We start from the raw sequence: 144,179 nt of genomic DNA, 5'->3' as shown, positions 1-144,179 counted from the left end.
CACATCTTGTTCTGACCTCTTGCTTTCAGACCAAGTCATGCGGTCTGCCTGCATCGCAATTGGGCAGCCACGTTAAGGTTACTTTAAGTTTATTGTAAAGCTCTTTCTCCTCCTTTAATGCTGCTCTTTGAAAAACCTCTCTTCACAAACCATGACAGGGATACAAAAAGAGAAGCTTAGGGGCACGGAGAGATGAAAGGGTAGAAGAAAGGGCTGGATCATGTGCTGCAAATGGCTTTCAAATCTGGTAGTCCATGGAAAGAGGATTGCATTGGCGTATCTTAGTTGTCTTAGTTTTCTTGCACATATTGTGCTGAACAGAGACTGAATGAATAAATTAGGGCAATTGGAATGAGTTGGGGAAATGATTACAACCTACAACCCTTTGGAGTAACTCAATTAGGTTTAAGAGTGAGTGAAAGGGAAGCTCTGATGGGAGATGAGAGGTTACCAGGGGAAGCAGGTGATGATTGGCAGGGTGAGGATACAGAGAGCTTGACAGTCTGTTTGGGTCTTGCTGCCAAAAATCACACCCTGTGGTGCATCCGAAACACACTGACTTAACCATCTGTGCCCTGTGTTCTCTTGTTATGTCCTCTCCCCTCCCTTCCTGCCACCCTAAGAGGTCAGGGATTGGTGCTAAAAGAATTGAGTGATGACTAACGATCATCCAGGAAGTTCTCAAAACCATCTGCATAGAGAAAAACCCATTAATAAACAAATTAAGAGTTTTTAAGCACCATAGCTGATTTACACCAGTATACATGTTCTTGGGCTGACTATTTCTGCACTGTAAAAAAACCATGCTATATTTGTATAGACATGTATAGGCAAAATGTTTCAGGCATTACGCGTTGACAGTTTCGTGTGGTTATTTTACTGTATATTTTATGAACTGACATTATATATTTATATATGCCAACCTCACAGAATTTCAGAATTACAATTAAATCCGTAACAATGACTTTTACCACCATCTTTTCCTCCAAAAGGACTATCGGACAATCCTGCGGACTTGGAGAAACGTCGGCAAGTGTTTGGAATGAACTTCATCCCTCCTAAGAAGCCCAAGACCTTCCTTCAGCTCGTGTGGGAGGCTCTACAGGATGTCACCCTCATAATCCTGGAAATAGCGGCCATTATTTCCCTCGGGCTGTCCTTTTACCAGCCGCCAGGAGGAGAAATTGAAGGTGATTTGGTTTCTCAGTGAAAAAAAAAAAAAGTACATATGTTCACAAATGCAAACATAACCCGACCACAAAAAGGATTTCTGGCCTTTCATCAGAAGCTCAATGGAAACGTGATTTGCTTCATATCGTAGCCCAAATAAAATGTCAATAATTTAACAGTCTGGTGACCTTTATTCTGCTAATATTAACACTACTTTATATCAAGACATGTTTCAGATTTGCATCCCTAAAATGATCTTGTGTGTATTGTATTGCTAGTTTGAAACCTTTTGAATGCATTTTTAAAGTAACCCTGAGTGTAAGTAACAGTATAGTTGCATGGACAGCTAAGAAAGCAAAGGATAGAAGGAATGGAGTGAGAAATAGAAGGATAGATAGAAGAATATAAAGTATTACAAGTAGACACTGAAACTCACTGTCCTCCCACACAGTATTACCTTTCCATCTCTTTCTTTCTCTCCAGCGTGTGGTAATGTGAGTTCAGGTGCGGAGGACGAGGGAGAGGCAGAGGCGGGCTGGATCGAGGGTGCAGCTATCCTGCTCTCGGTGATGTGTGTGGTGCTGGTGACAGCGTTTAATGACTGGAGCAAAGAGAAGCAGTTCCGTGGCCTGCAGAGCCGTATCGAGCAGGAGCAACGCTTCGCTGTGGTGCGGAACGGCACGGTCATTCAGATCCCCGTGGCTGAGATGGTGGTGGGGGATATTGCCCAGATCAAATATGGTCAGTAGAGTTCTGAATTGGCTTCAAAACCCATCTTTTATGAAAGCATTTTACATTATAAATGAACGCATCATAAATTTTGGTGGTGTAAGCCCACACACATATATATATAATGCATTCAAATAGTGTAAAATATGTAAATAATATGATTTATAAGCAATTTATATTATTAGGAATATACTAAATAATTAAAATAATACCAAAATTGTATATTTTTTTAAATAGTTTTTCTATAGACAACACATTGGTACTAAGGCAAGCCAGAACACATAAATTATAATTAAAATAATTTTTGTATAATATTATTATTAATTTAAATTTTGGTCATTAAAGGAAGTAGTACTCAAAGGCTGGTAAGACTGATCTGTTGCTGTCACTCTGGGGTCTCCTAGGCGACCTCCTGCCTGCGGATGGTGTTCTCATCCAAGGGAACGACCTTAAGATCGATGAAAGCTCCCTCACTGGAGAGTCTGATCACGTACGCAAATCCATCGACAAGGATCCCATGCTGCTGTCAGGTAGGGAGTAAAGGTTATATAAGTGAACATATGTTTGTATGTTTGCGTAGGATTGTGTGGACTGGGTCGACCATATGGCCATAGGTTGTGATGAATGTTTCTGTTTGTTTTTACGTATAATTTTGATTATTCAGAGCCATACACAGAACCATATGCATACTGAAAGATATTCACCGTTTGTCTAAGAATTCAGATGATTCGGGATGCAAACAGATCCCTGGGACACACTTGTAGTAAAGGTTTCAAATCCGAAAGGTTGCAGGCTTGAACATGCAAAGGGGGTCTGTTTGCTTGAGCAGGACGCTTATTCCCAGGGGCACTATTCGCTTTATTTATATGGCGACGTCAAATGTGTAGTATACTGTAAGTCTTCTCAGAATTACCAGTATCAATTAATTTAGGCTGACATTATCGCAATCCATCTGAATTGAACTAATTCAGCATTCAATTGAACCAAAATATTCTGTCAATACTTTAACCCTCAGTGCTTGGGCTAAATCTCATTGACTGATTTAATAAGAGACCCTGAGGTCTGATAAACAGGTTAATCAGCTCCCTCCCTCATTCACCTCATCTCAGTTTCCTGGAGAAATACTCGGATTTGTTTTTAGGCCGTCCAGAGACCTGTTCTGTCACTTCTTTCTAATGATCACAGTTAATTTAATATAATTAAAATATAAATCATTGAATCACAATTATATATATATATATATATATATATATATATATATATATATATATATATATATACATACATACATATACACATATATATACAGGTGCATCTGAATAAATTAGAATATCGTGGAAAAGTTCATTTATTTTAGTAATTCCACTCAAATTGTGAAATTCATGTATTAAATTAATTGCACACAGATTGAAGTAGTTTAAGTCTTTGGTTCTTTTAATTGTGATGATTTTGGGTCCCATTTAACAAAAACTAACATTTAACATTCACCAATTCACGATCTCAACAAATTAGAATACTTAATAAAACCAATAAAAAAATTTTTTTAGTGAATTGTCTTTCTGGAAAGTATGTTCATTTACTGTACATGTTCTCAGTACTTGGTAGGAGCTCCTTTTGCTTTGATTACTGCCTCAATTCGTCGTGGTGGAGGTGATCAGTTTGTGGCACTGCTGAGTTGATACGGAAGTCCAGGTTTCTTTGACAGTCGCCTTCAGCTCATCTGCATTTTTAGGTCTAGTTTCTCATTTTCCTCTTGACAATACCCTATAGATTCTCTCTGGGGTTCGGGTCTGGTGAGTTTGCTGGCAAGTCAAGCACACCAACACCAACTTTTGGTGCTTTTGGCAGTGTGGGCAGGTGCCAAATCCTGCTGGAAAATTAAATTCCATCTTCAAAAAGCTGGTCAGCAGAACGAAGCATGAAGTGCTCCAAAATTTCTTGGTATAGGGGTGCGGTGACTTTGGTTTTCAAAAAATACAATGGACCAACACCAGCATTGCACCACAAATCATCACAGACTGTGGAAACTTAACACTGGACTTCATGCATCTTGGGCTTTCAGCTTCTCCACCCTTTCTCCAGACTCTAGGACCTTGGTTTCCAAATGAAATACAAAACTTGCTCTCATCTAAAAAGAGGACTTTGGACCACTGGGCAACAGTCCAGTTCTTCTTCTCCTTAGCCCAAGTAAAACACACCTTATGTTGTTTGTGGTTCAGGAGTGGCTCAACAAGAGGAATACGACAACTGTAGCCAAATTCCTTGACACGTCTGTGTGTGGTGGATCTTGATGTCTTGACCCCAGCTTCAGTTCATTTCTTGTTAAATTCACTCAAATTCTTGAATCGATTTTGCTTGACAGTTCTCAAAAGGCTGTGGTTCTCTCGGTTGGTTGTGCATGTTTTTCTTCCACTCAACCTGTTATCATGCTTGGATACAGCACTCTGTGAACAGCCAGCTTCTTTGGCAATGAAGGTTTGTGTTTTACCTTCATTGTGAAGGGTGTCGATGATTGTCTTCTGGACAACTGTCAGATCAGCAGTCTTCCCCATGATTGTGAAGCCTAGTGAACCAAACTGAGAGACCATTTTTAAGGCTCAGGAAACCTTTGCAGGTGTTTTGAGTTAATTAGCTGATTGGCATGTCACCATATTCTAATTTGTTGAGATAGAGAATTGGTGGGTTTTTGTTAAATGTGAGCAAAAATCATCACAATTAAAGGAACCAAAGACTTAAACTACTTCAGTCTGTGTGCACTGAATTGTTTTAATTCACGAGTTTCACAATTCGAGCTGAATTACTGAAATAAATGAACTTTTCCACAATATTTACATTTATTGAGATGCACCTGTATATACACACACATACATGTATAATTCATTCAGACAGTGAAAAATATGTAAATAATATTATTTACATACATTTATTATTAGGACTATATTAAATAATTAAATATCAAATTTTTTTTAATCATTGGTATCAAGCCAAGCCACAACACATAAATTATAATTTAAATGATTTCTGACCATTATCGCCCACTCCCCTTGTTTATGTACAGTTCTCCTGCAAACAGTGTAATATTGCATATAATTTTCATGCATCAGGGAGCCGCCATCAATATGCGGAGTGTTTAAATATCTTTTGAATGAGGGTACGCTGTTCATTTTCAATTTCTCAGATTCGCTCTTTGTAAAGGAAAATCAGCTATTTATCACTGAGCTCAGGATCTGTTGAGCAGCAAATCCTCCAGCATGATCTGTCAGCCCTCTCTCCTCTCAACCCGTGATCAGTGAAATCTGACTGGGTTTTTTTTTTTTTTTTAAATGAAATTGGGCTACTTTTAAACTGTTGCCATTGCTTTTTGATTTTTCCTCCTGGGTTAAAGGGTTAAAATGTTGCATAAATTACAGTTGACTGAAATGCTTGTATTGAAACATTTTGGATTCTACCTATGATAAAACTGTGCTAGATATTAAGTTTTGTAAAGGAGGGCCAATGGTAGAAATCTCTTTAGATGTGTTTATGATCAATATGCACAACAGTGACTGTAAAAATGGTATGGAAATTACATATTTTGAGTTTTGATATTTGGGATATGGTCACTGTACTAATTTGGGCACTACTTTAACCACCAACCATCACATTTTGTTAGGTTATAGGCCAAATGGATGTTCATGGATGTTGGACCATAATTACGAATAAGGAGTAAGATGATTTGACCTTTTGTACAAAGGTCTCTTGATAACCTACATCATAGCTGTTCTTTGTTTTAACCGTTTTCAATACACTTTCATGTTAATTTTTGGGTTTGAATACTAAAAACTGTTTATTATTTATGATCTCATGTGATATATGATGGTAGATTAAAGTATAGTTGTACTGGATCAGTTCCAGCCTGTGCAGTCAGTTCTTGAGGTCATTGTGGAGGTAGATGGTCTGAGGGAGAACTTGTTTTGAAGGCAGAAGGTTCTTATTTTAAAACTGCTTTGATTTATCAGGGTGAATTTTGGATAATCCAGTGAAACTCTTGGGCAGACTCCTGTTTGCATAAGATCTCCATGTTGTTTCAATACGGATCTCTTGCTACTGTACATGTTTCTGAACTTTAAGATGACTAGTAGCTTCCATGAAAATGTTTTTTTTTTTTTTTTGTCGTTCATCAGCTTATTAATCAAGGGGTGCATATTACTTTCTCAGTCATTATAGGAGAGGCATCTCATCTCAACATGTATGTTTGAAGGCTTCTGTTGCGAAGGAGGAAATGCGTGCTGTACAACATAATTGTCTTAATCAGTAATTTTTTCTTAAGTTTAAAAATATCTTCTTTCATTGGCAATAGACATAAACCTCACTAAATTCACTACCTCACTAAATGAGGTAGGAAAAAATAACTTAATTCAAAATCCAGTATTTTAAAACAAATATTATTGTAACAAAATTGCTTTTCAAGTACATTTATGTGCATTTTATGTATGTACTTTTGTTGTTGTTGCTAAAAAAAAATACAAAAACTGCTAAAGAAAGCAAGAATTAATGTGCAATGAATCAGGGAACAAAGAAACAATCTGGTTCAGTTTAATTGTATTACACGCTATAAGGAAAGGCCATGGGAGAGACTTCAGCTTTAATTCTGATCCTTTGTTTAGACAACTGCAGGGGCTAGTGTGAGCACAACAAATAACAACAATACATGAGGCTATCAATTGGACAATGATGAAAAAACAGTATATTCTTATGTTTTCACTTACACTCATGTTAAGATTACAAAAGTTTTTTAATAAGAATTTTTATGAACGTTTTAATTATGAATGCTGAAATGATATTTTCCTAATTCATTCATAATTAAAGCGTAAGTTATATCTGAATATATGTCAGAGTTCGGAGCGGGTTCGCGAATCATTTGAATCAGATCGGGAGTTCGGAGCGGGATTGCGAATCATTTGAGTCAGTTTGGGAGTTCGGAGCGGGATCGCGAATCATTTGAGTCAGTTTGGGGATCGCGAATCATTTGAATCAGTTCGGGAGTTCGTAGCGGGATCGCGAATCATTTGAGTCAGTTATGGGGATCGCGAATCATTTGAGTCAGTTTGGGAGTTCGGAGCGGGTTCGCGAATCATTTGAGTCAATTTGAGGATCGCAAATCATTTGAATCAGTTCGGGAGTTCGGAGCGGGTTCGCAAATCATTTGAGTCAGTTTGGGGATCGCATATCATTTGAATCAGTTCGGGAGTTCGGAGCGGCTTCGCGGATCACTTGAATCAATTCGAGAGTTCGTAGCGGGTTTGCGAATCATTTGAATCAGTTCGGGAGTTCAAAGCGGGTTCGCGAATCATTTGAGTGAGTTTGGGGATCGCAAACATTTGAATCAGTTCGGAAGTTCAGAGAGGGATCACGAATCACGAAAGATTCGCGCTCGTAAATTTTCAAATTGGCCATAACCTTTAATTCGTTGCTGCCAACTGGGGTGGCAGCAGGGGTGGCAGATCCGCCCCTGCTCACAATACATGTTTAAATTAATAACTTACTGAAGTCCTTTAGTCAGTAGCATTTTGAGTCACAAAATGGCACGAATTAGCGATTTGTATTTGGATTAGCATAAAAAGTGAGACACTGCTGAGTAATACGAAAGACATAAAAGTATGTAATAACAGATTTTTGAAGAGCTGTAAAGACATTGTTGAAAATATTTACTGTAAAAAATCTCTCTGTTTCACGAAACTCAGGCACTCATGTAATGGAGGGCTCTGGGAAAATGTTGGTGACCGCTGTTGGTGTCAACTCTCAAACGGGCATCATCTTCACCCTCCTGGGGGCTGGAGAGGTGGAGGAAGAGAAGAAAGACTGCAAGAAAGGTTGGCATCTGACTGTTCTTTAAACTATTTAAAAAAATGGTTAAAACTGAGCATTAATAAACACTCACATCAAAAAAGAAAAATCCATTTTGCTTGAATACCCGTATAGAATTATCCAGATAAAAAATTGGCTGGGTCAATTCTATTTAGTGCATTAAAATGCTCAGAAATGTTGCACAGTCATTTGAGTTGATTTTTCATTGCTTTTGTTCAGCATTTAGGTTTTATTTTATGTCTTTACATACCACCTCCATTTTTGTCCTGTCCTCTGTTTCCAACAATTCTATCAGAGGTCAATAGTAATTCATCCACGCTGTTCTCCAGTGTTGAAGCCAAAGAACACAACATCATAAATGGTAGGTGACATTCACAATAGAGAGATGACTCATAAACAGACATCCTGGTTTTAACTCTCCATATCTGTCAAATATTATTCCTCCATGTTTCATGTTTTCTTTCTCATGCACTTTGTTCTCTCATGTCAGCTACATTGACCTCAAGCAGCAGAAATGAGATTTGTTTTGTTTAAATGTCTGTATTAACTTTACAGGGAAACAAGACGGCACCCTGGAGAACAATCAAAATAAAGGTGACTTTCAGGACTGATTTAGAATTGATTTATCACTTTTAAGAGGCATGTTCAGATAGATTTGTGGTGAGATAAAAGCTAATTTGCACAGTAAATGCATACTGCCTACTATTTTGTCTAAACATTTATGTGAAATAATGTAACAATGTGCATTTCATATTGTAGTCTGCTACAGTCACATTGAACTCATAACTTTGTGTGTAGTGAGTACCATACTGCTATCATGGCATACAAATAATAATAATTGTTATTAACAGAGAAATAAAAAATATTATAGATATTATATAAAATATATCTATATAAAAGATATTGTATTTAATTACATTTTGTAAAATGTCTCTTGTCAGTCAGATCAAATAATGATCTACATACTGCAAACCGCAAAAAATGTGTAGTTTGTTATTGTAAACTTTTAAACAATTGCCTATCGTTCTACTTGCTTGATTACTTTGTCTCCATCCACTATAGCTAAGAAACAGGATGAGGCTGTTGCCATGGAGATGCAGCCTCTGAAGAGTGCAGAAGGTGGGGAAGTGGAGGAAAAAGAAAAGAAAAAAGCTAGTGTGACCAAGAAGGAGAAATCAGTTCTTCAGGGCAAACTCACCAAGCTGGCAGTGCAAATCGGGAAAGCAGGTGGGGAAGTCTAATGTTAGGTAAAGTTCTTCTGATTGTATTGGCTTTTTAAAGTCAAGTTTTTTTAAAGTTTGGGGTCAGTTATATATATATCAACCCCCATAAACCTTTGAACGTTAGTATATATTTTGTTTAGTTATAAAAAAAAATAAATGTGTGGATGATATTTCAAATTGTGGGCCTCTTTTATTGAGGAGAGCTGTGTTCTAAGTTTTTTCAGCAATCAAAGATGTATGATATATTCCAGGTCTGGTGATGTCCGCCATTACTGTGATTATCCTGATGCTGTACTTCGTGATCGAAACGTTTGTCATACAGGGACGGGTCTGGTTGACAGAATGCACACCTATTTATGTGCAGTACTTTGTCAAATTCTTCATCATCGGAGTGACAGTTCTGGTGGTGGCTGTGCCAGAGGGTTTGCCACTGGCTGTCACTATATCATTGGCCTACTCCGTAAAGGTGAGATAGAAATTAATAATTAGTAGTTTCAAAAAAGTTATGTTGAAGAATCCATCTGTTTTTGTGAAGTGTCCATCATGGAAGTGTTATTTACAAACACACATTCATACTGGCAAGTGCCACTAACATTTTAATATTTCCCATCAATGCCTTTCCACAGAAAATGATGAAGGACAATAACCTGGTGCGTCATTTGGATGCATGTGAGACTATGGGCAATGCCACTGCTATTTGCTCAGATAAAACGGGGACCCTCACCACTAACCGGATGACAGTAGTGCAGATTTATGTAGCGGACCAGCACTTCCGCGACCTCCCAAGACCAGACCAGATTAGCCCAAAGACATTGGAGCTCATCACCAGTGCTATTGCTGTGAATTGCGCCTACACCTCCAAAATAATGGTGAGAGGCTTTTAGTAATGCAGGAAACCACGAGAGGCCATGCATTACAGTCACTACAGTTATGACCGTCATTACATCATTTAATTTACTGTGTCTTCCATTCTCTTCACCTCTTCCTCCCAGGCTGCAGATAAGGAAGGTGGGCTGCCCAAACAAGTGGGTAATAAGACAGAATGTGCTCTGCTGGGCCTCGTGCTGGGCCTGAAGCAGGACTACCAAGCTGTGAGGGAGCAGATCCCAGAAGAGAAGCTCTATAAAGTCTACACCTTTAATTCTGTCAGAAAATCCATGAGCACCGTCATTCAGATGCCTGACGGAAGCTTCCGCTTATACAGCAAAGGAGCCTCTGAGATCCTGCTCAGAAAGTAAATCTTGTCTTTGTATATGTGGTGATTATTTTTTTAAATCGCAATAGTAATGTGTGATGTTAAGATGACGTATAACATTATCTGTTGAACTGAAAAAAAATTATATGAAAAAACAGTTACACTTTATTTATGATTTATATACACTAACATTCAAAATTTTGTTTGGGATAACTAACATTTCTTTTTGAAAATAAATGCCGTTTTATTTGGTTTATCGAAAAATCCTGAAAAGATAGCAGTTTTCAGCTTCAATAATAATAGTAATGACTGCTGAAAATTCAGCTTTGCTATTATAGGAATAAACTAAAATATATTAAAATAGAAAACAGTTATTTAGATTATAAAAATAATTCATAGTAATTTGTTTGATCAAATAAATGCAGCTTTGGTGAACAAGAATATTTCAAAAGCAAACACTTAAATGATAGTTTATTTTATTTATACTACATATTATAAGATTTGTTACTATTTGATAATCAACATTTTGCAAAGGTTTAAGCGTATTATTTTACTGGCCAAAATGTTAAAACTAAGGACTACTACTTTCTTCGAGGCCTTGATAAATATTTCATTCATATATATTTTAACCATACACTGCTGGAAGAACGAAGAATGGAGAGTAAGAGTGTTCTGAGGTTTTCTGAAAATTATTTGTCTAAAAAGTGTTAACAGGAATCGCACCTGTTTCTAACTGGCTTCTGGGTAAATATTGAAAAGTGCAGTCTTTGTCCAGAAATTATTATTTTTTTAACTGTTCTGCCTTCATCTCAGGTGCTCTTTCATCTTGGGGCGTGATGATGAGACTCGTGCTTTTAAGCCACGGGACAAAGAAGAAATTGTGAAGAAAGTAATTGAACCGATGGCATGCGATGGCCTTCGTACGATATGCATCGCTTACCGGGAGCTCCCAGCTGACCCCATGCCAGATTGGGACAATGAGATAGACATTGTCTCCAACCTTACTTGCATCACCATGGTCGGCATTGAAGACCCTGTTCGACCTGAGGTATACTGACCAGTTTACTGTCTTGGATATATGTGTTCTCTTAGTTTTTAATTTATCTCTCCTATTTACCGCACATACTCTTTAACCTCTAAATGTCATTAATCATAAGAAGACTTACAATGCTCTATATGTGGCACAATTACTGTATTGATATCTGTTCTTATTTGCTGATTATAATTCCAATCAGGTTCCAGAAGCAATCAGGAAGTGTCAACGAGCAGGCATCACTGTGCGTATGGTGACAGGTGACAACATAAACACTGCACGTGCCATTGCTGCCAAATGTGGCATCATCCATCCAGGCGACGACTTCCTGTGTATTGACGGGAAGGACTTCAACAGGCGAATCAGAAATGAGAAAGGAGAGGTATACTTCCATGTTTTGTAGTTATGTTCGGAGCATATGCAGGAACTATTTCTATATAAATCTTCATTTCTTTATTGCCAAATCTTCATTGCCAAGTTTCAATAAAACAACATGTGCAAAAACAGTGCATTTTAAAATGTTTAAATGCTACAAAATTTCTAGATGAGTGATGATATATGTAGTTACATATACAATATTGCTGTTCAAAAGTTTTTTCTTTTTTTCAAAGATTTCATTCAGCAAGGATACATTAAATTGATCAAAAGTGACATTAAAGACAATGTTTTTAAATATAAAGATATCATGTATAAAGTCAATGTTGTTTTTATTGGTACTTTCTATTCATCATCCTGATTTTTCTTTTCAGTACTGAAAAAAATATCACAATTTCCACAAATATAATAAGCAATTTTTTTTTAATCTATTAAAATAGAATAAATAATATTTAAATAATAATAATATTTCACAATATTGATTTTACTGTATTTTTGATCATGTGAATTAATCCTGGGTGAGCAGGGTTTTTTTTTTAAATTATAATGGTGGTGTAGAGAGTTTATTTTTCTTTTCAACTTTTTTTGCAGATTGAGCAAGAGCGCATTGACAAAGTTTGGCCCAAGCTCAGAGTTCTTGCTCGTTCTTCCCCTACAGACAAACACACACTAGTCAAGGGTGAGTCTCTCTCTCAGCTTTTCATAGTTCATATCTTTTTCCTATGGGGATGATCACCTTTTCATTATGTCCTTCAGCAGAAATAACAAGCTGATGTCGAAGATAATTTTTTTTTCAGCATTTTGGAATATTTTACATTACAAATCTTTTGGTTTCAAATCGATTATTAGGATTTTTTTATTTTATTTTTTTATTTTCTGTATGTCTTGTGTTCAGGTATCATAGACAGCACCACTCTAGAACAAAGGCAGGTGGTTGCAGTCACCGGTGATGGCACAAATGACGGACCTGCTCTGAAGAAAGCTGATGTGGGATTTGCAATGGTGAGAAGAGCCATAAACTAAACATGTAAACGATTGCCATCTATTTTTAAGGTTCTGTTACACATAGTGCAATGATAAACTCAAATGAATCGGAATATGAGACATTCAGTGCACATGAATGTTGCTTTTACACTAGAGCTTTTGGTTAGGCTCAGGTTCGACTGACAGTAAAGTTTGTTTCTTTGATAAGTATGAAAGCGATCTTCCAAACCATCCTTCTGCTTTTCATATGAACTTTTCAAATGAACTTGAAGTTGAATCTAATAAAAAAGCAGTGTATAACAGCTAGAATACACAAGTGTGAAAGCAAAATTTTAATTGTCACTTTGTAAATTCAATATTAAGTTGAAACACACCAAATATAAAGATATGTGAATGTTCAAAAATAGTAATCAATTTCTCTGTCTGATTAGGGCATTGCTGGTACAGATGTGGCCAAGGAGGCCTCTGACATAATCCTGACAGACGATAACTTCTCCAGTATAGTAAAGGCTGTGATGTGGGGACGGAATGTGTATGACAGCATCTCCAAATTCTTACAGTTTCAGCTCACAGTGAATGTGGTGGCTGTCATAGTAGCCTTCACTGGGGCCTGCATCACGCAGGTGCATGCATATACTTATATATGACTGCTTACTTCCATTCAAAAGATTGGGGTCAGTAAGATGTTCCAAAAAATGTATTTGCTTCCGATAAATACTGTTCTTTTGAACTTTCGAATCATTAAAGAATCCTGAAAAAATATATAAAGCAGCACAATCGTTTTCAAGATTGATGATGATTAAAATTGTTTCTTGAACACCAAATCAGTATATCAAAATTATTTGTGAAGGATTTATTATCATTTATTATGTGAACCCTAAAGAGCCTTTTCTATTGAGGGCTCCAAACTCTGAAACCTGTTGCAAAATTTGTTTAAGGCAATACTTGAAATAAAGTATCGAAGGCAAAGCGGTGGTTTAAAATAAACCAGAATTGCACGCATATTTAAATGTAAGAATTTTTGTATATGTAAGTGTAATGTAATGTAAAGATTTGTTTTCCTTATGTGTATAATTCAGGGAGGTATTTGAATGTCTGTAAGGGACATATTGTGTGGTAGTTTTATTCTATGAGTAGTAGTTTTATTCTTTGTTTCTATTTTACTTTTTTTAGAAAAGCCTTTCTAGGGACCTGAGATGCAAATTAGCTTATGCTTTATGCTATACTCTCTATGTGCAATACATATTTTCCAGTTTTGACTGGGATAATGCTTCTTTTGTACTGTTCCTATACAAATAAACTTATAAATAAATAAAAAATAAAAAAAAGACTGGAGTAATGATGCTAAAAATTCAGCTTTGCCATCAAAGGAATTAATTACATTTTAAAATTTATTGAAATAACAGCTATTTTAACAAACATATATTTTATACAATATTACTCTTTTTACTCTATTTATAATCACATAGATTCAGCCTTGGTCATCTCAAAAGTTTTCATTCAAAGACATTTTACCAACTGAAACATTTGAATGGTAGTGTATATATGCACAAGTATAACCTGACATTTAATCTGTGGTTTAGTTATTTATTTATTTATTTATTTTGGTCTGTTTTGGTGTATGTAGGATTCACCCCTTAAGGCCGTGCAGATGCTGTGGGTCAATCTGATCATGGACACGTTTGCTTCTCTTGCTCTTGCCACCGAGCCGCCCAATGAAGCGTTGCTTCTGAGGAAACCCTACGGCCGAAACAATCCCCTTATATCCAGAACCATGATGAAGAACATCCTTGGACATGCAGTGTACCAGCTCATCATCATCTTCACCCTGCTCTTCGTAGGTATGGTACATTGCACACTGGTTCTGTCAAAGGGTTTGATAGGTACCAAACCCTCAACTCTTTCTTCTGATGACTGCAAGGTTGCACAATTAACGTGTGTCAAATCTTTTATCAGTCAATATTACAGTTGGGGTTTTTTCTTTTTTTTTTTCTCTCAGGTGAGAAGATATTTGACATAGATAGTGGACGTAATGCTCCACTTCACTCTCCTCCCTCCGAGCATTACACCATCATCTTTAACACCTTTGTCCTCATGCAACTCTTCAATGAAATCAATGCCCGTAAGATCCATGGAGAGAGGAACGTGTTCGATGGAATCTTCTCAAACCCCATCTTCTGTTCAATTGTGCTGGGGACCTTCGCAATACAGGTCAACGAATATCTCTAGATATTTAAGTCTAGGTTCTTTGATTTCCATTTCTACATGTTTAATGGTCTTTATAAACAAATGCTATCTATACATATGCAACCGTTAAAATGTTTGGGCCTTTTAATGATTATGAAAGAAGTTTCTTATGCTCACCAAGGCTGCATTTATTTGATTAAAAATACAGTAAAAACAGTAATATTTTGAAGTATTATTACGGTCTAAAATAAGTGTTGTAATGTACTTTAAAATGCAATTTTTCCCATGATGGTAAAACTACATTTTCAGCATCATTACTGCAGTTCTCCAGCTGAATTTAAATGAGTGTGTTATGCTATAATTCATCTGAAATCATTCGAAAGATCATGGGTTTAATTATTTCTTATCATTTCTATTTCTATTATTATTATTATTATTATTATTATTAACTAAAATATAAAAAGATTTTTTTTGTAATATGTACATGCCATTTTCATGTCCTCACATGAATTAGAAAATAAACTGTATGGAATATCTGAACTTTAAAAAATGCATTTGTTACATGGCAAGGAACTGAAAAACTTGAAAAGAAATGGAAACCACATCTCAAATATATACTTTCCGTCATATATATTCTTACATTTTGATGCAATTGTGCTTCACACGTGGATGGAAGTAAACTGTGTTTATGCTTTGTAGATTGTGATTGTGCAGTTTGGTGGGAAACCCTTCAGCTGTTACCCCTTAAATGCGGAGCAGTGGCTTTGGTGCCTGTTTGTGGGAATGGGAGAGCTGGTCTGGGGACAGGTAAGTGCTCCAATCGACTGCTAACCTATTCTAGAAGCTCTCAAAAACAGAAAATGAGTTTCCAAAATAGCAACTTTAATTGGACTTTATTGTATTGTTTTCTCTCTAGGTGATAGCATCAGTGCCAACACATCAGCTGAAGTGTCTGAAAGAAGCGGGCCATGGGCCGGCTCCAGACGAGATGATGGATGAGGATCTAGCTGAGGATGAGGATGAGATTGACTATGCCGAGAGAGAGCTGAGACGAGGACAGATCCTGTGGTTCAGAGGACTCAACCGAATTCAGACTCAGGTGACAGTCAGTCTCTGTCTAGTCCTGTTTGTTTTAACGTTGCTTTTGCGTTGTTTCTGATAGGGACAGCTGTTCCTGTGTAGACACATACTGCCTTAAAATATACCATATGCCTTTTGTGCCACATGCTCTAGTTAACTTTACTTTCCCCATAACTCAACATATTTTTCTTTCTTCACCAGTCTTTCTAAATTGATGAAATATTAATATTTAACAAGCTTTCTGTGTTGTAAATCTTAACTTATCTTTCTCCATCACTTCATCCTTTATTCTCTCTGCTGCTAATATGAGTCCTTTTTGCTCTACTTCTGGCATCTCCATGTGTCGTCAACTATTATTGGCCTTTTTGAATTTTTCTTCAAGTATAGGCACTTTCACACTAACTTTCTGAATCAACAAATTGCATTTTCACTATATCTCAAACTGTTTTGTATTAAAATTGTGGTCGAAATGCCATTTTAATTTTAAAAGAATAATTGTAATAAAATTTCATAGCGGTTTGTGTTCTAAATAGACACTTTTTACATTATTTGACAATTACAGCTTGATTGGAAAAGATAAAAAAATAAGGTAAAAAATAAATCTATTTTCTTCACACCACATCACGTCTCTTATTTCTGATAATTAAAAGCATGCTTTTCACTATTGTATCCTTCTTTGTTGGTTGCAGTATTAATTTTGACTATAGTTTTAGTCATAGTCTTTTGACTTAAATGCCATTTAGTTTGTCATATTTTAGTCATCTAAATTGTTTGTTTAATTGACTAAATATCATAAATACCATAAACATTTCATAAAGAAACAAGAACATGGACCCTCCCTACCTCACAGGAGAGTTGTTCGGACTGGATCTCTCCCTAAAACATTTTTGTCTAGTTGTTATTAGTTGACGAAAATGTCAGTATATGTATTGAATTGAATTATTTTCACTTTGTTTTGAATTGAATAGTTTTAAAAATTTAATAATTGTTGATGTATTTTAATATTTTAAGTTTGAAAGTTGGGCTCTTTCAAGGGTTAAACAATACAATTTATACATTTAAAAAACATTCCAATACAGTTTTAATGTGAGTTTCACATAGCGAAAATAACATTTTAATCTATTAGATTTAATAACTTATAAAGTGCTCAAAGTTGATGAATCACCCTTAAATACTGGATGGTTGGCGTACACTTTGGCAAATTATGAAATGCTGCTTTTCCTGCAAGCCGCTCGAGTGATTAAAGCCCCATCCCGTTCATTTCATGAAGCTCATTCGCCTGTCTGTGTGATGTCCTTCTCTCTCTCCTGCAGATGGAGGTAGTGAGTACCTTCAAGAGAAGTGGTTCGTTTCAGGGTGCAGTGAGACGCCGCTCTTCAGTGCTCAGCCAACTCCATGACGTAACCAATAATTCTACTCCCTCTCACGTAGTTCTCTCCACTGCCAATGCAACTGGTGCCCCCGGGAGTGAGTCCTTACATTCTGTTAACGGCACCTCGTAGAGCCCGTGCACTCAGATGGCTAGCATATACACCAACGCGCACACACGTGCATTGTTGCCTGCCTTCAAACGCGACTAGTCTGCTGAATGTTGAGTGTGTGTGCAAAGGAGAGAGAGCAGATTATTATAAGAGCATCTGCTTTATCTCTCTACATTTTTAGTTTGTTCTGCTTATGTTTATGGCCTTTTTCTTTCTTTCTTGCTACCTCATAACTTATTTCTTGCTCTTGCTGTTTAATTCTGGCTTGGTGCTGCCAATATGAAAGCTGGTGTTCTTTTTCTTGTTGCCTTTTTTTTTTGCTTCTCCCGTCGCTTGATTTGCCAATAATTCACCCTCAAATCAATGTTGCCATAAAGGGCTACCAGAATTTCACACAAAAGAGCCAAACATCAATTGAACTGAATTGAGAAACTGAAGTGGAGACGTTTCCTCTGTTTGACAACATTGGAACAATGAAAGCATAAGGTTGACTGTTGTAAACCTGCGAGTATAAGCCCATGATGGTTTCTGCTGCCATTTTCATATTAGGGATATTAGCATTGATAATGCTAACATTTTTCTATCCCATTCAGGACAAAAAGCATACTTACAAAATGTGCTGTGTTTTTTGCTCTGTCTATGTGCACCTTGTTCAGATTCTCGTTTCTCTTTTCACAGGTTTCATGTTATTAACTGCCACGCTTGTCATCTAATGAAAATGTCCTGCTAATTGTTGCTGCTTGAGTTTCTACACATAAGAAAAACTTTCTTGCTCTCTGCTGCTATGATTTGTCACAAAACAGCTGTAGTTTTGGGGACCGGCTTCTTGAAAGTCCTCTTCTCACAGACAGTTATTTGTTTTATGAGGATTTAATGCACCAGATATAACATCAACATTGCCCTCCAGGTACCAGCGATCTTTTCTGTGGTCTAAAGAAACCAGCAGTGTCTTAATGTTTCCAAATCCCTTCAAAAAAAAAAAAACATTAGTCCAGCTGGAATGGCCCCCAGTTTCATTATCATTTCCCTTTTAGTGTTACTCTTCCGTTACTTTTATTTATGAACTTTTAAAAATGAATTATACTTTGTACTCCTTTTTCTTCCTTTTTTTAACATAGGTTTTTAGTGTCTTATCTTGTCCTGTCAGTCTTGTCCAGTAAATTCTTTTTTTTTCATCTTTGCCCTTGTTTCATCGTCTTGTAGCATTTTGTGCTGTGCTAAAGCCAACAGATAAGGGAAAAATCCAGCTACATTGACTATATTTTTTGGATTGCTATAGTTTCGCAAAATAATGTAGACATGCCTTGGTGATGCTGCACAAGAGGGCTGCTTCTCAAAAGCTTTTGTTGGGCCATCATGCCACAACAAAAGAACATGACTTTGTGTGCTGTAGGTTTAGACCTCCATCCTTCAAACGTCTGTCTTTCACCTCCCTTCATGAGGAGTTCTGATGTGATGTGTTTGGAACAACTATTCAAACACAATCTCTTTTCTGTTTTTCCATCCAGTGCCAGAATTACAAAAGACTAGCTGATTCCTCACTGCAGTTAATACACAATGTGTTTTTTTTTCCCCTCTTTGATATCACAACCATTACAAATTCTGGGCCTTATACTCGAAAGTTTACAATGTCAGTGCTGCGTAGCAAAGAAAACAGCTTGAAATTAAGCAGGAACCTCAAAACGAATGGCTCTCTGGAAAAACAAAGCCACAGAAGTGCTGTTGTGTCCATGTTGTGAAGTCCCCTCCCTCTGTCAGTCACATTGCTTTGTGGTCAGTCCCGAACGTGGTTTGGCTATGCATGTAGAATGCAGAGAGCGGGAAAAAAACTTAGATCCAATGAATGTTACGGTTGAACATGCATGGTCACACAAATGATTTTTCAAGAAGATGCATTTTCACCATGGCTGCTGTATAACCACACACGACAAGAACGAGGATGTCAGAACAAGTAACGGACCACTTTGATGAATGATTTTTTCTATTGAATGTGTACTTGCATGCCATGCATGAACAGGAAAAGGAAACTTGAATTATTGTGCATGGGTGCATGGGAGACAAGTCCCATTTAATCTGTTCATACTTTTGAGGGCATAGAGTGTTTGGGTTTTCTTTTTCTTTCCAAAAAACAAGGCAATCAAGCTTCTAAATGTCCTCGTATTAGATAAGCTAATATAATCAAAGATACTTTGCTTTGTTTAATTTATTTTATTTTTTCATTGATTTACTGAAAGTGAATCTGAAAAGGCTTTCAAATATACCCTATAAATGTAACAAATAGAAAACTGATGATGTCAGATCAATAAATAATGCTTACAGTAATCAAGACTGTTGCATCTGTATTACAGAATTTGTCGACACTAACAGTATGTGAATACGCATGTCTTTACTTCCTGTATGTTTTTGTGTTTGTGCGTTCTGTGCACAGCTGTGTAGTGTACTTCACTTTTTATGTGTTTTCTAAGTGTGTACTGTGTACACTGTGTGTATGTGTTTGTGTTTGTACCATATTTTTATGGGTGCGTGTTTACTGTTGTTTGTTTGCATGTTTTTTTTTTTTTTTAGAGTGTTCCATTAATTTGAATCACCTGGTATTGAACTGGCAACAGTGAAAAACTTTACAGACATGTCTTTTATAATTTATTTTTATTTTTTATATCTGTTAATTTTTTATGGTCACTAATTTGACATGTATTTCTGTTTATAAAACCTCAGAGGTAAAAAACAAAAACACAAAACTTTTGGATCATTATCAACAACAACAACAAAAAAAAGCTTAAACTTATGTCTAATGTGTCATTCGTTAGAACCATGTATTAAATGGAAGGCAGACAGGGGGCTAAGGCTGCTTTGACAGATCATTTTCATGATATTTATGATATCCTTTCATCTTATTGGAAAATTGGTGTTTGCCGTCTTGTGTATTATCTTGAGATTTTCTTTTCTTCTTGTAATTACAACTTGGATTTAAATGATTATTTTTGGGCGTCATTCTATAGAGGCCTATAGAATGGCTGTGGAGTTTTCTTTCTTTTCAAAGGCCTACTGCACTGAAGGCCTTAATGGATGTGAAACTTTCAGCTCTCACAGGTCAGCTAGCTGAAAGCGCTCGAGTAGTGCAAATCGGGGGACTAAACTTCTCTCCACCTCTCTGTCCCTTTGATCCCTCCATCTTCTTCCCTTTGACATCTCCTACCCTGCACCCTTGACGTATAGATCCGGGTGGTGAAAGCTTTCCGTAGCTCCCTCTACGACGGCATCGAGCGGCCCGAGTCACGGAACTCCATTCACGACTTCCAGGCGGACCCGGAGTTCATCATCACAGACTCGGTCCACAGCATCCCCCTGATCGACGAGACGGATGTGGACGATGAATCGGAACACTCCAACCATAACCACGTGCGTGTGGCTCTTCGTCACCCCGGGCCTCACTCTCAGCCCCAGGAGCCCCAGAGGCCTCCGCGATCCCGCTACCCGCCCCGCCCGCTGAGGCAGCAGAGTCTGCCGGTCACCCTCAACTGCAACAACAACGCTGTCGAGAGCCGCGTCTACCTGGGCTCGAGTGTTTCTCCCTGCCCCGCGAGCCCTCTGCACAGCTTGGAGACGTGCCTCTGAAGGTCAGAGGTCAGCCAGTTGAGACTGCCAGCTAGACGGAGACACGCTTGTTTCTGTACCTTAATCTTTGTTCCTATCACTATCACAGATTCACTGCTTCAACATGTTCAGTGGTTCTTTACAGTATCTTGTGTGACCCAAAGACAAACCTGCTCCGCATGAAAGTGACCAATTATGTTCTCATACAGTATGTTGCACTTGAAAAAGTACCCAAAGTGATGAGATGGATCTACGTGTATGTAGGCGTGGACTCTGTCTAAAGATTAAAAAAAAAAAAAGTTTCTTTGGGGATTACTCCTTTTCAAGCCTTTTAGTTAATAACATTATTGTTCAAGTTATGATAGTGGTTATATTTCTGCTCAAACTACAGCAATCAATACTCCAGTAATTATACTCCAGTTATGATATTTCATCGTTTAGCTTTATATAACTGTGTATGTTTGTATGTATGGCACAAGTCTGTATGTATGTGTATTTGTTTGTTTGTTTGCTGTTGTTAAATTCCGTGTCTATGTTCTCATTGGTTCCACACGTGCCCCTCTCTCTGTTTTCTGTGTTAGAGTGTGATGTGTACGTTCAATTAAAATAAAATGAAATGAAAGAACAGACTATATATCAGCAGCATAAATAAAACAAAACCTAACCATTGGAGGAAAATACTTACAATACTTGCTGGAAATGACGGACGAAAGAGGCAACGGTCCAAGAGCATTGTCTCGACTTTGAGCTTCTCACCTGAAAACACGACATATTCCACTGTTCAAAAAGAAAGGAAATACATTTTCAGGGTTTAGGAAATATCAGTTCCTTTTTTAGGATGTCTTATGTCAGTAAAACAGATCAGCAAGACGTAAAACTGTCAGAAAATAAATGCTTTAGAAAGCGCTTGTTGGGAAATATAAATTACTTTCCCAGCAGTCAGAACGGGTGTCTGTGTGCTTAAAATGGGTCTATTATAAAATGTTCAGATACAAAGGCAAAGATTTTTGTTTCAGATCATGTGGAACTCTTTAATCTTTAAAAATCATTAGAACGTCTGCATGATTTACCATAAGTTTGTTTATGCCTCACACTGACTGCATTATTCCAGCTCTTTCTCGAGTCATACAGTAGTACAGTGCACATAATCTGCCAGATTCTTGTCAAGCTTGAAGGTAAACGAACTTTTTTATTACTTCTCGGTTTAAAAACAAGAATATTGTAAAAAGGTTAAAACTGGGCCGGTGGCACTTAAGAGGTTAAACGTTTACTAACAGTTTTAGTTTTTGTCTTCGTTTTACTTCTGTATCGACATGAAACTTTTATAACAATGACTTTTATTTTGACATCAAACTCCGGAAGTCCTCGCTGAGTGGAAAGAGTTGAATCTGTCTCTGTGCATATGTTCAAAAGAAACCGGTTTATTTATTGTTCGTGAATTAGATTGGTTGTCTTTGTGAACATGAATGTACCGCTTATATTTCGAGTCAATTGACAATTTTTACAATAAATTAATATACCTTTGTCTTTGTAAAGTAATCGCGCAGTCAATTTACATCTGCGCATTTTTCTCACTAAATAACGTGCAGAGGTCTACATGTCAAGTATTTAGTGAAAAATGCACAGATATAAAATACTAAAATATGAAACAGTAGGCTGCAATAATATGAGAGCTTTATTCAACCAGTCCCACAGGTTCAGACTCTTCTGAATGTTATGGAGAACTTTGTGGTTTACATTCCCAAGGAAGCATGTGTCAAAAAAAAAACAAAAAAAAAACATGCCTCTGCATTCCCTCCACAGCCAGGAAGATCAGTGTCCCTCCGACTCAACATGGATCAGAAAAACCGGTCTCTCTGGTTGAGCTGCGGATAAAAGAAATGGTTGTGGGCAAGGACTGCAGAGAACCGGTCCCACTGAGCCAGAGGCAACTGGTCTCCAAAATAACTCCGTTTTCACTGCCTGTTGTGAGTTCCAGCATCACTGCCTTTAAGGCCTTAAGAACGTAAGCCTGAAATACAATTTTCTGGGGTGGACAATGAAGCTGCCTCTCCGCACAACATCAGGAATTATGATGTTCGGTGAAATGCCACGATTCTATATTAACGGCCAGATCTTCCTCTCAGTGAGGCGAGTGAGATTACAACACTCTCCCTCAGCACCTCCAGGTGTGTGTCCCGTTTCTCCAAATCATCAGAACCAAATGAACACATTTAGATGTCAAACACAAGCACTCCTGAAAACTTCACCCAGACCACAACAGAGCAAGGTTGGACATTTCCCTCTTTAATCTTGCTTTCCAGTCTGTCCTGAAAAAAGGTATAAATGCCAAGGGTGTAAATGTGTTTTTTTTCCCGTTATCGTGGTGATTCTGATTAATTTGAATTAATATTGTAATATTATAGACGTAAAGGTAGTGTAGTTCACCCAGAACTGAAAATGTTATCATTACTCACACTCAAGTTGCTCCAAGCCTGTATAAGTTTCTTTCTTTTTATTTTTAAGAATGTAACCAAACAGTTGCTGGTAGCCATTGACTTCCATAGTATATTTTGTTTTATTAGATTTTTTTTTATTTGGTGACTGTCGGTCACGTTTTTCTGTCTGAAATCCCTTACAGTACCTATAAATCTGAATAAAAACAAATCGTTCATGACTTTAAAAGTGATTAAGTAATGCTTTAAATCTTTCAAAACCTTTGTGAACTTTGAATGTTTATGAATTAATTTTGCCTTTGAATTCACATGTAGAGGAGACAACATCAGAGTCCAGGTCATGGAGTAGCACACCTAAATCTTCTGAGGGTCTGGTCAGGAGACGTCTAGATCCCTGCCCAGTGTCCTCCAGCACTCCCAGATCAACATCAAATCTTCTAGCATCTCAGAACAGCCCCAAGAAGCAGCAGGAGGACAAAGAGAGACATCTGAGGATGACGATGAGCGTTCAGAGAGTGCATTGCTCCCCAGGGCTGAGAGCTGTCTTGCGTGTGATTTTGAACAGTTGGCCCAGGAGGAGAGAATCAACCACTTACGAGCTCGGCTGAGACCAAAGGAAGCTGCACTCAGCATCTTCAACTGGAAGCCCACGGATCAGATTTAGAGGATCCGACTGTGCCAAAGATGTCTGTTCAGGAGTTATAAAAGTTCCTTGTGCTTCATATTATTTGAGCAGCAGAAGAATGTCATAAAGCATAAAGGAACAGTTCACTCAGAACTGAAAATTCTGTCATCATTTACTCACCCTGAAGTTGTTCAAAATCTGAATGACTTCCTTCCTTCCGCTGAACACAAAAGAAGAAATTTTTTAAGAATGTGGGTAATTCTTCAAAATATCTTCTTTTGTTTTCAGCTGCAGAAGAAATGTATGCAGGTTTGAGACAACTTGAGGGTGCTTAAATGATGACAATTTTCATTTTTGGGTGAACGATCCATTGAATACGTTTGTTAATTCAGTTGTTCATTATTTGACAGCACAGATATTGTCATTTAATTAAAATATAAATGCAAAATAATAATTTCCACACCATAAGAGACACGTTTACGAATATTATGTGTTTGTGCAATAAATACGGTGAATAATTTTTGAATAGCAATGTTTGGTTTAGCTGCTAAAATTAAAATGGTTAAGTCATTCTTGGTTCAAATAAAAGGTTTTATGCCATGCTGAGCATTAGTCATTTCATTATGTAAACCAACTGCTGCACATCGTACCTCCAGTTAATAATGTACCCACACATCTGACTGTTAACATGATGTTTTGTCTTTATTTTATCTGTAAGTGTGTTCTATTTGATTGGCTCTGAATGCATTCCTACATCTATCTTTGTTTCATTTATCATTCCAGCTGAAGCCTACACACTCCAAAATCACTTCACCGGCTTCTTGCTGAGATATACTCGTGATAACTTCTTCCTCCATTGTCGTCACTCTTTAGATGGATTTCAATGTCATGCTGCAGAAAATCTCGAAACCAACATTATAAGATAATGATGACAGTTCAAAGCTGTATATGCTTGTACACAATAAATTAATGATATCTGTCAGATAAATTCATTCCTTTTAGCATACTGAGCTATAAAGGCTCAAATTTTAAATAAAACATTAGGATATCAGTTTTGGTTTGGTGTTGTTTATTTTTCAGATTTCTTTTGTAGTTTCATGCGTCTCCTATAAAAGACAAGCTTTGCGATTAGGAGTTGTCTGTGAAGAGGAAGGCTAGGATGTGTGTGTGTGTGTGTGTGTGTGTGTGTGCAGTTGGTCCGTCCCCTCCTGGTCCTCCTATAAGAGCACACCCGAGTAAGAACGTCAGTAGCTCTTTAGAGAGACCAAACTATAAAAAAAAATAATAATAAGACATGCCATCAGACGGAATGGCAACCTGTCATGCCAGACGGCTTCAGATGCTTAGAGGATTCCTGCTGAAGGTAAGACTCCACATGCACTTTGTATAGAAAAATGGTTTTGTAGTGGGAAGCACCAGGATCAGGCTTTCATATAAAGTATCACTACACCTGTTGCACATTATCTTGGTGTAGAATTATGGGAAAAGGGCCACTTCATGCTGTTTTTTTACTTTATTTTTGGGCATTTAGACTCAATGCTCCATAAAAGTCAGTCAACAAAACTTTCCTTTTTTGCTAAATGACTAGTTTCCATGGATGAGTCAAATTACCTTTTTGTGCCTAACAATTACTGCCCCCAATGCAGGTTTGCATGTCAGGGAGCTATTATGACGTCAATTTGTCGTGTGGGATGTAGATGCAGTTTATGCTTTTGCAAAAGGTCATTTTCTGAGTCAGCATTTTTTGTCTTAAATAAAGGTCCTTTAGACCCTGAACATCAGTGGAACCTTTCCACTGCACATAATGTTCTTTATATTATTGAAAAAAATCTGCAGAAAAAGCATTGTTCATTGAAAGGTTCTAAAGAATCACTGCACTCTTTTGTAACCTTAATTTTTAGGAATGTAAGGCAACATGCAATCTGTATTCAAAGCATTGTGCAGGGCAAAGCCAAAGGACTTTTTATTCATGCTTTCAGATCAGTGAGGTTTGCAAAAACTAAATGTATTCAGAGCGTCATCCGTCAAGCACTGTATCCGTTGCTTTGACAGGAGTGTAACTGTCCGATAAGATGCAGGTGGCTGAGAGTTTGTTTCTGGTGAAGCAGGTGCCCAGCTGGCGAAGTGTGTGTGTCCTCTGTTGCCTGTACTGCATCCTGATCCTGCCAGACGCCGGCGAGGCTGCCAAAGCACGCTGTGGACGAGAACTAGTTGCTGACCTGGAGTTTGTGTGTGGGGACCGTGGCTTTTACAGAGGTGAGAGTCACTTACAAACTTCATCTTACACGTCTAAAATCCAGTGTTTGGATACTGTAGAAACAACTCTGGTTTCAAAGATGTGTGTGTTGATTGTGTGAGTCAAACCCTGACATGGTAACTTATCATGTACTGTTGGGGGGAACACAGTGACTTGTCTCTAAATCATTAAGCTCACTCATAACATTATATTCATAACACTTAATATCAGTGTATTAAAAGTGGCCTTGTCCTGAAGATACAAGACAGTGTTATCAAGACAAGCTGTTATCATTATGGTGTTGATGCAAATCAACCAACCAGTAGCAAACAGTTATCATCTGCAGTTGTAGGTTGTATGAAGTTATAGTTTTTGATATGAAGCATTCAATAAATGACGTAAGTTACCACCCCAACATGTACTCTTGATTTGTGGGTGTAGATATCAACTTTTTTTTTTCTTCTAACTGAAGTCCTTTCACCCTGTTCCGTATCCAAGGCCACCTTGACACTTTTCTCTCCCATTTTCTCACTCCTTTTCTCAAAAGGAACATTATGACATGGCCTTACAATATCTTATTTCAGCAATTTGACAAAAAAATAAAAAAAAATCCTAATAGTGGGTTACATGAACTATATACAGCCCATTCAAGTTTTTTTTAACTAATTAAAATTATAGTAAAACTGTCCACTATTATTACAATTTATAATAGCTGTTTTATTTAAAAATATTTTAAAATGCAATTAATTCCTGTGATGCAAATCTATTTTTCAGAATCATTCCTCCAGTCTTCAGTGTCACACAATCCTTCAGAAATCATTCCAAGTTAATATATATATATATATATATATCCTGATTATTTTTATTTTTAATCTTCTTACATTTGATATATTTATCTAAAACTCACTTTTAAATATTTACTGAATAAAAGTAACAATTTCTATAAAAAATTTGACCTCAAATTTTTAACATTCTGTTCGTTCAATTGTAGTTTTATTAAGCGCATTGTTTATTTTTAGAGTATACAAGCTACAATTTGTCTTGCACGACCACAGTTTTGGCAGTTTGATAGTTGCAGCTAACTCACATTAATGTAACTGGGATTAAAACCATTTTGCTTTGTGTCTGTTAGGCAAACCTGGAGCAGCCCGCAGCGGCGGTCCTCGCTCTCGTGGGAAAGGGATCGTAGAGCAGTGTTGTGTGCGTGGATGTGACCTCCAGCATCTGGAGTTGTACTGTGCAAAACCCAAGAGGGTGCGGCGTGATGTCCCTGCGTCTCTGCAACAGACTCTGGTGAGACTTCAATTCTACAGATACACAGATCCCATTTAGCTGATTTGGCCTTTGTAAAGCATAGAGGAATAATGAAAAATGAAAGTCATCATTTACTCTCTGTAACCCATTCAACTTTTTCTGTATTTTATTTTTTATATTCACGCACCTTACTACAGTTAATGGGAGTTGGATGTTCAAAAAGGAAGTACCAAATTATATAGAATTTATTAATTTGTATGTATCCTTGTATAAAAACCTTTTATGTTTTATGGAAGAAAAAATATTAACATGTCCAATAGTTCCAGAAAGTAGAACCTTGCAGCTTTGAAACCCAGCAAATTGCATGAAAATTATACACGCTCTGATTTTCTGTTTGTTGCAGGAAGATCAGTTTTGGCTGGTGTTTCAGAGGCAATACCAGAAGCAAGCAGAGATGAACAGAGATGAGGAAGCTACTTCTCAAAGACTCAGAGAGCGAATGCTTTACCGATGGCACTCCAGAGGTTCAGTATTACTAACCAACCAACCCCCCTCAACCCAACAGCATCTTTCCACTGAGACAGTGACATCAGGACCAACATTTACCCACCACAAACGATAGTCATGGCTCTTTTTGGATCTGCGTGGACCCAATGAATCACCTTCCTTTTCTAAAAAAAGACTTTTCTGTCCTTGCAGACATATAAACTGAGAACTATGTGAGAGAAAGTATAGAGGACAAACTGCCAAAGCCACTCATGCCATGAAAGTGAAGAGCAGGGTGTTTGTGATCGCTCATGGCTTGTATTAATTTCACTAAACACATGCTGAATTCAATATGAATTGTATTTTTCCATTTTAATTTTGTTTTCAGCTTCCCCCCAAGCATTGACTTCAGTTCTCCGATGCATTTGAATAAACAAGTTCAAAGTCATTTAAGGACAAAAGTTGAAAGTGTTTAGATGCTATACTGCTATATGCTACACTGATGGCTGAGGGAAGTCTTTTTGAATGTAAATGTGATGTTTTTCAATGAATATCAGTGGTTTACTGATATTAGCAAATATATTTTCTTATGTTTTTTTACATTTAATTTATGTTCTCTGTGATTAGGATTTTCTTATACTTGTGAACTATGCAGATTTGCACACAGACAGATTCCAGATCTTCTAGTGAGAGCTGTAGGATCCTGAAAGTCGCATGTTTCTAAGAATTTCTTGGGATTATTAGAAATCCCAATGACCTCTAAGGCAAAAACATTAGTTTGTTTAAGCTGAATAAATAATATCACCACAGCCTTGGTGTGCTATCACTATCTAAACATGGAATAAGTTTCTTTTTGGTATGCATTGGTGAAGTTTGGTGTTATGACTTGGATGATCTTCACAAAGGTCTTTAGTAAGAGTGCAGGAGTGCAACACACGGCAATGATGAAAGAGTTAAAGGACCAAGGACAGAGAGAAAAAAACTATTCAAAGATCTTTAAACCACAAAAAGAACTACTGTAGTATTGGTTGTGTTTGCATGTTGTTGGCTAAGTAATATTAAGGGAATTCAAAGCTTTTTTTTTTACAAAAACATATTCAATCACAATTCACAACCTACAGCTAAATTTGCCATACTTTGGCATAAGAAACATATATATACATATATATAAAACTAATTACAATTGCTGATAAAATGCTATTAGCTCCTGTCAGTGACTATAGCATCTGTCATTTGTTAACATGTTTTAAAAAAAAAATTATATTACAACTAAAAAAAAAGCTACTGGAATTAGATTATTCTTCATGTAAAATCACTGATAAGTGTATAACACAGGTAATGTAACACTGCAGAGATAAAGTTTTAGTCATGTATCGTTCTCTGTGAGGTTTGTCCAGCTGAAAACACTTCTCGCCCCTCTCTGCCCTTGAGCTGTGATAAGAGGACTGCTAGAGTTCATCTGGAGACAAATTGGAGCTTTCTAAGACACAGCACAGGTACACACACACACACACACAACACAATTTGCACACTTGGTCTGATCTTTAAGGAAAATTGGCATACAGTCTGTTTATTTTATTTATGTATGAAGTTGTAAATCAAAGAGATTTTCATAATCTGATGAGGTCTCTTGCATCATTTACATCATTGTGATTAGGAAATCATTAAATGTTTGGGAATAGTAAGATTATATTTTTGCTGTTGTTGTTTTATTTTCTTCTTAAGGAGACCCATTTATTACCAGTACTTTTGTAAAATATTTTTACAATTTCAAACAACTGTTTTCTATTGTAATATATAAAATAAATTTTAAATTTAATTTATTCCAGAATTGTCAGCAGCCATTACTCCAGTCATTAGTGTCACATTATCCTTCACAAATCAGTCTAATCTGCTGATTTGGTGGCAAGCAAACATTAGCAATGTTGAAAACAATTGTGCTGCTTAATATTTTGTGGAAATAGTGATTCATTTTTTTCAAGATTCTTTGAGAAATAAAAAGTTCAAAAGAACAACATTTATTTGAAAAAGAAATCTAACATAAGAAATACCTTTTCTATCACTTTTGATAAATTTAATGCATCACTTGTGAAAAAAAGTATAATTTCTTTAAAGAAACAAACTCACTGACCCCTTATGAACTGAACATCATACTTGATGTGAACATGTAACAATCAGTGTAGAATTTCAACAAATGTGTTTCCATTTTTTCTCACCTTTTTTCAGATGTGAGAGATGGAGATGGTTCATAATGGTGAAACAAACTTACAGCTGCTTGGGTCTCAGATAAGAAAAACAGCCGACCTCACAATACTCTACTTTTCCTTCTGCGTCAGAGTCTGATAATATGGCTCACTCCCCCATTCTGGAGATGAACCAAATCTCCTGGGCACTGTGGTCAGGATAAACATGCCCTTTTTGCTCTGAAAAAAGAAAGACCAGGTAACATTGTCCATTTTTGTTGCTCTACATTGCTCTCAGGAACATATTTAATTATTATAGCATTGGTGTAATGGTATTGAAGAAAGAAAATATAGATGAATAAAATGTTCATTGCTAATTATTCTTTGACACCTCAGACATAACATTTCAGACAATTTTTTTTTTCGTTGGGTGCTTGAGCACATGCCCCTTTGCCCCTTAAGTGCCCTTTTGTCAAAGCAAAATTTCCTCGATTTTTTTTTTTTTTTTGTAATAACATGCCCTTTCGTGAATGCCTGCCCACGCCCAATCTTAATAATAGAACATTTTATGAATAATAATTTAGCCGTAAATAAAATGACCCACATGATGACCTTTCACCTGCCGACGACGACCTCCTCTGAGCGGGACTGTTCCCCACGCCACACGCGCATTTTTTAATTGTTAGAGGATATTTTCAACACCGCGGCAGCTGGTAAGTGGTGTTTCATTCTCAGCGAAGTGATTTTGATGTTTATTTACTTATTATTATTTTACAAGAACGATGTGATGTGAGAACATGCAGATATGTTGTTTATATTGCTGTGTGTAGCCTGTAGTGTAGAAGTAACACTAGCGTGCTGTTTGAGGGAGAAAAGTTTCACATGCATCGAAGGGTCAGGTCTTTTTTATGATATTATATTACACAACTTATTTTAATTTTATTTTTTAACACGTAGAGTGCCTTAAAATAATTATCACAACACTGGTAAGGCTTATTCAGATTTGTAAATGTAATGTGTCTGGCTTCTGGTGTCATCCAGTGGACAGTGGAACAACAACAGGTTAACCATAAATGAACATATTTGTGTGCTGTCATCTGGGCCATATTCCTCAAAAACAAATAGTCATCCAAAAGAAAATTCCCTCCCATTTAAAAGCCAAAACATATGGTGAAAGTTTGACCCATATGTGGACCAATCATGTCAAATCTAGGCCAAATGTGACCGCTATCAGCCACATCTGGCCCAAAAGTTCTTGCTATCTGAGCAGCCATTTTTAGCAATACAAAACGGCTCATTTTGCTGCTTGATATTACAAACTGGTATGTCTTACCATATTATTTTAATGTATTATCTTAATTATGAACACATTTGTTTGTAGTACAAACCGTTTTACAGTTTACTGCCCTTCATTATTCTTCTGCAGCTGCTAATGAACTGGAGGTCTCACACATTTAGAGAAAACATTATACTTCTGCGTTGAAAAATAAGATGGATACAGGTTTATGACTAGAAGGGATACAGCAAAAACTGGAAGCTAACAATAAATTCAATAAATTTTCTACCTATTAGATTAGTTTTATTAACGTTTACACCTACTCCAACCCTAAACCTGCCCCTTACAATAATGCAAAAATAGTCATTTTTGTGCAGTGTGAGAAACATTAAGCTATATTGATGTGCACATGCAGTTTTTGCATGCAATCCCAGCTCAAACCACTGAGATCATACGGCCTAAAATTAAACTGACAGTGGACACACCTTTAGAGGGTTTACTAAAGAATCTGGGTAAGAATGTCAACTTTTTTTTTTTTTTTACTAAAATTCTGTAAAGAGCTAGAATGAAACATTTAAAGGAAGGTTTACACAAAACTAAAATTCTGTTGTGATTTACTCATCTCATTCCAAACCGTTATGCTGTTTTCTCAGAACACAAAATAAGTTTTTAATGTATTTTTTACATACACAATCCCCTTTTTAACATACCTGTACATATTACCAGAACATCCTGCACTATAAGATATTCCAAGACATAGTTTAACATGTTAAGAAGAAAATCAGAGGAATGAGTGAATTAATAATTCACTGAAACATTTCAGCCTGGTTCTCACTCAAATCTATGACATGGCCTCAGATAACTTAGAATTTAGTGCAAGAGTCATATGGACTATTTTTTTTATTATACGTTATGACAATTTTATGGGGCTTTTAGTTATTTTTGGCAACAATGAATGGTTCTTTGAATGGAAAAAGGAAGCATGTACACTTTAGTAAAAAGAAAGTTCTCATTTTGTATAAATTTGAATGAATCTCATTTTTGAAAACAAAAAACAAACAAAACAAAGAACCAGCAAGTGGATTTGGAACAACCTCTCCTCAGGTTTGTCAGATCTCTTTCTAAAGCCTAACTTGTGTGGAATATTCCCGGGGGAATCTGAATCATTCATCTCAGACGTTCATCATAGCGCCTTTCTCTAATTGACCGAGAAGGGGGTGGAGGCCACAGCAGACACAAGCATCTCTTTTTCTCACTCCTTCTCTTCTTTTGCGGCTCTATAGGCCTTTGTTCTTGTACTGTGGAGCGATGAGGCTGTCGCTCCTCTATTCATTGGAGGAATAATTCATCCATAAAAAGAGAGATAAAAAAGACGTCACAACAGTGTTTCGCCACAAAAAATAATAATAATGAAACTTTGTTCTACATTCATCCATCACAAACAAATGCATTTATGTAACAATATCATGTTATGCATAGAAATAGAATGCATGCAGAATCTCGGCCATTAAAGATGTACTTTACATCATGCATTCGTTATTTACTTTTCATTACATGACAAGAAATCTATTGCATGAATGAAAGCTCTTTATAAGACTTGAATCCACAAAACTCGCTCTATTTCTGATAGCCACCGTTGCAACCAATTTATTTCTGAGACGCAGTTACAGAGACCAACACACGATGGCAGTCACATCACATGTTCCACACAGACAGTCACCGAGGAAATGTGAGCGAGACTTGAACAATCCTCTTTCAGTTTGACCCCTTGTTCATTAAAGGTATAGTTCACCCAAAAATGAAAATTCTGTCATTCATTACTATCCCTTTAATGTTCCCCCTGAGTCCCATCTTGGCTGGCAGGTGGTGCCAATCCATTATCTTAATGCCATGCTGTTTCATCAAAGGTAGCATGTATTGTCCCAGTTCACTGAGCAAAATAAAATACCCTTAGATGGACCCATTGATGGATATTACGACAAACATAAGCACTTCAGATCAGTGGTCCATCAAAGCATATGTGACATTCACTTGGCATGCAGCTGCTTAGAATAACATTTGATAATTATACAGCGTATAAGTCATTCATTTGATAACTCAAATGTTAAAGAACTCTATAAGTTTGGAATGAGGGATGAGGGCCATGAACGGAAGAGGTTAACAATAATTAAAGTGCAATTGAATGCCTAAAATCTCTTCAGTCAAGACTAGATCAAAAGTTGATGATTTGAATGTTATAAATAGCTAATAAATGCTATCACATGGATACAATTATAGCCCAAATCCCCACGCATGGCAAGAAATGTGCATCTTTTCACAGAGCTAACTGTCGGGATGACAAAGCAAATCAACCCAGATTTTGTGTTCTGACTCTTGTGAAACCCAAAGTTGTCCTTGACAGGTAGTTTGTCCTTCAAAGGCTTCATTTGATTGCTAATTTAACCCCTAATGGGGCGTGCAGTTGTGCATGAGGCCTGCCAGAGGCAATTCACCCTCCGTACTGGCGGTTAGACCTCTAAACCAGTAGAGGGTGCCGGAGAGAAAGCGAAAAAGTCTGTCAATGTGCATCAGCGCTTTTTTTTTTTTTAAAGACTATACAAACATTCAACAAAAACACATACAAAGACAAAACATAGACAGGGACATTCACAGACACACACACTCGCCCACACATTCACGTTGAGGAACTGTCGTTTGGTTCTGCTCAAAAGTGACGGGCGGCAGTTCTTGAGTGAATGTTTAAATCCATAGACAGTCCTTTTCATTGCTTTAGAGTTCCTTCATGCGCCGTCCCTTGTGCTTTTCCTGTGCATCATGTTTTTGTCGGGCTGGAAGAGACTGTAAACGTTCATTCGTAACAAATCACAAAAGGTAAATACATAGGTACACACAGACATTTACAGTCAGCTGGATGTGTTGTGCTTCGACAGTGTGCAAAATTACGGCACCACCAACTGTAACAAACACCAGGATCCTATTACACGTTTAACATGTAATAAACAATAACACTATAATATGGCATGAGCTCCTGTGGCATAGTCACAACACAGTACGACTTCACATTAGTGATGTGTAGACCAGAAAAAGGAGAAGATTCTTTGTGCGTCATAATCCGGGCTTGTGATCACACTTGCTTCTTTCTCATCACAAAAGAATGTGACACTTAGCTGTACAATAGATTATTATGCTTTTTCTCACACATTAATATGGAACGTCATCATCATCATTCTCAGACTGAGCATTATTGCATTTCTTTATCATTATTACTCCATTATTTTTGTATTACTTAGCAAAGAATTAACACGTGTGTTAGTCACTGCAAGGGGCTCCTTGCTGTGTCAGTGTGTGCCAGTACTCCACTTTCTTTCCTTTGTATTTTAGACACTCAAACCAGTGTTTCAGTCTCTCTCCTTTTGCGTTAACCCCCAATTCAACGCCACCTGAGAAAGAGAGAACAATAAGATTCCAAATGAAAAATAGCAGGGCTGCATGATTGACCCAAAAAATAAAAAATAAATAATGAATAATTACACTAAAGTTTAAGTTTGGAGTTGTTTATGTTTTTTAAAGGAATCTTGTATAAATCTCATTATTCAAATATGCTGATTTGCTGCTCAAGAAACATTTCTCATTATTATCAATGTTGAAAAGTTGTGCCGCTTTTGTTTTGCTTTTGAAAGTCCTTTTCAAGCCGAAGGGCTAACTCATCTAATCTGCGGTCTATTATAACTAAGATTGCTGTAAAGAGACACACATGGATTTTATCATGTTTATAAATGAAACATGGCTAGAAGCCAGCCTCAGTGCAACAGATCTTAATGAAACAACCCTTCTTAACTGTAATTAATGAGTGTCTAGAGGACTGTTTTTTGAGAGAGTTCACAGAAATGCTATTGCAGGGGATTTTAATATTCACATAGATAACGCAGAAAACAAAATGAAGAAATTATAACTGTTTTAAACACTTCAGACCTGATTCAGCATGTGCATGAATCTGCACACAATAAGGGACATACTCTAGATTTAATCATCAGTAGAGGTCTAAACACTTCATCCACTGTTATTAAGGAATCTAGCACTATCTGATCACATCTGTATTTTCTTTGATATATTGATCTCTGCTACCACTGTATCTAGATCTGTCTCTGTCAGAAAAAGATGCATTAACAAGAACACTAGTGTGCTATTTATGGAGGCTTTATCTTTAACACCAAGCATTTCTTCAGACTCTGTTGATATTCTCCTTGATTCATTCAACTCAAAAGTTAAGAATGTTATTGATGATATTGCTCCTGTAATAGTCAGCAAGAAGACTAGCAGACAGAAATCAGCTTGGAGAAAATCAACAGCAGTACAGAGTATGAAAAAATAGAAAAATAATGCAGAAAAGCTGAGCGGATGTGGCGGAAGACGAAACTTGAAATTCACTATAGTATCTGTAAAGACAGGCTTCATGCTTTCAAGCTAGACACAGTTTCTTCTCAAACCTTATAAACAGTAACTTAAACAACATTCGCAGTCTTTTTGCCACTGTTGAGAGACTGACATTGCAAGAATTAGATGTTTTGTTTCCAGTCAAGATTTGAAGTAACTTGTTCATGCCTTTATCACCAGCAGGGTGCACTATTGTAACGGTCTCCTCACCGGCCTTCACAAAAAGACCATTAGACAGCTGCAGCTCATCCAGAACGCTGCTGCCTTGATTCTGACTAGAACCAGAAAATCTGAGCATATCACACCAGTCCTCAGGTCCTTACACTGGCTTCCAGTTACATTTAGGATTGATTTTAAAGTACTTTTACTTGTTTATAAATCTCTCAGTGACCTAGGACCGAAATTTATTGCAGATATGCTCACTGAATATAAAACCAACAGACCACTCAGATCATTAGAGAAGGGGAATCTGCTTTTAGTTATTATGCAGTTGGAATCAGAAGAGATCAGATATGCTACAGCATTAGCCACATTTAAATCTAGACTCAAAACTCATTTGTTTAGCTGTGCATTTATTGAATGAGCACTGTGCGATGTCTGAACTGATTTCACTGTATTTTATGAATTTCACTGTATTTTATGCAACCTGAAATGATTGCACTTAAATTAATTAAAAAAATTTAAATGTAAAAGTTTGTAAATTCCATGTTTTATTTTTGTGATTATTATTTTTTTTTATGATTATTTTACTTTCTTTTATGTAAAGCACTTTGAATTACCGTTGTGTATGAGATGTGCTATACTGTACTTGTGCTTTCCAGGATTCTTTGATGACTAGAAAGCTCAAAAGAACAGAATTTATTTCAAATTATTTTAAAATATTACATCCTTTAAGAATAAAATTATTAATTTTGCATGCTATAATTGATCTAATCTATTCTGTTTTATACTGGTCATATTTTACCCTAACTAGTAATTAGATGCTTATTTATCTATAAGGGTAATAAAACTGGGTGGAGAGTGAGGAGCACACAACCTGTTTTACCTGATTGTCTATATTCACACATAAATCTGTTTTAAATCTTGTGTTCACATGGACAGTTTTAACTTTCCCCACAGACACTGTAACTGAAACAGCACATTAATATTTAATAAATGAGGTAAGCATTATGGTTGGATGTTTGTTGATAAGTAACTCAACATTACATTCTAGTTGAGTTGTTCTAGACAGTTTTATGTGCGTTTCCCCCTTAGTCTAACATCTGAGCTTGTTCTGAATAATGAAAGTGCATGTGAATATGTTGGTGAACACAAGCTGCATTTCATTTCATCAGGCCCCTCACGTACTGAGATTCTGTCCCGCTTCGATCACTCCTACACAAACACACACACACACACACACCTCACATCAATACAGCATGCTCATGGCCACAAGCAAGCCATGACAAATGAACCCTACGCATGACATCCCTGCCATAGGGAATGAAGAAAAAAAAAAGAAAGGAAATAGACAGGGAGTGGGTGAAAGAAAGCGAGTTGGAAAGATCCAAGAAAATTTTAAATAACTACTAAGCTTCATTGCACTTGTCAATCCGAGACCTGCATCCTCCGTGTGCCTATACACCTGGATGTCTCTCACAAGCCTCTCTGTTCATTCACTTCATGTCATGTATTTACACTTCTGTGTTGATGCCCCCCTTAATCCGTTCTTCAGCCATCCCCTCTAAATCAGTAACACTGACATCAATTACTCTCTGTCCTGATCGTTACAGAGTCAACCATAAATAAACATGTCATTGCACAAAGCTCAAGAGCCTTTCTGTTCTAATCTCTTCCTCTGTTTCTTTTTATTAAGGGACCGCTGAGCCAAAAATGAAAATTCTATCATTTACAGGTTCATCTCAATAAATTAGAATGTTGTGGAAAAGTTCATTTCAGTAATTCAACTGTGAAAGTTTGTGTATTAAATACATTCAATTCACATAGACTTACGTAGTTTAAGTCTTTGATTATTTTAATTGTGATGATTTTGGCTCACATTTAACAAAAACCCACCAATTCACTATCTCAAAAAAATTTAATATATGGTGACATGCCAATCAGCTAATCAATTTAAAACGCCTGCAAAGGTTTCCTGAACCTTCAAAATGGTCTCTCAGTTTGGTTCACTAGGCTACACATTCATGGGGAAGACTGCTGATCTGACAGTTGTCCAGAAGATAATCATTGACACCCTTCACAAGGAGGGTAAAACACAAACTTTCATTGGCAAAGAAGCTGGCTGTTCACAGAGTGCTGTATCCAAGCATGATAACAGAAGGTTCAGTGGAAGAAAAAAGTGTGGAAGAAAAACATGCACAACCAACCGAGAGAACCACAGCCTTTTGAGAACTGTCAAGCAAAATAAATTCAAGAACTTGAGTGAACTTCACAAGGAATGGACTGAGGCTGGGGTCAAGACATCAAGATCCACCACACACAAATGTGTCAAGGAATTTACTCAAGTACAGACAACGTCAGAGGCATCTTACCTAGGCTAAGGAGAAGAACATGGTGTTTTTTGAAAACCAAAGTCACTACACCCGTTAACCAAGACATTTTGGAGCACTTCACGCTTCCTTCTGCTGACCAGCTTTTTGAAGATGCTGATTTCATTTTCAAGCAGGATTTGGCACCTGCCCACACTACCAAAAGCACCAAAAGTTGGTTAACTCCTTTGCGTGCAAACATCGCTGACGGCCCCAGTTTATTATTGTTTCACTTTCACAGCACATTAAACATCACTGTCTTACTTCATCTGGACAAACTGTGCATCAATGGAAAGTTTAAAGACTCAAGCTTCGATATTTGACCAATATTTTGATAAAACATTGTAGCAGTGACAGATATTTAGTGATTTATGTCAGGAGTGCAAAATAATAAATCCGTATTATGCCACATTTTGAATAGAAATTCACAACTCACTCATATTCAGTCACGTCAAGAGCGGTTTATTTGTATTCACATAGACTCACTGAACAGCGTCAATAAGGATTTACAGACCAAAGATGCATATCTGCGGAGATATATGGATATATTTACTGATGTTTACTTCATATTTCTTCAGACAGAATCGTCATTTCTATTCATTTTCCACGGATTTACGCGATCAGATGATAAACAGCCTCTCCCAGCGATCTCTGTGTGCGTGCAGTAGTCACAGCTCGTGCGGTGTGTGACTCAGACTCTGATTGGGTCTTTCAAACGTCAATCATAGAGTTTCATATCTGGACACCGCCCCATCGTGTCACATGCTTCCTGCACACTTCCTGGTAGTTATCTGGCCAAAACAACACTGAAACACCTCTGTACACACAAAATATCCGAATAATAAACCCGCGATTACGATAGTAAAGCTTGGTATGAGAATTTCTTGAGATCTGGGGCGTTTTTATAAAAAAAATCGAAAATGTACATCGGAAATGCTAACTTGTGCAGCGATGAAAAAGGCTACAAATAACATATTTTTACAACAGTAAACGACCAAATTCCACCCCTGATCGCTAAAGGAAGTTATTATAAACACTCGATCGGGGTTTAAAGTGAGTTTTGAGTAAAAGTGTACTAATAATTTCATAAATTGTCAGATGTAGCTTGATGCTAACGTTAGCACCAATGCTACTAATAGCAGGTGCTTTTCTTCTTCATAATGCATTTTTGTCTCAATAATTCACGTAAGGTCGTAAGAAAATGTTTTGTTGTATTTTTATAGTAAGACTTTTGATAAATAAGGGCTAAATGCAAAGAGAGACTGAAGTGAGATCGCTGCTTTGTTGCTTTGTAAAGCCTGAAAAACCACAATCAAGGCTAATAAAGGTGGAATAAAAACAAAAGAATAATGATAAAAGAATAATGCGGATAATGTGTCATACTTGGCGGAGGTGTGAAAGAACCGTTTGGTGAGAACAATACAATCATGATTCGGGCAGTTTTCAACAGTGAAACATACACAAAGAGCACAGGAAAGTTTACATGTGAGATCTTACAGAGATGACAAGGGCCATAAATCAATCTGATTAGCCTTCTCTAAAAACACACATGACATGGCCTTAGAAAATATTTCATAAAATTCACAGTTTTACAGATTCGATTATGAAATTTTTTATGAAGTCTTGGAAGACTTGTGGCCTTAGCTACACTGTGTTTTCAAACTCATTTCCTACATCAACATTTTTTTAAATACATTTAAAACATATGTTTTTAATATTTTTATTTTGTTTTTATGTTTGAGCTTATATATCTCTATTATCATAACAGTCTGAGTGATTCTGATTCCTGAACAGTAAACCAGTGTTAATTTCGTTGACTAAATATTTTCGTCATTATTTTCGTCACGAATATATTTTTGCTGACGAAAACGAAACGAAAACTAAAATAGAAGGCACTGATGGAGACTAAAACTATGACTAAATTGATTGACATTATCGTCAACGAATAAAGGACGAGACGAAAATAGACTGTGACGAAAATCAAATCAGCAGACGGGAGAGATGCGAGGAATGAGCAAAAGAACCGGCAAAACAGAACAGACTGCATGAGAGAAGAGAACCAATCCGAGCCTGACTTATTGAGACGTGAAGCGAAGGTTTTCAGTTTTTATGAGCTCCCGGGAAGTCGGCATTCCAAGAGGTGATAGGGACTTTAAGCAACAGCCTCTGGTGGAACGGCAACGCCATTCTGGCGTTGTATTGCGCCTGCGCAAATTTAACTGCTACTTTGTGACGTTCTAATTTAACGGTCTACTACGGGAGAACAGCTGATTTGCCAGAGTCGCTACAACGTGAGAGGTTAGGTAAATAAATGTTATATTTTTAGACTTATTTACATCATACAATATTAAAAACTCCTCTTCTGACAAAAGATTGTCATTTAACGCCAAAAGCAATCCTTCTCTTGCTTTTTTAAATTATATATTTTTTTGGATCTCAATAAATGAATTAATGCTGCGTTGCGCTGCTCTGTTTTACCGTTGCTGAGTGACTTTTACGTTCTTGCCTACAGCGGTGTGACGGCAAACTTCCGGTCGCTGTAGCCGTTCCATTCGCAGCTGTTGCTTAAAGTCCCTACTGTCTAAAAGAGCGACAAAATGTCCACAGCTCACTTCACGTTTGACGACGAACAAAACAAAACAAAGTGTAAAGCATGCAGAGCGCTCATTCGTGGCAAGAACACAACCAATTTGAAAAGACATTTACAGACGAGCCACCCGGACATTTTCTCAAATGTAATTTTACAACGATGTTCTTTTGTTTATTGAGCTAAGCAAAATTGGAATAGTGCAGTGCATAGATGTTGTAGCATTAAATATTACGAACTGAAAAGTACTGTAAAATAGCCCCTTCTTCAAATTAGATGCAAGCACAATACTAATACGTAATATCATGATAAATACATTTGATTAATACTAATGTTTAGTATATTTTATAATGTTCTACTTGTTGACAATATCACAAATATTTCTATATTAGTCATGTGAAACATGAATGTTCACATCCTATCATTATACATACAAATCTAGCAATATTGTAGTATTTAAAACATACAATATTGCTAGACAAATGAATACCTTATAAAATCTTGTTACTTTTTTTTTATCCCCCTAGCTGCCAACTTATTAAATATTTACTTTAAATGTATGCACTTATTGTTCAGCTCAGCTGTAAACTTTAAGGTCCTGGACTTAACTTTATTTTTCTTTTATTGATGGTCAATTGGCAGCTAGTTATTGTTTACATTATCATGACAGTGTTTGTTGCTGCATAAAAGCTTTTGAATCGAAATAAAGACACAGTTGTGTTGAAATAAAGTTGAATTTGTGTTTTATATATTTTGGTTAAGTTTGTTTCCTATACCAGCTGTAAAAAATTGTCTAGTAAATCTGTTATTGATTTTAGTCTTATTTTAGTCGACTAAAATACCAAGCAATTTTAGTCGACTAAAATAAGACTAAAATTAAAACAAATCAGATGACTAAAACTTGACTAAAACTAAAAAGAATTATAGTCAAAAGACTAAGACTAAAACTAAATTAAAATTTCGTGTCAAAATTAACACTGCAGTAAACTTCAAAGTGTCAGCTTTGTGAACAAAGGTTGATTATGTATTTAGTCAGAAAGAATCATGAGCAGAAACCTTTTTATTTTGGGTATGTAATTTCGGTCTCCATGCCAAAAAAGGGGGGTTACTAGTAAGGGGTTAAATGACCATGGTGTTAGTGTGCTTTACTGACCAGCAAACTCACCAGACCTGAACCCCATAGAGAATCTATGGGGTATTGTCAAGAGGAAAATGAGAAACGAGACCAAAAAATGCAGATGAGCTGAAGGCCACTGTCAAAGAAACCACATACCACCTCAGCAGTGCCACAAACTGATCACCTCCATGCCACGACGAATTGAGGCAGTCACTAAAGCAAAAGGATCCCCTACCAAGTATTGAGTACGTGTACAGTAAATTAACATACTTTCCAGAAGGCCAACAATTCACTAAAAATAATTTATTGGTCTTATGAAGTATTCTAATTTGTTGAGAATTGGTGGGTTTTTGTTAAATGTGAGCCAAAATCATCACAATTAAAAGAACCAAAGACTTAAACTACTTCAGTCTATGTGCAATTAATTTATTTAATACACTGGTTTCACAATTTGAGTTGATTTACTGAAATAAATGAACTCTTCCATGACATTCTAATTTATTGAGATGCACTTGTACTCACCCACGTCTTACAAAACCTGTATGATATTTTTTCTTCTTTGGAGCACAAAAAGCTGTTATTTATAGCAGAATGTCCAAGCTGCTCTTTCATTAAAAGTGAACAGTGACCACAGCTGTCGAGTGACACTTTCAGTGATTAACGACTTAAATTTCAGTCTGTTCCTCCCACAAAGTTATCATTTACATTCACATTGGACTACTTTATGATCCTTTTGTGATGCTTTTTTGTATTTTTTGGAGCTTGACAGCCCTGGACCCCTCCGATTTCATTGTATGCAAAGCACACATTATGGACATACTAAACTTCTCCTTTGGCGCTCCAAGTAAAGAAAAAGTCATATAGATTTGGAATTACATGAGAACGAGCAAATTATGAGATTTTTTGGTACACTACCCTTTATATAAACTTTTTTCTTATTTTGCTCAGGAAATGAGACATGCAAGTAACATTCTACAAGAACAAAGCATCAAAACAAAACATCTTAAAGGAAAGATCCATGTCAAAATAAGTTAAGCTCTATCTGCAGCAACTTTGGCATGCTCACAATACCAAAAACAGTAATTTGATTTGTCGCTCAGTTTGCATTTACATTGGAAGTCTATACAGCAAAACATTCTGCAGAAATTTTCAAATCAAATTACTCTTATATACACGGTATATAACAGATATATTCTATAACTCATACTTTAACTTAATTTTGCTGCAAAGTTGTGTGGATATACACTGAGGATAGAAAATAATCACCCCTCTTTAAAATAGAGTTCAAGGATCATCTCCTTGTGTCAGTATTTTATTGAACCACCTTTTTCTTTAATCTGTTTCCTTTAGTCTGTTTGGGATATGTCTCTACTAACTTTGCACATTTAGTCTTCGCAATAATTGCCAAGTTTAGTTCAATTTGACGGTGAGTGTTTGTGGACTGCAGCCTTCCACAGATTTTCAGTGGGGTTGTGGGCTCTGACTAGGCCATGCGAGGACATTCACTTTTTTCTCCTTCAACCACTGTGTGCTCAGTTTTGCTGTGTGCTTTGGGTCATTTTCATGTTTTGAAGGTAAATCTACTCACAGCAGATTTTCCTCAAGAAATCGAAGGTATTTTGCCCCATCCATATTTCCTTCTACCCTGTGCTCCAGTCCCTGCTCCAGAGAAACACCCCCATAACAGGATATTACTGTATACATGCTTTACTGGAGGAATGTTGTTATTTGCATTGTGAGGTGTATTGGATTTCCACCAGACATATCGTTTGGTGTTGAGGCTGAATAATACAATTTTAATCTCATCTGCCTCAGAATCTAAAAAGTGTGTTTTGGCAATGCTCAGTTGTGACTACATGTGTCCTTTCTTGAGGAGTGGCTTTTTTCTTCCCTCTCGTACAAGCCACATTTGTGTAGACTTTGTGATATTGTTGTCACATGCACACAGTGACCACTCTTTGTCCTAAAACTGCTTCAGAGTTCCTGTACGCCTCTCTGACTAGTTTCCTCCTGGCCATTTCATTCAGTTTGGAGCGGCGTCCTTATTCAGGGAGGGTTTGTGTTGTACCAAATACCTCCCAATTCTTAATAATAGACTTTACTGTGCTTCTAGGCATTGATAAAGCCTTTGAATTTTTTTTGTATGCATCTCCCTGACTTGTGCTTGTCCAAATCTTTATCCTGGAGGTCTTTTGATGGGTGCCCATAGTTGATTGTTTGCTCAGTTGAATCACCAAGGACTGAAATACTCCAGGAAAGCTATTTTCATGCTGAGCTAATCAAAATAAGCACAGCTGATCACAGTTGCAAGTCAAATGGCTTTATGTGCCATTGAGAAGGTAATTAGCTACAGCAGATTTGGTTTAGAACTGATCGAGTTTCCAACTCAGTGATTCTGCTATCTTTTCTGATATGTTGGTGCTATATCTTTCACATGGATGTTATAAGTAACTAAAGTAACGAAATGTGATTATTTTCTATACCCATTGTATACACACACACACACACACACACACACATTTATAAATAAACAAATAATAAATAAATAGAGAATATAACTAAGTACAGTAAATACAAAATAACTTGTAAGGTAAACCTTCATTCATTCTTTCTTATAAAAATGTGTGTTATCTGAATGGTTAAGCTGATCTTCCTTTTAGCATTTTTCTTCATTCAATTGTTTTACCATTGTTATCAAGTGGCTTTAGTTTTCAAACAGTGTGTACTTTCATATTTGGTGAAGTGCTTTGCACCATAGACTTGTTCGTAAAACTCACCTATGAAGTCATTGCTCATGCCCAGGTCGTAGTCCCAGACTGAGATCTCCAGGGTTTTCTTGGCCAGCTGATCATGCGGGACTTCATAGGTAAACTCCTGGGTTGTAGAGGACATACATGAGTTTATATATAGGGACAAAAACAACATTTATATTTACACTGAGTGAAGGTGTGGTCACACTCAGCTTTGAGCATGCAAAGTTATAGATCAATCTGTGACTACACATATTCAAAGTTCATCAAACTTGAATTTAGTTTGCAGCAAAGAATGAAACGTCCTGATTTATGTTTGCTTTCTGCTCACACACATTTACATGAATATGAATGGATTTGAACAGAGCAGAAAGTCTAAAGGGTTGCTTGACTGTGGCAATATCCGAATGATGTATTTATCCCTGATATTTTATTGCAAATATTACTTTAGATTAAAAAAAGATATTCAAGACTGCTTTAAACTCCCTTATAAAGCCTATAGCCTCATTTAAATGCCATTGGTTTGCCATTGCATTTGTCTCTGACTGGTTACAGTTCTCAACCACTGGAGAAAAAAACTGTGTAAAAGAGATTTTAGTGCAAGCAGATGTAAACCAAGAAATCGGCATTTTTAAATTTTAATAAATTGCGAGAACCTTACTCTTAATTAATTGTGCCGTTTCATGTGACCACACCTTTAATGGAAATAGCTGACCTCGTTAAACTCTGGGTTTAATGTCTTCTTCTTCACTGAGGTTTTGTATTTGGACTTTTTCCCCATGTTAGGCTGCAAAACACTGATAAAGAGAAATAGCCAGAAATTAATCATTCCTCTGCAGTGAAAATGTGACAACTTCTGAAACATCAAAGCAAATCATTAACCCGGTTTGTCTCAACCTCACAAAACATCCATGACACAATCAAGGCAGAAAAAACACAGAGCACATTTTAGGGCATGACAAATTCTAGAGAGAGAACGGTGAGAGAGACCTTGTACTGTATAGTGAGGTGGTGGTGGGATGGGGTGTTGTGCTGGGTGTTTCGTTCAATCTATTACAGACTGAGATGATAATCTCTATCTGAGGATGGATAGAATGAATAGATTGAGATGGTGTTGGAGGACAGATGATGCATCCACAAGGTCTGTGGCTCATGGAGTCATCAGTGGATTACCAATCAGGACTCATCATTTATTATTCATGAGATATCTCATCCTACACAACATGTTACAGAGGAGAGAGTTGGAGAGAGACATGTGATGTGAAAAAACGCATGGGGATATGATGCAAGAGACATAATACCATCTACATGGATCCATGACGAGTTGTGAAATTTGCTTCCGTGCCCGAAGCAGTTACACAGAACACAGTTAAATATGTTTTAATAACACAGAGGTTGAACAACACTAAATTCACTATAAATGAATCATGCCAGTGTATATATTCACATGACATCTGCTTAAGGCTGATTAAGTACAAGAATTAAACAAAACAACTACCTGCAGTTCAGACACATAAATGAGCTCTTAAAATGATTAAAGCACATTTAACTAGACCATATATCTGAATGTTGCTTTGCTGCTTTTCACCAACATTTGATGAGGATCAGCTGCTATGATCTACATATATATATAATTATGTGTGTGTGTGTGAGCTTGTTCATGTGGTTAACGAGGACACAAATTTGTATAATGACATAGGTATGACACAAGTATTACAATGAGGAGGTGGTTTATGAGGCAATTTTTAGTGTCCCCGTAATTCAAAATGCTTTTAAATCATACAGAATTAGTTATTTTGAAAATCCAAAAATGCACAAAGTTTCCTGTGAGGGTTAGGTTTAGGTGAAGGGTTGGGGTAGGGCAATAGAAAATACAGTTTGTACAGAATAAAACCCATTACGCCCATGGAGAGTCCCCATAAACCACATTTACCAACATCTCTGTGTGTGTGTGTGTGTGTGTGACCCTGGACCACAAAACCGGTCTTTAGTAGCTAGGGTATATTTTTTTAGCAGTAGCCGAAAAACATACTGTATGGGTCAAAAATCAAAGTTTTTTTTTATGCCAAAAATCATTAGGTTATTAAGTAAAGATCATGTTCCATGAAGGTATTTTGTAAATTTACTACAGTAAATATATAAAAAAGTAATTTTTTATTAGTAATATTCATTGCTAAGAATTCATTTGAACAAATTTAAAGCCAATTTTCTCAGTTTTTAGATTTTTTTTGCATCCTCAGATTTTCAAGTAGTTCATCTTCAATCTTGGCCAAATATTGTTCAATCCTAATAAACCAAACATGATTTATTCAGCTTTCAGATGATGTATAAATCTCGATTTTGAGGGTCACAGATAGATAGATAGATAGATAGATAGATAAAATCAGTTGGTCTAATATAACCAAACTTTATGAATGAGTAATTTGCTGAATTCAGAACTGTGTACTAGTTACTATTTTACTAAGTATGCTGTTTCAGTGATTCAATCAACTGAATCATTCAAAAACACTGATTCATTCAAATTAAGACTGATTCATTCATTCAATAGACAAACTGATATTCTGAATTTGAAAAACATGCAGCCAAAGATAAATTAAGGGAAACAGAAAATAGTTGAAGTCCTACAGCGTCTTTTTGAGATGTTGCGTATGCACAGTCTAAACAAAATGAACAAATCAGTCTCTGAGACAACTTGTTATTCCCAAGACGTATCAGAGCAAAAACAACTGTGCTGAACACACAACGGTTCTGTAACTATTGTGCCTTAAATTACTTTCTTATCAGCTTATTTATTGAACAGGTGTATGAAGGCAATATCACATTTGCAATCATGCTGTTGGTTTCCAGTAAATGTCAACTGGATAATACTGACAGATTATCATTTAACAGCACAGCATGTGTTCGGTGCAAAAAATTATTTTCCACTGGATGATAACCACTGAACTAATAACTCGCTATATGAAAATAATAATAGATGCTTGAGTGACAATTCAATGTAAAATCAGCCAATCTTTAGATAATAATTGACTGAATTGCTGGTACATGTTTGGACATTAATCAGAAATTAATCAATAACTTTCAAATAATGACATTTAGTCAGAATATTAATGATGTTTTATTTTTATGTGACAAGCTTTAAGTCACTGACAGGATTATTTTGCATTTCTAATGGCTTTTTAATGTGATCCTATTAATATTTTTTGACAAAAATGGATGGGGAAGTATTATCAGAATTTGGAAGAGTTACAGGGCAGATAAACTTGATTTAAATGGCAAAACACAGTGATGCTAAACATGCTAATATTAGATGCTACTTCATTAAGAATGAGGCACATAATGTCCTTCTCAAGAAGAGCTGCAGGAAATTTCATTCTTGATACCATGGGGCCGAATTCAGATCTAACCCTAAGGAGACAACTCTCGTCATCTGGGTAATTAAAAGAATAACTGTCGTCTTGGACTAGCCTGTCTACAGTGACAACTGTCAGTCCTGAATGAAAGAAGAAATGTGGCATGGTCAAAATGTTTATGCATGCAATGAGACATTCTTGAGTCTTGGAAATCATTGTGTAGCAAAGGCAAATTCAGATGAATAAGAATGACATTCTTCAGTATGTTAACCCCCAGTCTATTATTTAGCCATAATCTTACAGACCTTTGTTATTTCTTGCAGAAAGTTCACTTCATAACAGGCATAGTAAAACAAGACAAAAAAAAACTTTTTACATAATATTTACATGTATTAAAGCTGAAGTGTGCCATTTGTAATTAGTGCAAGCAGCATAAAATTAGTGTGTAATTATCATTCCTTTCCCTAAAACAGTAGCAAAGCTGAAAGTCGTGGGTTTAATTCCAAGGTGAATGCTTGAACTTATACAGTAAGTACACCATGAATGCAACGCAAACCGTTTTGCATCTGCCAAATGTGAATGTAATTTCTGTGCCATCAAATGAAAATGTGTATGTGTGCCTAACAGTTTTATATATATTATATATTTTTATATATTTTAAAGTGTAATTTATTCCTGCAATGGCAAGTTGAATTTTCAGCATTAATACTCCAGACTTCAGTGTCACAAGATCCTTTAAAAATCGTTCTGATATGCTGATTTGCTGCTCAGGAAACATTTCTTATTATTATTAATGTTGAAAACAGTTGTGCTGCTTGATATTTCTTCCGGTTCAAGAGAACAGCATTTATTTGAAAAGATTTTTCATAACAATATAAAACTTTACTGTCAGTTACGATCAGTTTAGTGCATCCTTGCTGAATAAAATTTATCCAATTCTTAAAAATAAAATAAATGTAAATTAATTCTTACTGACCAAACCTTTGAACGTCTTCCATTAATGAGTCAATATGACAGTCCTGTCTCTAACTCACACCACTGTTTGAGCTAAAGATGCTTTATTGGGAAGCTCAAATCACTGAAACAGACAGACTAATGCTCTGAAAGCACCATAGAGTTCCAGTGTTGACATGTTTCCTGGAATTCAAACACTGTAGTTGACTCTGCCCTGAAAAAGGGGAAAGTATTTTAGCATCAAGAAAATACACACTTCAGCTTTAAAGTGCAGCTGCATCCACGTATCGGTGAATTAGTCACTAATTACATTTTAACTTAATAGTTTTTGCAATTAGTGAAAAATGCACATTTAAGACATCTGTGCATGATGCCAAGCGTCTGAATAAACATGTGAATGCGAGACTAAATGTCTTGTCATTGCAACAAGTTCAGATGAAAGCGGAACTATTGAAATTGTGTCCTGTGTAATGACATTAATTAGAGCATGGGCAATAATATCTGCATTCCCTCGTCTGTCCTAATTATGTGGTGATGCCAAGGGCCAGATGAAAATAGAGCTGGACTCCACGGGTCTTATTCATAATCATTACATACACATTACACACACAATCTGAAAAGTGGGGGCATATCTAAATCTCATCAGCCTCTCTAAATACACATTAGAAATGTCATTCGTTTTAAATGCCTAGTTGTCACAGATACACTCATGTGAGAAAGTACTTGAAAGCATAAACTAAACTTTCCAGAAACAGCATTGTTGTGACATATGATATGAATATAAAAAAAAATGCATAATTCTGTCAAACGCAACTTTCTTCTCTGCTGTTTTTCATGTCTTCGCTCCTCAGGAAGGGTACTTTCTGTCAGCGGCTCAGAGCAACTGTCCCAGGCAATACTTAAGTCATGAATATTAATTATGTTATGTTCACCCAAACTGATTTGCTAGAAGTCAGACATTTGTGAATGGTAGCTTCAGCTGGATTACTGCATTTGTGTTTTTGTGCAGTATCAAAACAACTGATTGGCTTCTGGAACTGAACTGACCTGATTTACTTGTCTTAATATACATCCCAGTTCTTACTGTTTATAAGGGTGTGCACAAATCATAGAATATTCAATCTGAAATTATTATTCGGAAAGTAAAAACACAATTTAAATTTTACTACCTGTAGCTTTGCTGGCCGTAAATGCATGGAATCCATGATGAATCCTAAGCAAGCAAATTAAAAGCCAGTTATAACTAAATGCACTGGGTAGCACAGATAGTTAACAAGTTAATTGTATTTGATCACAGAATGTCATTGTCTGCCTTTTATTGTTTTTTCTCAACATTACCATGAGGTGAGACAATATAAACGGAGGCCAACTCGAGTGTAATGTATGTTCTGTACTTTAATTGGCATGGTCTGCTTTATTGTTTTAATTTGCTTTGCTCGAGTTTGAATGCTTTTCTTTTATATATATTTGTTTCAGCCTTGCTGACATTGTTGCATATAATGTTCTGTGAACACTGTAGAATATTGTTGTGTATGATGCCTAATCATAAGCTTGTTCAGAAATGGTGACAAAAATGTGATTATTAGAAAAGAACGTCTTTCCCGATAACGTCATTTAAATAAACAAATATTTGAATATTAGTTTTTTTTTATGAGCACAAATATTCTAATACAATATTTCTGAAAAATCCCTAATTATTTATTGGTGCATGTTTTTCAAAAGAAAAAAACATGTTTAAATGCTTCTGAAAACAACCTTCCATTTTGGCTACTTTCACCAAACTAATCATTTCCAAACTGTCATGAAGAGATCATGATCTAATCAAGTCCTAAACAGTGCTATTTACTATTATAGTGTTTTTTTTTTTCATTTTCCATTTTTATTTTAGTTAAAGTTTTACTAATTTTGTCTGTTTTTGTCACCTTCAGTATTTTTTTTAAGCTTTAGTTTGTTATTTTAGTACATCAAGTTAAACTAAATGAAAATTACAAAAGATGCCTTGCAAACTACTTAAAATAAAAATGTGTTTATATTTTATTCATTTAACGTTTACTTCAAATAGCAGTTTTTAATTTTCAGTTTGAGTTTTAGTTAACTAATACTAAAAGGTAAAGCTGTTTCATCTCATTGAATATCCTGTTTACTTAATGAATACATAAAAAATGGTTTGCAAATGTGTTTCATCAATGTTTAAGTCACTCTTTTTATCTTTGCAGCCCAAGAAAATAAACCTATTTAAAAGTATAACAATTATCAGGTAACCTGAATTTTGAAATTTGTAAAAGTATTTGCTAGGACTGCACGATATTGGGAAAAAAATGACATTGCGATTATTTCATTTTTCTGTGATATGTATTGCGATATGAAATCTAATCAATTTTTTTCTTACAAACAAATATGGGGTGAGCACACTTACATTCTCATTTTAAATGATTTAAACATCGACACCATCGTGTCAATTGATTATTATGCATGAGGAATAGAAAGCAAGACAGCGAAGACGGTGAGCATGCGGCCGGGGCTCGCTCGCTCTCTCTTTCCCTTTGTCTCTCTTGGCCCTCTCTCTCGCTCCTTCTCTCTCTCATGCGCTCTCTCTCTCTCTGCCCTGTTAAACTGACAGGACTTAAAAACACATGCAAATGATAATCTTTCACTCTATGATGGTTAAGATGTGCAATTAATCCGCGAATCACATTCGTCAAGGGCCAGGGAGCAGCTGGCCTGTACAGTTAATGAATAATGGATCAACTACGACGACACATCCTGCGATGCGACTATTGTGGATTCGTGCACGCGATCTATAAGCTTAAACAACACATTGTGCAGCCCTAGTATTTGCCTATGCACACACATGATCTCTGTTGAAAATAATCAACTAATCACTGATTGAATGGAAATGTCTAGAAATTATTTGCTTGGGTAATTCAATTTGAGATGTTTCGAACACAGCTGATGTGTAGATTCCTTTCCTGAATATCTCAGAAAATGCCTGCAGCCTTGCCTTAGCACATTGATTAAATGGATTTCCTTCTAGCAACTTGGATATGGTGATTAGATTCACATACAGGAGAGAAGAGATAGAGAGTTGTTGGTAAACTTTCCTGCATAAGCTTCTTCGGTCAGACACTTGCCTGAGAAAAACTAAACAATAAAACATGTGAATGTCACTAGCTGCCCCATCTAAATCCAGAGATTTAGTTTCTCTTCCCCCCTATGGAACGACTACTGTATTGATTGGCCCCCAGTTTCCCTCCACAGTTAATCCCTACTTGTGTCCAGTTTCATGTTTCCTCTATTACAGACTAAGCCCTCCAAAGACTCAACAAACATGGCCAATGTTACTACAGAGAGAGAGAGAGTTACTAGCTGACTGACACCGAGGATTTAACTTTTAATAAAAAAAAATGTTTTTACGGTAATTCATTGTAATTGGTTAAAAAAAAAAATTAGTCACGTTTATAAATGGAAAAAAACAGAAATGCATAAAAATAAAATAGAAATACAAAGAACTGTTTAACCCTGTTTAAAAAAATTGTATACATATAATTTATATTTAAATGTAACAAACACTTTTTTTATTTAGTTTATTTACATTATTGATGTATTCCAGTTAATTCACATTATTATTATTATTTTTATTTTTATTTTTTTTTTTTTGGAATCCAATAATTAATTACACTTAAAGCCTTTCTTACTATTAAAAAGACAAGAGTGACTGATGCAGAAAATCCAATCTACTAAAATGAGTTTTCTGCTTCAGTAGATTCCAGCTAAATCCAGCCATGACTGAATCAACCTCAGCGGACAAAAAAGCCAAATAACATCTCCAGCGGTCACAATAAACAAACAATCCCAGCATCCAAACAATCCTCTGCCATGCTTTTATACGAGTCATGAGAGATGCAGTCAAAATTTCCCCCTTATCTTTAACTATATTGACAAGTCTAAAGCAGCTGTCACACACACATGCACAAGCACACTCCCAGCAGTCTATCCCGCTGTATAAAAGCCAGTCCAACAATAGATTTCCACTGCTCCAGTGAGCCCATCAGTGCCTGTAACTGGCACGATAAACAAGGAAATCCTATCTCCTCAGAGCAGATAGCGGAAAAAACTCCTCTCCATCACACAACACATCAAAATTCATTCCCAATAAGAATGAACAGGACCCCATTGACAGGAAGAGAGTGGTCCAAGATTTATGCATGCTTATCAAACTTGAGAGGAGAGAGAGCACGAGGAATGGATAGATTTGAGGAAGAAGAGGTATAGGAAATGATAAAAGAGCATGTGATAGGAAACGGAGGGCAGGAAACCAAAGCTGAGAGTTTGAGATTTTTTTTCAGTTTTTTTTCTGACTTGCCTCTTGACTCTATGCATCTCTATGCCCCATTAATTCCCTATGCCTCTAAATAAAATCTCCTCATGTCTTATTGTGTGGGTGGACTTTAAATTATTCTGCACAAGAACCCACGGGGGGATAAATTATAATCAACCGGATGTACAGAGAGAAATAAATCACCCTGAAATGAAATCCATGATGCTAACTAGGAGGGCGATGCCAATGAATTGAGTCATAAAGCAGTTACATTTACTTATGTTCGCCTGACGCTGTGCTATGCAATGATTCGAGGGAGGACGAAACAAAATTATGCTTGTTAAAACTTGCTTTTTTGATTGTAATAAATGTGAAAATTAAATAAAAGCTGTGAAAATGATAATCATGCCCACCATTGACTCACTACAGGAGCCCTGTGGATTGTACTTGTCTGCTAATTTACTTTAACACTCGTTGAGGTACTGATTACAACATTAGCTCCACTCGTGTGTTTGGTTGTAGGCTCAAATCATCACACAAAGCCAGTGGGTTAAAAAATACTCTGTTCGATGACTATCTGATGCATATTGCAAATAAAGCTGGTTATTCTGATTGCCTGGCTTTCTACACTCTAAAAACTGCTGGGTTGAAAACAACCCAATTTGGGTTATTTTGACAACCCAGCGCTGGGTCAAAAAGGGACGAACCCAGCGCTGGGTTATTTTAACCCAACCAGTTGGGTTATCATATTTAACCCAGCCTGCTGGGTTGCCATTTTTATGGTTTAAAATGACTATATTGCAGGGTTTCAAAAACCAGAGCGGGTTTTTTATCACTGTATTTCAGAAGGAACACTACTGTATTTAGAAAATGTTCGATATCATTTCGCATGTGCTTGATAAGGCAGCGTTTGTGAGCTCAGCACCGCTCTGCAGCCGTTACCGGAGAAACCTACCTCTCTCGCTCTTAGCGCCTCCTGCTGGCAGAAAATAAACTCGCAGAGTGCAGCCATGTGGGGAAACAATGCATTTCTACGTTAAAATTAACCCAAATTGAGCTAGGCATTAAACCTACAAATGTTGTTCATTTTAAATATCACTTTTACACACAAATAATAATTATCAAAAGGAAAATATTTATTAAAAACAAGAGAAAAGTCAAAAAGTAACATGTTAGAAGAAATGCAGAAAAGGATGGCATTAACAGCTACAGAGTTCATAACGCATTGAACATTTGATGAATATAACTTAAGATCAAATTGGACTTTGTTCAATTGTATATATTGTATAAAAATATACGAAAACACATACAATAAATTTACAATTAGTTAGGTTTTTTCCAACTATTCTGGCATGACAGTACACAAATAAATCACAACATTAAATTTGATATTATAACATTTAACAGACGCGCGCGTGTGTGTGTGTGTGTGTGTGTGTGTGTGTGTGTGTGTGTGTGTGTGAAAGAATGTGAGCAGGTGTATGAATGACAGAGTGTAAACTCTTCTACTAAACAACACAGAAAAAGCATTTAACTTTTTTTTTTTTAACAAATTATACACTTACAGTTTGTTTCATAGTCCATGAATACAGATCATGCATCACGGTCAATTTTCACGATCTCTGTAGCATAACTGATGTAGTCATGAAGAAACCCCATCAGCACAGCATGTGACACCTTCTACATCATCCAGGGCAGCGTCCTCCTTTAAAACCACCGCTGCATCAGTTTAGGGGAAAGAAGATTCTCCTCTCTGACCAGCATTCATCCCAGTTACCATCTGTTCTTCATCAGTGGCCTAAGAGAAACACATTTGAAAAAATTAAACATTTAATTAAACTATCGATTTTCAGGTAGAGGTGTATTCACATCCGAAAGGATAGGTAAATAATCGGTTTTAAAGTTTCAACACTTTGTGTGGTTGTTTAATGTCTGTCTATCACAGCTCTCATGAAGTCTATAATGGCAGCACTAGTGTGAGGACAGGTGATATTGTTTGAATAAATATCGCTTTCAGAAAGCTTCTTTACTGAAACATTAAAACAGTCATGACATTCACATACCTCACAAATGTTCATGTACGTGGAGGGCTGCTCTTCAAACCGTTAGTTCACCAAATAATTAAAATGTTCATAATTTACTCTCCCCATGTTTTTCCAGACTCTGCTCATTTTTTGGAAAACATATGAATATATTTAATATTCTCTTTTTGTGTCCTCCATAGCTGGTCTGGGAGACCAGTATTTTATTTTGAACATACATGTTTGCTATCATATAATTTAAGATGTATTCATATATAAATATCAGAATTTACTTCTACAATAACTCTATATTTATGAAGCTTGAAAATACTGATTATCTAAACTATAAATGGATTAACAAATATTATGAGAAAACTAAAAATATATTAATTTATGTTGTAAAGACAGACAAAAGTCTTATAGGTTTGGAATGACTTGAGGGCAAGTAAATTATTTTTTGTGTGAACTTTACCTCTAAGAGCGAAGACCAAGAATGATGACTCTCCAAATCAGACAAGACAACTCCAAACTTGGTTTGATTTCTGCAATAAAAAACACAGACATCAATGGTCTTAATGAAATGAGCACGTAATCACACTGTTGATGCATCAAAATGTGAAGTAAACTGTCAGGAGACAACAGAAAAATTTATTTTCTAAAAATAACTTACATAAAATCTCAAAGGAATGATGCTCTCCCATGTCTCTTGCTTTTAACATCTACAAAAACAAATATTATTTTACTCTTAGTAAAACACAACAACAACTGATAACATGAAATTATGAAGTTTACTTGCCTTAAATGATCTTTCCCTCTCTTCCAAAGAAGCTGAGAAAACCACCTCCTCACACAAGCAGACTTGTGTGTCCTTAACTCCAGTTAGTTTGAGTTCTGCAAAGAGGGGCATCAATGGTTTCAATAAAATATTAACATATACATACATATATATATATATATATATATATATACATACATACATAAATATATACACACACATACAGACATATAATATATATATATATATATATATATATATATATATATATATATATTAGGGGTGTAACGATACGCGTATTCGTATTGAACCGTTCGGTACGACGCTTTCGGTTCGGTACGCATTATGTATACCGAACGGTTCGTTGGAGTAATTAATTATATTTGAAAAAAAAAAAAAGAGAGAGAAAGAAATATAATGATATGCGTTCAACAAGGTAGCCCAATAACCCAAACAACGTAACAGGCAACGCCCCTGACACTCCCGAAGAAGAAAAAAACACCATCTTATATGTTTATGTTAGGCTACTCAGCAGGTGCTCGCTCACTCAGTACGCGCTGAAGGCTCGTTGCAAAATAGCCAATGCGTTTAACAGACTAGAAATGAGAAGATCCCCCAATAACCAACAGGTCTGGTGTTTGGGTGCACTTTGGATTCCCTTTAAGCTATAATGGTGATGGCAAGAGAGTGGTGGATAAAAAAACAACGGTATGTCGCATCTGCAACAAGACAGGGTACACCAGCGGGATTACAAAAAAAAAAAAAAAAAAAAAACAGCGGGAATATCTGGGATATATGCATCAGTACTATCTGGGAAAAGACGAAAAAAAGGAGAAACATGCACGCAGCAAACTATCCCTGCAGCATTTAGACACTATAGCTTACAGGGAATCCAACCCAAACACCAGACCTGTTGGTTATTTTAGGATCTTATATTTCTGGTCTGTTAAATGCATTAGACATTTTGCAACGAGCCTTCAGCGCGTGCTGAGTGAGCGAGCGCCTTAGGGGCTGTTCACATATCGTGCCTAAAAACGGATGGAAAACGCTAAGCGCGTCTTTCTCCTGAGGCGTCTGTCTTTGCTAAGCAACAATGACGTGCTCTCTCCATGAGACGCGGAAATTTCAGCGAAGGATAAATGGATTTGCAGCTCTAAAAATCGCTTGCAGTAGCTCTGCTACTGAATTTATTTCAAAATTGCAATCCATATACAACTATGATCAGCTGTTCCTTCATCTTGGCTGAGCTCTCAACGTTGTTACGGGAAAGGATGAAGCTGATTGGTTGGTTCTTGTCACATGACCCGCGGTGCGCTTGCGGCATTCTGAAAAGTTGAGATGTTTTTACATTTTGCTGTATCTAAAACGTATCGAACCGAACCGAACCGAACCGTGACATCAGTGTATCGTATCGAACCGAACCGTGAATTTTGTGAACCGTTACACCCCTAATATATATATATATATATATATATATATATATATATAAATATATAAAATCACACTGTTTTTGCATCAAAATGTGAAGTTAACAGGCAGGACACAACATAAACATTAATTTTCTAAAAAAAAAAAAGTAATAATAACTTAACTTACATCAGTCTCAAAAGAATGAAGTTATCCTGTCTCTGGATTGCAACATCTAAAAAAACAACAACATTATTTTAGTCTTAGTAAAAATAAAGATAACTTGATGTTATTCTGAAGTTTACTCTCCTTAAACCGTCTGTCCCTCTCTTCAGAAGAACACCTCCTCATCCTCACACAGGTCTGTGACTCCTCACATAAACAGCTTCTGTGTCTTTATCTCTCGGCGCGAGGACAATGAAGACACAAGCTTGACAAGTCTGAAATATTACATGTAAAACATACTTTTAACAGTTACCACTTCAACAGCCTCAAAATAATTATGCTAGTCTTTACTACACAATGCCGTTTCCTTTAGGAGACAAACATACATTCAGTTTAACCGCGAAAAAAAAGACAAATTCACATGACCATAACCGTGACCATAACCGTCTGTTAACGCCTCAAAAAGTACAGATAATGTAAAACCTTATGTAAATATGACAAAATACATTCACAGACGTTATATTAAAAGTACATCCTCCGTTCAGTAACGTTACATGAGGCAGTTAAGACCTCCGTGTCTGAGGCGAAAACCGCGTCCGTTTTATTTTAAAATATATATATATAACGTTAAGCTCCTTTGTTTCCGCCTTTCATACAACCGGGTAAACAATAAAAGATAACTTTACATTTTGAATATTTACTTACCATAGTCTTTCACTCGCTTCTCGCTTCTATCACACTGAGAAAATGGCGGCTGCTCGCACTGGAGACGTACGATCTTGACGTGACGTGCGTGCTCTCCTTCACGTCCGCGTCCTCAACCCAGACCGCTGGGTTAAATTTTTTTTTTTTAAAACCTTATTTTCAACCCAAACTTGGGTTAAAACATCCCAAAGTCCTATCCAACGGCCTCAACCCAGCAGTTGGGTTGAAAAAACAACCCAGCGTTTTTTAGAGTGTATGCTTGTGCAATGCCAAAAACTCAGACTTGACATGAATAGGCATTAATGTGACCCCATCTGCCTCTTTTATCAGTTCCTGTCACTTTGGCACTGTCCACTCTGGGAAAAAAAAAGTGAAAGAAGACTCACATTTTGACAAAGGGGTCCGAGTAGCCATTCGAATCCATGGCGGCAAGGTGAGCACAGCGAATAATTCCCACAATCAGAGAACTCTTCTCTGTGATGTACATCAGAGAGACCAGGATACGACCACGCTAGAGAAACAGAGAAAGACAGACAGACAAGATCAATATTCAGACCAACAATAGTACATTAACCAGTATATGTCAGTACAGCACAATGGGGCTAAAGGCCCGTTCACATCAAGCACGATAACGATAAAGATATAGTTCTTAAAAACTGTTCTCAATATTAAAGAATAGCGGAGTCCACACCACAACTATAACGTTAAAGGCACAGAGAAACGATACCGTTGGAATCATTTTCAGAACTATTTTTTTTTCTGATGAATGATAAAAACATTGCCAACCAATCAGAATCAATCCTGCTGTAATGAGCTTGAGGATTTAAAGCAGCAGACACGCGACCGCTTAGAATACACAGAATATCGTTCGCTGGTGTGGACGCTAATATCGTTATCTTTATAGTTATCGTTCTTGGTGTGAACGGGCCTTAAACATCCCCTTAAGAACAATGTGATTGTTCATTTAGTCCAAAATAAACATGACTGAAAAATATTGATTCTTATTGTATACAGAGGGGGTAATAAAATTTGCATTACATTTTTTTTATATATATATAGCAGTTACAATATTAGTACAGGCATAAATAGTGTGTTGTATCAAAATATAATAAGAAAGTTTGGGATCAGACAGTTTTTAGATATTTTATTTATCAAAAGTGACAATGTATAACATTCTATTTCAAATAAATGTTTTCCCCCCTTTTTTCACAAAAATATTAAGCAACACAACTATTTTCCGTTTTGATAATAATAAGAAATGATTTTTGAGCATCTGAATTTCTGAAAGATAAAATAGCTGCTGAAAAATCATCATTATTGTAAATCGTAATATTTCACAACATTGCTGTTTATACTGTATTTTTGATCATATAAATGCAGCCTTGGTGAGCATACAGACTTATGAAAGGTAGTGTGAGTGTATATACTTAAAACTCCATGAGCAAAGGATGTTTTTTGGTTCATTTAATTCAGAATGTCATGAAAATGACTTTTACTTACAGAACACTATATACAATAATAGTAAAGGCAAATATTCATGATCATTTTAGAGATTCTCATTAGTGTCTTTGAAAAATATTTAAAACTTATTTTAAATGTACACTGAACAAAATAATAAACGTAACACTTTTATTTATTTTTTTGGACAGTTTATCAGTCCAAAGTGAAAAACAAGGGATCAAGAAAGTGCTTTTCTTTCTAATTATTGTTGTGAGAGAATAAAAATCAGGTCCTTTTATCCTGGGGGCTTTGTCCTCATTGTAACCTGAATGTGAGAGTTCTATGTTCGGGAGTAAATAAGGAGTTTCCTGAGGTCTCAAATATGGGATGGAAAGTATTGGATCTTTACCTCCTCTTCTGCAACAAGAGCCCCATGATCCACTGCCTGGCTGTTACCCTCCCGAGTCTGTAAGAACATAGAAAGGTTATTAATAATACAGCAAATGCCCAAACACTAAATTATGCATCGTACAAATTTCAACGGCCATAACCTCGCAATGGTCACAATGACTCACACACACACACACGTTTGTTTTTGTGAAAAGTGGGTTCATCCCATAGGAGTAATGGTTTTTATACTGTACAAACTGTATATTCTGTGGCTCTACACCAACCCTACACCTAACCCTAACCCTCACTGGAAACTTGGTGCATTTTTACTTTCTCCAAAAAATTTATTCTGTATGATTTATAAGAGTTTTGAAAAATGGGGACATGGGTTATGTCGTCATAAGTCACCCTCTCCTTGTAATACCTGTGTCATACTCATGTCATTATACAGAGTAGTGTCCTGATATGTCACAAAAACAAGAGCACACACATGCACGCATGCACACACACACCTGTGCAATTCTCTCAAGGCCCATGTAGTATTTCTTGCTCTCTCCCTCCTTCAGTTTCTTGAGGGCCACCCTGATTTCACCTATGAACTCATTCCGTCCTAAACGATCCATATCACACACACACAGCCTGCAAGAGACAGAGAGAAAGATGGCACTCAAAACTCTTCAGCTCAACTCCCAAGACAGAACGTGTAAGGTGTGTCACACACAGCCATAGAATGAACACGTCAAAAGAAGCTGAGGCTCGAGTATGTATGTATATGTGTGTATGTGTATGTGTATATATATATATACACTGTATCTAAGTTGCAATCTGAACAATTCATAATGATTTAAGACATGATTACAACAAAAACCTCAACAACAATAAAAAACATCTTTTGTAATGTCTTTTTGGATGCACATGTAAAAATAAAAACAGTGCAGCGAGTGTATCCTGATTCTTGAATGAATAGTTTAATGAGTCTCATTGATTCATTTCAATTGACTACTGAATTTACACTTATGAGCCACTTTTAATGAATTAATCAACTAATGAGTCAAAATTCTCCACAACTACAGAGCAATTTTTTGAATCATTCAAAAGAACAAATAATTCATAAGTCTTTGATTCATTTATTCATCAGATTCTGGGAAAAATGAACACTTATGTTAGTTTTTTTCACAGTTATATAACTAAAATTATTTATGAATATCGGTGACAAAATAACTTCGGAAATTAAAAAGCCAATCTGAAAGACTAGATTACTGTATACATAAAACGTGTCACAGTATTAATTTTGACAAAACAAATGATACTGTATGTGAGTTGATGTCTTACAATCTACCTTGTCTTCTAGGATGTACATGTAAAAACAAATAACCAGAGCAGCCACTAAAGTCTGGTTCATGAAGAAATTCACAAGTCTATTTGATTCATTAAAGCTGAGCACTGAATTAAAAATTATGTGTTTAATTAATGGTTGGATGGATGGAAAAAGCCCAATTTAATGAGTCAAAAGACTTCACAACTGCGTAGTAATTATTATTTTTTTAATCATTGACTGAATCTGCAGGAATGCTTACTGAATTAACATGACTCACTGAAATGCATCATAAATTTAATTCATGTCTGACTTGAAACAAACCTCTATCAAAGTGTTTTGTGTCCTTAATCCTCTATGGACGGCATTATGAAATATAATGATAGACCTAAATCAGCATAATTGCTGACTGGTTTAACTGCTGACTGACTTCAACTAAATTGCATAAAGTTAAAGTTACATGTTACAAGCTATAGTTTTTTTTTTAAGTCAGTTTTTTTTAATAATATATTTTATATATATTTATATATTATAAATGAATAAAGATTTAAATATGCTGTTATAAATATATACATATGCCATATACATTTTTTTATATCAATACAGTATATTAATTTTAAATACTATGGGTTAATTTGCTTCTTCTCCACCTTAGTTATTGAAACCTGCAAAACCCATTATCGGTCAACCTCTAGTATTGACACTGAGAAAGAAGGAGATAAAGGGAAGGAAACAAAAACAACCAGAATGAGAAAAGAGGAATTTAAGCAAAGTGCACAATGTAAGAGAAGACAGATGGTTTTTACGTCAGCGACAGAGATAGAACGAAAAAAACAAAACAAAAAAAGACAAATACCCAAATGTAGGAGAGGAAGAACTGAAGTGTTAATGTGGGTGTCAAAAGAGCGAGAGTGCAAGAGGCTGCACGTAAGCAGATGACACTGACATCATGATCTTGTTGGCTTCTTGCTTCCTTCTAGGGCTTGATTAGTCATTCCTTCCAGCCAGGTGTGTACACATGCTCACATAAACATATGCACACACAGGAGGTGGATAACAGGTGCTCTCCACTTCCTGTAACCTGTAGTTCTTCCTGAAGCTGCTATTTATTACTTGTGGGGTTGAGCTTTTCCTTGTTAATGTCAGTCAAAGTGATTATGCCGAGAGTTTGCATGCATACAGAAGTCACCAGCATGCAGGACATACGAAAGACAGGTACTATTCAGTGTTAATTCAGTATCGAACTTGACAGTCAGATGAGTCATGGGTAGACCTACGCAGAACCTGTGCCCACAGGATTTCACAAAAAAAGCTCAACAGGTTTTTGCAGAACTTGACTCCTCGTCATTCTGAATTTTTTTCACACATTTATTAAGTGGTTCATTTGCTAATTTGATTAATGATTTCAGCTACCAATAAGAGTGCAGTACACTTAACTTCATTTAACACTTTTAAAACTGCCCCACACGATGCTGCAACGATGGATGGATGGATTGATGGATAGATGGGTTGATGGATGGCTAGAATGATAGAATGGTGGATAGATTGACCAATGATGGATGGATGGATGGACTGATTGACCAGCCAACAGAACGATGGATGGATGGATGTATAGCAAGAATTATAGACTTACCAAAGGATGGATGGATGGATGGGTAGAATGAGGATGGATGAATTGACTGACTGATAGAATGATGGATGGACGGATTGAACGAAAGAACGATTGATGGATGTATTGATTGATTGTCCAACAGAATGGTGGATGGATGGATTGATTGACTGATAGAACGATGGTGGAAAGATTGATCAACAGAACTATGGATGGATGGATGGATGGATAGTTATAATGATGGATAGACTGACTGACAGAATGATGAAAGGATGGCTGGACTGATGGACCGATAGAATGATGGATGGGTGGCTAGAATGTTGGATTTACTGACCGGAATAACAATGGATGGATGGATAGATTGAGCAATAGATGGAGTGACCAACAGAATGATGGATGGATAGATGGACTGACTGACCAGCCGACAGAACGATGGATGAATGGATAGCAAGAATTATGGATAGATTTACTAACAGAATGGTGGATGGATGGATGGATTGACCGGCAGAATGATGGATAAATTGAAAGTCAGAATGATGGAAGGTTGAATTGATTGATTGACCAACAGAACGATGGGTGGCTAGAATGATGGATAGATTGACCAACAGAATGGTGGATGGATGGATAGATTGATTTAATGATAGAATGATGGTGGAAGGATTGATCAACAGAACTATGGATTGATGGATGGATAGTTAGAGTGATGGATAGACTGACTGACAGAATGGTGAAAGAATGGATGGACTGATGGACCGATAGAATGATGGATGGATGGGTGGATGGATGGTTGGCTAGAATGATGGAAATACTGACCAGCAGAACAATGGATGAATGGATTGTCCGATAGAACAATGGATGGATGGATAGAATGATAAATATGATAATTATATATATTTTTTTCATATATATTTGGTGTATTTTGAGTATTTGTGTATGTATGTGGTGTATATGTGAAGCACTACAAAAGTCTGAAATAATTGCCCCAAGGGAATAAATAAAGCTCTAAACTAAAACAATGAATAGACAGAATGATAGCTAGAATGATAGAATGATGGATAGACTGACCATGAATCAGTTCACTATGATAAATTTACTTCCTCCATCCAGAACTGTCAAATGTTGAAAAGCTGACACAACTGTATATTAAACATCAAACTCCTGATTGGCTGTAATCATTGCATCATGCATTTTCACTCTTGTGAGAGCAGAAAACATGACGCTGTAAAGTGTCACATCTGGTTAGGGCACAGAGTCAGGGTGGTTTTAAAATGTGGCAAAACAAATTTGTCTGCTAGACTCATAAAAGAAAACACACTGCCTACTAATGAACAATGAACAAACATACTGTATGCTTCAGTGAAACCTATTATGATGACAACTCTGGTAATAGCATAGGATACTTTTCTATAATGGCACAATAGCACTATTGATAACACAGTCATTCTTCAGAAAATGTTTTCTGCCAATAGCCTGTCACCAGCAGTCATTGTTCTCATGAGGGAAATGACATTCACATGACAAAAGACAAGCTAATGATAAAAAAGACAGAAGGCCATACGTGAGGAAATATAGTAAATGCCAAACTACTAGCTTTGGATCAGATCTCCAATTCTTCCATTACAATGTTTGGGATTTTATACATAAAATATGAATTCTTCTCGCCTCACCCTTCATTGAACTACTGCAGTTGGGTTTGAGATTGGCCAGTTGTCACAGCCCAGATATAGTCACTGTGACAAGGTGCTGACACTGCCTGTGGTGACATACTCCATCTATGCCCTGGGCTCCAACAACCTGCTCTTCTGGATGATGGTCACAGAGCGTAACAGAGCGGAGAGAATCATTGAATCAAACTCATCCTTTGGGATTCCAAAGTGGCGAGAATCCATGTTCACCACAAGAAACACTTTTGGCAGGATGTATGCAGCTAATTGTTTTTCTTAATCTACAAAAGATGTTTCTGTGTGAAACAATTTCAAAATTTCTACAATAACTTTGAATACTGCAGAGGCAAAAATCTCTGGATTGAAGCACTGAGATAAACCGGGGGTTCAGTTAAAAACTCTTTCAGCATGAAACTCAATTTTTTTATGTTCTCATCCTTAAAGTGGAATAAGTAAAGCAAGCAGCTTCGCTCTTTCTTCATCTTTCCTTCTCTCTCGTCCCATGAGAGCTTCTGCTAGGTTTGTTTCCCAGCTGTGGATCACAAGGGTTTCTATTACATTTCTAGAGAAATTGCCCCATCTCGCCCTGTCCTCTGAGTTTTATTGCTTAAATTGAAGCGTACCTCTACACAGAAGGTTAGACCACATTGTGGGTGTTACCTTAAGGTTATTGTGTGTTATTGCACCACAGAAACATCCACTACACACTGTCGAAGACACACACTCATACACACATGCCCACACACAATGTGCTCCGAGTGCCAATCTGCTTCTGGAGAGTTGACTTGACCTGAAAGTAATAAAAATTCACACATGCACACACACAAATGACTCACGCGTTCTCATTGTCATTAATACGTCGGACGGAGACACTCACAGGGTTTTACAGAGAGCCATATGTTCAAAGGTGAATTGGAAGTGCAAGTAGAGCCAAAAATACTTGAAGCTGGAGAGGATAATGGGAAACGGGTGGTACAGTACCTGAGGGTTTTGGTGGTCATGTCAGCAGCCGTGATGCCGTGATAGATGAGGGTTTCGTTCCACACTGGATTCAGCGTGTTCTTTAAAGTCTTGGTGCGCAATTTATTTGCCTGAAAAAGAGAGGGAAAGTATATTGAGACTGATAACAGAGTTAATTTATACACACACTAGGTCAAAACAAAGGTGCTCCCGCAAAAAATTCTGCTGGCTTTGCAACAGCTGTGCACACACACAAATTTATTCTTATCATCAGTCTAATGTTGATGAACCCAGATTATTGTAAATGAGGTAGCGTGCGCTTCAGTTAGTCATTAGCATAAGACACGCACAAATCACCTCCATATAAGGGCTTCCACACAACCTCTCCTACCCATTCATCACTCTCTGAAAACGCTTTCTAAAGATCATTTTCATCTGAGCACATACAGCAATAATTTTTGCCTTTTCAGGCAAAATCTATCCCAGACTGAGCTGTAACAATTGGATGTAACAATTGAAAAAAGATTTATTGTGGGGCAGCTAATGAATTGACTGTTTGAGCTTGTTATAATTTTTCACCATAAACCTAGTGTAATGTTTCCACGACTTTCACGCAATGTCATCATAGAAGCACCATAAGCTTATTACTGGGACAGTCCCCCTGGAGCAACATGGGGTTAAGTGCCTCGCTCAAGGACATGATGGTGATGGTCAAGCTACCCCGCGGTTACCAGCCTGAGACTTAACCACAACACCACACCACCCCAGTACATCCTAAATGAAGAAACTGAGCTCTAAACTCACCACTAAACCAGAAGCTCAATCATCTCCAAAATAAACATTTTCACATTTCACCACCTAAGAGCAATTGGGGGGACAATTAACACCCCCCAAGCTCCATCTGTGCAGAAATTACCATCACTGTAAATAGCTTCTCAATTTAAAGAATCTGTTAGAATCAGATGCTGCTCAGATGTTGTTGTTGCTTAAAGGTACAATTTGTAAGATGTTTGCAGTAAAATATCCAAAAACCACTAGGCTAGTGTTCTATATTTTGTCCAGCTGATTACTAAAAATATCTCTAATGTTTTCAACTACTTGTTAATCATGAGAAAATTCCCATTCTAAACAGTGACATGGGGCAGTTGCATTCACCTGTCAATGACGTTAGTTACCCTTTGTTACCGCCTTTACTGATGTAGAAACCGGCCGTCAGCGGTTGAGTAGAAGACAACAAATCCCATCATTCCACGCTGCTCCTTAGCATCATCAAACCACGTGATTGTTATTGTTTTGGTAGTGCACCCTCTAGTGGCAGATCCTACAACCTGGACCTTTAAGGCCAGCAACTGGAAGGCTGGTCATCACCACTGTGCCCTTGAACAAAGAACTTAATCCCAGGTTGCACTAGAATTTTAATGTTGTAGTTTTATCTTGAATGAGCATCACTGAAATATGTATAAATATGGATTTGCACACAACTGCACATTAAACATCAATATCGATACTGCACCACATTTTTCTGTTTAATGATGACTTTTTTTGGCAGGGCGATCTTATCACATCATGAGAATGGCTCAAATGTACACATAATAAATAAAAAATACATCACATATAAATATAGAAACATAAATATTTAAAAACGTAATATAATCAAAATATGAAATATAAGTTAAGGAACAAATATTTAAAAAATGCTGGGTGAAAAAATATTTACAGCTGTAGTAATAATTTAATTTTGTACCACATGTTTAACCAAAAGTAAATAAATTAAATCTGATATTATATTTAATTATGATAAGGACACAAAAAAAACTTGGGATGAAATTATAGAAGCAGAGATATAAGTATCCAGCTGCACTTAACAAAGTACATAAATAGTTTGAGACAGTGGTGTCATGTACTTTTTGCAGTCCTGGCTCATTTTGTAGCCAAGGTGAGATACAGTAAGATGCAGAGAGAGAGAGAGAGAGAGAGAGAGAGAAACTTTTTAGCTACTTAGTTTGTTATGTACGTGTAAGACTCAGCTGGACTCTCCAAATTTAGATAAGTGAAAGTGCCAGTGTTTCAGAACCTATTTTACCTGCAATCATTTTAAGAAATAGGATTTCAAATCTACTTGGACCAAAAATTTGAGGGGACACTTGAATGAGCATGATGCATCTGGGTAGAGATGACAGTTGGAGAGATGAAGAGGAGAGTCAGTCATTGAGGACCGGAGAGGAAACATCATTTATCTCTTCTCCCTCAGGTGAAAGGCAGACATCTGCTCACCTCATTTGAAGAGGAGAGAGAGAGAGAGAGACAGAGAGAGAGGACGGGAGGCTTTCCCCAGCTCGACCCCCCCTCTGTCACAAACACAATCACCATTACCCCTTCTGTTTCTTACCCTAAAATCTGTTCCCCCTAATACTCACATACATACACTTGTTTACCTAGCTTTCGGAATGAGCATATTATGAGCAAAAATACATTTCTATTGTTTTTATATTTAAACTAATTTTATATTTAACTAAATTAATTATAAGATTAACCCAAACCTTAAAATAAGCATATTCTCTTTTCACAGAGAGATATAACAATAGTTTAAGTGATATACACTGACATTTAGAGCGATAGACAGAATGGCAGACAGATAGATGGAAAAAAAAAGACAGACTGATATTTTTAAAGCATTTTCAATATATTAACATGATTTACTTGTGTATGCATATGTTACTAATATATGGACTTTAGTTTTCTCTACAAAGCAGGTGATTTTATGTTTTACTATCCTTGTGGGTAAAAGCATCATAACCATGAAGACAATATTAAAAGAAACTTCCAAAAATGTACGCTATTAATTCATTTGTATTGTTACTGTAAGTAAAAAAAGGTGTTGAATCTAAATTTGGCCAGTTCAACAGTCAAAAATTGTCATCTTTCATGCACCCCCATATTTCCCCTGTGGAATAAAATTTAAAAATTGCTCTTTTCCTGACAAAACAACAATTTCATGTTAGGTTGGGACTTGAACCTGGGTCCCCTTTCATGGTGCCCAAAACTGTACAAAGCATGTAGATAAGTGCTTTTTCACCCTGTAGTCATGTCACACCCTGTCTAGGGTACAGAGTGAGCCAGTACCAACACTAGTACCCCCTGAAAAAATGGTGCCGCTGCTTGTGGGGACGTTTGCTCCTCTCAATGTAGGCCAAATCTGACCACCCCACCCCACAACACTCACACACACAACACCACAGCTTACCATCACCCCGTCTGTTTCTTCCCTAAAATACTGCTCCCACCCCATACTCTCACACTCTCAACTCTCCAAACTGGGCAATTACCCTGCAACAGCTCGTTTAGCAAATTAGTGTTAAATCAAAGAAACGCTTCAGCTGTAAAGACCCAAACACAACCTCCCAAACCGCAGCCTCTCTCGTGCTCGCTCTCCAGACAGAGCGAGTCCACGTCATTCATTGCCTGAAGAACATGTTGCTTCTCTGCATATTTCATTTCATTTCTCTCTCTTGCTCTGTTCTACTCTCTGCACTGCTGCATTCAAAGCTGGAACCAGCCAAGCCTGGCTATCCTCTCCCTCGTCCCCTACGGATGCTCAGCAAATGAATAAACACACTCATTCCAACAGACATTGGCAAAAAAGAAATGTGTTAATTCATTAAAACAGCACCAACTGAGCAAATAGCCGCTAGGACTTGAAATGCACCATTTAAACCACAACTGATTTAATTGACAGGCACACATTTTTCGGTACAGTGATGCATCAGATGGTAAGACTATACTATTTTTCTTCACTATACTGTAATTAACATACAGTATTTACCATGGTATTTACAATTGAATAAGAAAGTACCAAACATTACATGTCAAAGTACCATGGTATTACAGTATTATCTGGTAGCATCACATACAAAAATGGTTTTAAAATATAATTTATTCCTGTAATGCAAAGCTGAATTTTCAGCAGGAATTAATCCAGTCTTCAGTGCCACGTGATTCACACAAATCATTCTAATATACTGATTTGACTCTTCAGAAACATTTCTTATTATTATCAACGATGAAAACAGTGACATTTTCAGGATTCTTTGATGACTATAAAGTTCAAAAGATTGCCATTTATTTAGAAAGCTTTTGCAACATTATAAATCTCTTAATAGCCACTTTTGGTTTAATGCATCCTTGCTGAAAGTAATAATGTATTTATTCCTAGAAAAGTGCATTAAGAAAGTAAACTTTATTTTCATGTTGACTTTAAACTTCAGTGATGTTAAGTGAAATTAGACAGTAAAGACGGTGTTAACCTTAACAACATATTATTGGTTTTACACTCATATAAATCTGAGTTTGCCCTTCAAGCATTCATCAAAACAATTACAATTACCCCTACTAGCTTTTCAGCTATTTTTCTCCAAGCTCCTCACTCATATTGCATTTTTTGCCTGCAACAGCATATGGTTTCACCTGTCTCTCTCCTACTGCCAAATCGGTGCTATTGCATTTTCTTCTAAATATATTATTCTCATCTTCCACTTCTCTCTTTCCCCTTTTCTCTCCCTCTCCTTTTCGTCCCTCCATCTGGCCCAGGGCAGTGAGATCCCCAGAGCAGCCGCTCGGAAGAATGTGTGTGTGACTCAGATATCTCATTCTCCATGCTGTGTGATGATGACTCGACTAAGAAGGGGCCACTCTCCAGTCCTTCAGTCTCTCCCTCCCTCTCACTTTTTTCCTTATGCTTCCTGCACTTTTTATGGGATGCTGATGGAGTTTCTGCACAAGAGGAAGGGATAGTTCAAGCAAAAAATGACTCATCACCATGTCGTCACAAAGCTGTGCGACTTTATTTTATCTTAGAAACATAAAACAATATGTTCTGATAAGTGTTCAGGTTGCCAATATCCATATAATAAAAAGCGACTAGCTATTTTAGCATTTATTAATATATTTGAATTAGGTTTTTTTTTATATATTTTCAGTTTTCATATTTGTTTAGCTTTTAGCCATTTTGTAATGTGCTATTGTCATTTTTATATATATTTTAATTTAATTTTATAAAGCTTAAATTGTATTTTAGTTTTAGTTTCACACATTTTAGCATGTCAAACATTTCAGTTAGTTGTCAATGCAACATTTCAAATATTTTGTTTAATATAATTTTTTTAATTCCTGTTTTTCTTTTCTTTTTTTAATTACTGAAAACATTTTAGCTTTAGTTAACAACACTGGGTCAAGGTCTCTTTAAAATTATAAAAGTAGCCCATATGATTTGTGTGCTAAACTTCAATTATTCTGAAGCAATATGATGCTATAAGTGAGGAACCTATTAAAATGTAATATGTGACTACTGAAAATCTTGCACAGCAGTTATGGTCACTATTCACTTTCATTGTATTTTTTCTAAGCAACATTTCTAATATTTGGAAAATTTTGAAGCTTTTATTTTTATATTTTCAGTTTTCATTTTAGTTTGTTTAATTGTTTTTAACATTTCTAAATCGCTTTAATGCATTTTTATTTCAGTTTTATAGTCATTTTAGTACTTTACCTTAAAAAGTCTTAAGAAATAACTGAAGTAAATAGATTTAAGTAAAAGTTTTCATATATTTTATTTTATTTATTTTTTTAAATACAGAGTACGCTTAAGTGCTTTAGTTTTAGGTTCACAACGCTGGGACAAGCCCTATTAAGTATCATAAATTCGAACTAATGACTTGACAACTATGTAACTGACACCTAAAAACTATGTAACCCTAACCCTGAATTACTGAAAAAGTTCTAGTTTTAGTTAACAGCACTAGGTCAAACCCTTTTAAAAATCATAAAAATAGCCCACCATTCACTTCCACTATACAAACAAAAAGCTCTTTTTATTTTTCACAAAAAAAGAAGGGATGTCATATGAGGTAGAGTAAAAGAAAAAAAAACATATATATTTTACGCTGAACTATTCCCTTAATAATTGCATATGAATGCATATGAAACCATTAAGTGTGTAAAAGGACAAAAGGAGAGAGAGTGTTATAAATGGGTTCTTTGAATACCTGCACGCCCACGTTCGTCTATAGGTGGCCATCTCCGGCTCGTAAACCTTTTAAAAGCCCGGAGGTGTCTGTATAACCCTGGCGGTCGATATTTACCAGGCTGGCGTGCACAAGACGTGATGCTTCTCGTTCTCTCTTTCCCTCTCGTACATATACGCTCCTGTGTTGACGTGAGTCGTGTAACAATCAGTGCTGTTTCCATGACAACCACCTGCTGCTGTCCCCCCCTCATCTGTCTCTCTCTTTTTTCCATCCCTCCCTCCCATCCTGCACTCAACGTTGTGTTGGTATTCCAAGGTCAAATTGGGTCATGTGGCGATAGACAGAGAGATAGCGGCAGAGATTTGGAAGAGAGTGCGGGAGGACAGAAAACAGTAAAAACCGCTGGAGAGATGACATGACGCTTCTGGCTGTTCCTGTCTCAGCCTGTCCTGCTTTGAACAGATTAGAGTGCCGTGCATTCGTCTCAGGCGATGAAAATGAAAGGAAATGAAAGAGAGAATAATTCAGTGCTGAAGCACTCACTGAATCCACCCATTTCCACCACATGTTCTCCACACGAACAGCTTCAGTGCTCAAGGGTGGCACTGCCAGTGATGCATGCTCATGTCGCGCCTGTGTGTTTTGTGCAACGCACGTGTTGACGTGTGTGTGCGTGCATGTCGGGGAATCGCAACTTGTGCTGATGGTGCAGCAAGAGATGAATCATGCTGTGTGCATGTGAGAAGGTTGCAGTGACCTTGCTTGCTCCAGGCAGGAGGTGGAGTTTCACATATGGATCTGCCAGTCCATTGGAGTCCATGGCCTTCAACCCCTGTGGGCACAAACAAACACACAAAATCATTACAGACATTATGTCTCATAAGATGCACACACATGTTTGGGGTGAGAGGTTGATGGATCATATCTTTACAGTGATACACACACTTTAGGGCACATGGTTCTCTTTATGGACCAGAGGCGAATCCTCGAACGCTAACATGGGTTACATTACAGTCAAGACTGTTTAACTTAGAAAAACATTTTTGTTTGTTGTTTGCTTGCTTAAGATTGCAAGCAAATTTTATGTTAGGTAAATTATCTGTTTAAATACATGATGCGTTTTGCTTTTGCTGGTTCGTTTTAGTGGTGTTGGGTAGAGAAATTCAAAGAGTACGTTTTATTGGACAATATTTTGTAAAGTGAGTTCAGGATGAGTCATCAGTATTAAAAAGACCCATGTATTTATAGTAAATGAAATAAAAAATAATGACATTAAATACTTATAGCATATTCAAAACGTTTTGTGCAATTTGTAAATATTGGGGGGGGGGGGGGGTTTGTAATATGAAAGTCACATTGAAACGGTCTTAGAAACTTCTATATTTTTCCTTTTACGTACAGCTTTTCTACTTTTGTCCCCAGACCAAGACACTTAATCTCAAATTATGAAAACCCACAATAAACACATTCATTATTACATTCCACAATTCCTTTTTTTCTCCCAAAAGCAAATTTAGCATTGTGAAGAAAAATGTAATATAATTTTGTGTCATTTCAAAACTAGCTGTAACTCTGTCAAATCATGCAAAAAGAGTAAATATATAACTTTATTTTATTTGTGGTACATAAAACTCTAGCTAATCTAGCAAGGCAGTCTGTTTTATTTTTCAAATATTTCATCACAGATTATTATTTAACAATGCATCATTTTAGATTAGGTGGAGATATTCGTTAGTTTAGGGAAAAAAAAATTATGTCAACTATTGGACATTATAAGTAGAGGAGTGATAGTGTGGAAAGCATGCTTTAAAAGTATTTATTTTCTAAAACTGCACAAGCTCGAAAATGTCTATAGTTGTAGAAACACCCACTAGTGTTTGTGTGAGTGTAAACCTACCTTGGCCTTGTGGATGGTGCAGTGCAAGCAATTATTTTCTTGGTCAAAAAGCAGGCTGAACTCCAGAGTTCCCAGGTAGGCTGAAAGAAATAATGTAATAACTTAATGACTCGCATGCACATTAGTAAAAATAGCAGCCAATAACAACCCAAATGACTTAGCCGGGGAATCAGTCTTGCCTGCAACGACCTGATCAGGGCTGTGCACATACAGAGGGCTTGTAGTGTTTATGCATCATTACAGAGTCTAATGAAGTATTTAACACTCTGATCGCGTACCTCAGTTATCACACGCATTCGCACCAATCCAGCAAACACCACACAAAGCAATCAATACCGAACAGTATGAGACTCAGGTCCAGGCCAATGGGAAGCACTCATGCCTCATTGGCTGCTTAGTGGTGAATTAAATTAGTCAATCAAACAAAGGGAATCCAGAACAGGAAATATGTGAGGAGTTATGCAATAGAGAAGCATGTTTTTACAGTATGGGAAAATTAGGCTGATATGGTTAAAGAATTGGGCTTGTAATGACAAGGTTGTAGGTTCAAAGCCCCCAAGGACTTATTTTAGTTCTATCACCATTGCGTCCTTGAGAAAAGCACTTAACCCCAGGTTGTACCAGAGGGATGTGAGTGAATTTGTGAAAAACACATCAGCAGAACGATTACTTAAAAGGAAGAGCAGAGCATAAACACATGTGTAAGCTACCCAAAGGGAACCAAACACGAAACAATAGTCACTAGCCTCGAGACAAACTCACTGTCATCGTCATCTGAGTCGACAAACTCTCCGTTCTCTTCATGCTCTCTCTCCCTCTTATGTTCTTTCTCTCCATTCCCGTCTCCGTCCTTGTCTCTGTCCTTTAGAACCTTTTTCTCCCGGGGTGGAGGGGGGGTGATGGGGTAGTCGTGGAAACGAGGGAAAAAGTCGGAGATCTGCGGGATGGGGAGGATGGGGCCGGGGCACACATTGATGGCAAAGTGCTCCTGCATGGAGATCTTGACTGGGGAGGGAGGAGGAAGCACAGCGGGGCTGGGGGGACCCGCAGCGAAGGGAGGGGTGGAGGGAGAGGGGGAGGGAGAGGAGGATGGAGGCAGGGGGAGATGGGAGGAAGGGTTACTGGGAGGGAAATGGGAATGGGGCGGAGGTGGTTTGGAAACGCTCATCAGGACCACTGGAAAGAACTGTGGAGAGAAAGAAAGGACTTTTTAAAACAACATAACTGTAACATATTTTTTAATTTAAGAAAAAAATACTGTGCATGTTGTGGTCTACCTTGAGTTGTTTTTAAATGTTTTATTATTAAATAATGAAATGAAATGTATTGAAATAAAAACAAGATAACATTGACCCATGTGACCATCCTTTGCTTCCTTCTCATCCCATAAACTGCAATCAAAAATCATCATATTAATGTGTTTTTGTTTGTTTGGTCTAGTTTTTCATAATTCTTTTCTTATTTTCAGATAATTTTGTTTTTTAATAAATTTTTAAGTTTATTATAAGCTTACATTTTTCATGTTTATTTTTTTTTCTTGTTTTAAAAATAATAATAATAATAATAATATATATATTCCCTCTTCCCTTAAAATAAAGTAATAATAATAAAAATAATAATAATTAAGTGACCTCCCTAAAAAAAAAAAAAACCTTACATTTAAATTACCCCAAAATTATCAATTTCATTATACTTTCACTGTGGAAAAAAGCAGCTTGGACTGTCTGCTAGATGTCTTCTTTGATAGCCCGTAAAAAAAAAAAAAAATGGAACTACATGAGTGGGAGTAAATCATTTGAAGTATGCCTTTAATTAAAAATCTCTTATCTTACACAATTGTAACCAATTTGGTGGTGCCAGTTTTTGTCCGGAGCAAAACTAAAACAAAAGTTTGATGTGACAAGTGAAACAGAAGAATTCCCCACAGCCTCTGATCCAGACAGATAAAGATGTGTGACAGACTTTCTGCAGATAATATCTTTCATTACCAGTAATGTGGCTTTGATTACACTACCTCCCTAAGGACAGGGATATAGTGTCTGTTTCATACGCATCCTCTTCTGTGCGTTCTATCTCTGTCTCACACATTCTCTTTCAACCTGTTTTTCACATCTTTCCCTGTAGTTCGTAAGATTCTTGTCTCGTGAACTAGACTGTCTAACAAGCCAAAAATAGAATATGCATGAAAACATTTTGTGATGGTTAGAAATGCCACAAAAATTAATGTTACCTAAAAGTCTAAAAATCAAACACGCAACATGTTGCCTGGTTTTAGTTCGCCTCTTACATAATTTGACTAAAAATAAAATGTTGCACAAAAAAGCATCTTACAATAACATCACAACCAACAATAACATTTGCAGATGTGTGGCAAGACAGTTATTTCAACACTTTCATTCATACACACAAAGAGGCTACTGTTATGCAAAAACACTATCACGCACACAAAGGCTGTCGGGATGAATAACATACACATGTTGGCAAAGCACAGAGACACAGCACATGCAGACTTGATCAGAAGCGCAAATAAACAGCTATTAGTAGGCTACACAATCATTAAACCCGACTTGAAATGTGTTCACTCATGAAGAAATACACCTGCAGGCAACATGCATGCGTGTGGACACAGACACGCTCACACTAACAGGTGGTCAAGCTGATACATAAACCTACATTATCAAGTGGACAAAACAAAACAGGCACTCGGACAGATATATACACACACATACACACACTCACCCACCCAATGATAGTCTTCATCTGTTCATGCACTCCATCTTGTCCTCACTCATGGTCTCTCTCACACACACTGAAGAGAAACCACCGTCGTTTAGTATCAATATATCCTGCCTCGTTCTCTGTCCCTCTCTCTCTCTCTCTCTCTCTCTCTCTCTCCTAACTCGTTTCTCGCTCTGACTCAGTTGTGACGTTTTCTTGAAATTCTCTGCGCACCGCGCTCACTGGTCTGTCACTCTCACCGTGTACTGCTGAGATTTAACAATGAGGGAGAGAACACTGAAAAGGAACAGAGAGAGAGAGAAACGGAGGACATACGAGAAACTGAATAGCCATAGTGAGTTCGTAAAAAGATGAGAGGAAGAAAGGACTGCAGAGAAGTTATAGTAGCTATGTACAGAACACCGGGGCTAGTTGTCACATGTGAATATTTTTGAAGTCACTTTCTGTATAGATACATATTTAAAGGAATAGTTCATGTTTATAAGATTTATTTACTCACTCTGATGTTGTTCTGTATGATTTTCTTTTTTTGTGTGTGAAACAAACGATATGGTGAAATTGAATGAGGACTGGCGCTGTTAACGTCCAAAATGACAACTGTCACTACCATAAAAGCAGTCCAAACGACTCATGCACAATATTCCAAGTCTCCAGAAGCCTCGTGGTAGCTTTGTGTAAGGAACGAATTAAAATGTAAGATATTCGCCGAAAATCCTGCACTGGCTCTCCTGTGGCGTTGATTCGATTCGTGAACGAGTCATTCTTTTGAATCAATTTTTTTAAGGTGAATTGGTTGACCCAGTTCAGAAAATAGGACTAAATGGTTTGTTCAAACGAATCGAAATGATTCAGAATCTGTTCGAACCTGCAGTTTTGATAGCTTATTAAATGCTAGCGGTAAATCGATTATGAAACACAAAATATTTAATGACATGTAGCCTATGTTTTTCATTGTGATTTCACCGTGTTTACTTGTTAACATTATTACATAAATTATTTTATTATTAGATTTTAAATTATTATATCATACATTTTAGCCTGAAGGATAAAATTCACACACACGCACAAAATATATTCTAATTCAGACAATTTTGAACTAGGTATTTAAAAACCAACATTCAAAATTATTATTCGTATTTCTGAGATTTCATATTTAGAATTAATCATTAACCCAGTTTAGGTCTACATCATCAAAACATTCTGTATGCTGTTAAAGAAAGAGGAGAAAGATGTTTAGTCAGGAAAAAACTATCTAGTCTAAAAAAAAAAACTGCACAAAACCCTCCGTCATCAAAGCTTTACTGCTGCATTGGCTATGGAAACAATGGATACAAAAAAAATGCATCATGGGAGCTTGTACGTGACCAGTTGGTGCTGAGATATGCTAGAGATATACTCATATTTTACTGTTCTGCCTCCTCAGGAGTTCTGTCAAAAAAATGTGTGTCATGAAAATCATTCTCAGTTTTAAAATATTCCTGTTGTCACAAAGTAAGCTCACTTTCTACACAAAACATAAAGTGTTTTATTTGATAAATCATTTTACTGTATCACTGTGTTTAACCATACATTTCACAACTGGTCTTTTTTCTTGTTATTTGAGATTCTGAATATACAAATATGGTTCCAAAAAGGGGGGGTTATTAATAGACTTAATATGGTGTTTCATAATACGCTTGCATGTGTCTTTAGTAAAGATGGAGAGTGTGAATTACAAATTTATTTTAGTCCCAGATGTGGCATATCTTGGCTCAGTTTAGTAGGAATCCTGCTGAGGTGCAAAAATGAACTTTGTAGGGTTCTGTATACCTCGAAAGACAAACTCACAGAGGAAGAGAGGGACAATGAGAGACGATGCTACACCAAAAAAATAAATAAAAATAAAACCTGGTCATTCTGCAAAAAAACACTGGTTAAACCTTCGTTTTTCACTTTTGGCATAGTCGCTAATTAGTGCTCAGCTAAAATCAAATCATTAATGCGTGTGCAAAAATAATTAGCTATTAGAAAAACATTCAATCCTGCTTTTGAGATGAAAGTGGTGAGCTGAAGGTCACCTTGTCATATAAAGGTCAACCGTCATAATTTTAGTATAATTGTGCAATAGGCTACGTCTCATGGCACAGGAACCACACAGCATTCAGATTTATTTCTAAAATCCCTAGCAAAAGTATGACTCATAGCTAAAATCCCACACTGCACTGAGAAATGCACGTACATAAATACAAAATAATACAGTGTGTTAATAATAAATTATGTATGAAAATCTATTTATGCTGCCCGACATAAAACAAACACAATGAAGGATGGGCCTGCTCAAGCAAAGCGGTTGCCTCTCATTTAAAATATATTTATCTGCTTGTCTTTTATATTCTGCATATTCATATCAATGATGATGATGCATATTCATCAGTATTCGTGAGCATGCTAGATAGAGCCATATACGCATAAACATAGAGATGGTTCGATGGCTCTCCCTCACTTTTTAGAAAGTAATAATCAGTGGCTGTTAAACCAGTACAAATAACCTGTCATCCTCCATTACAAATGCTTTGGCCGACCTAGTCTCTACCCTAGCATGGTACACCGAAAGAATTCACCTTGATTTAAATGCACAAACTGAAAAAGGTTCTCACACAGATATATTTATCTCTCGGCTCTCTAAATACACTGGGAATAGATGGATGTTCTTGCCCTTGCACATATGTCTCTGTCCTCAAACGTGCAGCTTGCCTGTTCTCTTCTTGGGTAGTTGATCCTAAAAAAAGGATCAAATCTTTTATTCCAAGAAAAAATGATTCCGCTCTAACATTCTTGAGTGTCATGACCAATAGCCTGTTCATTTTTTAATAACCCAATTATTACACATTCTAGAAAAGCCTTAATAGCTAGTAGCAGTGGTTTTGATTCATCCTAGTGATTTTGTTCACAGGCAACTACTTGTTTAGGTTTTAAAATCTCAAAACAGAGTATTTTCTGAAAACAGAGAGCGCTGTGTAAATGGTGTTGTGCTTAGTTCACACCCGCACTGTCCCATTAGTTTTCTGTTTTTCATCTTGAGGTATCCACCTCTGTCATCATTCACCTTCACATACTGATAACACGTCACAGTCCCTGTCCATTTGAGACTTTGAATGTCCGCTCTCTCCGTTTTGCTCTTTTTCTCTTCCATAATAGACAGGCAGGTCCTATTAGCCCTCTGCCAGTCTCATCTGTAGTCCTGACAGCCAGTAAGCGCTGCTGTGCCAAATTCTCTCTCTCCTCAGTTCAAGTCATATGACTTTTCTGTTCAGTTGTGGGGGAGATGAGCTAGATTCCAGTCACCCAAATGCCTCACTAAACACACCAGCGCCGCTCTCTGAAAAGCTGAAAGCGCTATGTGGGATGCAACAACAGTCAGAACTCATCAACAGCATTTTCAAATGGAAGCATAAGTGGTTTGTTGGTGATGCATCGCACACATCTTGAAAAACTTCAAAGAAGGGTTGTAATAGAACGGTCAAGCCATGATTTGGTTTTTAAGGGTTTGTACTATGTGGCTGTGAGGTATATGGCAATATTTGATGTAACTAATATTAGATAACATTTATTTTTTCATAATAAATATTTTGCATGTAGTTTTATGAACTTTTGAGAAATTAGAGACTATTCATGGAATACTTCTGTATGTGTGTGTGTGTGTGTGTGTGTGTGTATATATATATAATTAATCCATGCTTTCAATCAACCCATTCTACCTTTTATCATTTGGACTGATTCATGGATCAGTATTATACTAGCAGTTGGCAACTAGTGAGTGAGTATTATGAGTGAATATGTGAATCATTCACAAAGATTAAAAAAAAAAAAATCAAACATCATAACAACTCTACTGCCGTACTGATTTTAACAGTATGGCAGTTAAACAATTATAAATATTAAATTGGTCAACGTAACTTTTTCAAATGAAGAGTAAGAAAACAAGACTAATGCAATGAAAAAAAGAGTTTATTCATTCAGACAGACGGCAATTGATTAATTCTTGAAGATGCTGCAAGTCTGTATTTACAAAGAACAAACCTATCATTATTTTAATAGAACATGTTTTTATAATAATGTATTATTTGGACAGATTCATTCATCCAGAATTTGGAAGATATTTTGTTCATACCGCAGGACTTTTCAGGGTCGAGGAAAATAAATCACAGAGCAGCAAGTTTCTTTCACGGCTTTGAAGTTACGTAAGTCTCACGTAGCTGTGTGCAGTTATGCAGTATTTATCACAATGCATACTCTGTCTGTCTGTCTGTGAACTCTTCTCTCAGGGGTTTAAATTAGTCCTTCTCCAGGGATAATCCTGAGCTGGGGACTAACCAAGCACAGCACTCACAGCTTGGTGCCAACTCAGCCACTTCACATTTCCAAATGACCCAATTTATCTCTCCTCTTCATCTTTACCCTCTCCCCCTTGCTGAATTTTCTCTCTCTTATACACCATCCTCTTTTCAAACCTTTTGTCCTTCTCTTGTTTTCACTTATTATTCCTTCATTCTCCTCCTGTTACTCCCTAATGGGGCCTTGCTTTTCATATTGTTGACATGTCATGTTAGTTTTGCTGGAGAAACTGACATGGCTATGATTGATAGCATAATTCCCCTTCTTTATAATATATATATATATATATATATATATATATATATATATATATATAATATATATATATATAATATATATATATATATATATATATATATATATATATATATATATATATATATATATATATATATATATATATATATATACAAACCATAGAGAAAAATGCACACAGTATGTAGACATACAGTGTACAGGTTAGCCCTATTCAACATAAAGGAGTATATCGAGAAATGAAGCATGCCAGATATTACCTCTAGGGCAAGACAGTAGAATGGATTTGAAGGTTACTGTTGTATAAAGAAAAGATAAAAATGCAAATATTAAGAGAAAAAGACAAGAGGAGGGAAGGAAAGAGGGATAAAAATTAATAACATAAATAGAGACATAAATCAATGCTACCAACAGGTTCACAAAAAAAAAAATTACTTACGCAAAAACAACAACAACTGGATGGAAATGTGAGAATGTGTGCAAGAACTAGAACAGTAGAATTCAGGCAGTCATTAAGGAGACAATTACAAAAATATTCTAGTTTTTAATACCTTGAATCACTATTTAATATACCAATGCACTTATATCAAAATTCTGGCTCATACTGATAAGCCTGTAATTATTTTCATGTCATTTTAATGGTAGAGAATCGATAAACAGCTTAAAATTCCACATTACTTCACAATACTTAAAATTAAAATCAGTTGTTTTAAATACTCGAAATTCATTCAGGAATCACAACATTATAATGTACAGTATAACAAGAATATACATTTTTTTAAGAGCTGCTAAAGATTACATATAACAGTGTTACTACTTATTATTAACTTTTTGGTGATTTTCGGTTAAGTTTAGTTGAGCGTTACATGACAGCAAAGTCAATCTAAATGAAAAAAGAAGAGAAAATGATCATGCACAATGAAATATTAGCCAATAGAAAAAATATATAAAAATGGTAATCATTCATTATCATGGTATTTACTGTATCACTACAGTATCTGATATCACCAACATTCGTCCACAGTATTTTCCCAGTATGCTTTTGTAAGGGACATGTGAGAAAGTAAATATAGTATAATATTGAGTAAAAACAGTAATATTGTGAAATATTGTGTTTTCTGTTTTAATATATTTTAAAATGTAATTTAGTCCTGTGATGGCCAAGATACATATTCAGAAGACATTACTCCAGTCTGCACGGTCACATAATTAGAGAAACAATACAATGTGCATGACAGTGGTCTGTTTTTGTGTGTGCGAGTGCTGGATCTATTCATGCATCCCTCCCAGTGTGAAGTCGACGCACTACCAGCTTGAGACATCTTATCTTTTGATGTGTCTAGCAATTTGAAAGCCATGTTTAAAGAAGCAGAATGCTCCCATTATGTGCTTATGCAGAATCATTAGTCGTTCCGGAACATCACACCTAAATTCTAATCTATAACAGTCCCTGTTCAAAAATATACCATGCATTACCCCCAGCCCGCAGGGATGAAAGCACTGCTACCCACTGCACGCTGAAATTTAAACATTCTCACGTACTGCACAGTGTCAATTTTGCTATTTCTTGTATGCAATGTTTGCAGAATGAATCCACATGCCACACATTCTCAGACCCACTTAACTGTACACTGTCATTTCACTGAATATGGAGTTTATGTATTGGCATTGGCAGCAGGAGTTTAATTCGCTGACTCTGGTTATGTTTCTCAGTTTTAAATGGTCCATGTCTATTGGGAGCTCACACTAGAATAACATTATTGCTTGACTTGCCTTTTGGTTGTTTCAGAGAAAGAAAGAAAAAAAGTTGCGAGGGAGATTTGCAATGCAAAATCAACCCTTTTTAAAGCACAGTAAGCATAATCGAGCGTGATAGACTATGACCGCATATCCCAGCCGGCACGCTCACCTCAACATTCACCAAGCGATTAGGAGAGAAAATTGAAAAAAAGGTGAACCTCTTTCTTTTGACAAATGCCATGAAGGACAGCAGGCAAGAAAGGAGGCCAAGAAAACTTCAATAATGACTCTTGCTCTCTTGTTTCAGGCCTGAACGTTGACAGACAGCATTCTGACTCGTTTGCAGTCGATGTCTGAGAAAGCTAATTTACTAAGACACCATGAATTGCTTTCTTATGCTAATTATAACTTATGATATATCATAACAGAAGTACATAAGCTTTTGAAAATGGTTGGCATTGTGTAAGCATGCATAATATTGAAATAATGTGAACCAATGACCTTTTCTAAGAGTCTTGAATACATTAAAACCATCTGGCATAAGTATGCTGAAGGGAATTATGCATAACGTACAGTAGGCTATAGAGCACATTACTTTGCATGCATTCACATATTTTGTAAACATTCTCGTAGCCCTTTCCTAGCCTTGGAGCTAAAGAAACACACAGAAGAGGTGTTTGTGTTCTTTTATTTAGCTGCAAGCATGAATTTGAGATTTAATTATGCTACTTTTTATTATAAAGCCTTATTATGGAATTTAAATTTACCCTGGTTGTAATACTATTTTTTTTTTTTTTATCTTAATTAAAATGTTTAATGATTATCTTTGATACATAGACTGGTAACAATATGAGACTCTGCCCTAGGATTAAGCTCTCTGGTTTAATTAAAAGTCCATGCAATGATGTGGCCAAACAGTTCCTATAAATACATGATCCAGATCTTTGTCTTAATGACAGCCGTTCATTAGGATCTTATTATGTGCAAAAGTTTGAGCTTATTTATGTCACAGTTTGGAGCTGTAATTACATTCATGAACCTTGCAATCAGCTGTCACTGCTGTGTTCCGAGTCTGTTCACACTTTATGAACAAAGTTAGAATCAATCTGATCTCCGGCTGACTGGGTCAAATACTGAATCAGTTCACAGACACAATGCAAAGGGGAGACCAGAGCTAGCCATCACACTTTTTACCCAAGATCAATTTCCGTATAGACGCATACATTAAATTCTTGGCTACAAAAAGGCTATTGATCATCACTATCATTGGCCAGGAAAAAGAAAACAGTTAATTTAACACCATTGAGCTTTTGTATATATATATATATATATATATATATATATATATATATATATATATATATATATATATATATATATATATAAGTGTATTTAAGTCCCCAAATACACAATTTAAAAACATAACAATGTAAATAAGCTGTCACAGAATAAGAATATGTGAATAACAGATCACCATGGTGGCAAAAAAACCTTACTAAAAATTATAAGAAAACAAGAGACAGTTATTACAAATACTGTTGTTATTGTTAACAAAATATTCAAATTAGTTTTCATTAATTCAAATAAAGCAGAAATAATATAAAAAATTTCGCCTTGTCAACTAGCTGAAAAAAAGGTAAAATTTAAATTAAATCTAAACAGAAATATATATCGAAAATGACAAAAGCACATAAAAAAGACCAAAATGAAAATGAACACTGAAAATAAAAAGCTAAATCAAAATATGAACAAATACTATACATAATAAACTTTAAAAAATAAAAAAATAATATTAGATATAAAATAAAACAAATGTATGACCTCTGACTTTTTACATAGAAATGTGTATGACATAACACTTTGTGACAACTAACCCCTGTTGTTTTATATCCATACTGGTATGGTAAGTTATGCAAGATTCAGCTACATTTTTTAAGTCTGTTTAATATAATGTAAATTGAAATGATACAGCCAATATGATTATACTTAAACATATAAGGCAACAGCTGAACTTTTTATGCCGTGCAATCACAGATAAATGCAGAGTAATGTGTCTGTTCCAGACAGTCACATTCACAGGAATACTCGCACGTCTTAAACATCATCGACACGCTCATCTCACATGCTAATCCAAACATATTTAGACAGATTATCACCTACTCAGATTATCAAAGGAGGGTGAAGGGTCACTTTCTCCAGTCAATCCACACATTCTCTCACACGAGGAGGAATTGATTTAAAAGACCGACTCAAGTGGTTCTGGATTGGATCATTTTTCTGAAGGTAAGATGAAAAAATTATGTAGTTTAGATTTTAAAATCTTTATCAAAAGCTTTGCTATATTAGAACAGAAACTGAGAGGAAGAGAAGCAGTCAGACCGTAGTTACTGAAACATATGCAGAAAATAATTGCAGTGATATTAAGGACATGAATGACAGCCATAGAGAAGTGATGAGCCTTTCAATGCAGTCAATCAGATGTAAAGTTAGTCTAGATGTAATTAGCAGCTACTCTAAACACAGCAGCTGATAGTGGATTGTCAGTGTCTGCCAGGCCTAGAAAGATAAATCCCATCACTGCATAGCCGTAATTGCAAAGGAGGGGGCCGGCCTCATTTCAGTGCCATGACACAAAATCTGTAATGGGGATCGATCATGTCAGTCTGAGCGGTCCATGTTTTGTTCTGTGGCTTGTTTTCCGATGTAACCCAAGTTCTAGCAATCTGTTTCAAGTTTCCATGGGTGTTTTCCTTGCAACTGGCTGCTTTAGTAACAATATACAGTACAGTATGGAAAAGTACTATACAAATAACTGAAATCAATTAGATTCTTGACATTAAAAAGTTGAAAGTTTATCAAAGGTCTAACATCATCAACACTTCTGTTTAATTCAGCTGTCAAACAGTAAGACAAAGCCATTTGAAAGCCTGTATCTGATGCCCTTGGCTAGGACAGATATCTCAATGTGATTGAGTCTTTCAGGGTGCAAAAGATTTCTATCTCTGAAGCAGGTCAATGTTCAATCTAATCTGCATCTGTCAGATGGAGTCATTTTTGGAAGGCCAGCTCTGAAAGGTGGCTTCCATAAAAAAAAAAAGAAAAAAAAAATAGTTGAAAAGAATGTCACCGTTTTCAGCATTCCAGCAAACCAATAATCATGTATCACAATTCACATCAAAAAGGTTCGGTATCTTATAACTAGATAGAAAAATGGAGCAGCCTTGCCTTCTTCGCCCCAGCACAACTTTGGCTCTCTTTGACGATTAGTTTGTCCTAGAATTATCCCCACACTCTCTGTTAAATTATTCCAATTAGAGGAATTAGGAGACGAAATTGCTTGTGTCGACGTGCTGATTGACAGCAATTGGTCACTTAGTTTAATAACTCTTGTAGATTAGTGAGGCAGGTTCTTCCTCTCGGTGAGAGTCACTAGTGCACTGAAATAAATTCAGCAAATTACCCAGAGCAGACGGAGCCCACGTACTGTGTTTTAGTATGTTTCATCTCATTTTAAATATGCATAATCAGTTTGCTGTGACTATATGCCTTAAAGACTCAAACGTAATTAGAAATTTTCTGAAGTAAGCATTTATTTAACAAAATTTCTTCAGATTTGAGTCAACATACTGATTTATAAAAGCCACCCTTTTCAGTTCACTACAAATATGATTTGTATCAACCTAGAGGGTTGGTTTCCAAAAGAAAAAAAGAAAACTTAACTTATCTCTTTTAAAAGACATAACCAAATAAATAAATATGTGGACATGAGATAAAGATTTAAATTAAATTATATTATATTTTATATTTAGCTTACATTCATTTAAAGCTTCTCCTAAGAAAAAGCCCATGTTGAACAAAACAATTGCTTTATTGAATCAGCAAGACAAACAATGCATTTGTGGCGCTATATATACATAGAAACAACATATTTTGACATTTATTGAAATCTATACATGAACAAATATTCATAAACACAAATATTTAAGTAGTTTGACAGTGCAAGAAGACTTTTGTTGAAGTCTAAGAAAAACTATTAAGGTATTTTGGTATTTTCTTTTCTATTTAAGCTTTAAAAAAAAAAATCCAAAACCAATGAATGGAGCACAACAGATTTATATAGAATAAAAACACAAAGGCCTTCAGAAATAAATGTTTTTTTTTTTTTTTTTTTTTGTGAATGATTTGCTCTTTTTGAATTAATGCGTGTTTCTTGCGAGGAGCCATTGACAATTTGGGTTCTAATGACTTGTTTGATGGGCAGAGGACAGACAGAGGTTCCCTGCTTTGCTTGGGCATATTAAACTGTTGATTGTAATTTATAGGCTGTCTGTGAGCCTGTCGGCCTCCATTGTAATCTAATTCAGTGCTCGGAGGAACAGTCCGTCCTCTTGGATCTGCCGCTAGTGTGCGTTTGATTACGCCGTGTGTCCTTCTCTTCAAACAGAAACCTTTCTACAAAGGGAAAACAATAGCATCAAACTGTTGCCATTTGAAATGATCATTGTAATTCCAGCCTATGATCTTTCTGACTATTATAATGCCAGGAAGTGACCCAGTAGGCATTTTCTCCATTGGAATCAGCCTTCTGCCTAACTACTGAAATCTAGGGTAAAACAGGTTGCAGTAACTTGGCCAGAAAACTGATGTTATGTTTTATACATGTGAACTTCGATGGATTGGGCATGGTTGCATGAATGTTTAATAAAAAATTATGTAACTACAATGTCAATGTGGACGAACTGGCATACGAAATGAGAAAGAATGACATGAGTAAACTTCTCTGAACATCTAAAATCTTCCCTTTCTCCTTCTCATTATCTACTAGCATGTCTCAGAGGAGTAAAACTTCTTCAAAAGAAAGGTATGGGTGGCTCTAAATCAATACTTGCATCGATTGAGATGCAGTGCAGTGTGGTCAGTTCAGCTCTTCTTTTTCACTAACAGCTCCTCGGGTCCTACATCCACATCAGATGCTCATCCTCCACGCTCTGCTCTTCGAAGCTCCTCCAAAGACTCGAAAAACTCAGGTCACAGGGATTCATCTGGCAGTCAAGGACGGCGCGGCAGTAGATCTTTCAGCCAGAACTCAGCTATCGCTGCAGCATACACACAGTACCTTAATGCTCTCTTTGGACAGGTGAACTAGAGTAGATCTCACGATGTATTCTTGCTGTTTTTGTTTTTGTTTTCTTTCTTTTTTTGAGTGATCTCCATTTAAATTACTACAATAATTTTGAACAGGTGATAACTAATAAAACATAAAATAACATGCTATTTTTCAGTGTACCTTGATGCAACATTTAAATTATTGCAATAATTTAATATTACAGTATTGTTTTATTATAAATATATATATATATATATATATATATATATATATATATATATATATATATATATATATATATATTTATATATATATATATATATGTTCATTTTTGTTGAAGTTTTTGTAATTTTTAGTTGTTTTCCCATTTTTATAACTTTATATTTTTTTGAATATTTCTATTTAGTTTTTTATTTATTTTTTTTACTTTTAATTTGAGTTATTTAAAAAATCTTTAAATAACATCTCTTATTTTCATTTAAATAACATCTCTTATTTTCGTTTACATTAAAGTTTTTCATCTAATATTTATAATAGCATATTTCATATTAAATTATAATATATTACAATATCACATCTAGTATTTTATTTTAGTTCAATTGTAAAAAATAAATAAATAAATAAAATAGTTTTAGTTTGCAATAACAAGACTGATTCTGCATTATTGTATTTACAATCTTATATATCACTGGACAGTATCACCACATTACTGAAAAATAAATAAATAAATTAATATCCACTCTAAGCAGGTCTTAGCTGGCTTTAGATGGTCTCCCATCTAAACCAAGATGTACAGCTGGTTTAGTGGGGCGATCAGTCAGACTGACCGAGCTGAAAAGTGCCCAAAATCACTCTAAAACCAGCCAGAGAGATTAACTAAAACCAGCAAACTAGCTTAGACTAGTCTGAGATGTTTTTACACAGGTGACCCATTTATAGGTGCCTAATGTTAGCCTGTTTGTTTGATTGAGAAAATACTGCTGTCTGTCAACACACTACCTTCCTCCTCAATCAGGTCATTCACTAGTTCACGCTTACATATAATTAGCTGAGGTATGGTATGCGTATTTGGCGTGCTGTCCGGGGAAGGGCTCCGAGCTCGGGAATTGCCCGAAGCTAGAGTACCCCCCCTTCCCCGTATATTGTAAAGTGAACTTGAAGTGAGGAGATGGGGTGGAGGAGGGATGCTGATAAACCGTCAATGGATAGAGGTAAGTCAGCGATATTTATACTGTGGGATTGATTACTTGATTGAGGTCCACCTGTGATGATTAGGCTAAGTATCTGACGCGCTCCTCCCGAATCTTCATAGATAATTACATTTCACTAGTTCACGCTTACATATAATTAGCTGAGGTATGGTATGCGTATTTGGCGTGCTGTCCGGGGAAGGGCTCCGAGCTCGGGAATTGCCCGAAGCTAGAGTACCCCCCAAAAAGGCAAATGTACGGGAGGACAGCCGCCAGTTTAAATAATGCCCCCCAAAAAGCAGAGTACTGGCGGGGGCTGATTTGGTTTCTGAGAAGTTATCTCGTTGGCAGGCTGGAAGGGCCTACGTACTCCGGAGGGAGCGACTTGGGCGTTGAGAGAGTAGGCCCTACCAGCTGCAGCTAGTGAACTACGTGGTTGTTGGCGCCCGGTCGGTAGGGCTCGGGCCGATGCTCAACTGGAGTTTTTTGGCGTTGGATCGGTGAGCCCTGCCGGCCGATGAGGAGGAGCGGCGTGGTTGTGGTGCCCGACCGGGAGGACCCGAGTTGCCTCGACCGGAATAGGTCACGGTGTCGGCGTACGGGCCCTACTGGCTGATAGCCCCTGCTATTCAGTGGGTGAAGGGCCTAACGCTGACCGAGAGGGCCCATGAAGCCTCCGACAGGAGATTGAGACTCAGGATGACGGACGTCTGGGTCCTCTCGGTTAGGCAGATAAAAAGCTTTTGGGCCAGCCGACAAGGAGGACTCTGGCAACATCCGAAGGGAGATCCCGACTCACGGCATCGGCTGGATGAGATTCACTTGCGGCTGGCAAGCATAGGCCCGTCCGGGAGACTCTCGCCAGACGTCTGAAGGGAGCACTCGCGACAGACGGGTAAGCCTCGGCGGACGGGGAGGGTTGGAAAGGAAAACCCGACTGGGAGGACTCTCGCAGCATCCGATGGGGCCTCAAACTCAGAACATCGAACGGGTAAGCCTCGCCAGACGGGGTTAAAAGATGTGAGAGTAGCTGAGGGTAGCTTTTTTTTTTTTTTTTTTTTTTTTTGCAGGATTTGGCGAGAGGACGAGACTCATGGCGTCGGACGGTTAAGCCTCGCCTACCGTCAAATGGAAAGGTAAGTTGTGTGGCCGAGAGACTGTTGCCGACGTTCGAAGGGAGCACACACATCGAACGGGTAAGCCTCGCCGACCGTAGGGTGGAAACGTAAAGCAAGTCTGTCCAGGAGGCTCTCGCCAGCGTCCGAAGGGAGCACACACATCGAACGGGTAAGCCTCGCTGACCATAGAAAAGGAAAAGGTAAGGTTGTCTAACCGGGAGGCTCTCGCCGGCGTCCGAAGGGAGCACGCGCATCGAACGGGTAAGCCTCTCCGGATGGCGGACAGAAAAGGTAACGATAGGTGGCCAGGAAGCTCTTGCCAGCGTCCGGCGGGGACAAACTGGGTGAGCCTCGCAGGCCGTAGGATGGAAAAGGTAAGTTTGCGTGGTCGTTAGGCTGTCGTCGGCGTTTAAGGGAGTTTGCTACTCCTGGCAAGAGACGGTTTAGCCTTGGTGACCATAGGAAGGAAGGAGAGTTTATTGTGTGTTAGGTACTTGCAGCATTCAAGCAGCTTGCTTGTAGGTTAGTAACCTGAACCACACAGTAGGGTCGTGGTTGGCTGGCCAGGAGGCTGTCGCCGGCGTCCGATGGGAGCACTCACATCGGACGGGTAAGCCTCACTGGCCAAGGGTGGAAAAGGTCAGGTTGTCTAGCCAGGAGGCTCGGACCAACGTCCGATAGGAGCTTAGCTCCAGGAATCGAACGGGTAAACCTCTCTGGCTGAAGGACGGAAAAGGTTGTCCGGCCGGGAGGCTCTTACCTTCGTCCGACAGGAGCTGAGCTCCCGGATAGAACGGTTAAGCCTCGCTGGCCAAAGGACGGAAAAGGTAAGGTTGTCTAGCCGGGAAGCTCTCGCCTACGTTCAATGGGAGCCTTGACTCCATGCGTTGGGCGGGTAAACCTCTCCGTACGTAAGACAGAAATGGAAAAGCAGGTAGCCGGGGGCTTTCACCTACGTCCGAAGGGAGTGTGAGCTCCTGGCAACGAACGGGTAAGCCTTGCTGGCCGCAGAATGGAAAAGGTGAGGTTGTCTGGCCGGGAGGCTCTCGTCAGCATCCGATGGGAGCTCAAGCTCTTGGCATCGAAGAGAGAAGCCTTGCCGGCCATAGGATTGAAAAAGGTAAGGTTATCTGGTCGGGAGGCTATGGCCAGCATCCGGTGTCTTTTTATTTATCATTTATTTATTTATTTTCTATATTTATTTTAATTTTATTTATTATACTTATTAAAATTGCGACACCAGATGGGTAGTCTCTCCAGCCATCGGAGGGAAAATTGAGATTGTTTTATCTGCGAAGAGCTCGTTAGTGTTCGGCGAAAGCGTAACTTGCGGTATTGGATGGGTACATCTTGCCATCGGAGGGAAAATTTGTTGGGCTGCAATGTACTCATTGGTGTTCGATAGGTAGATGTCGTCGTTTTTTTTTTTTTTTTTTTTTTTTTTTTTTTTTTTTGGTTAATCGGCCTATTTTAATCGGGTAAGCTTCGCTGGTGGTCGGATGGAAAATCCAAGATTGGTTAAGTGGGAAAGCATCTGGCAGGATTGTAATACTTGCGATGTCAAACGAGTAAGCTTTGCTGATAGTTGAATGGAGAAGGCAAAGGTTGGTTCAACCGGGAGCCCTCTTGCAGGGCCTGGCAGGGAGTTCGATACTAAAGATGATTTATTTGTCTACGAGGGTAGACGCTGTGAGGCTTACTTGAATAATTGTTTAGCAAATCCAATGAGCTGCTTCCGATAATGAGTCCGAAAAATCTTGGTGCAGTCATAGTATCCGAAATTAAGAGTGCAAAAATAAATTGGATTTCCTGTGCCAGTGTACCCCAAATAGGTGCCATGTATCGGCAATGTGGTCATTGTCAGCACGTGAGATCGATGGTACATATCGACGATGTAATCGTGCATGGGTGGAGTAAGAGAAAGATTCTTTATACTTTCTGAGCTTACTATTTACCATTTTGACCATGCGGGTGCACGAAAAGAGCCTATGGAATCACCAATAATCAAACAAAAAATATATATATACTTTCGGACGTACTGATACACTGGTATTAAGTATAAGTACTATATTTAAATACTGCTAGTTCATGTAGTCGGCACTACGGTCATCTAGCTTGTCCAGTGAATTTTTTTTTTTTTTTTTTTTACCTACGGGCTCACATCATCCTTTGAGAGCACGGGCGAACGGGAAATGCAGTGCTGAGATGGGATGACGGAGCAGTTTGATAGCCAATTTAAGGTAGGCCGCCTAATGATTTTTATAAAAAACGTTGGTTGGAAAATGGGCCTAATATTGTCTTGGCTATTGTCGATACATGATGCTATCACCGCAAGCTCGGATGCATTGCATGCCTTTAGGCAGAGGTGATGTGTGGTATTTATTTATTATTTTTATTTATTTATTTATTTTTTATATATACATTTAGGTGTAGGAAAGGCTCCTGCGGGAGCAGACGCTGCTACAGCAATGGGGAGAACTGGAAAAGCTCCTGCGGGAGCAGACACTGCTACGGCAGTGTGGAGATATAGGAAAGGCTCCTACGGGAGCAGACACTGCGTGTCAGTGAGGAGGTGTAGGAAAGGCTCCTGCGGGAGCAGACACTGCGCGGCAGTGAGGAGGTGTAGGAAAGGCTCCTGCGGGAGCAGACACTACGCGGCAGTGAGGAGGTGTAGGAAAGGCTCCTGCGGGAGCAGACACTGCGCGGCAGTGAGGAGGTGTAGGAAAGGCTCCTGCGGGAGCAGACGCTGCGCGGCAGTGAGGAGGTGTAGGAAAGGCTCCTGCGGGAGCAGACACTGCGCGGCAGTGAGGAGGTGTAGGAAAGGCTCCTGCGGGAGCAGACACTGCGCGGCAGTGAGGAGGTGTAGGAAAGGCTCCTGCGGGAGCAGATACTGCGCGGCAGTGAGGAGGTGTAGGAAGGCTCCTGCGGGAGCAGACACTGCGCGGCAGTGAGGAGGTATAGGAAAGGCTCCTGTGGGGGCAGACACTGCTGCGGCAGTGGGGAGAACGGGAAAGGCTCCTGCGGGAGCAGATACTGTTGCGGCAGTGGGGAGATACGGGAAAGGCTCCTGCGGGAGCAGACACTGCAGCGGCAGTGGGGAGATACGGGAAAGGCTCCTGCGGGAGCAGACACTGCAGCGGCGGTGGGGAGATACAGGAAAGGCTCCTGCGGGAGCAGACACTGCAGCGGCGGTGGGGAGGTACAGGAAAGGCTTCTGCGGGAGCAGACACTGCTGCGGCAGTGAGGAGGTACATAAAAGGCTACTTGCTTCGGCTGCTGTAGATGTTGGCTGTGGGAAGAGTAAAAAAGTGTTAGTAATATTTGATGGGGCAAGCTAAAAATGGATGGGTAGCCTACTGTGTTACCAGCTTAGCAATTTGTTGCCTGATTTGACAATTCCTCAGGCCTTGTCCACCTTATTATGTTCCTGTTGGAAAAGCATCTTTCCTCTCATTTGGCCTCCGGGCTCTTTAGACGGACTCCCGAGCGGATACGTTTGGAACGCTGTTTTCACGTTGTATTATAGACTGTGGAAACAGAGGCTTTTGGAAACGATTGAGCATGTTTAGTCTTTTTAAGGCGTTGTACCGAAAGACATGATTATAGCAGTAACGTTAACCCCTTACCAGACACCCCCCATTTTTGGCATGGAGGCAGAAATTATATACCCAAAATAAAGATGTTTCTGTTCGTGATTCTTTCTGACTAGATCCATGATCAACATTTGTCCATGAGCTAACACTTTGACGTTTACCGTTCAGGAATAGGAATAGTTTTCCTGACATGATGGAAAATTAATCACTGGAATTATGTTTTATCGAAATATTGGTCAAATATAAAGCCAAAGTCTTTGGACTTCAATTGATGCGCGGTTTATCCAGATCAAGTAAGAGAGTGATGTTTAACGTGCTGTAAAAATGAAACGTAGACTGGGGGCGTTGGCGATGCTTGCAGCAAATGGGTTAACAGCAGTTATGTGCTATTTGCTTCCAAGTGGTTTCTAAAGAGATTTACTTTCCGTTTTTTTTTTTTTTTTTTTTTTTTTTTTTTTTTTTATTACGGTCCTTAAAAGGCGATGGTAATTTTACTCACACTTGCTATCCTGCATCTAAACGCGAGGGCAGATGCGTTTTAGATTAATTTTGAGTGATCACGCCAGTGAATGGTAAAATAGGTCCCTAAATGATTTGGTCCTACCAGGAGACTTGCATGGAAATGAAAATTTTTAAAATTAAATTAAGCATTTAGCGGGCGCTTTTATCCAGAGACTTAAAAAGTTTTTTTTTTTTTTTTTTTTTTTTTTTTTTTTTTTTTGAACTTATGTCTGTATCATTTCGGCGAGGTTTAAAACGTGCGCGGTAAGGCGAATGTAACAATAAAAAAATAATAATAATAAATAATAATAAGAATGCATTTTATTTGTAGAAACAAAATGCCAAAAGCAATACAACAATTCATTAAAGACAGACAGTCTTGAATAAATGTGACTTAATCGACTTTTTTTTTTTTTTTTTTTTTTTTTTAAATCGCCCAACATAGGTGCATATCTGACGTGCAGGAGAAGTACATTCCATAGCTTAGGGGCTTCATATGAAAAGGCTCTTTGCCCCATGGTCTTTAGCTCACGTTATGGCTGGTGAAGTGAAAGAGAGTTAGTAGAGCGAAGAGAGCGTGATGGAATAGAAGGACTGATGAGTTCACAAAGATGCTCAGGTGCAGTCCCATGAAGTGCCTAGTATGTTAAGATAGAAATTTTAAAGTCAATTCTCACGTTTACGGGAAGCCCGTGTAATTGTGAAAGAACCGGTGTAATGTGTTCGCGAGGAGAAGTATAAGCGTGCGGCAGAATACTGAAGCTTGCTCGACGATTTAGCTGGAAGGCCTGAGAACGAGGCATTACGATAATCTAACCTAATGCCTTTGGCTTCGTGGTTAAAAGTGGCATCATCATCCGACGGAACGGTGGATCTGTAGTCCAAATCTATGCGGGATCCACACCCCGGATCAGCGGGTGGCGGTAATGCACCTTTACGTTGGTTTGCCAAAACCACCATAAAACGCTACTAGAAGAAGACAGAACTACGTCAAGACGTAGTTTAACAAAACTTTAGCCGCAAAACTGCTTTTAGATGCAACACTTTGAAAGCGAACTGCCGTAAAAATCCAATGAAGAAAAAGAAGAACCTGTTTTTTAGCGTCTTCGCCTGGAAATGTATTAGTCTGCGCCGCTAGAGGAAGCGGCCTCACGCTGCCACTCGGCCGGAACGCCGTGGTGAGAGACTGAGCCGTGGTTGGATTCTTTCTGCTGCAATCCAGCGCTCGACGAGAGCTCGGTCTCGGGCGGCACGATCGTGTATCGAGCAAGAAGAGCTCGGAGTTGCACGGTCTATTGGCCACGATGTGTGGCTTGGCGAGGATAGCAGCTATCGCGATGACGCTTAATGCTGCTCAACGGCCGTGTTTGGCTGGGTAGGAATGATTGCGGATCCGGCAAAAGCAGCAGGTCTTATAAATCCCCTGTTTAGCGCTCTTCGTTGGTACGAAAATTGGGTCTGTGATAAGGTGACTGACGAAGCGAACCAGCATGCTGATAAACCGTCAATGGATAGAGGTAAGTCAGCGATATTTATACTGTGGGATTGATTACTTGATTGAGGTCCACCTGTGATGATTAGGCTAAGTATCTGACGCGCTCCTCCCGAATCTTCATAGATAATTACATGTAACAAGTGCCAAGTCAAAAAATTATTTTGGTACACTGAAGCTCAGCCCTAAGCTAGCATCTTGCTTCTGCTTTTAAAAACGATGCTATGAATCTGTCACAAGTCTCTGAATCATAGTCATTTAAACTCAGACGCCCTTGATTATATTTTCAAGAGTACGTCTGGAGAGCAGAGAGAGCCAGCGAGCAAGCGAAACCCAGAAGATGGAGACGCTGTAGAATAGTAAGACAGAGATAATGGATAGAGTCTAAGAGACAAACAAGACAAACCAAAGAATGCACAGCTTAAAGATCCATGGCTTCTGCTCAACAGAACTGGAAGAATGAATGAAATAAAAACAGATAGACAAGGGACCCTATTAGCATATATCCAAGGGTAAATAGCCTGAAGCAACTCACTGTTGCATAACTGCAACCTCTGCCAGAGAAGTCTATGAGTAATGCATTATTTTTAATAATAAATATGTGTTTTGGGGAATTTGGAGGTCAAAAGTCCAAAGCATGCAGTGAATGTAACGTTTGAAGGACAGCGATGCCCTTGGGCACCAGCTTTACAAATCAATTAGTAAAAGTTTATTATACATTCCCATTCCACATTGGATTAACACTGAAGTTACGAGGTTATCAAGTTGGCCAAGTGCAGGAACAGTGTCGTTGGGTGAAATTAAAGTTCACGAGTGTCATTTGTTTTGATGCTAAAATACTTCATATGTAAGCAATTTAAAGATTATTTATGGTGCTATAAAATAATTACGATGATTTGATTAAAAATTCAGACCAATCGGACACAGAAACACTGGTTCAACCAATTGTATGTGTTGGGGTAGGAAAGATAATAAAATAACACATCTTAAATACTAAACTGATAAATATGAAACAAAATTGAAATACAGTTAAGAAGGCCAAGACTGACATATGCTTTTTCTTTTTTACTACGAGAACAAAAACATTGGATTTTTAAGACAGGAGAGTATTCAGAAAAGCTGCTTGAAATTGACATTTCAGACAGCTTGAAATTTAATTTCATGAAACTATTGGCTCCATTTTTTTTTTCAATAAATTATTTTCATGTCAAAGACTATGCGAAATCTGTTAGATTATACAGTGAAGCTACATGCAAAGTTTGCTTTAAAAAATTACATGACAAATATGATAAATAGTGTACTAGTGTGCTAGCAGTATGTTTGTTTGTAATTAAGTCAAAATTTTTGTCAACCTTATTTGTATTGCATATATGTTTATTTGTATAATTGTACATTAAAGCATGCATATGTGCATGAATCTAAATAGAACTTTATGCAAGGATATATTTTTTCGAAATAGAGCATTAATAACAGTTTTTAAACCATTTATTTCCTAAATGTTATTTCTCTTTTTCCTTTAACACACATTGCCCCTAAGCCATATACACATTTAATGTTTGCAAAACGAGTTAATTATTTTCCCCCTGAATCTCTCTGCCGTTCTTTGGCTGTATGAGTGTTAACATGAGGCATGGCAGGGCATGTTATGGTGTAATCCAATTATACAATCCCACCCCGCTCTATGTGTCATTGTCCCACTGAGCAGCTTTGATAAGCATGCTAACATCACTTATTGGTGATTAAAAATGCCCAGTGTCTCTAAGGACTTTCAGCTCTCATGCTGTAATAATTTCCATATTTAGCAGTTTTTTTTTGTCACAATTTTTTTTCCCTCTTTGTCATTTTGCTTTTTCATCTCTCTGTCCTTCTACCTCTCTCTGACTCTCTCTCTCCCATTTACTTTCATCAGGACAGAGATTTACTGCCAGAGGAACTAGATGGTATGTACAGAACATGCATATTTAATATCCGAGACTAGCCTAGACAGACACAATACAATTGCAGACACAATCAGCATAAGATAAATAACTGACAAAACATCTGACACAAATAAATTTGATTAAAAATGGATTGGTATTGTCATGAATGGTTAGTGGCATACAGCGGTTGAAGACAAGCTGCATTAGTAATACCACAGCAGTGAGTCAGCCAATACACGGTCCTATATCCTATACCAGCAAAGTCCTATAGATTATATACCGTAATTTGTACAGTATGTGGCATAATGTTAATGTTCTAAAGTAAGTTTAAAACCATAATCTTTGTGATTGTGAAACTTCATTAACATTAAAATAAACATATAAATTAAACGGGAGTAGCACATTATAATTAACAACAGAACACACACACACACACACACACACAATGTAAATACATTTTAAATACTAAAACTAGTAAATCAAATTTTATCGATCAAAGAAGGCTAATGTGGGACAAAATCCATATATGTAAGTGTGTGTGTTGTCCTTTCATAACACCTAAGCCAAAGACTCTATACTGCAAATTGAAGAAAAGTTGAAAGTGGGATTACATTTCTTCTCCTTTCTTCTCCTTTCAGAGCTGCATGTAGCATTTAAAGAGTTTGACTATGACCAGGATGGGTATTTGCACTACAAAGATGTTGCAGACTGTATGAGAACCATGGGATACATGCCAACAGAGATGGAACTGATTGAGATCATTCAGCAGATAAAAATGAAATGTGTGTGTTTCGGTTTATACTCTAACCTTTTGACCTACTCTACCGTTTAAAGGTTTGAGCTCAGTGAGATCTTTTAAAAAGTGGCAATGCTTTTATTCAGCAAGGATGCATTAAACTGATCAAATGTGACAGTAAAGACATTTAAATTGCTATTTTCATAAAATGCTGTTCTATTGAACATTCTATTAATCAAAGAATCCTGGGGGAAAAAAACAATAACAAATCAGCATGTTATAAAGATTTCTGAAGAATATTGTGACACTAAACACTGGAGTATTGCCTACTTAAAATTTTAAATCTATTAAAGTCTGTTAAAATATGACCGTTTTTACTGTATTTTTTTATCAATAACTGCAGATTTGATGAACATAAGTGACAAACATAAAAAAATCGAACCAATCCCAAACTTTTAAACGGTAGTGTATGTCAGTTTAAAAGTAAAGATAAATGTGTCTATGGTGTGTTTGTGTTTATAGGGGGAGGTCATGTGGACTTTGATGATTTCTGTGAATTAATGGGGCCCAGGATGCTGGCTGAAACCGCTCATATGGTGGGTCTAAGAGAGCTGCACTGCGCTTTCAAACAGGTGTGTATGCTCTCAAACGGAGCACACTTTAAAGTGAACATTAAATAGAAAACAAAACCCCTCGTCAAAACGTCGTTACATTGCATCTTTTTCCAACCCATAAATGATATTAGCTCTTCATAAAATTCTGCATTCCTCTGTGCCTCTCTTAGTTTGACTGTGACGGTGATGGACGGATCACCTTTGAGGAGCTGAAGGAGTCCACAAAGACGCTACTCGGGGAGAAACTGAAGAAGGGAGAACTGGAAGAAATTCTGACAGACATCGATCTCAACGGAGATGGGAACGTGGACTTTGATGGTAAGGAAGGCAGCATGCTTTTGAATGTACTGCTCTGTTGAGCTGATTAGATCATAGCTAAAGTTCACACGACTCAATGAGCAGTAAACAAACAAAAACGCAAAACAATAACCATTTAACTTGTGTACAACAAGTCACTAAAGACAATAACAAAACTCTAGAGTGCCATCTAGTGGCAAGCTGATAAAACAGCAGCAGCCCTCTTTTCGCTTGAAGTAATGGCTCTCGGGACCTGCTTTTCTGAGAATATATGGGTAATTTGTGTAGCCTGGAGGGTTAAAAAGAGGTTTAAAACTGAGGGTGTCCCCATTTGAACACACTGAGACCAGCAATCTTGTACTAAAAGTGGACTGACTACATTTTTTTATATTCATATGTCCCTCATAATGACATTCATTATTGGGCCTCACTTTTACAACCAGGTTAAGTTTGCTCTAGGGGGGTACCTGCTATATTGGTGTAACCCTGAGCTGACCATTTATCCCAATATGGAATAATATTCATTGTATTTGCAATTGCTTTTTTTTTTTTTTTGGATGCATACATTGTGACATAAACCAAATGCAATTTTAAATTTTGCATTTGTGTTTCCATTTTCTTTTTTGTGTATGTAACATGTCTGCCAAATTTTTAATGGAAAGTAAAGTCCATTTGCTATTGGATTTCCAATGTCTTGTTAAGATTCTGTCCTTTTTTGGTATAGCAATAGAAAATAACATAATTTCTATTACTTTCTCCACGTCCTGCTTTTGCACTTGGATTTCAAATGCCTAGCACAGTCAGGAGGCTGATGTTTATTGATATAATCAGAAAGTATGCAATGACCAACTACTGGTGGAAAACAAAGCATTGTTAATCATTTCTATTAGGAAAATGGGGAATTTGCAAATTTTTGCAAAAAACTCAAAAATTACATAAAGTCGTGATTGCAGTCAGTACAAGGTGCAGAGTGGTAAAGAGTCATATAATAGATTCAAGAATGTATGGCATGAATATCATCATCACACAATGAATTATATTGATGAATTAAAATCAGAGAATCACTAGAAACTTGTGATGAAAAATGATGCGAATGGCGTGTTGTCCATGTGACTGTGCTCACTATCCAAGCGATAAAAAAAAAAAAGAAATTGGTAGTGACATTTATTCACAGCTCATGTTCAGTTCGTAGGAGGATGCTCTGAATTCTGCTTCATTTCAGAATTTTATTTAGTAATATATTTTTTACATTTATTCATAAACTATATTTGTATATTTTGGTAATTTAGAACATGCAACCACAATTATGTGAAAGACTACTGACTTGACAGTTGTCCACCAGACAATCATCAACACCCTCCACAATGAGTGTAAGCCACAGAAGGTCATTGCTGAAAGGGCTGGCTGTTCACAGAGTGCTGTATCAAAATATATTCATAGAAAGTTGACTGGAAGGAAAAAGTGAGGTAGGAAAAGTGCACAAGCAACAGGGATGACCACAGCCTTGGGAAGATTGCCAGGAAAAGCCCATTCAAGAACTTGGAAGAGCTTCACAAGGAGTGGACTGAAACCTTGACTTCTTCAACTTGTACAAACTTTTCATCTTTGGTAGTGAATCTCACCAACTCTCTCACGACAAGTGAATCACAATTTCAAAGCATGTCATTGGCTGTTCATTACTGATGTCACACTATCATGTGAACATGCTCCATTAACTCAGTATCAAACCTGAGTTGACAGAGAAAGTTGATGATCAGCTTTATGGTACCAACAAAACTGGATTGGACTGGTTTGGTTTTGTCAACTCAAAACTAATCCTGTAACCCTGAGTTTGTTCAGCCACCATCATAAGCCCCGGATCTCTCTTTCCATGCAATATTTAAATAAGTCTTTTGGCATTTCGAGGACATGCTAATCATATAACATTCTGATCAGAAGTGTGTTTACACTTGTCTTTTCAATGTGTATGTGGACAACATCCGGATACAGGTCACATGTTAAAGGGTTACTCCAACCCAAAAATAAAATTTTGTCATTAATCACTTAAACCCATGTTGTTCCGAACCCGTAACAGCTTAGTTCGTCTTATGAACACAATTTAAGATATTTTGGACGAGAACCGGGAGGCTTGTGACTGTCCCATTGACTGCCAATAAAATACACAGTCAAGTAAAAAGGCTCAGCAGAGGTTGTACTTCCTTCGTCAACTGAAAAAGATAAACCTGCCACAGGCGCATATGACACAGTTTTACTCAGCTGTAATGGAGTCAGTTCTGTGCTCTTTTATAACTGTCTGGTTTGGGTCAGCCAGCAAATCAGATATAAGAAGACAGCAACAGACTCTGATAGATCTCTGTGCACTACAACATCTAGGCATAAAACATATTTTTCCCCATGCCATCTTTATCTTAAACAGCTAACATTTATTATTATTACCTGTATTCTATAATTCATGCATGTAATTCATTCTCCATCTCTAATCATTGCCTCTCTCTTAAGTACTATGTAAATACATATGCATATTTTCTATACATATATACATATACAGCTGTATATACACAATAACGCATAAATAATGCACACATTTGTACATAAATCTTCGGTCCCAGATTCATACACATTATTATTATTGTTGTTAAGTCTTATTTAAATGTTTCTGTTCTCATGTCAGATATGTATGTATATATGTATCCATGCATGTATGTAACAAAATCTTCCCACAACAAATTCCTTGTGTTTTTGCGCAAACTTGGCGAATAAAGCCGATTCTGATTCTGAAATATGCAATGCATTTTACTGAGCATGAGGACTGTTTCCTGTAAGAATAGCCTACAAAGTGATGTTTTATTTTAAAAAAAATGGTAGGAGCAAGCGCAGATAATCAATGATTCACTAATCAATTCACTATCAATAACTGCACCACCTATCCAACCACCACGAGAGAGAACCATTACAAATACTCATAGCAGCCTTACATCATTCGGGCTGATGCAGAGCTTGGAGCCCTCCCCTTGAGCAGCAAGACAAATACTTTGGCAGACATTGGCAAAAGTTCAGGACACAGAGTTGGAATAGTAAATAGGTGATTATCTCTTACTATTACAAAAGGGTCATAACATATAAGACATTGGAAATTTTGGAATTGGAATTTCCATTCAAAATTTTGCAGACATGTTACATACATGGAAAAGAAAATGGAAACACAAATGTGCGATTTGCAATTGTTTTTGGATTATGTCAAAACATATAGGTCCACAAATAGAAAACACAATTGCAAATACAATTTGCAATTCCTTTTGAATATTGTCTGTAATCCCAAAACAACAAATATCCAAAACAATAGTGTTAGTGTTACTGTGTATGTGTGTGTGTGTGTGTGTGTGTGTGTTTATACGTAATATCACAAATAATCCTACAGGGGACATTCACCCCCCAGCAGTGAAGTAACAGACACAACTAGCAAAATTATGCTTTCTTGATTTTTAATTAAAATGTATTTATAAATTGAAGAAATCTGTTTATCACAACACAACAACAAACTGTAAGCGTCTGCTCACTTCACTCAGTCAGGTAACAATCTTTAATCTCTATTATATATTTTCCACATATTAAGTTCAGGGGAGCCATTTAGAGCTGGAGAAAACAAGCTAAATGTGCAAGAATTGGATACATATGTGAACTTCTGAAACAAACTTTTCACAACAACTTTCAAGCCAATACCGTGGTATCTGTTGATTTGTACGGAATCCCTCAAGTGACATGATCTCAGGAAAAAGCCTCACACCTTCACATTCACGAGAACAGGGCTGCATTCAGCCCCAACAAAAATGGTGCTAAACATTTTTTAAATGGAAACGTTTTTGCATTGAACACCCTGTTCTGATCACTCAAGACTTGCAACTATGGCAGATGAGAAGGCCATTCTTTGTGTTCCTTTTGAAGAATTTTCAGAGCCTGATGAAATCGGTATATACTGCAAAATATGCTCGATGTTAGTCACTGCCCTTTCCATCCAGAATAAAAGAGAACATCCCCATCGAGCGAAGGGATTTGTGGAAACTGAGGTTCCTAATTATAGTGATCTAAAATTTGCCTTGCAAACATTTCAGGTGAAGAATAATCCACGTCTTGCCTCCAAGACTGTGTTATGATCTATATGACCTTATTATTTTTATTGTGAGTACTAGTCTTATCATTGTGCTATAAGATATTGTAATATTTACCATTATATAATCAAAGGGGTATAGAAAAATTATGAAAGTGTCATTCCATAATACAATAGCAACATACATAAATATGTGCAGTATTTTTATGTTACATTAATCAGTATTTAGCACACCTTTTCTAAGGAAAGGATATGGACTAGACTAGAAGACATTGCAATTACTAAATGATATTTAGACAGACTTTAAGTTCCAAATCTATACTTGTGCTCTTATTTTAATTATTTTGCCTTTAAAGTAAATAAACAGTATACTTGCAAATTACATTGTGCAAGCGGTCTGTTTAATACCACGTGGTTTATATACATGTTGCTGCTGACTGGGCTGACATTTTTGACCAAACAAGAGAAAACGTATCTCGAACCCTGTTGCACACTGTTTCCAGGAAAACATGTCGTTCAAAACGGTGCACACCGGATTGAGCTTGAACTTGTCCCAGATGTAGTCGAAGTGAACTAGTGGAATTAATGACATCAATTAAACTTACACGACCTGACAGTTTTGCCTCTGTTTTCTTTCAGAGTTTGTCATGATGCTGTCTCTCCGATAGCTGGATGTTTGATGTTTTTTCCTGTCCTACCTGAGCGCTCAATCACGGATCATCAAACCTTTCAATTAAGTTAATACGTAATAAGTATATTTGTATTCAACAAGATCTGAAGCTCTGTGAGAACATTCTGGTTATTTGATGCAGGGTGGTGGATGATTTAAGAACAGGGGCCCATTTCACAAAGAGGCTAAGTGAAAACTCTGAGGTGCCTGTGATATTATAACACTGATAAGAATTACATTTGTATCGAGTCTGAAGTAAGCAGACGGCTTTTTGGCGGGAGCTGTTGCCATGGTGAATCGTAATATCGGCGCTCCATTGGTAATGGCTTTTTATAGTTGTGGTGCACGTGCTTAACTCAGAGTCAGTCAATTTAGAGTTGATTAAACCAGCTCATTTCAGCTGTTCTGTAACCGAAAACTCAGATTTTCCCATCTCAGGGTAAGTCAACTCAGAGTTCAAGTTTAAAATCAGAGTTTGGTTGAACCTCCTTAGTGAAACAGGCCCCAGGACAACGATGCTGCTATGAAACATGCTGCTGTTGTACAACCAGTGACGCTGCTGCCACCTAGTGGAGGATATAGGTAACGATAATAATAATAAGTTATTTTGAATATTAATAATAAAAATGTTATTTGTTGATTATTATCTAGTAATAGTAAGAATAATAAGAAATTAGGCTCCAGCATCCTTGTGACCATATATAGGTCAAATTGTTTATGTGATAGTTTTTAATTGTCAGTAAGAAGGAGAAAATGTATAATAATAAATAAATAAATTGGACTCCAGCATCCTGCAACCCAACATAAGACAATTGTTTTGGAAATATGAAAAATATTTAAGATGGCTGGATAGATGATGATGATGGTAATAATACAATAAACACATACAATGAAAAAGATGTGCAATTTATTTTGAAAATCGACAACTTAAATATTTGAGCAGAGCTGTAAAAAAAAAAAGATTTTTCAAAACAAAATGATTTACATACAACAAAGCCATAATGTGACATATTTTTCACACAGAAAGGATTTTGGCCAAGAGGCGAATTAATTAAATTAAACTACAGAATTATCTTCCATCAACAGGAATGCAAAAACCCAAGCATTATACCATAGGAGCAGAATGCAACAAGGTATTATAAGGCAAAAGTTAGTCTGCACACAACAAGCACCACACAGGTGAGTTAGCATTCATCACTGTCAATATGTAGAATGCTAGCTGGGTCTCCTTTCAGTATGGTGTTGGTTGCAGCCAACGATAGTTTGTTTTTCACTTGTCTACAGTACATCTGTCAAAATATTGCAAGTTTCCCTTTGTTTACACAAATAAAATATATCAATATCTCAGCAACATCTTAAAATGACTTCTAACGAATCTGACAAAGAGCAGCTTGTAACTAACAGAAACACTTGCAATATGGAGACAAGTTGTTAATGCGGCTTTGATTAACCAAAGTGAACCCACAGCAAATGAATGATACGTCTGAAACTAAACTACTGAGATATTTGGAAGTCCTAATCATTTCCCCCGGGAGAAATACATCTATGCTAAACGGTCTCATGCCGATCTCTGAGCTGAAAGCTTGAGACAGGATGGGAGAGTGTTCGCTTCATTAATGTCCATTACTGCAAAAGCAACACAGATGAATTCAGAAGTGCATCGTCAGTCTTCTCTCTCTTTTTTGTGCGACAATGACTTCTTGTGCGAAAGCTTGGCTAGATGCTTGGAAGCAATATTTCTGATTTTGTTTTTCCAGAGTATTAAGTGAAGAAGAAAATATATTCAAAATGGTCTTGCCTTCTGCCTCGGTGCCTAAAAATCTACCTTGATAAGTTGTTTTTGCAGATGCTCCCTGTCTACTTCAACACACAACACACACACATAAGCAATGGTGTGATCATGTTGAAAATGTTGGATGCTCTCCAGCAATATTTCTGCCTTTATAGCACTGTCTGGAGGCCACAAGCATTGGACGGAAATGTGATTTTAAGTAGATTGTTTCTCCTAAATGAGAACGGACAGGCTGTTCAGCAATAAATACTACAGGGATCTGCACAAAGACAAGATGTTGATGAACAGATTGGTAGAAAACAATGAAAAACAATTTGTTCTTAGAATTCTCGGCATGAATTACATCTATCCCCATAGGTAGAAATCTGTGTCTGGCTCTCAGTGGAGTCTCCCTAAATTCTCATTAGTTCTTCATCATTCAGCACCACAGAGTTTTTGCATGTTGTCCGGCAGAAGGACACAGACGTTAGCTGGTGGAAACAGAGTTCTGTGTGTGTTTGTGTGGAAGCTCTAGTTGCTGGAAAGGTTCTGCAGGTAGGTGAGGATGTGCTGGATCTTGACTAGACGTTCTTTTAGTGTTGTCATGGAAAGGACAGACAGCTGGTAACGTGGATCGACAGGAAGAACAGCTAGCAGCCACCAACAGCACGCCGGACCATTCGGTGTGGCCTTGAATACAAACAAACAAAATGAAGAAATAGGGTTAATGTCTTAAGATTAAGCTTATGTAAAGATAAAAGTACATTTAAGGAGACATATCCTAGAGATATAAGTCATATCTGTACTTTGTTGGTTCTCGGCTGATATCAGAGATTTGTATCTGTTATTACTGGAAATATATCAGCTGATGTTAGATATTTAATTGTGCATGCTCATTTCCTGTTGTATACTTAGATTACCTTCCCGTTGCCATCATGTGGTATTTTAGTATTATTTCTATACTATTATGGTTTTTATAATTATTACAAATGAGCTTTTATTTTTCAGATTAATTTACGTTTAAGTAATTACATGTGCTTTTGTAATTTTTATTATGTTAAATATATATATTTCTACTTAGCTTTATTTTAATTTCAGTTTTAGTAATTTTAGTATGTCAACTTAAACCTATTTTATTTTGGTTAGTCACAAAGGCAAAATGTTAAATTTTTATTAAATATACATTAGATGATGAAAAACGTAAAAAATTTAATGTTTTACTTCAGCCTTATTTTACTTAAAAACTATTTTTAAATAGTTTTAGTTAACAATAAAAATGATGCATCTAATTCCCACTAAGTTAATTTCCTTAAAACAGTTTTTTAAACAATTTAAAAGCACATTTAAATGTAATATTTAGCTAATCTCAGAATTTATTTCAATTTTTTATATTGTACCCAAAATGTTGTGATGCCTAGGATTGAAAACTACAGATTTTTTTTTTTTTTTTGACAAAATATTATTTAATTTTATATATCTGCTTCCAGGTTATCAGCCATGACCTAAAAGAAAACCTAATAATTCTCATTGATATTGGCTAGAATTGGTATTGTTCTTGCTTTAACCTTTTTACCTCACCATGTTTTGAGTTACACAGAACATCAAAGTTCTTTTATCTCAAAATATCAAAGACATTTTGATTCCTCATGACATGACCCCTTTTATATCATGCTTTCTTTTTGTAATATAGAAACAATGAGCTAAACTAAATACTGACGAAACTGTCAATCACAGGACAGGCCCTTCAAATTGACCATTTAAGGCCTGGCTATGTTCATGACGCTTACACAACCATAACCTCCCTCCGTTATTATTAAAAGTATGCCATCCCTATTCGGGACAACACGCTAATATGTTTACCAGACAGTGTGAGCATGTTTGCAAGAGCTGCCAGTTTCACTTCCGTTCTTTCTGACACATTTATGATGTAACAGCACTTATGCAAACCCAACCCTGAATGCACTTTAACCTACCTCCTCCTGTGCAGCCTGCTGTAGGGCAAAGAAAGAAGAGAGACAGGGCTTCTCTCAGTAGTACAGATTAAGAGAGCGGGAAATACCTGGATATCAGTCTCTCGCATTGGCATTGGCCCAAAATGCTGCAGGATCTGGTTCCGGAAGCGGTTCTCCAGGTTCTGGAACCATTTACGGGCCTGCTCGTACACCTGATCATGTAACACCTGTAGCTTGTCCAAATCCCCCTCATCATTGACCTACAATGCACAATGTTTTTTAATACTGTATCTTTAAGCATTCTTCTATATTGCAGTTATTTAAAAATCCAATTGACTATGGTGCTAAAATGTAAATAAATAAAATAATACAAATAATAAAATTACCTTATTGTTGAGCTCTGGAAACTATCATAACTATATCATAGAGAGATATTTTCCTGCATTCCTCTACATTACAGTAATCTAAAAGTCTTTCATATCCTCCAGACACTCGTAGTACAGTATCTGACTTTCATTCCATGCATTTTAATTTGAATCTCTACTTAGCAAAAAAAATTAAGTCTATAACTAAAACAGTTTTCTTTGATTTTTTTTTTTGTAATTAGAAAACTATGGTGCTAAAGTTGTAATAAATTTAAATAAAATAATTTACCTTATAAGAAAAAACCCTGAATGCTTAACAATAACACAGACATTAGACATTATTTTTCCTGCATTCCTCTACATTACAGTAATCGAAAAATCCATGCGATGTGCGTACTTTCATATCCTCCAGATACTCGATGTTGGCGATACAGTATCCGTCTCTCATTCCACGTGAGAGGACGCGAAACCTCTTCCCTCCGATTGTATCCACGACAGAGCGGCCATCTGGGAGGAAATGCACACTGCGGATCTGGAGCATGCAGCCGTAGTCCACGAACCTTCATATATCATAATATGAAATCAGCTACATAATCCAACAGACTTGATGCTTACATGGATCTCATATAACTCATATATCACACTTACCCTTTCTGGGTTTCGCTGATGCACATGCCGAACTGACGGGTCCCAGTTTCCATGCAGCGACGGATCATGAGACGGTATCGTGGTTCAAACACATGAAGGGGGCAAGGCACAGTGGGGTAGGCCATGGTACAAACAAAGATGGGCACATTTTTTGTTAAACTGGGGAAAGACAAATAACATAGAAAGAGATTGAGTGTGATTTGTTGATTAGATACAAGGACTTATGCAAATATCACATTTGTGACCCTGGACCACAAAACTTGTCTTAAGTGGCTCAGGTATATTTTTAGCAATAGCTAAAAAAACACTGTATGGGTCAAAATAATACATTTTTCTTTTATGTCAAAAATCATTAGGATATTAGGTAAAGATCATGTTCCATGAAGATATTTTGTGAATTTCCTATATAAATATATAAAAACTTAATTTTTGAATAATAATATGCATTGCTGAGAACTTCATTTGGACAACTTTAAAGGTTATTTTAGCAATACTTTTTTTTTTTTTTTTTGCACATTCAGATTCCAGATTTTCAAATAGTTGCAACTCGGCCAAATATTGTCTGATCCCAACAAACATTAATCAAAAGCTTATTTATTCAGCTTTCATGTGATGTATAAATCTCCAGTCCAGGTCCAGGGTCACATATCATATATCACATTGTGATATAATTCACTGAATTAAATACTTTACAAATGAAAGTTACATTTTTTATTTTTTTTCTAATTTCATTTGGAGGTAAAGATTAAAAACTAGAAGATTATGCATAACAAATGAATGTTATGCCTGGCATCAGTGCAAAAGCAGCTTCACATTACGTAGTGTGCAAACTTACTCTGAGAGCTCTTTTGTTTCCTCTGCATGCAGCTTCAGTCTCTCTGAATGCTCCTTGGATAGATGCTGCTTAATGATGTTATCCAGCACTTGTGTGATTGTGTACTTTCTGACGGCAAGATACTGTATGAGTGACCAAACAGAGGAGGAAGAGAAGTTGAAGAACAACAGAAATACAGAAAGAATTGGATTGGTTATGAATTTAAAAATTATTTAGAATGTAATTGAAAGTATGAAACAATGTATCAAAAATGCCATGTCAGTGCACGACAGTAAGGATGACCGAATGGCCTGAAGTCAGTGTGAAACTTGTGATAGTCTTGAAAGCCTTAGATGAAATGAACATTTTTTTGAACAAGATTTTTATGAATTATGAATAAATACAAATTAAAAAACAAAGCATATAATTTTTTTTTTTATTATGAAAATTTGTAATCCTTTTACATACTTATAAAAGATTATGGTGCTAAATCTTAAATAAATTAAGATTAAATAAAACAACACAATTTTATTAATTAATAGAAATGAATTCATAAAATGTACCTTTTTGAGTCCTGAATGCTATTAAAATTAACTGATTGTTGCTTCCCATGCAAATGCACAGTCTATGATTTTGAGACAAACCTCTTTCAGGCTTTCTTTGCAGAGAGGGCACTGTGGATTGTGGTCTAGACAGCGCTCCAGACAGTTTTTGCAGAATGTGTGACCGCAGGGTGTAGTGACAGGCTGATAAAACAATCTAGAAAAAAGACAGGAGATGAGCTGAGCTGAACACTGTCACTGACACATATATGAACCTGTCGCCTGGCAGCTGAGGCTTTTTAGTTTTTTTAGCATTTTTCTTTGTTCATTACTCTCATGTCAAATGTCAATGTTCATGTTCATGTCAAATTAATTTTGATAAATATGTCGCGCCTGACTATAAGTCGCAGGACCAGCCAAACTATGAAAAAAAGTGCGACTTATAGTCCGGAAAATACGGTAGTTTGTCTTCTATACATGCACTACGTAATTTATAATATAAGCTATTCTAAGACCTTGTTAACAACTGTTTTTAAAATCCGTCTCAAGTCCTATCACCAGTGGACAATGCCACAGTCTTCACAATATCAAATTAACTGTAAAAATTGAAAAAATAAATAAATAAATAACAGTCAAATTGTTGTATTTCCACTACCAATTTTGATACCAAAGCAGAAACTAATCTGCTACTTAACAATCCTTTTAAATCAAATCAAATAAAATGACGAATAAATCGAATAAAATTATGTTTCAGAAACGAACTCGCTATTAAATACATTCCTTTTAAAAGTCTCATTTTGACAAAATATTAACAATATTTAAATGAAATTAATTAAAAATAACTGAGAATTATGAAAGAAACAAAGTTTTTTCAGAAACTAATTTGCTATCAAATACATTCAATCAAATATTAACATTATAAAAAATATGTATATAAAAAACTACAACAACAAAAAAACAAACGTAGTTAAAAACTGAAAACTAGAGACATTTCTTTTTTTCATATTTTATTCTAAAGGCATATATGGATTACTTGTCCTTTCCTCCTTTACATTTTTTATTTGGCTTTTAGTCGATTTGACTCTAGAAACATACTCATTCCTCACCTCATACAGAGAGCGCATTCAAAATCATTGGGGTCCAGCAGGTCTTTTGGCAGGGTTCGATGGGACTTGGTTTCCTCTGTGACCACAGGAGTAGCAGCACTGCCAGTCGCTGAAGTAAAAATGTTGAACAACAGAGAGATGAGGACACCACTTTATTCAGGGCAAACTCAAACTGCAGACATTTTCAGCTGATGATAGTCAGTGTTGGGAAAGTTCAAAGTTCAGTTCACAAATTTTAAAATGAACTAGTTCAGTTCATAGTTCAAACTACAACATTTTGAACTAAGTTCACTATAAGTTCACAGTTCCAAAAATGAACTAGTTCATAGTTCTTTTTTTCCATATGTTGCTGCGAGCTATTATTTTTCAAAATTATTGCCACAGCCCATATAGAATCACAGACAGCAATTATTTTATCAATTTTAACAAAGAAGCTATGCGTCAGATTTCATCTTCATATCCAATTGTGAATCCTTATCCAACCAGGGTTTACATTAGCATTGAGGGGACTGCATTTCCCCATTGTTGCTTTAATGCTTTGTCTCCCATTCTCACCGACCTTGTCATAAACATTATAAAATTATTTTAAATGATCATACGCCTTCTTGCTACATGCTGCTGTCGCCTCGATGCCTTTTTTTTTTTTTTTTGATGACACGTCACGCATGCGGTGGACGGCGGTGCGACACTGGTGGCTGGTGTTGCCAGATTGGGTGTTTTTCCGCTACATATTAAGACCCGTTTACGGTGTGTTTTAGCCGGGTTTTCTATAGAAATCTGGCACCCTATTGAAAGAAGTTAACCTGAGAGAGTGTGCCGTTCACAGACACCAGAATGAACGAGTTCACAGTAACGTTCATCAGGCATTAATAAAGCACGTTCAGTTCACGTTCGCCCAAAATATGAACGAGTTCATGAACTATCGTTCAATGAACGCGTTCAGGCACAACACTGATGATAGTAAAGCACAGTCCCAGTGGAAAGCAAACTCAAAAACCGGAACATTTTACAGACATATAATATATGCTGGGTGAGGGTTTTATTATAATCATTGGAGAACCACCAGCTAAAAATGTTCAGATGTGCAGTCACTAAATTATTTACATGGCTTTTCAACCTTGTGTTTGCATCATGTACTCGTCGGGATAGATGACTTACCTACTTGCTTCTTATATTTACTGCTGTGGCTGTAAGCCACGCCAGGCCCTGCTTCAGACACAGACAGCTTCCTTTTCAGCAGCACCCCTTTTTCTGGGTCACCCAACTGGGGGGCGGAGCTAACTCTTTTAAGCCCCTCCTCTACTGCTCCTCCTATCCCGTGAGCACGAAGGGAGTGAGCTCTGCTCAGGACAGAGCGCTCCAGACTTTGAGAGTGACCTGGTTTCTGCAGACATGGAAAAATTAGGAGTTAAAGTATTAAGAGCTGCTAATGACACTGTCAACATAAGGTCTTTAAAGTTAATTTAATGTACAAGGTGCTAAAGGGGGACCTGCTTACCTCTGTGGTTGTAGAGGGCAGATGGGTAGATCCTGCTGGTGTGACAGACTGGTGGGGGGGTTGCAACGGGGTCTGATGGTTTTCCAGAGATTTACTGCGCAAATGTGAGGAAGTGTTGTGGGTTGTCTCTCTCAAACCAACCTTGACATTATCACAGGCTGGAGCCAACATGTCATGCAAGATCTAAAGATGAAGAAGAACAAAAATATGTAACAGATCAGTATAGAACAAAAAGGCGTTTTAACAGAGTATAGCTAAGAATGTATATTCATATATACAGTACCGTTCAAAAGTTTTGAGGTCAAGATAGTTTTTTATGAATTGTATTCAGCATGGATGTATTTGTTTTATGTCAAGTGACAGTAAAGACTTTTATAATGTTATGAAAATGTATATTTCAAATAAATGCAGTTTTTTTTACGTCCTATTCATAAAACATTTCTGAAAAAATGTATCATGGTCTCCAAAAAATATAACTGTTCACAACATTGATAGTAATAAGAAATATTTCTTACTACAATCAGTAAAAGCCAATGATCATGTGTAGTAATGGCTGCTGAAAATTCAGTTTTGTCATCACAGAAATAAATTAGATTTGACACATATTAAAAAAAGAAAACAGTTATTGTAAATGTAAATAATATTTTACAATATTACTTTTTAGTGTATTAATGAGCAAAAAAAAGTGCAGCCTTGATTACTTCTTTCAAAAACATTTTAAAAATGTTACTTCTTTCAAAAACCTTTAAAACAGTTATGCAAATGTATAACAGTTATTTAAAATGTTGTACACAACAAGTTTCGCTGCAATTTATTCAATAACAGACAAACAGATCACAGGAATTAAGTGCTGCTAGCTAGTGTTTATGCCTCAGAACTGTTATTAAAGACACCAGTCTTTATAATGTCTTCGAGAGATCACTATGTATCCTTTAAAATAGCTCTCAGTCTTAATGTAGGCCAAAGAAAAGCACAAAAATACATCAGAGAGTGTGTTTTAAGCCTCCTGTAAACACACACACACACACACACACACACATACACACTCACAAAGATACACAGGTCATGAAATGTACATAGCGCACTTTCTTTGTCTTTCTGTGTGTTTAGGCTTCACCAGTAACAATTATCTTACATAATTTAATCATGGTCCATAACTGATAATATGAAACAGTTTGGCCACAGCACATTACAATAAGTTGACATTTAAGACCACAAATAACTAAAACTGTATCTTGAACATAAAACAGTATATATATTCCTGAATAAACAAAATACAGTTAATCTGATCATCAACATGCTCTCATATTAGATCACCAAAAGTAGCAAATATAATAACATAATACTATGTATAATAAAATATTCTATATTTGAAATGATGCCCTAGCTTGTTTCACCAGTCACTTGAGGATGTTTTGTTTACTAAATTGTCAACTTAGTATTTCAATACAGAAATAGGAAATGGTAACGTACTGAAGGCCAATTTTTATTATAACACCAACTAATTTAAACTACAAAAACAGAAATTAAACTCACCAATTCCACTTCTCGTTTGGCCTGATGGAAGTTTTCATCCAATGCCAAACACTGAAGGAAGACCTGCAGAGATTCATCTACATGACCCATCTCTTGGAGAATTTTTGCTTTCTGGAAATATCCCTGTAAGAGACAGACAAATCAGAATGAGTTTAGCTTCCAGTAACAGTCCTGATTTAGATTTTTACTGATTTGATTCTGAATTCTGATTCTGTTTTGGGGTTAATCTGACTAGAATGGGACTGAGAGTCATGTTAATGGCCTGAAGGCTAATCACAGAGCTAGAATTGGTGCACGATTCTCACAGTGCATTATGGGTATTATGTAGCCATGGAGCATGCACCATTTGTACACTTGCTATTGCTGTGCATTTTGGGATTGAATGAGTGCACTCGATAATACCAAACAAGATTACGGACACCACTGAAACTGTCTGTCTCCTCATGTAGTGCCTTATTTAAGAGTATAGGGGTGATTTCGGAGTAGAGTGAGTTGCAATCACCTGCTTTTAAAGCAATAATCCAGATATTATAATATTTGTAAAAGCGTGCTGATGTACTGGGAATTTGCCATCTGTGGTGGTATGTGTTAGGAAAATTAATTGATGTACCTCTGGGGATGGGGTAGCAATCAGGCAGGCCTCCCAGTTTTCTAAAGCCTGACAGTACTGTTTCAGTCCTCGGTGAGCCTCGGCATGGCACACCCGCACCCACACATTACTAGAGTCTGAGAGAAAGACAGAGACAGTGAGAGACCTCAAAATCACAGCTTTAACTACCATTTCTTTAGGTCTGTCTGACAAGCATTATATTAATCATAATACTTGACATGGCATAGATTCAATGTGTTAGATCAGTGGATCAAGGAGAGACATTTGGGCACTGAAATGCCACAGGAATAAAGGGAGAGAGGATGTGACACTACAGCACTGCTTTTTTTTTCAAGGACAAATGAGGACACAACAGAAGAGAAAAGACTGCCACACTCTGATTACTCTGCGACATATTCAGAACCAACACTTCTATCAAGAAATGTAACGCAGATAAAATGTGACAAATGGTCATCAAAGAAGATTTTTGTGTAGACGACCGCAAACTTTGTGACATTATGTAGCAGTTAAATAACTTCATCATCATCATCAAATATTTCCTGGCAACCAACACTTAACAATGAGGATATGATGAAAGATTTTCATGAATCAACAGTACAAATAAAACACATGTGGTAAGTTGGCCCTCTCATTATACATAATGTAAATGAAAAAAAGTTAAAACAAAACTTTTACAGAATGTATATAACTTATATATAAGTGACATTAATGTAAAATATTAAATCAAATAATCTATTTAAAATTGTGCTTTGATAGTTTAATTACATTACTGAATATCCAATGACAGATATTGGGATTCCCAAAGGGTTTCATCTGAATTCATCTGAAATGTTCGGATAAAATACATTAGGTAGACTATAAATGACCATTTTCACTATGACATTGGAGCTTGTTCAAATTCCAGCTGTTGCATTTTTAGTATTTAGGCAACAGGACATTAGACAACCTTTAGGCATCTTTCTGTTTAACAGACACCTGAACATTGCGGCTATTACATACTGTTCTACTTGTTATTATCAAACTCAGTTTGCCTCGGATTACAAAACACGACCTGCCTTACACAACGCGTGCAGAGTGCGCATGCGCACTGCGAACGCGTCAGTTACATGATCCCTGAGGGCGGGGCTAATACATAAGTTATGGCTGTCAATCCAAATGTTGGTCAGTGGAGCTCTGCACACCTCGTACCCTTTTAATAAATAATATAAGTTGTGACCGGCGGTGTTATGACCTAGTAACCTTGGTCATAGCATTGTTGTCAGATTAGTAAATATATTTAGACACAGTGAAGGATGTGAACTTACCAGATTCTAATAATTGATTGGTTAGTGCAATAGCATTTCCGTAGTGTTTACTCTTCAATAGGCTTTCAGCTTCCCATAAACATTTAGTTCTATCCACGTCTTCAGGAAACCACTTCTCTAAAAGTCCACATAAGATCACATTCAGTCGGGGTTCCCCGGGCCTCCTCCTAATATCTTCACTGCACAGTTTACATTTAGAAAAAGTACTATGCTGTAAACATCTCCTACAATAAGTATGTCCACAAGTCACCGTCACGGGCTCGGCTAAGAAACTATGACAGCCAGGGCAGTCGAATTCACAATCCTGAGTCCAGCTCGGCTCACTTTTCGTTGAGGACTCTTCTGATTTCTTCTTGAAGTTGCGCAGAACGCATCCGACTAAACTGCTCAGCTGGTCCGGCCGGACCGGACCATATCGGTGAGCCACGGAAAACATATCGACAGCCTCTTTAAGACGATTTTCCGAGGCTAAAGCATCAGCTTTGGATAAAACAAGTTGACGGTGATCGAGGTGGTCTTGCTCGTCCCAGTCGCCTTCTGTTTCAGATGCCATAAAAAACCTTCCGTTTTCCTCCAAAGCATATTCTTGGGCTAGTCTTTGCAACGGCATACCTGTATGTGACATTCACAGATACGCCACAAAAATAATAAATACAATGTCAAAGCATTCTTACAGTTATCGGTACAAGAGAACCTACTGACTCGCGCTCCTGAACATACCGTCGTTATGTCTGTGTGTTACGTAAAATTATAATCACGTGCGCATCAGCGAGCGATTCTATTGGCCACAGAGGCGCGTTACAAAACACAAAACTTTTGAGTTTTGTAACGTGCGCTTGGGACTAGCGAACAATGGAATTAAATTCAAAGATGTCAGTGTGTCATCAATCACCAGCGTGTTAATAAATTTATGCTGCGTGTTTTATTGAAGAAAAAAAGGGAAAATGACAGGACAGGATATCCCCTAGTGATAATATCAGGAATTGTGATAACGCTTCAGTGTTTGATGAACTGATGTGCAATTGCTGAGAGAAAGGAGATTGGTAATTTCCTGTGTCAATTGTGTTTTTGTGTTGTCTAACATATAGGTTGAACGTCTGGATCTTTGTTACTCAACGGTGTTAAGACTGTAGGAATGTCGGTCATGTAATATATAGGTCATCGCACATACGTAATGACATATTACACAAGAGATGAGTCTGCTGAAATTTTCCCCTTACAAAACATCTTCGGCCCATAGATCATAGGCGTCTGTTATCGTGGGGAAAAGATTTAGTAAAATTGGATTTTTCGTTTTTTTATTCTGGCTTTATTGCTGTTTAAATTACATTTAGCCATTTGATGAAGTTAATTTTTAATAGCTGTATAAAGCAGTGGCGTTGGCGTTAGGTGATGTTTTAAAACCAGGAGGTAGTTATAAAGCAGTTATATGTGTATGTCCCTGTTACACTTATGTTGTCACATTTTCCTTGGTAAATGCATATTACATAAAAAGAAAACAAATATAATTCTATTGATTTTATTAATATTGTGTGTGTGTGTGTGTGTGTATATATATATATATATATATATATATATATATATATATATACACATACATACTAATTATATATTTCATAGTGTTTTTGTGCATCTTTATTTTTATTCCAAAATAACAATTAAAGGGAGTAACAATTTGAAAATATTCTGGAAACAGTTTAAAATCAGGTTTCATTAGTAAAAATTAGTTAACTACTTTAATTAACATCAACTAAGAATAAACAATGGCCTACTTCTACAGCATTTATTAATCTTAGTTAATGCATTGTTAAATGCATTATTAAAATTACAAGTTATTTGTTAACATTAGTTTATGCACTGTTAACTAACATGAACTAACAATGAACAACTGTATTTGTAATAACTTATGTAAACAAATAGTAATAAATAATGTAATAAATGTTCATTATTTGTTCATGTTATTTAACACAATAAATTACACCAATATTTTTTTATTTATTTGTGAACTTGAAATCAGCTGTTCTTTTAGTAAACTTATTTTCGGATCATCGTCTTAAAAGCTCTGTAAACAATGCTACAGACACTAAGATATATCTTTAATTTCATCACGCTGATATGCTCACTAAAAACTGACGCGGTCATCACGTTTTCAGGCCATTTCAAGTTTTATTTTAACGTGATACGAAGCAGTGACACCTAAGCAGGAAAGTTGTTTACTTTATAATTAGTCAATAACGCCATAATGTTGTTCATTCAAACCTGAGAGAACATACGATCAAATCACATCCCCCATTTTTCTCTGTTACTTTACCTGGGGCGTCTCTGCAATAAACATATAGGAACAGGAACAGAGTAGAAATGGCAGTAAACACAAAACCGAGAGCGAGAGAGATACTCTTAAATGTGCAGTATTATTGAGCAATTGTGTAAGGACTGCACAAATGTTGTGCAAATTGAAAAGGGACATACGAATACATGCATATAAATAATAAAGGATGAATTACTAGAAATGACTGGTAAAAATTTTTTTTATATGACTGAATTAAGTTAACAAAGGTTTCCTAGCAGAGTATAGCCAAAAGTGATTTTAAAAGTAGACCAATTATTTTACAATTTAAAACCACATTTATTTTGTGAAATATTTTACTTAAAATGTGAGTTTTTGCCATCTGTAGGTATTAAATATAGCTATCTATGTGGTTTGATATTCTGTTATAAAATACATCGACCTTTATACATTTTAAAGAGTGGCTTAGTACTTTCTGGAGTCGACTTTTTCGTTTTGGGGGCGATTACATATATGAAGTCTATGGCGATTACATATTCTGTAGTGCGGACATGACGTCATTGCCTTGCGACAAGCGCGCAACCTAGAGGACACCGAGCAAGGCATGGAACACCTTGGTGCGGTACTACTGCTTTTGACGTGTGTGTCAAGTTTACATTTAACAGAAGGTAAGGAATTATTTGTAAATTTGCGTGGACAGAGGATAATAAATGCATGCGTCTAATGTGTCTGAATGCATCGGTAGCGTTCACACTTTCCTATTGGACCTCGCGCTGCACGCTGCGCTCTCACGCCATCTGATTGGATCGAATGGCACAGATGCAGCTGACAAACTTGAAGTTTTAAAATGTTTTCCACGTGCAGTGTAAATGTAACAATATAACATGCGGTATTGGTATCAAGCACATGTACTTTTAACATGGACGAAATTAACTTAGAAAAACGTATTGTCACTTGATTTCATTTTGCACTTCCTTTGTAATGTGTCAAAGGAGTTTCCACGTGCACGCGTGAGATAATAGACCGCTGTTCATACAGTGACGCCTGAAGGTTTTGAGACCTTGGTAATTTTGCATGTTACATCATACAGGTAATATTTTAATCGGTTTAATATTTTAAATTATAGTTTAAATACGTTATCTTCATTTATTGGATTTGGATGAATATGATTCTGATCTCAGTGTAAGTCAAATTTATGCGGAAAATTCTGTCGCGTTCACTGACATATCCTAACAGGTTATAAAATGATATTAAATGGTGTGACTTCAGATTGTTGTTCACAAACTGGGAATATCCTAAAATCCATAGCCTGTTGCTAGACGACTAGCATTACTGAAAGGTCGAACAAGTGTTCAAACATTTTATTTATTCATTTTGATATTATTCCAGTCAATGTTTGTATTGCACTAACAAATGGTTATAAATATGGGGATTTATAAGGGGGTCAAAACTGAACTCCATCATTTTGTCAGAAGTCAGTGGCTTTTTTATTTGGTTTGTTTTCTTCCCTATGGGATTTTGCATCTTCCATCATAGAGATGCTCAGTGTGTGTTCAGGTTTGGACTTCTTCACATTTCTTCAGGAACCTTTTGTTTGCTGTCACCCCCTCAAATTGTTGCAGCAAAGTTGGAACCATAGAACTCTCTAGAATTCCGTTGTGTGGTATAGCGTTAAAAAGTAGCTTTCTCTGGAATAGACAAACCTTTTGATTTTATATGGAGTGTCTGCATACTTTTGGCCATACACTATTGCCTACTGTTAATGTAGACATGTACTTTCTTATGCATGCATTTCTTGATCAAATGTAGTTCAGCTACATAACATTAATAGAGAATTGTGTCCTGTTTCTGCGATAAAGTCATATGTAGGTTATTCCTGCTTCTCAAACTCTTTTTCAAAATCTTTCAGAACTAAAGAGCTGTTTTTACTCTCATCTTTCGCAGGTTTTCCAAAGTGCGACACGGAGCAGTTTGTGTGTAATAACGGCAGATGTGTGCCTCTGAATCTTCGCTGTGATGGTGTGGATGAATGTGGAGATAACAGCGATGAGATTTCATGTTTTAATTGCACTAGTGGCTCCTTCCACTGTGTGGCAGCAGCGCGCTGCGTCCCTTCTCGTAGCGTCTGTGATGGCACGCCGGACTGCTCTGATGGAGCAGATGAACAGTTAGACACGTGCGCACACACATGTGCTAGGTCCCAGTTCAGGTGCACGAATGGACGCTGTGTGCCCAGTTCAGGAAGGTGTGACAACATCAAAGACTGTGAAGATGGCAGCGATGAAGAGAACTGTGGTATGTGTTTGTGTATAATACGTAATAATTGCAATATTTATTTAGTTAAAAATATTCCTGTGATGCAATGTCTTCACTGTCACGTGATCCTTCAGTAGCCATTCTAATTATTTTATTTTAAATTATAAAATTTTCTAATTAATATTTTTGCTCAAAGTGTAATACTTTTTTTGAATTCTTGAAATGGAAAGATTTATTTGAAACATATGTTTGTAACAATATAAATTATAAATGTATACACACATGTATGCGTACAGTACTGTGCAAAATCTTAGGCCACTAGTACATACCTGTCAAGTTTTGAATTTGAAAATAAGGGAAATTTTCCGGCGCCCACCGCAAGCAGTCCCACCACCCCAACAAAGCTCCAGTATCCCTTACATTTTAAGGCAGGTGTTATAGCCCAAATGAAAACACAAAAGGGTAGGCCTATATATGAAGAGCATTTATTTAAAGGCTTATTTGCATATTTTCTGTTAATTTAACATTGCTTGTCTTTACATTTACATTTTATTTTCATTCAACACATTCTTTTCATTTCATATTGCTTTTCTTTTACAGTTTTTCTTTTTATTTCACATAACTTTTCTTTTACTCTTTTAGTGAGTTGTTGTACAAATTTGTTGCAGACTTTGCATTCTTTAAAAAAGTAAATTCGCTGTCCCATTTATCCTGGTATTTACACATGGGTTTTGGTTCTTTGGCAGGTGTGCCTTCACTCTCTATCGTAGCATCCATCATCCGTCTCGGTTTTTTCTTTTGTTGTTGTTGTTTTTCCCGCGTTATAACTCATGTCACCTGACCTCACACACCCCTCGCGACAGGCTACTTACAGGTGGCAGTTATCGCGAGACTAGTGACAGAGCTCAGATTGGGAATGTTATTATTATTTTATTAATAACGCAGGTTAAAATAAAATAAAAAATACGGGAGATTTACGGGAAAATACTAATACGGGAGGGACGGCGGGAAAGAAGGGTAAAATACGTGACTTTCCCGGCCAAAACGGGATACTTGACAGGTATGCACTAGTATTTTCACCAACAAAAATGGTTTTAAGTCAGTTATTTCTATCTTTTACTGTAGTGTGTCAGTAGTAAACATCAGTTTACATTTCCAAACATTATTTTTGCCATTAATTGTTATAATCAAGTGAGATTTTTGTTTGTACAAAGAGTCTGAAAACAGCCAGTGCTCTACACATGTTCTGATCTCACCATCATCACTCTGTCTGGAATAACATGAAGAAACGGAACAAACTAAAACAGACTAAATCCAGAAGAACTGTGGCAATGTCTCCAAGACACTTCAAGAACCTACATGTTTGTGTGTGTACTGCTGTTCAAAAGTTTGGGATCAGTTAGAATTTTGATGTGTTTTAATTTTGCATTTATTATACAAGTAAAAATGTAATATGGTAAAATAATATACTTTATATAGTAATTTATTTCTGTGATGTATATTAATTTAATATAATTTATTTCTGTGATGCAAAGCTGAATTTACATCAGCCATTACTCCAGTCTTCAGTGTGACATGATCCTTCAGAAATCATTCTAATAAGCCATTTTAATATCAATTTTGGAAACGGTTTTGTTGCTTAATACTTTTTTGGAACCTGTGATATTTTTTTCAGGATTATTTGATGCATGAAGTTGAAGAACAATCTTTATGTAAAATAGAAATCTTTAATAACAATTAAAGTCAATTTAACACATCTCTGCTCAATAAAAGCATTAATTTCTTTAAAAAAAAAAAGAAATGAAAAAAAAGACATCAAACATTTGGACGGTGTTGTAAATTACTACAAAATAATTATATTTTAAATAAATGTTGTTCTTTTATTCAAAGGATCCTTAAAAAAAATAACATAGGTTCCAAAAAAAAAAAAAAAGCAGCAGCAAATCAGCATATAAGAATGATTTCTGAAGGATCATGTGACACTGAAGACTGGAGGAATGACGATGAAATTCAGCTTTGATCAGTAATTTATATTAAAATAATTAAAATAGAAAATCATTATTTTAAAGTGAAAAAAAGTAATAATTTCACAATATTACATTTTATTTCTGCTCCAATAAATGGCTTGATGAGCAATAGAGACTTTATTAAAAAATAAAAAACCTTACTGATTACAAACTTTTGAACAACAGTGTATTTTGTACACATTCTCTCACTGGCCACTTTATTAGGTACACCATTCTAGTACACAATCCTTTTGCCTTCAGAACTGCCTTAATTTTTGTTGCTTAGAGTCAACAAGGTGTTGGAAACATTCCTGAGTGATTTTGGTTCATATTGACATGATAGCATCACGCAGTTGCTGCAGATTTGTTGGCTGCACATCCTTGATGGGAATCTCCAGTTCCACCACATTCCAATACACTGGGACTACATCACATCAGCAAAGTAGGAGAAGCTACTGAATATAATTATTTGCACATCAGAACGATCAGTCGAAATGCAATGAATGCGGTCATTGGTTTCAGAGGTGGAAGCTGCTGTTTGTGAACGCCGTCATTTACCAGTTCTGGGAGGCTATTATACAGTAATACTTTGACACACTTTGCTCTGCTGGTTAGTCAGGATTTACCATCCCATAGCACAAAGTCACATACATTTTTTTTTTATGCGCTTAGAGGAATTTATTCTCAAAATGCATTTCCACCTCCCATTAATCGCATTAACCATTTTTCGCACAAGAACCACCTCAAAGCGATGAATTAAGGCATTTTTAATCAAAATTCAGCCTTTCCATCACTCGGTTCTGATGCGATACTTCGAAATGCGCATAAAGCTATAACCCAGCTTTTGTCATGTTCAAGAAATCAGTCCGAGTTGATTTGAGCTTTGAGATGTGGCGCATTATCCTGCTGGAAGTAGCCATCAGAAGATGGGTGTACTGTAGTCATAAAGGGATGGACGTGGTCAGAAACAATACTCATGTAGGCTGTGGTGTTTAAACGATGCTCAATGTTTACTAAGGGGCCCAAAGTGTGCCAAGAAAATATCCCCCACACCATTATACCACCACCACCAGCCTGAACTGTTGAGACAAAGCAGGATGGATCCAAAAGGAACCAAAACTCCATCGGTGACAGAATGGAGAAAAAAACCTTGGGAGAAACCAGGCTCAGTTGGGGGGCCAGTTCTCCTTTGACCAGATGAAACCAGTAGTTCAATTCCAGGCTGCAGCAAAGTCAGATTGTGCAGAAGAATCATCTGTTTCTTGTGGTCTTGTCCTGGTGGTCCTCTGAGACAAGGTCTTTACAGGAGATCTGTATCTGGGGCTCTAGTTGTCCTGGTCTCCGCTGTCTTTCAGGGCAGTAGAGGTCCTTTCTAGGTGCTGATCCACCATCTGGTCTGGATACGTACTGGATCCGGGTGACTGCAGTGACACTCTGATCTGGATACAGAATGAATCTGGTGGCTATGCTGACCTCGGAATAAGAGAGAAACAGACTAATATAAAAAAATATTAGCGTAGATGCCAATCTTCTAATGATGTAGCAAGTACATAGGGTGTTATGTGAAGTGTTCCCGGTTCCGGTTTACCTAACTAATGCAGCCTAAAAATCCTTTAACAGATTTGGATAATAAAAGCATATTAGTATGTTATGTGTAAACCGGGTTAAAGAGATGGGTCTTTAATCTAGATTTAAACTGCAGGAGTGTGCCTGCCTCCCGAACAATGTTAGGTAGGTTATTCCAGAGTTTAGGCGCCAAATAGGAAAAGGATCTGCCGCCCGCAGTTGATTTTGATATTCTAGGTATAATCAAATTGCCTAAATTTTGAGAACGTAGCGGACGTAGAGGATTATAATGTAAAGGGAGCTCATTCAAATACTGAGGTGCTAAACCAGTCAGGCTTTAAGTAAAAAAAGCAATATTTTAAAATCTACGATGTTTGATATGGAGCCAGTATGTTGACAGGACCGGGCTAATATGGTAATATTTCCTGGTTCTAGTAAGAACTCTTGCTGCTGCATTTTGGACTAGCTGTAGTTTGTTTACCAAGCGTACAGAACAACCACCCAATAAAGCATTACAATAATCTAACCTTGAGGTCATAAATGCATGGATTAACACTTCTGCATTTGGCATTTGACATTGAGAGCATAGGCCGTAATTTAGATATATTTTTGAAATGGAAAAATGCAGTTTTACAAATGCTAGAAACCTGGCTTTCTAAGGAAAGATTGTGATCAAATAGCACACCTAGGTTCCTAACTGATGACGAAGAATAGACAGAGCAACCATCAATTCTTAGACTGTGTTCTAGGTTATTACAAGCAGAGTTTTTAGGTCCTATATTTAACACCTCTGTTTTTTCAGAATCTAGCAGTAAGAAATTACTTGTCATCCAGTTTTTTATATCGACTATGCATTCCATTAGTTTTTCAAATTGGTGTGTTTCACCGGGCCGTGAAGAAATATAGAGCTGAGTATCATCAGCATAATAGTGAAAGCTAACACCATGTTTCCTTATGATATCTCCCAAGGTTAACATATAAAGCGTGAAGATTAGCGGCCCTAGTACTGAGCCTTGAGGTACTCCATACTGAACTTGTGATCGATATGATACATCTTCATTCACTGCTACGAACTGATGGCGGTCATAAAAGGATGATTTAAACCATGCTAATGCACTTCCATTACTGCCAACAAAGTGTTCAAGTCTATGCAAAAGAATGTTGTGGTCAATTGTGTCAAACGCAGCACTAAGATCCAATAAAACTAATAGAGAAATACACCCACGATCAGATGATAAGAGCAGATCATTTGTAACTCTAAGGAGAGCAGTCTTAGTACTATGATACGGTCTTAATCCTGACTGGAAATCCTCACATATACCATTTTTTTCTAAGAAAGAATATAATTGTGAGGATACCACCTTTTCTAGTATCTTGGACAGAAAAGGGAGATTCGAGATTGCTCTATAATTAACTAGTTCTTTGGGGTCAAGTTGTGGTTTTTTGATGAGAGGCTTAATAACAGCCAGTTTGAAGGTTTTGGGGACATATCCTAATGACAATGAGGAATTAATAATAGTCAGAAGATCTTTCTATCATCTCTAACCAATCTTCCCATTCTCCTCTGACATCAACAAGGCTTTTTCGTCCACACATCTGCTGCTCACTTGATATATTCTCTTTTTTTTTTGGCCCATTCTCTGTAAACCCTAGATATGGTAGTGCTAATTACTATGTTCAAAGTCACTTAAATCTTCTTTCTTCCCCATTCTGATGCTCAGTTTAAACTTCAGCTAGTTGTATTCATCACATCTATATGCCTAAATGCATTGAGTTGCTGCAATGTGATTGGTTGATTAGCAATTTACCAAGCAATTGAGCCTGTATACTTATGAAGTGGCCGGTTAGTATCGCGTGTGTGTGTTAGGCTAAGCATTATCATTCACAAACCACTACACTGTAATGTTTTTTTTAGGAAATAATGCAATGAGATCGTAATCATGACATTGTAAGTTGGAAATAAGAAGTTTCCGATAGCACAGCATTGAAGCACTCTTGCTAAACACCGTGGAGTGAAATGTTTTGTTAACTTTGTGCTTTATTATTTTGAGTCATATGGGACGCAGTTACACACGTCCCTCTCACGATATATTGCTTCACAGATTTATAGCTTTATATGTGTTCGTGTACATGTAATAAAAAATTATGTATAGAGAAAGGGACAGAGCAACAAGTATAAAAAAGTTTTATAATTGATGCTTATTTTTGATACAATAATGAACATGTACAAATTCACAATTTGTTTTTATTTCTCTGTTTCTGTAGATGAAAACGAATGTGAGGTTAATAACGGTGGCTGCTCTCACCTGTGTATTGATCTACCTCTTGGTTTCATGTGTGACTGCCCCAGTGGAATGAGGCTGGTCCAGGACACGCATTGTCAGGGTGAGAATTGAGTCACACTGGTCAACTTTTTAAATTATTGCATGGTCCAATGTAAACAAATTAGTGTTGTTGTAGAAATAGTACTGTAGGACAATCAGTGATCATTCTTTTTTTTCCATGAGCAATAGTGTCCAGAACAGGGCGTTTACTGTGCTAAAAGTAGTAGTATTAAGCAGCTCATATGACCTAAGTGAGGCGACATGCTTGTATAAAACATGGTAATATGGGAAAATTTACTAAATATACATTTAAATGTCATAAAAATTTGCTTGTCCTGCTTCACTCTTTTGGTTATGCCATAATTTACCACGATAAACCACAGTTATCTACAAAAACATACAGAACATGGATTATCTTTTTAGTGTCATAAAAGATTTTCCACTCAAATGCTCACTTTTCACTTCTAGATGTGGACCACTGTCTTGAATTAGATGTGTGTGGTCAAATTTGTGTCCGTACCAATGGATCTCTTGCGTGTGACTGTCAGGAGGGGTATGTGCTGACCGCTGGGACTGGACAGTGCAAGTCTACAGGTGAGAGGAAGATTTAGATGTAATTGGCCTGTAAAGACACATGACACAGACAGTCAAGAATTGCATGTCTTGAATATTTTGTGTGTATTTTTTTGTCTGTGTGAATTTAATTGTATTATTATTAGTGTTGGGCAATATGGTCATTTTTCATATCACCAGCCTGTGAGATTGACGATGATACATGATATTATCGTGCATGGGAGGAGCTAGAGAGAGACTTTTTGTTCTTGTTATAATATATATATGGTTTTAAACCACTAAATCTGCCGCATCTGCGCACGGAAGTTATCAGTCTAAATGATCTGCAAAATCAGTCATCGGTGAAAATCAATAGTAGATTTCATTTAAAGTTCAGCACTTTAACACTAATATTGGGCATAAACAGGCACATTAAATATAAAGTATTCAAAATGGGTAAGTTCATATATTTGGAGTAAAGTTGAATTGAACTGATGCATCAGTCATACAGCGCTCCGGACCGCGTGCCTCATGACGAGACCGACGCACCGCCACAGAGATGCATTCTAACATAACTGTGGCATTAAACTCAGTTAGTGAGGGCTCGTTTAAAATATTGCACATATATAGGCCATTCAAATTACTTGTTAAAGGGTTAGTTCACCCAGATAGCAAATTTATGTAATTAATAACTTACCCTCATGTTGTTTCAAACTCGTAAGACCTCCGTTTATCTTTGGAACACATTTTAAGATATTTTAGATTTAGTCCGAGAGCTCTCAGTCCCTCCATTGAAGCTGTGTGTACGGTATACTGTCCATGTCCAGAAAGGAAAGAAAAACATCATCTTAGTAGTCCATGTGACATCAGAGGGTCCGTTAGAATTTTTTGAAGCATTTAAAATACATTTTGGTCCAAAAATAGCAAAAACTATGACTTTATTCAGCATTGTCTTCTCTTCCGTGTCGGAAGTGGAACTGTGTTCCAGACACGGAAGAGAAGACAATGCTGAATAAAGTCATAGTTTTTGCTATTTTTGGACCAAAATGTATTTTAAATGCTTCAAAAAATTCTAACGGACCCTCTGATGTCACATGGACTACTTTGATGATGTTTTTCTTACCTTTCTGGACTGGAGGGACTGAGAGCTCTCGGACTAAATCTAAAATATCTTAAACTGTGTTCCAAAGATAAACTGAGGTTTTACTGGTTTGAAACAACATGAGAGTAAGTTATTAATTACATAAATTTGCTATCTGGGTGAACTAACCCTTTAATAGCAGAGAAGCACTCTTGCTCAACCCAGTAGAGTAAAATGTTTTGTTAAATTTGTGGTTTATTATTTTGAGTCATATGGGACGCGGTTACACACGTCCCTCTCACAATATATTGTTTTACAGATTAATTGCTTTTGCCGCTCAGAAATATTCATGCAATCATGCATCACAAAGAAAATCTGCACTCTGGCACGGTTGGCGCTCACACTAACTGATCTATATATAACTGAACCACACTTTGGCCCACCACTCATTCACCAACTACAGGCTCTAATCCTCATTTGCGGTGTGTGTTTGTGTGAGAAATGCGGTGCTGAAGTTAAATAGCCGGGCAGTTTATAATAACTTAATAATATTGATAGTTCATCATCTAGCTGACTACGTCTTGTATTATTATTATTATTATTTAAATTTTTTCTAAAATCCTGTCAAATGTGCACAAACTACTAGCTACTACTAAATATTGTAGAAACACAATTTTTTGTAAAGTTGCTTTGTAATGATTTTTTGTAAAAAGCGCTAAACAAATAAACTTGAATTGAATTGAATAATAGGATGCCCAATAAAAATAATAATAATAATAATTATCATTATTATAATATTATTTTATAGAATTGTATATTATATTAATAGGAGAATGAGCCTAATATTGTCTTGACTATCGACAGAGACATCTGCTATCGTCGAGGCACAACCCTAATTATTATTTTACATTATAGTATTTATTCATATTTCGAAATGGCTTTTATTTGTAAGGTTTTTGTTATAGTTTAAGTTTTGGTATTTTCTTTTGTCAGTATTATTAGATTTTTTTTTTCTTATAATATTTCTGTTTAGTTTATCTTTTTATTTTCAATTCGGTTTGAATATTTTAGTTAGTTTCCAAGGTCACATTTATATTTTTTATTTGAGTTTTAATATTCTAATTATTTAACATTTTATTTATTTTATATAAAAAAAAAAAAGGATTTTTTAAAAATAGTTTTAGTAAACAATAGTAACACTGATTTGGTCTTGTGCAGGTGTTGCTGCTCATGTGGTGGTCAGCACTCATGAGGGGGTTAAATGGATGGACCTCAGCGGCTCTGAGCAAAGAAACATCACATATAAAAGAGCCTTACCAGGACCTGTTTCAGCACTTAATGCAAAGAACACGTTATATTGGACCAGTCCTGAGAATGACATCATTTACAGGTGCAGAGCAATATATATATATATATATATATATATATATATATATATATATATATATATATATATATATATATATATATATATATTAAATTAGAACATCTTACCCATTATTATCATTAATGCTTAAAAATTGCTCCAACACAAAACATATGTCTATTTCAGGGTGTCTTTAGACTCCAGTGACTATAGACCAGCTGTGTTGTTGAAGGCTTCCGAAGGTGTTCTGGGATTGGCAGTAGACTGGATCCATGAGCTTCTGTACTGGGTCAGCACCAACACTCATGCTCTTCATGTGGCCTCTCTGAATGGCTCCAAACAAAGTGAGCTCATCTCTGGCCTCCTCAGACCTACTGCAGTTGCTGTCCAGCCACTGCTAGGGTAAAAACACGGTCTACTTCTCTATATAATTGATAGTCACGTAAATTTAAGGTTCAATGTGACAAATGCAAATATTTTGATTAATAAAAATAAAGAAAACATTAGTCCAGTGTGATAAATTGTATACAATAAGAGAAAAATTTTTCAGGAAAGATATGGCCAATATTGATTTCTTGTCTTTAAATGGGAATTCTCTCATCATTTACTCACCCTCAGGCTGTGTTGATGTAAATTACCTTCTTTCTTCAGTGGAACATAGAGATTTAAAAAAAAATTATGCATCTCTGTCATTCTATATAACGTAAGTTCATGGGTCCCTTGATGTTCACACTTCAGAAACCATGCAAAATGAACATGATAGTAATCCATACGACCTTAGCTGATGAATGAATGTCTAATACTAATGTTTAAAAAAAAAAAAATTATAAACCATTGTTTCTGGCAAAAGGTCAAATGCAGATTTATGAATGCATTCTTGACTTAACATCAGCACATTTTGAAGTAATATGAAAGCGTGTTATGAAGTAATGCAGAAGCACAGAAGACTGTCACTTCGTGCACTAGTTTGTTACATCAAGCTTTATTAGTACTTTTCTCACACACCTACTGTTTTGCTTCAGAAGACATTGCTTCATCAAATAAGGCTGTATGGATTACCGTCATGTTCTTTTGCATGGTTTTTGAAGTGTCAATTTTCATAGAAAGTCTTCTACATCTGGGTCAGCATGAGAGTTAGTAACCAAAAAGAGAATAACATTTTTGTCTGAAGTATTGCTTTAAGGTTGGATAATATTTGAATGAATTTAGTGAGGTTATCTGTTTTTCTTCTCAGGTATGTGTTCTGGGCAGATAGTGAGGCGTCTCCCAGAATTGAGCGTGCCAGTTTGGATGGGACGAGAAGAATAGCGCTGATAACTTCATATATACGCTGTCCTGTTGCAATCTCCTTAGGTCAGACTTCTCATAAACAATAAAGTTGTAAAATCTAGCTTGCTTTTTTTCACTCTATATTTTACTTCATTACTTATTGCATCAAGGTTTTATATAAATTATACCAAACACATCCTTAAACCAGTGCATGGATCTGAAAACAAGATAAGAGTTATATAAAAGAAAAACTGTGACATCGAAACAAGTCACCTTTATTTTTATAGTGTTTTATACAATAAAGGTTTGAAAGCAGCTTCACTGTATTAAACAGGAAATTAATAGAATCAATAAATAAACTGATTAATTTCATTTTTTTCCCCTCATTTAGATATTCCTCGTGGTCTGCTGTACTGGGCTGACTCAGGTCTGCGCACCATATCAAGGGTTGCATTTGATGGGCAACATAGAAAGACAGTTGTAGAGTCCAATGGATATCTGGATCAACCGTTTGGACTGGCCATATTTGAGGTTCATGACACAACGCATGTCACTTTTCTTCATTCTATATAATTATTAACTTTAACTTTTTCATTGAACCGTTTACTTTTATAAAAACAGAAACAAAACACGCCTTTGTCACTCAATATTATTTCATATGATCCATATTCGTATATTAAGCATTTTTATTTATTCATGACAATATTAATTAAAATATAATATTGATGATGCATTGGTATTGGAGTAGTGAAGTTTTAATGTATTCCCCTGCAGAGTCGAGTGTACTGGAGTGACCAATTGACCAACTCTATTTGTAGTGCAGACAAGCACAATGGCAACATGCTCCAGGTTTCCCAGACACTTGGTTCTGTTTCACCGGCTGGACTGGTCATCCTTCATCCGCTGCTACAGCCTAAAGGTGGTCTCTTAATTTGTTTTTGTTCCATAAAGTAACTAACATCTGTTCAGAGTAAGGGTGTGCGATATGACAACTTTTGTTCGTGGATGATAAAAATGTCTCCACGATCTGCTTTTGAAGAAATATCATAGCATCTGAAGTAAATATCGAAATATCGTATCGTGCTACAGCGCACCTTCTATCAGCTGCAGTTCTGTCGCCTCTGTCATATACTGTATAACACAACACGCATTCGTAGCAGGTTAAACTCAGCGGTAAGTTACTCTTTCATTATGTGCATGTGATTTTTAAATGTTTCATTCACGTGCTGTTTTGACCAGCTTTTTCTGAGCACCGCATACACCCGAAATGCACATGATAAAACCTGTCAAACAGCACCTAATTATTAAACTAATTTCTCTTTTGCTTTAATATTGTCAAAACACACAAGGTTTACATGTAGACTCAGTTGGTTATGTCTGAAAGGAATGTAAACAGTTGAGAGGAAAACGTATGCATGCAGGTCTTAAAGGGACAGCAGGCCTATTAAACATGCAGCCTACTGTCATTACTGTCAAGGGATAGATCACCCTAAAATATCATTTCTGCCATTATTAACTCGCTGTCGCGTTGTCCCAAACCTGTATAAATTTATTTCCTGTGCTGAACACAAAATAAGATATTTTGAAGAATGTTGGTAACCAAACATTTGCTGGCATGGCCGTAGCCAGGCTTTGAAAATTATTGAGGTCCATGGGGTTTCTATAATAACTCCCTTATTATCAAATTTTGCTATAATACCCTCTATAAATACAACTAATTATAAACACTAACACTTGAAAAGAGACAGAAATGTAGATGTTTTTGGAGGTTTGCTCATGCTATTTATTGCATCAAAGTTTGTTAATACTATATTTATGGGGTGGATAATTTTATCATTTGTTTATTATTAATGCTTACATACATATCGCCCACCAAACGTGTTATTTTCGGATAGTCAAGACAACTGACTGTCAACTGCAGTGGCACAGAAGGTAAAGTGTGTGGCTTATATATTTTAACGTGATTGACCTGGGTTCGAATCCGCCTTTCCGCAAAAATTTTTCTCCCTTTTTAAATTTCGAAACACATCAGATCTTCACATTTCAATGAAAATTAAGTACCGTATTTTCCGGACTATAAGTCTATAAGAACTTTTTTTCATTGTTTGGCTGGTCCTGCAATTTATAGTCAGATGTGACTTATCAAAATTAATTTGACATGAACCAAGAGAGATCCTGCTATTTTAACATAGTATAAATAGAATCTATAGGTATTTGCACTGTGTAAATAGCCGCTGTATTTTTTGATATCTGCCAGACTAATGTTGGCGATGCATTGTTGCCAGATGTTGCTATTAAAATAAACAAAAACCTATAAATAAATAAATAAGCGGAAATTATTTAAATATATTTTGAAAATTACATAGAGTTTTCGCTGACCCTAAACCGCAATTTCCTACTTAATTTGACACTTTAGAAAGTTAATGAAGTAAAAAAAAAGACAAGTAAAAAAAAACTCTTATAACAGCTGGATCTGGAGGCTGCGTCTCACTCTCTCTCTCTCACAACTCTCTGAAGTTCACTTTGGAAGCGTCTCGCTGCGATCATTTTTACACTACAGACACTAAACATTCTGAATTATACATGCAGACATTCATATGAGGAGTCTAGCAGCAAATTAGTCAAGCAGAGAACAAATCTTATTTTCGAACATAAAAAATATTTCCCGAGGTCTGGACTTCATAGCTGGCTACTGCCATGGTTGCTGGTCCACATTGAATTTGATAGTAGCAAAAATGTAAGTCACTGTGGACCAGCAACTGTTTGGTTTTCCATGTTTTTTCAAAATAGCATTTATGGTTAGAAGAAGAAAACCACTTTCGAGTGATTATATGGTGGTATAAAAATAAAAACGCTATGACAGAATTGACAGACCGCTGACACAATTTTTATTTTGGGTGGACTATTGCTTTAACGTTAATAAAACCAACAAAAAACTAATATAAGTGAAAAATCACTCACTGCTATTGACTGAAGAAATTTAATACAGTTACTTCAGGAATCAGTTTGTGTAGCATTTTATTTTTATATTTGTTTATTCAATTTCTTCAATGCTACTGCTAAATACAACTATTGTACCTGAAAATAAAGCAATATTTGTTTTATCTGTATATTATGTGGAGTTCTAATGTGTATCTTTGGCATTCTTTTATCTTTATTAAAAAATAAAAACATTTTTTTTATCATCGCCCTCTTTGACCTAAATATCTACCATTCTTTTTTTTTTTGTTACCTTGAAAGGCTTTGTCTTTATAATAGGGAAATTAGTCTGGCTGTAATGCTCAGACAACTTGCAAAATAGTAAAACCAACATGACAAAGAACTATGATAAAATCGTGGTATACAAAAAAAAAAAATCCATATCACCCACCCCTAGTTCACAGCCAAGTTAAGTGTGTTAAACATGTACTGTTAATTAAATATTCAAAGCAGCTTAACAGTATAAACAGGAAAATGACACTTTTTATCAGACAAATTCTGATATGAAGCAGCTCTAGAAAGAAAATAGTGTCAACAGTGTAAAGGTTCAAAGTTCAGTTAAGCTATAAACAGCTCTACAGAAAACCATAGTGTCTTTATTCAGCTCAGTGATGATGCTGCAAGATTCGATTCCTCTGTAAAGCAGCTCTGCAGAACATATGTAATTTTCGTAATCTCTTTATAAACTCTTTAAAATGCTTCCCAGTGTATTGTGGAAAATGATAATAAAACCAAATGAGTAGGTTAGTCCACTTTCTTTTGAATTTGTAGAAAAAAAAAAAAAAAAAGTGAGGTTCATCGGATTTGCTACAAACAAAAACATGACTTCGTAGTTTAAATCTGTGCGTAGAGCACAAATGAATGTTTTTCGATTCGATGACAACGAGTTTGTACCTCTGTGTGCATGAAACTTCAGGTCATGCTGGTACTCTTCTTGGTGAGGTTTGTTTCTCTCTCTTTCTGAGTCACCGTTCTCTACTCTGGAAAAACTTTAATCGTTTGCTCATCTTATTTTGGTTTGTGAACATTTGTGTCTGTGTAGATTTGTGATTCTCAATTACTGGCTCAGTTATAATTTACTGTTAAGTGGATCATATCTCGTTTATTTGGCTCTCTTGTTGAAGAAGCACCTACTGATGTTACTTTTGTTTGCATCTGGTCAGGTGGTAAATGTAATACTGTAGTTTCTATACATGGCTTTTCATTGCTATTGTAGTTCAAAGAGTGTGTGCACAGTAACACACTGTTTGATCCGTGCGGTTAATTGTCACGTGACTTTTGAAGAAAAGCTTGAAAGGTACTTTCCACAATGTTACATTTGATGTGGGATCACACCAATGCTACAAATATCTTTTGAGCTCGGTTTTTGCAACAGTTTCTTGTGGGCGTGCTAATTTGCTTGTTATACAAGTCATTGGAGAAAGTACTAAGAAAGTATGTGACAAAAATGTATCATCCTGCAAAAGCAAACTAAAATGTCCTTAAAACCAAAAATCAGTCAGTTTTATATTGTATATCACTTTTCCCAGTTCATATTGTTTCAAATCCGCTTTACAGAATTCCATGATGATTATGTTTATAATACTTTAATTCAATTAGTCCGGCTTCAACAAGATTAAGTGACAAGTAAATTTGTACCACAATAGAGTTTAATTGGATGCACAATTAAATGCACAATTAAATTGGATCCACATTTAAATTTTTTGCAATTTTCAGACAAAGATCCATCACACTACACATTCTGTGGCATCACACTGTGAATACTTCTGCTTGTTTTTTTTTTGTGGGGGTATAGTTTTGTCATACTTTAGTTTAGTCAAATTTGTTTTTCTGAATTAGATTTTCATTAAGGATCAAGAACATAATGACAGAACAATGACAAATACATAAATTGATTACTGTACAAAAGTAACTGAAAATGTCCTTAAAAACAAATATTTCATAGAACCACAGGGATTCTATTAATTAAAGGATTGACATGACATCGGCTGAACAGGAATAAAAAATATTTTGCTTTCTAATAATCTTCTAATCAGCAGGATAGTTTCATGCTGTTGACAGGGTAGTGGTTAACAGAAGTGTTTCTTGCTTCTTTAATAATGTACAAATAAGCTGTTTTATTTTGCATTTTCAGGCAGTGATCCATTGGAGTCAAAAACAAGAACGCTACTTCCTGATTCACAGTTTGCATGGCTCCTCTCATTGACTGGTTGGTCTAACTTTTCTGTTGCAACCTTCTTGCATTCAACATTTTGAGAAGTGTCTTTCAGTGTCACTGCTTTGTTTCCTTGATCACCTCTATTTGTTCTTCGTATGTTAGTCATCATCAGTTTGCTGTTGGTGGGGGCAGTGCTGTGGCGGCAGAGGTCTGAATTCTGTGCTCCTCGTTCTCTGTATTCTCTCGGAGAAGTGACACTGAAAGAATCCCAAGATCCTCTTCTGTTATCCAGGCTGCCTATAGTACATGAGCATAAAGTAAGAGCAGGTGTTTTATAGCTTTCACACTCAAATTATTGAGACACAATTACAATATTAATTCATTCCAGTTTGTACAGGGAGAAAAATTAAAACCTAAATATGAATAATTACTTCAGTGTCTTATGATGATCCTTCATAAATCATTCTAATATGATGATTTTGGTGCTCAAAACTGTTTTTGCTGCTTAATATTCTGAGAAAACTAATACATTTTTAAAAATACTGAGCATTTATTTGAAATCTCTTTACTGTTATATTTGATCAATTGAATGCCTCCTTGCTGAATAAGTGCTGATTTTTTTTTTTACTTGCCACCAACTTTTCAATGATAGTGTGTTAGTTACAAAAAAAATCAACTTGATGAATTAAAAGGAAATATGGAAAGACCATAAATTGATATGGAAATTGAAAATAAAATCCATTATAGAACTTGATCAATTAATGCATTGAAGGGCTATGCGTAAGAATTTGTGTTAACTTTTTTTAATACAATATTATTATTACTGTAATGTCAATGTGTCATGAAAAGAAAAGGGATTCATTCAAACTAAATATCTCAGATGTATATAGTGTCAAATATACTTCAGAATCAAGCTATCATAACAGCGTAATTTAAAATTAGCTCATCTGTCAACGTGGTGTCAGTATTTTGAAGAGCTTTTGCAAACATATCCAGATCACTAAGATAAGAGACTATCTTAACTGCTTTCACAATGTTGTAATTCTTGTTATTTTCATATTATAACTGAGCGGAAAGCATGCAGACAATATTTATTTATTCATCTAAACGTCACCATCAGCAGACTGTGTCTGGATGTTTGTTAACAGTAAATTGCTGAACATGTGTTTCCAACATATTTTTGCATCTAAGCGAAGAATGACATATATTTGTAAAGAACAACTTTACAGGGGACTATATCAGGGCACTGATACACACTATTATTTTTTGAGAAAATTAAAGGCTTAAGTGCGCCTTATAGTGCGGAAAATACGGTATAGCATTGTCAATAGCCAAATAAACAAAAGCACTTCTCAATGTGCTCACAGAGCACTGTGCCTGGTAAAAACACAAAAAAAACTAAATCATTAACATAATCTGAAGGTAAGGAAAACTGACTGAAAAAAAAAAATCTCCTAAAAAAAAATACTAACAGATAATTTCGAGTACATCATTTACACACATTTAATATTCTTTAATTCGCTCGTACCTGAACCGTACATGAGGCCTGCCAAATGTATCCTCGTAAAGTGCGATCTTGCGCCGCTTTACACAAAGTACAATTCAGGCTACGAAACTCACAACAATTAGCATTGAATCGTACAGCAATAGCCGGTTAACAGACTTGCATATTGGTCAAACTATTAAAACTATTCACGTCAAACTATTAAAATCTTCTTTAACTGCATGCAGCTTGACACTTCGCAGTTTCATTCCCCTGTGCTCTACTAACACAGTGCTAGTGGCACTCCATTACCATGTGGCAGTCACTCGTATTAACAGATAGTCTCCCATGACTTACTTTCCTACATGCTGCATTCACCCCCCTGTAAATGTCACCATCCCGGTGACAAAACCATAAATTCCAGGGGCTAAACAGAACATGCAAGCTGTTAATAGTGAGGCAAGTTGCATCCTACTCTTCACTCTCCGGTCTCCTTGCCGTGGTCGTAGGCAGGTGAAAAGGATGTTGACCTGCTGTTGTTCTTGTGGTCTGTCCTGTGACTCTTTCTTGGACACAATCCTCTTCACCTCCCAGGACGCTGTCCTCCGAAGATCCACCTTGACCCGGATTCAGAAGAACAGGCTGATCTAAAGTTGTCACAATTTCATCTAGCTGCCTGGCTTCCTTGTGTGGTGGGAGTGCTGATTTCTATGGCAGAAAATCCAACTCCTCTTCAATGCTGCTGTCTAGGCTTTGTACTTGCTGCTAGGCTTCTTTGTTTGAGGATTTTGACTTTGACACCAAAAAAAAAAAAAATCCAACTCCTGTTCACTACTGAGGTCTAAGATTTGTAAAGTTCTCTCTTGGGGGTTGTCTATATCTACCCTCCTCTCTGTAGAAAGAGACAGGTGGATGGATCATTTGATAATGGACGTAGTTCCTACCAATGGATATTTCTTTTTAGGTTTAAACTTATACAGGGTTCCCACCTTATCCAGGCACTGTACTACTTCATAGACCACAGACTCCCATTGATCCTGAATTTTTTTGGCGACCAACCAGGTGGCTTCGTCTGTAGACAAGTAAACCTGCTGGCAGAATGGACAATAGAACAGAATCATTTCAAGTCCTATAAGCAGCTGCTGCTTCCAACTGTGTTCATGCTTTGAGATGAATAGTTGTCAAATGTTGCTAATGTTCACTGGCCAAGTCTTCCACAGTACCACCCACTGCAACCTCCTCTGTTAGCCCCAACAGCGAATCCACTGGAAAACGGCTGGGCGATATGGGAAAAAAACCTAACTCTGTATTTTTGTATTAAAAAAAAATCTGTATTTAATATCTTATTTATTTAATTTACCGCCCAATGTTGTCCAACGAAACAATGCATATTAAATGCTATAAAAACAAATAAAGTTAATGTAACCATGTAAGCCTTTAGATTATGTGCAAAAAAGGTTAAAATCACATTTTATTCAAAAATTTCAACATTACAATCTAAAAACAAAAATAAGGCTTTAAAAATTTAAATTCACTAAACTAAAAATTAAAATAAATGAGAATATTTTGCTATTTTGATTATTCTATTGCAGTCTCTTTATGGTCAGTGTTATCAAAAAATTAAACTTAGGCCTGCTTGTGTGATTATAATTATAGCGCTCCTTTTTAATTGAGCTCTGTCTGTTTGGTGTGCTCGTTCACTGAAGTTAAGCAGAGAATGCCAGAAAAGAAGGCTCATGCACTTCTGACAGAAAAATTTAAACATTTCCATGGCTTTCTAACATTTACAGATGGAGGAAATACCTGTGATATGTGAGCTATGCATTCAGGAAAACAGCACATCTCAAACGTATTAAATCGTGCAAGTAGCCTGTGTTTCAGTCAGAGGAAATGTCTGAGCATATGACGGGCCTAAACCATGTACACATATTCAAGCCTTCAATGGCCCTGTAGTATAAGTATTGGTATTGGTAACATCATGGGAAATCTTTGAATGATACCCAGCACTGTGTTTTGTTGTTTCAGGCTGACACACAGGGTGGTTCAACGGACTGATATGGACAGAAGTTTCCTGTGACAGGAACTGTAGCCTTCTTGTGGTGGATATCACAGCCCCCCCTTTCCTGTTTGTGTTTGTACAGTACAGTGAGACAGACAGACGGATTCCACACAAACATCTTGCTTGGTGACCCCAAAAAATGTTACCAAATGTATGTTAATGATCGATAATCGTATAGAACAATGGTCAAACTAAGTGTTCAGTGAAACATGTTTGTCTTTATAAAAAAAATACGCCATAGTCACTATCATATTTTTTTTGTGTGTGTCTTTAACTTAATTTTATCTGTCTGAATTATAGGTATGTAACTGTATGCAATATATTTCCATTTTACCATTTGCTTCTGTGGATTATATTGGATACAGAATGGCAAAATGTCACCACCATGGTGTTCTGAGCTTCCGGTCATTAATGAATAATAATAGTACACCAGAGTCATTACATGACGTTTATCAGCTTTAAGCTTGTTTTAGGGTGCTATTCTGTTTCTACTGCTGTAATTTATGAAGTTATAAACGTCTGTTCACCATTGAATTCATAGACTCATAAATTGACAAATCTCTGTAATGTGTGCCTAGAGACAAAATCAGTTAGGAAAATATTTTCTTTTTAAATTCACTGTTGCTTTAGACTACAGAGGTGATTGTTATATTTATTGAGTGATTCATGTTTGGAGAGAGAAAAAAAGAAATGCTATTTATTTTTTGCAGTTTGGATCATTTTTCCTGTTCTCTTTAAGTTATAGTGATAAAACGTAATCATTTAGCTGTAAAATAGATTCTTGTGCTTCCTTCTGATTGTACATAGTTTGAAAAAAAAAAGGTGTTTTGAATGTTTCTAATGACTCCTGATAAAGTGATCTGCTGGGGTTGGAGAAATGAAATAAAAAAAATGTTTCCCCTTATGTACATTTAATTATTCTTATTTTTTTAAAAGAGAAGATGGAAATGTCTCTGGTTACTCAGCATAACCTTGGTTTCCTGATAGGGAACAAGACACTATGTGTTTGGGGAACCCATTTCCTCCAAGATGCTGAAGCCTGATTGAATCACTCAGGTCTTTCGCAATTCATAGTTTTCACGTGATGTGAAGAAAAAACAAGCCTTTACATCACTAACTGCCAGTTATTTTTATGAGGTTTGCATTAGGCAGTAATAAAGACTGTGATATTTGAATGCCAAATGCAATACACACCTTATTATTGATGCATATTTTGTACAGGCAAAGCAGATGAACCCAGAAAATAAAAGGAATGCACAAGGTTTAATATTGAATGTATTCCAATAGAAAACCATTTTAAAGAAAACACTTGCCATTTGTGTTAATTTTCTGGGCTCATCTGCTTGCCTGTATAATGCATGCATAATCAAAAATGTGTGTAGGGATGAGTATCGTTAAGGTTTTAAGGGTATTCTATATTGACACGCATCTGTTTTTCTTCCAGCTGTTCATGTCCAATTAAAACATAAACTGTTTAAGTGAACACTTTTCAAGCTGGCCATTTAGACATATTTTGTGTGTTTTTAATCGCTTGGATGTGCACCTAAAGCCCAAAGTGTCATTTGCTTGTCTAGTTGCTATCCTTACTGGAACATGCACACACGTCAGCCTGGGAAACAACTTGCAACTTGAGACAAATATCGAAATCTTATTGCATTTAAAACGGTTGGCGACTACAAGATGGAATTACAGGATAATGTCTATATATCAACAATAAAAGTATGTGTATTTTCTTTTTTTTCATCTCTCCAGTACCGACAGCAGAACCGTTAACTTCAGAGCTTATCTACACTCCGGTCTTTCAGAATTTAGCCCCAGGGCCCTTTTTTTTTTTTTTCACTTTTTTTTCCAACTTTCAATTAATAATTGGTTTGGTACCCATCCCTAATCTTGAATGAAAGCATTAACATTTAAACTATGTAGACAAAAGATATGCTGTTTGACAAAATTATAAAAAAGAAATCATGTTTCAAATGTAATTGAAGTTAATTTTGATTTATTATGGTAATTGAACTAATACATGTTTTTTCCCTTCAATGAGAAAACTTGAAAAATACATTATGCTATAAGGAACTTGATTTTGACAATAAATTGTTTGTTATATAAGAATCCTGGAAAGTGTTTATCAGCTTTACAAGAAGCTCTGTCTTACATCAGAGTCTACACTCTATATATTCCATTGTAACTCCTCCCTATGCTAAATCCAGTCCAAGTTTTAGCTGACTGAGAAATCAACCAAACAGTTCACTTCTTTCATAGGGTTGGACTGGAGCTTATTAAAAGAAACCAGTGTGTTGTTAGTTAAAAACAAAAAACTATTCAATATCAAGTTGCAATTTAATATGACAAATGAAAATCTGAGGTGGTATCTACTTCTCATGTCAGATTTTTCATGTCTGCATTATTTCTCAGCCTTTTTCCATTCCAGCCCCTCTCAGAAGTGTCAGATTCCTCTACAGTGGGTGTAGCTGATCAGCCCATCAGCTTTTCCTGTTCTCCACAGCCATAATGTCTCTTTCATCATGTTGTATCGGCCATTGGGAGCTGTCTCAGAAGTTATCTGGTTTCTTCTAGAACACTCAAGAGAACCACATTGTATGCTTTGACCACTAGTGCATAAAAGCAATCTGTGTTAAGGTCATCTTGTGCAACTGTCCAAAATTGAAGGAATCTCATCCAGTTGACAATATATGTATAGCGGTTCTTTATTTTATTTTAAAAAGCAAGAAAAGAGCAAGCAATTCCTTCTTTGCAGAATGCAGAAAATAATAATAATCTATTCTGTCTGTTGTATTTCATACTTCTATAAACAGCATAATGAATTGTATTATGACTTCAGACTGAAATCTTGTAAATATTCTCACATGTGACAACCAGTCAAGAATTTTTATTTTTTCTTCTTTTTCTTTTTATTATTAGCTGAATATGGCCGTTTGAAATAGTCACTCAATCTTGTTCTCACGGATCACAAACCACAAGTTATTTTAGTTGTCTACGTGTAAGGATAAGATGTAATGCAAGCTATCCCTTTGAAAACATCTATTTAACATTATATTATTTATTGATTCATCAATATAATTATCTTGTGGCTCCCACTTTTCATATAAAATTCAGCCAAATCATCTAAATACAGTACATTTCTGCTCTATACATTGTCATACATCTAATTAACAGTACCATCTTAATTTTGGCTTTGTTTTTAAAATAGCAGTGCATTGATCTAACAGAGAGAACTAAGCAAGAGTAGATTCATTTAAAAACTTCACTAAATCCAAGTGATCTTACACTCAAAAAAATATTTAACCCCAAAAGTTAAAACTTATTTAATTCAATTAGATGTCAATTTTCCATCCAATGTAATCACATAAATCCAACGCAAAAGTTAATATTTGTTTAAGCTTCACCTTTTCATGTTCAGTTAATGTAAATGAATTAAATACATTTTATGAAAACTGATGAACTGTGATTTAAGCTTGTATAATACATAAACTTTACTCATTTTCAATAACTTATTGTTACTTGCTTTATATAAGCACCTTACATTTTCTTAATTCTATTGAATAAATGGACAAAACATGTTACATTTTCAAACCTTTATTGTTGTAATTGAAAGTGACGTGACATTCAGCCAAGTATGGTGACCCATACTCAGAATTTGTGCTCTGCATTTAACCCATCCGAAGTGCACACACACAGAGCAGTGAACACACACACACTGTGAACACACACTCGGAGCAGTGGGCAGCCATTTATGCTGCGGTACCCGGGGTGGCAGTTGGGGGTTCGATGCCTTGCTCAAGGGCACCTAAGTCGTGGTATTGAAGGTGGAGAGAGAACTGTACATGCACTCCCCCCACCTACAATTCCTGCAGGCCCGGGACTCAAACTCACAACTTTTCGATTGCCAGTTTGACTCTAACCATTGGGCCACAACTTCCCTATTTTTATAATTTTAGCTAACTTGGCAGGTCCTCAACCCAACCACAAGCTCCACACTTCACCACAACGGTAACTCGCACAAAATACACCAATATAAAGTCTTTCAAAATGCCCATATAATAGAGCATTAGACATGAAAAAGTCTCCTTATTATCACATTTTACTAAAAACTGCATAAAATAACACTTTATTTCAACATTTTCTCTCCCCATATCCAGTCCTGTGCAAAGCATGATGGGAAGTGTAAAACTTATTTTGAGGTACTTGATTGAAACATGTTCTTTCAAAATGAAAACTTTATGTTAAACCAACGAGTCACAGTTTTAAGTCAGTTTAACATGACACAATCATGTTGAACTGAAAAATAGCCTAAATGGCATTAATTCAACATGAATTGTTCAGGTAAAGTGAACAAATGTGAAAAATCATTTTTTTGAGTGTAGAATGGCAAATAGC

General features: G+C 36.6%; 6 protein-coding genes across 15 annotated transcripts in view; 4 read left to right on the top strand and 2 right to left on the bottom strand.

The window, feature by feature from the left end:
* LOC113077618 (plasma membrane calcium-transporting ATPase 3-like) overlaps nt 1-21,524 on the top strand; it is a 27,597-nt gene extending 6,073 nt beyond the window's left edge. The window contains exons 2-22 of one of the 8 annotated variants that reach the window (XM_026249924.1): nt 993-1,190; nt 1,654-1,911; nt 2,304-2,429; nt 7,623-7,751; nt 8,042-8,107; nt 8,302-8,340; nt 8,809-8,973; nt 9,221-9,435; nt 9,596-9,838; nt 9,962-10,203; nt 10,978-11,212; nt 11,400-11,579; nt 12,164-12,251; nt 12,468-12,574; nt 12,988-13,179; nt 14,184-14,397; nt 14,556-14,767; nt 15,443-15,550; nt 15,660-15,842; nt 17,137-17,223; nt 20,521-21,524. In XM_026249924.1, coding sequence (XP_026105709.1) covers nt 993-1,190; nt 1,654-1,911; nt 2,304-2,429; nt 7,623-7,751; nt 8,042-8,107; nt 8,302-8,340; nt 8,809-8,973; nt 9,221-9,435; nt 9,596-9,838; nt 9,962-10,203; nt 10,978-11,212; nt 11,400-11,579; nt 12,164-12,251; nt 12,468-12,574; nt 12,988-13,179; nt 14,184-14,397; nt 14,556-14,767; nt 15,443-15,550; nt 15,660-15,842; nt 17,137-17,223; nt 20,521-20,919 — 3,686 coding nt within the window. In that variant the 3' untranslated portion in view covers nt 20,920-21,524. Of the gene's footprint in view, nt 1-992; nt 1,191-1,653; nt 1,912-2,303; nt 2,430-7,622; nt 7,752-8,041; nt 8,108-8,301; nt 8,341-8,808; nt 8,974-9,220; nt 9,436-9,595; nt 9,839-9,961; nt 10,204-10,977; nt 11,213-11,399; nt 11,580-12,163; nt 12,252-12,467; nt 12,575-12,987; nt 13,180-14,183; nt 14,398-14,555; nt 14,768-15,442; nt 15,551-15,659; nt 15,843-17,136; nt 17,628-20,520 lie in introns of those variants that run through there. The other 7 variants (XM_026249923.1, XM_026249929.1, XM_026249925.1 and 4 more) reach the window with 7 other exon arrangements.
* A 3,727-nt stretch (nt 21,525-25,251) lies between these two features.
* LOC113077627 (insulin-like growth factor I) lies at nt 25,252-28,439 on the top strand. Of its 2 annotated transcripts, none has more exons than XM_026249943.1 (4): nt 25,252-25,321; nt 26,067-26,214; nt 27,327-27,487; nt 27,852-28,439. In XM_026249943.1, the coding sequence occupies exons 1-4, from the start codon at nt 25,253-25,255 to the stop codon at nt 28,068-28,070; spliced, it is 597 nt and encodes a 198-aa protein (XP_026105728.1). In that variant the 5' UTR covers nt 25,252; the 3' UTR covers nt 28,071-28,439. The 2 variants fall into 2 exon arrangements, with proteins under 2 accessions (XP_026105728.1, XP_026105727.1); XM_026249942.1 differs by having other exon boundaries at nt 26,064-26,214.
* A 6,049-nt stretch (nt 28,440-34,488) lies between these two features.
* Nucleotides 34,489-76,675, bottom strand: LOC113077625 (double C2-like domain-containing protein beta). The gene is made up of 11 exons (XM_026249941.1): nt 76,542-76,675; nt 74,565-74,988; nt 73,803-73,882; nt 72,663-72,737; nt 65,904-66,013; nt 60,847-60,973; nt 60,354-60,410; nt 58,891-59,015; nt 45,525-45,606; nt 44,837-44,933; nt 34,489-34,833 (listed from the first exon to the last, which is right to left on the bottom strand). The coding sequence occupies exons 1-11, from the start codon at nt 76,560-76,562 to the stop codon at nt 34,703-34,705; spliced, it is 1,329 nt and encodes a 442-aa protein (XP_026105726.1). The 5' UTR covers nt 76,563-76,675; the 3' UTR covers nt 34,489-34,702.
* An 8,210-nt stretch (nt 76,676-84,885) lies between these two features.
* Nucleotides 84,886-104,295, top strand: LOC113077621 (calcium-binding protein 2-like). 2 transcript variants are annotated; one of them, XM_026249936.1, is made up of 8 exons: nt 84,886-85,193; nt 87,736-87,771; nt 87,855-88,047; nt 97,821-97,851; nt 98,469-98,612; nt 99,089-99,198; nt 99,351-99,498; nt 104,222-104,295. In XM_026249936.1, exons 2-8 carry the CDS (start codon nt 87,737-87,739, stop codon nt 104,248-104,250), a joined length of 690 nt encoding a protein of 229 aa, XP_026105721.1. In that variant the 5' UTR covers nt 84,886-85,193; nt 87,736; the 3' UTR covers nt 104,251-104,295. The 2 variants fall into 2 exon arrangements, with proteins under 2 accessions (XP_026105721.1, XP_026105720.1); XM_026249935.1 differs by lacking the exon at nt 84,886-85,193 and having other exon boundaries at nt 87,721-87,771.
* An 854-nt stretch (nt 104,296-105,149) lies between these two features.
* LOC113077617 (LON peptidase N-terminal domain and RING finger protein 1-like) lies at nt 105,150-117,128 on the bottom strand. The gene is made up of 12 exons (XM_026249922.1): nt 116,399-117,128; nt 115,095-115,210; nt 114,485-114,607; nt 112,949-113,131; nt 112,609-112,834; nt 111,451-111,559; nt 110,447-110,561; nt 109,824-109,945; nt 108,989-109,147; nt 108,738-108,900; nt 108,083-108,235; nt 105,150-106,713 (listed from the first exon to the last, which is right to left on the bottom strand). Exons 1-12 carry the CDS (start codon nt 117,021-117,023, stop codon nt 106,555-106,557), a joined length of 2,253 nt encoding a protein of 750 aa, XP_026105707.1. The 5' UTR covers nt 117,024-117,128; the 3' UTR covers nt 105,150-106,554.
* Nucleotides 117,129-118,756: 1,628 nt separating this feature from the next.
* Nucleotides 118,757-140,688, top strand: LOC113077614 (low-density lipoprotein receptor-related protein 8-like). Its single transcript, XM_026249919.1, has 13 exons — nt 118,757-118,762; nt 119,230-119,353; nt 120,630-120,980; nt 126,779-126,898; nt 127,306-127,431; nt 129,689-129,860; nt 130,023-130,238; nt 131,071-131,189; nt 131,497-131,636; nt 131,880-132,024; nt 136,219-136,293; nt 136,405-136,559; nt 139,751-140,688. Exons 1-13 carry the CDS (start codon nt 118,757-118,759, stop codon nt 139,778-139,780), a joined length of 1,779 nt encoding a protein of 592 aa, XP_026105704.1. The 3' UTR covers nt 139,781-140,688.
* Nucleotides 140,689-144,179: the final 3,491 nt, after the last annotated feature.

This window comes from Carassius auratus, unplaced genomic scaffold (assembly GCF_003368295.1).
Source record: "Carassius auratus strain Wakin unplaced genomic scaffold, ASM336829v1 scaf_tig00022917, whole genome shotgun sequence".
Classification (NCBI taxonomy): domain Eukaryota; kingdom Metazoa; phylum Chordata; class Actinopteri; order Cypriniformes; family Cyprinidae; genus Carassius; species Carassius auratus.
Note: the sequence above shows the minus strand (reverse complement) of the source record. Positions and strands in the feature narration are given on the sequence as shown.

Bases quoted from the DNA above. Each gene is read 5' to 3' on its own strand.
- LOC113077627 (XM_026249942.1), top strand. From the start codon at position 25,253: ATGCCATCAGACGGAATGGCAACCTGTCATGCCAGACGGCTTCAGATG. The intron at 25,322-26,063 runs GTAAGACTCCAC...TTTCTGGTGAAG, and splicing joins TTAGAGGATTCCTGCTGAAG to CAGGTGCCCAGCTGGCGAAG. The intron at 26,215-27,326 runs GTGAGAGTCACT...TGTGTCTGTTAG, and splicing joins GGACCGTGGCTTTTACAGAG to GCAAACCTGGAGCAGCCCGC.
- LOC113077625 (XM_026249941.1), bottom strand. From the start codon at position 76,562: ATGAAGACTATCATTGGGTGG. The intron at 73,883-74,564 runs GTGAGTTTGTCT...TATTTCTTTCAG, and splicing joins CGACTCAGATGACGATGACA to CCTACCTGGGAACTCTGGAG. The intron at 34,834-44,836 runs GTGAGTTTTACG...TCTCTTTCTCAG, and splicing joins CATGAGCAATGACTTCATAG to GTGGCGTTGAATTGGGGGTT.
- LOC113077621 (XM_026249936.1), top strand. From the start codon at position 87,737: ATGTCTCAGAGGAGTAAAACTTCTTCAAAAGAAAG. The intron at 88,048-97,820 runs GTGAACTAGAGT...TACTTTCATCAG, and splicing joins TTAATGCTCTCTTTGGACAG to GACAGAGATTTACTGCCAGA. The intron at 98,613-99,088 runs GTGTGTGTTTCG...TTGTGTTTATAG, and splicing joins TCAGCAGATAAAAATGAAAT to GGGGAGGTCATGTGGACTTT.
- LOC113077617 (XM_026249922.1), bottom strand. From the start codon at position 117,023: ATGTCACATACAGGTATGCCGTTGCAAAGACTAGCCCAAGAATATGCT. The intron at 112,835-112,948 runs GTAAGCAGGTCC...CCATGTCTGCAG, and splicing joins TGCCCTCTACAACCACAGAG to AAACCAGGTCACTCTCAAAG. The intron at 109,148-109,823 runs GTAAGTTTGCAC...GTCTTTCCCCAG, and splicing joins GAAACAAAAGAGCTCTCAGA to TTTAACAAAAAATGTGCCCA.
- LOC113077614 (XM_026249919.1), top strand. The intron at 119,354-120,629 runs GTAAGGAATTAT...CATCTTTCGCAG, and splicing joins AAGTTTACATTTAACAGAAG to GTTTTCCAAAGTGCGACACG. The intron at 131,637-131,879 runs GTTCATGACACA...ATTCCCCTGCAG, and splicing joins TTGGACTGGCCATATTTGAG to AGTCGAGTGTACTGGAGTGA.